The 144,179-nt window shown below is 40.8% G+C and overlaps 10 gene segments (V, D, J or C); all 10 read left to right on the plus strand.

Moving 5' to 3' along the window:
* The first annotated feature begins 8,527 nt into the window (after positions 1-8,527).
* LOC131480492 (T cell receptor alpha variable 29/delta variable 5-like) lies at positions 8,528-9,253 on the plus strand. The segment is given in 2 exon segments: positions 8,528-8,624; positions 8,793-9,253. Coding segments are annotated over 2 exon segments (513 nt in total).
* An 18,611-nt stretch (positions 9,254-27,864) lies between these two features.
* Positions 27,865-28,735, plus strand: LOC131480571 (T cell receptor alpha variable 13-1-like). The segment is given in 2 exon segments: positions 27,865-27,989; positions 28,133-28,735. Coding segments are annotated over 2 exon segments (402 nt in total).
* A 9,754-nt stretch (positions 28,736-38,489) lies between these two features.
* LOC131480493 (T cell receptor alpha variable 26-2-like) lies at positions 38,490-39,579 on the plus strand. The segment is given in 2 exon segments: positions 38,490-38,804; positions 39,218-39,579. Coding segments are annotated over 2 exon segments (402 nt in total).
* An 11,004-nt stretch (positions 39,580-50,583) lies between these two features.
* LOC131480577 (T cell receptor alpha variable 35-like) lies at positions 50,584-51,267 on the plus strand. The segment is given in 2 exon segments: positions 50,584-50,684; positions 50,924-51,267. Coding segments are annotated over 2 exon segments (369 nt in total).
* Positions 51,268-56,304: 5,037 nt separating this feature from the next.
* LOC131480568 (T cell receptor alpha variable 36/delta variable 7-like) lies at positions 56,305-57,001 on the plus strand. The segment is given in 2 exon segments: positions 56,305-56,430; positions 56,622-57,001. Coding segments are annotated over 2 exon segments (408 nt in total).
* Positions 57,002-57,843: 842 nt separating this feature from the next.
* On the plus strand, positions 57,844-58,431 carry LOC131480494 (T cell receptor alpha variable 3-like). The segment is given in 2 exon segments: positions 57,844-57,944; positions 58,028-58,431. Coding segments are annotated over 2 exon segments (456 nt in total).
* A 21,648-nt stretch (positions 58,432-80,079) lies between these two features.
* Positions 80,080-80,769, plus strand: LOC131480495 (T cell receptor alpha variable 38-2/delta variable 8-like). The segment is given in 2 exon segments: positions 80,080-80,220; positions 80,462-80,769. Coding segments are annotated over 2 exon segments (357 nt in total).
* A 5,294-nt stretch (positions 80,770-86,063) lies between these two features.
* Positions 86,064-86,733, plus strand: LOC131480496 (T cell receptor alpha variable 38-2/delta variable 8-like). The segment is given in 2 exon segments: positions 86,064-86,184; positions 86,426-86,733. Coding segments are annotated over 2 exon segments (357 nt in total).
* Positions 86,734-121,111: 34,378 nt separating this feature from the next.
* Positions 121,112-121,960, plus strand: LOC131480570 (T cell receptor alpha variable 41-like). The segment is given in 2 exon segments: positions 121,112-121,276; positions 121,494-121,960. Coding segments are annotated over 2 exon segments (405 nt in total).
* An 18,690-nt stretch (positions 121,961-140,650) lies between these two features.
* On the plus strand, positions 140,651-141,350 carry LOC131480497 (T cell receptor alpha variable 14/delta variable 4-like). The segment is given in 2 exon segments: positions 140,651-140,735; positions 140,911-141,350. Coding segments are annotated over 2 exon segments (495 nt in total).
* Positions 141,351-144,179: the final 2,829 nt, after the last annotated feature.

Here is a 144,179-nt window from a genome sequence, read left to right on the forward strand (position 1 = left end):
AGCTACTTATTGTCCAGATGGGTTGAAGAGTTTCTTGGGGAGACCATTTCTGGTCCGAAGTTAGAGCTGGTAGAATATCATCCCAGTCAATTAAGAGTCCCAATAGGGCCCGGCGGCGTGGTCTAGCGGCTAAAGTCCTCGCCTTGAAAGCCCCGGGATCCCATATGGGCGCCGGTTCTAATCCCGGCAGCTCCACTTCCCATCCAGCTCCCTGCTTGTGGCCTGGGAAAGCAGTTGAGGATGGCCCAATGCTTTGGGACACTGCACCCACATCGGAGACCCGGAAGAGGTTCCAGGTTCCCGGCATCGGATCGGCGCGCATCGGCCCGTTGCGGCTCACTTGGGGAGTGAATCATCGGACGGAAGATCTTCCTCTCTGTCTCTCCTCCTCTCTGTATATCTGGCTGTAATAAAATGAATAAATCTTTAAAAAAAAAAAAAAAGAGTCCCAATATAACATCAACAGCAATTTGCAATATTATGGAATTGACATGGTTTTGAGTAAAAAGTCCTAACCACAACCAGTGATTAGCTCATTGACATCTCAATTTTAGTTTATATACAGGACCGGACCGGCTGCTATATACCTTAAAGTGGCTATAGGGTACCATTCAGCTGTCTCGTGTCTATTTCATTTTAGTATTTAGCCATTTGTTGTGTTGAAGTATAATTTTGTTGATCTTGGCAGATTTTGGGATAATCTAGACTGGCTTGTAACTCTAACAAGATATTTATCGACATTTAAGGTGCAGAACACTTTTTTGGGGGGGTGGTGGTGTGCAGGAAAATCCTCAACACCATGGTGAGGAGTGACTAATCTTTGTGTCCCACCCAGCAAGGCATGAGCCAATCCACGCCAGCTCTTTCCTATCAGATTTCAAGCTCTACTTTCTGTTGTTTGTCTATTTATTTTAGGTGGTTTTTTTTTTTTTTAGTTTGTATGATTGTTTGTTTGCTGTGAGGGGTTTTCGAAGCGATCCTGATGGTCATTGCGAGGGAGAGTGGGGGTCCAGAGGTGGAGCCAGGCTCGGACCAGAGAAAGCTCTCCTCCCTGGTCCCGAAGGACATTTATTGTTCTTCTGTCACACAACTCTTTTCTAGAAGAGTGACACAGATGCTATGAAAACAGCCGGGATTTCTAATGGCACTGGTGCTTACTGACTGTGTAGTTTTGGATATTTTATATTAACTTTATTAGTATCAACCTCCTTCTATAGAAGTCAGTTTAAGAGATCAATTCACAGTGTTCCTCTGAGGATCAGACATTTTGTAAATTGCTTCAGACAAGGGTTTGGAAGTTTTTGAAATTACAAGTGGGGTTCACAGCTTCCATTATTCGTAACTTCACTTGAGGTTTGCATGAAAAGGAATGTTAACTCTGAGTTTGGTTCAACCAGGGGGCACCCCAACCTGAGAAAAGCTTCTTTAGGTTTTGAGGAGGATTAGTAGTGGAAGATGAAATGAAAATGAAAACAGGAAGAGGACATCAAGAGAAAATGTGGACCAGAAAATTTTGAAAAAATGAACAGGACCAGGCTTTCTCTATAAAAATTCTGGTTTCCCATGCTCAAGATCCAAAATAGAGCTTGAGAACAAAACATGTATCAGATTTTGGTTTCATGAATCTGTATTTGTTAGTACTAGGGATTCATATGCGCTTTTATCTATTTGATCAGAATTTACTGTCTTCTTTAAATGAGACCCACATCTACCACATGTAAAATCAGAAATTTAAGGAAAAGAAAAACATGAGGGCAGAATGAGGCAAGATCAGACAAGGTAGGGCAGATCTAGGAAGAAGAGGATGGAGGGAAAAAGATGAAAAGAAAATGGCAGAGACTTTTTTGCAGTAAAGCCTGGTCTACAGAAATTTCTCACCAGTAGCATCATTGTAACATCTGGCGCCATATGAATCTTTTGGAAGGAGGAGATGCAAGGTACTTAGCAGCAGCTCTGTTCTCTACTCACTAGGCCATAGTAGCGCTCCCTCTACAGTGACAAATGCAGATGCCCCAGGCTCTGCCAAGGGAAATGATAGCCTCTAGGTAGAAACTGTTGATCTATGTTGACTATTGAATTGATAGTAGAGACAAACTTTTTAAAGTTATTTATTTATTTATTTATTTGAAAGGCACAGTGGCAGAGAGGGAAAGAGAGAAAGATAAAAAAGAGATCTTCCACCCACTGGCTCACTCCCCAAATGGTTGGTGTTGGTCACACCAAAGCTAGCAATCAGAAATTCTATTCTGTTTCCCAGATAGGTAGCTAGAGGCCCAAGTACTCGGGCCATCTTCTGTTGTTTTCCCAGACACATTAATATGGAGGTGAATCAGGCGCAGGGTAGCCAAGATTCCAACCTGTGCTTCTGTATGGGATACTGGCAAATGGTGACTGAACCTCCTGTGTCACAGTACCAACCCCAGTAGAAACAACAGCTAGGACCACTGTATACATTATAAATCACATGTTCTGGGCTGCTATTTTGTCATTTGATTTTAAAAGTTCAATAAGTAAGATGGTTATAATTTTTATATAAATTATCAACAACCAGGAAAGTCATTCAATTTATTTATGTTACAGATTTTTAGCTTGGTTATCTCTTATATGTGACTCTCCATGAGATATACAAGCTGCTTCGCTACCCTCCTTCTAATCTATCATATCCCCATCTTTTACACAAATTATTCTGCATACAACCGAAGTTCACCCCATGAAAGATTCTTAAACTTTAACAAAATAAGCTCTTCTGTACCTCAAATGTACACAGACATACATCTACACCTAAGTGTGCAGGCAGAGCACTAAACCATGGGTAGGTGGAGCTTCATTTTATAAAACTGAGTAGCAAAAATTAGGAGTGGTTGCTAATGAATCTAACTCCTGAAATTGGTGGGTTCACAAGACTGGTTACTCATACACAGTGAACTCCAAATTTAAGTTATGACACATAATAGTATTTTAAGGTACGTGCATTTAAACTGTGTCTCTCTATCCAAAGAACAATGAAGGCACAAAGAGGAATATAGCTGGGTCTCCTATGGATATAGCTTTGTTGAGCTAAAATTACCCTGGAGAGAAGCTGGAGCAATATTACAAACAAATTAAGGAGGCAGGAGAGGAAAGTAAGAGAAGGGAGATAAAACACACATCTCCTGCTGTGTCTTCTACCACGAGAAAGGAAATAATGGAGACATGCCCTGCATGTCTCCCCAGCTTGGGAATAGCTGTAGTGACTTCACAATGACCCTCACACGTGTCTGTATTTCTCTTTTTCAACAGGGTACCCGGAAAGATAAAGGTGAAGCAGACTTGGCAGGTTCTGATCTCCTGAGATGAGACATTCTTCCCTCCTAGGCAATTCTTCTGTCTTTATGACAACTGTGCAATGATTCCTACAGAATCATGGAGGAACCTTAGTATCTTTGTTTAAATACTTTCAGGAATGTAGGGAAAAAGACAACTTAAAATCCACAGTCAATACTGAAGGTCATAGACAAGTATATATCAGAGACTTCCAGCCTGGGGATTCAGCCACTTATTTCTGTGTCATCAAGACACAGTGTGTTTCAGGCACCTGTAGCTTATAGAGGAAATGAAAGCTGGAGACTTAAATCCAGCCCTTGGAGTGGACCCAATGTAGTTACAATTAGATTACTGCAGCCTATTTACCCTTTCTTGATTCATGTGAAAAGCATTTATAAATGAACTACACCTTAACTCTACAGTGTAAGCACAGACTCAGCCCCTGAACTCTGCATTGTGGAGGCACAGTTGTTCCTAGGCACCTGATAGCCAAGCCTACGTATATGGCTAGAGGCCCAAAGCTCCACAATAGGATAGTATTGTCTATAAATTTTCACTCATTTCATATGATTTTGGAGAGCTCATTCTTAATAAATAAAAGTGATGGCACTTTCAAAAAAGCTGAAATGGCAGATGAGTGTTCAGTCAGAATCAATTTTAACACCCTAATCCCTAAATCAAAGGCTCATTGAACCAACAATTTTATTTAGAGTTATAAGTCTTGGTGTTAGAATTCATATTGTCACCTTGAATGCCATTTATTCTTACCTTTCATGATGCTCACATGCAAAGGCAAATCATCAAAAACCAAAGTTTAAGACTCAAGAGAAAGAACATGATTTGCTCTATAATTATTAACTTTATACTCCACTTTCTTACAGTACACTTTAGTGTTCTTATTCAGAAGTATCTACTTGTACCATTTCCTTCTTTTTTGTGTTTTGGAAAGGCCGTTAGGAGACAAAATCAATTTCTGGTCATGCGTATAGTGTGTCATTTTCAGCAGAAGTCACTTTCTCTGTTCCTAATCTCAAAATCTTCCAGTGTGAGGATAATGATTCCCACCCACCATTACTCATAAGTTTCATGATAGTCAATCATTCAACAACAAATATTTATCAAATACTTATTAGGGAGCTTTGAATAGGGGAAGTTCTCTATCCCTCATAGAATATATATTCTAGCAGGGAGCATGTTTTATTATCAGGCAGTTTCTCTTAAGAGAAGGATGAAGTCAGTAGAACAAAAAGTATTATGGAAAGAAAACTAGATGCCATTCAGAAGTGGCTTTCAGGAATATGTGATGCCTCTGCTCAACAACTAAAAATTTAACAGGTGTTAATGTGAATGAATAGCAAAAGAAAGGAGGGATATGTTCCAATTTGGGAGATAGTACATGTATATACAGATTGGAAGCAAAGCTTGTCATAGAAACTTTTGGACCTAAAATGTAATTTGCAAGTGATGAAATACTGTGCATGGATGGCTCTCATTTTATGGGAGTCTTAAAATAAATAAGATTTTGAAATGAATTGTCTCTATTACAGTATGACATGGTGAAGGATATGAGGAACAAAAGCCACAGAGCACATCAATATTTTTGCAGAGCACAGATAGGAATAACTGCCCTGAGAAATGAAAATGAAACCGTGAATCAATGGAAGGAATCATGAAACTAATTAATTGTAGTAAAATATTAGTTCTCTAGGGACTACAGTCCCCTTTTAAATATGGAAAGCATTGCTAAAAATGCTGTACAAGGTATCATAAATATGGGACACCCAGATGAGACAGCTTTCACTGCTGAATAAAATCCACAATTGCCTTTAGAAAAGTAGAAAGATACAAGGAATGCTATCTTTGCAGAAAAAATGTTTTTCTAGCACTTGTGCTGTAGTTGAGTTGTCTTCTAACTATAAAACATAATACTAGAAAAAAATACAAAATAGTTGGGGTTGAGGAGAGTAGGCAATAGCAGGTAATAATCCTTCAGACAGCAGGAAATTCTGTGAAGAGGTCCCCACGTTCGCAAGCTCTCCTTTGGAGGTGCTTTCTAAACCTACATACAAGGACTCAAATTCCTAATTGAGACAGCCCTACCAGGTGGGGAAAACAGACATCAGAATAAGGACTGTGAACCTTCACCAAGAGTCCTGGAGAAAAATGGACCACACATAACAGAGCCCTAAAACCTGTATAGAGCATTTGTCCAATAAAGTAAGCTCAGAGAGAGTAAAATAAAAGCATACCTGTATGCATCATAGTAATACAAGTATTAAAAACCAAGGAGAAAAAGGAATCCTGAACATGAGTTTCCCTTTTGTTTTTACAGAGTCAGCTACAATTACCTCAATTTTAAAACATTTATTTATCACTCTCAGAAAAAAAGTTCTATCCATCCCAATTATTTTGTTATATGATTTAAAACTACACAAAATCTGCAGAATGAGTTCCTGTCTTGACCTGGAGCAGAGTCTCCCTATCAGTCAGTCTACAAAACAAGGTGCTGTGGTTTTGTGGGCAGAGATCACCAAAGGCATTTGCTCATGCTGTAAAGAGGTTGGTATCTAGAGGTGGGGCCTTAAGGAAGTGATTGTGTTTGGACATGATTGTTGAGCTAGAGCTCTCATGATTCAAACATGACAGTTTTATTAGAAAAATGTCAGAAATCAGACTCTCAAACATCTACATGTGTGCTCCATAGAAAGCTTCATGCTGTCTCAGAATTCTGCTAGCAACAAGATCATGTGCCAAGAGGGCACAACCTACAAGGGCCTTTGTAAGAACCTACACCATGAAAATAAATAAATAAATAAAAGAACCTACACCATGGGATACATAAACCTCTTTTCTTTATAAAATTAGCCTGTCTTGAGTATTTCACTATAGTGACGCAAGAAGGACCAATGCACTAGGCCTCAGCACTGACTCAAGGTGAGTGGCATGGAACTTATCAGTTTTCTCCTGTAACGCGGTCCCTGTTCTTACCCATGCAGGATCACACCCAAGGTCTTCATTTCTTCCTGAGAAACTCCTGAGCAGAGAGCATTAGAGACTTCACAGCTGAGTTGGACCTGGAGATACATTCTTCCATGTGAAGAGGTGGCCTGCTGATGAGCAAGGAGTTGTCACCACATGACAAGGACTGCAGGGGGCCCTGGCTCCGTGAAATCATCTATATCTGTCCACAAAACAGAATCACTGATTTCTTCATGGTGTTACAAAGTTAAAATTCACCATAGATATGAGCTATTACCTGTCACTCATAAAGTTTACTGGAAAAAAATAATTCAGCTCCTCTCCCAATCTGCACAAGGTGTCACTGATATCCAAGGATTCTACATAGAGCTGTGGTTTACTCTTAAATTTGCACATTATGTATTGTAAATTGATATTTACATGAATAATAAGAGAGATAAAAGAAAATAAAAGAGTACCTTACTTTGGTAACTTGGTCCTAGAAACAGAGAGAGGAAAAGAAGGAGAAGGAGAGACAGAAAAAGACCTTGAAAAATCAGCCTTGTTAGTTTCTCCTACATAGTTCCTTGTGATTTGCACGTCACTGCTATTTTTGACATCAAACTCTAAGGGTTTGAGCTTCCTGAGCCCACCTGACGATATATAATCTGTCTGTATGATTTTGAAATTGCAGATACTTTTGCCTTGAATACTATTTTCCAACTTCTTCCACCTACAATACTTCCTTCACATCTTACGAGCAAGCTAAAGAGCTCCACTATGAGTCGTACTTAACTTCACACTGTGAACCTCTTCAGCAGGACTGCTTGAGCCCCATAACATGTCCTTTGTAAGAGCCAAGTTGTAGATAGGCAGTTACACATGCATCTTTGTCTATAGACTCTCGGGTTTGTGTGAATGAGGATGGCTTCATCATCATGTGTGAAACTCCAAGCCAAGTGCTCCAGGGAAGCCAAATAAATTTCAATTAAATATGTAAATACATGAATAAATCAGGAAAATTTATTCACTAGAAGGTCTGAATAACCTGAGTTTAATCTATGTAATATAGAACATGGACTCCTTATCAGATCCTGTGAAACTGACAGTATGGACTTGATATATTTTTGTTACTTGCAGGTGACTTCCCAGAATACTTGTTTCATTATTATTATTTAAGTGAAACTTCTAATTACATATTACTACAGTAAAACACTCACCAGATATTATTTCATGTTATCTATCTTTGCTATAAGTAATTCTGAAAACATATCTTGAACTTTACCCTTAGCTTTAATGCTTATTGTCCTGTTGACTTATTATTAAAAGTATCATGGATTAATTTTTGCTTCTTCTATCATGTCAAACTCTAGAGAAACATAGTGCCTATGGATTAAAAATGAGGGAAACCAAACACGTTCCTTTTTCACATCTGCAGGTAGTTTTAAAGATTACAGCCTTAAGTGTCTATTGACTTCATAAGATTGTTTCATTTTCTCATTTGAAAGTACAGAACAAATTAACTGATCTTATCTAAATAAGTTCCAAATAAGATCATCCATAACCAAGTAATCTAATATAGAAGATAAATTTTTTGACTTTTGTTTTTAAGAACTGTCTTCTATAATTTAAATCTAATTTGATTATTGTGTCATTTTAAAATTTTTTTAAAAAATTAACACACATAAAATGTGTGTGTATTCATGTAATATTTTGATATATGATTACATTGTAAAATGTCTCGTAAGGGCTAATATATGTCTTCATTTAGTATTTCTTTGAGGTGAAAATACTCAAAATGCTATCTTCTACTTTAAGTAGAGAAATAAACAGTGTATGCTAACAATATCCATACTCACACCACTTAATGACCCAGAGAAAATATGAACAGATCTGGAGACCACAGTGGAATTTCATCACATCTGAGAGGCTACTAAATTTTCTATGTGCTCTAAATTTATGATCATTGTAAATACTACAACACATATATACTCATATATGTTTGAATTATATTGTCTTTGCATACCTTTCCTCTCTCCCAATGCTTTATTAATTTTTTTTTTATGGGAAAGGCATTCCAAATTGAACTTCAGCAAACGCAGAAATGCGTTTTCAAAAATTTTCTTCATTTGGACCAAAGGGGGCAGTGTTTCCTCTCATTGAGACAAACCACTTCAACTGGAAAGCAGGCTGTGCAAAGGCAAAACATAACAACCTGGGGAAGAAAGTTAGTCATGTGCAAAAAGGGGAAGCCAGACTTAGAGTCGCCTATATTGCAGGAGCAGAGACAGCGTCAACATCCCTGGGAGGAATGGACAAGCTCCTGGGGGCGTCAACACTGGTTCTGTTGCTTCTAACAGACTGTGAGTTGTGGATGGGAGGCTTGGACATATTAGGAAAACTCCAGGGAACACTACAAGGCTGGGGGATAAGATTATTGAGGAGTTTTGCTCTGTTTTCTGGCTCCTAATAGGTTTCTGTGATCACGCTAGGAATAAAAAACTTAAATCTGTTATTTTCTTTCCAAACAGGGGTAGAAACTCAACAGAACAATGTCCAGCAGGTTAAGCAAAATTCGCCATTCCTGAGTGTGCAAGAAGGAGACATTTCTGTTCTGAACTGTGACTATACTAATAATTTGTTTGACTATTTCTTATGGTACAAAAAATACCCAGCTAGAGCGCCCACATTTCTGACATCTATACGTTCAGTTAAGAACAAAAAGGAAGATGGAAGATTCACAGTCTTCCTCAACAAAAGCGCCCAACATATCGCTCTTCAGATCACGGCTTCCCAGCCTGAAGACTCAGCCTTGTACCTCTGCGCAGCAAGTGCACAGTACTCCGCATGCACCTGCAGCCTGTACTCAAACCACAGCCAACCCCTGCTCGGCAGCAGAGAGGGAGGTTCAGACAAGGAGGTGTATGAATGCAGTTTCATTAAACACAGCAGCATGAGAGAATGTGCTTTAAAGCATGTGAGGCAAATTTAAAAGCAGTCTAGGGGGCCAGTGCCATGGTCCAGTACCCTTAGCCTCCATGTGTAGCACCAGCATCCCATATGGACACCAACTCATGTCTTGATCCATCTCCCTACTAATGGCCTGGGAAAGCAGTGGAGGATGCTCTAAGTCTTTGGGTTGCTGCACTCACATGGGAGAGCCAGAAGAACCTTCTGGCTTTGGCTGCTCCAGCTTTGAATGTGGCATCCATTTGGGAGGTATAGCAGTTTGGGAGGTGAACCAGAAGATGGTAGATCTCTCTCTCTCTCTCTCTCTCTCTCTCTCTCTCTCTCTCTCTCTCTCTCTCTCTCTCTCTCTCCCCCCCCCCCCCCCCCTGTCTCTCTCTCTCTCTCTGTAACTCTGATTTTCCAATAAAAATAAATTTTAAAAGGAAGCCTGATGTATGAGAAGCTTTAGAATAAGCTAGATCATTTCTGTGAGCTTCAGAGTCAGACTCTGAACACTCTCCTTTCACAGCAAGCTAGTGTTTGTTTAGCCAAAGCGTAACTGCCAATCCTTTATTTTTACTAACTCATGGAGTGAGAATATCTTGTCTCCCTTATAGTTTGAAGGTAAAGGAATTTGTACGTAGAATGGGAAAATATGGGTTCTACTACAAGTTATTCCAGTGAAGGTTGAGAGTGTTGCCAGCAGTCTCCCTCAGTTTTATGTAAAATGCACAGAATAACTCCTGTTTATTGTTTATAGATGGCCCTGACTTCACATTAATTGTATCTGAGGTTGTTCCTGCTGTAAGTCACACTCATTGATTTGTGTCTTCACTTCTAAGGCAGTGTTTCAGTAGATGATTTATTATGCATCCCTTTCCCTGGGCAGATATTAAACTTTTTTGACACACTGTCCATCAGGGAAAGGTTGTGTCCTGTGGGTCAAGATAGTAAACACAGGCATGCCTTGTGGCTTGTTTATTACAAAAATCCTAGTTGGGAACTCTCAGGATTCGCAGCTGAGATGGGCATCTAGGGTTGAGCCTTCAGGATGTGGCTCATATTTAGGAGTGAAAGCCAAGATCATGCAAGGATCACAAGAACTTAGAAAATGAGAGAAATTCCATGGACTCAGAACTCTCCAGGAGATTTTCATTTAATAGTAATAATAATAAAAATACAAGCAGCTTCTATTTACACTGAAGTGATTTAAATGGTCAAATTTGCCTACAGGAGATTTCCCCCTTTCCTACAACTGAGTGGTGTGCAAAATTATGGGATTAATTAATAAAAGATACCTTGACATTTTAGTTTCTAACTTCTATGATCAATTTTCAAGACCATTGGCAATTCTACTAATTACTCAGTGCTTTTTTTTGAAAACTACAAGTTAAAACAAGATGTAACCTACTTTCAGCTCAGTGGCTATATGCCTCCACTCTTCTCAAACATTTACTGATTTCTGGGTTTTTCTAAAATTATTACTGTTTGAAAGGCAGAGTTACAGAGAGACAGAGAGATTTGAGAGACAGAGAGAAAGATCTTCCACATGATGGTTTACTCCTTAAACGGCCACAATGGCTGGAACTGGGCTGATCCAAAGCCAGGAACCAGGAACTTCTTCTGGATCTCCCACATGGGTGCAGGGGCACAAGCAGCTGGGTCATCCTTTGCTACTTTCTTCGGCAATTAGCTGGGAGCTGGATTGGAAGTGGAGCGGTCAGGACTGGAACTGGTTCTCAGACAGCATGCCAAATCTGCAGGTGGAGGCTTAGGGTGCTACCCCAGAGTGCTGGACCCGCTAATTCCTGGTTTTGTACATCCCATATGGGACGCCATCTCTGCAAGCAGAGGATTAGCCTAATATGTCAACACACTGACCCTCATAATTTTTTCTTTTGTATTTAATGTCTTTTTCCCTGCAGTAAATTATTTAGTAGGGTTTTTTTTTAAGCAATCTCTTCAATCTCTTATGGAAATGTTCTAAATTCTTTCACATTCTGACATGAGAGTTTAACAAGATTTCAAAGTTCTCAATAATGTCTAAAAAATACTTTGAAGATAGTGCTTCATTGTCTACAGATTTCATTACTCCTGTCAAAAATATTTTAATATTCATTACAAAGATGAGGGAGTTACAGACCTATGTAGGCCTCCAATTCTGATCAGAATGGAGAGGGTTGGGAAAGAGGCAGGAAGTGGATGACATACATGTAAAACAAAACAAAACGAAAAACCGAATAGGCAACTAACCATGCTGGTGTGCTAGTATAGTTAGCACACAGTTGGCATTAACCAAGCCTAGGATGCCTGCCAGTTATTAGCTACTTTTCTCCCAGCAGCATAGCATTTGTCTAGGTACAAGGCAACCTTGGTAGTTGCCCATACCTGGGTCCAGTTCCAGCTTCTTACCAAAGCAGACCCTGGAAGATAGTGGTAATGGTTCAGGGAGTTGAGTTCCTGCCAATGTGTGTTTGCCGTGGATGAGTTTCTGGCTTGCAGCCTTTGGGGACATCTTGGGAATGAATCAATTGGATGGAAGCACACTTCTTTGAGTCTGTTTCTCAAATATACAAGTAAATAAAAATAAGAAATATATATTATGCCTTTTTTCCGTTTACACTAAAAACTACAAAAATTTAATTGTTTTAAATTTTCATTTAATTTGTTTGGGGAGAGAAAAACCCTCTTATCCACTGGTTTAGTTCCCAAATGACTGCTATGAATAGAATTGAACCAGCCCAAAGCCAGGAGGAAGGAATAAAATCCAGGTCTCTCAAGAGTGTCAAGAACCACGGGCCCGGCGGCATGGTCTAGCAGCTAAAGTCCTCGCCCTGAATGCATCGGGAATCCCATATGGGCGCTGGTTCTAATTCCGGCAGCTCCACTTCCCATCCAGCTCCCTGCTTGTGGCCTGGGAAAGCAGTCGAGGACGGACCAAAGCCTTGGGTTTCTGCACCTGCATGGGAGACCTGGAAGAGGTTCCTGGCTCCTGGCTTCAGATTGGCTCAGCACCGGCCGTTGCGCTCACTTGGGGAGTGAATCATTACATGGAAGATCTTCCTCTCTGTCTCTCCTCCTCTCTGTATATCTGACTTTCCAAAAAAAAATAAATAATAATAAATTTTGAAAAATAAAAAGAAGCTGGTATTAGGGACAGATAGAGGTACTCACATGTAAGACTGAGACAAAGTTTCCATGTCTCTGCAGCAATTTCTATATTATTCAATCACACTATTTTTTCCTCATGAAATTTTGAAATATTTATAGAAGCCAAGAAGGAATTTCGAAATCCTGTGAGTTAATTATAACTCCTGGATTACCTGTGAGACAGCTTTTAAAAAATTAATAGGTTTTTTTTTTTTGCAGAGAAGTTTTATATTTACAGAAAAACTGAGCAGAGAGTACAAGAGTTCCCATTTACTCTACTCCCATGTGTTGACATAATTTCCATGCTACACAGCACAGTAAGGTCTGTACATTGTTCAAATTTTCTTAGATTTCACCTAATGTCCTCCTTCTATTCTAGGGTCTCATTCAGTTCATCATATTACACTTCCAGGTCCTGGTAAACTGTCTTCAGAAGAAGAAGAGAAGAGGAGGTGGAGGAGAAAGAAAAATTAACAATAACAGCAAAAATGTCTAAATTTTACATAACATTTATAATACCATCCATCTTGCATGCATCACATTGTCCAATTCCCCAGTGCCTCATTCACAGAACTAATAGAACACTTCGTATGTTATGGAAGAAAACAGGCTGGTCTCACCAAGAAACCATTGAACTTATCAGGACAATAAGATGCTGGACTTTATGTTTGGTAAACACCTCCAATGAAAAAATCTCAACTGAAGCTGAACTATGGTAATGCAACAAGGTGGAGCAATCCACTGTGGGGGGAGGATTTGGGGAGGGGTGGGGGGAATCCCAGTGCATATAAACATGTGTCACATAACGCAATGTAATTAATAAAAAAAAAGTTCAAAAACAGTATAACTGCTGACTCATCCACTGCCAATGGAAACTACCAATGTGACACATACACTTTGCCAACTTCCATGATCTTTAACACACAGTTATTCATCACTGACTCAGAGAAAGACCCCATAGGCCATGCACCCTGAAACTATGGTTTGATTAGTGTGCACCACACTTTCAGAGAAGCAAGGGGAGCTTGTCCCTATTGGGCTGATCTTTTCTGAAGCTAAGAGCTTTACAGTTACAAGATGTAGAAACTCATGAAAGTTTTGGAAATCAATGGAAACCTGTGGCTATGTCAGATGGGCCTTATCTGGAGAGTGACTTCGTTCAGCAAGTGCCAGACATTTCTGAACAGAAGAGGGATGCTATCCAGCCTTGTTTAGCTTGACTTGTGTAGAGAATGTTGTAGGAACTGCTTTTGGAATTACAAAGCTTACAGATTTATCATTTCTCTCACGTTTTATTCTATTTTCCTGAAAATGTATGTGAAACTGTGAAGTTAATGTGGATTAGATTGTTTAACAATTCCATATTCTGGAGTAAGAAATGAACAATATTACATACACTATCCTCCCCACTTTTGGTGGAGTGGCGTGTGCTGCTGCTGGTGGTGGTGTTAGGTTACATTGAGGTAGGCAGGAAGAATCAGGAAGAATTCCAAGATCGTTTTCTGAATGCATGTGAATGATACATATCTGTTAAGTATATATAAATATAGATAAATAAATACATATTTATTTATTTATCTACACTTATTTATCTATATTTATATATAAGTATAGGCATAAATCTTTCTATTTAAGATGGGTTTAGTTCCATGTGGAGCTCAGGTTATTAATCCAGCTACTTAATTCTGTTACGGTACTCAATACACAGCTAATCGGAACCTATTTCCAAACGCAATTCTGTGGTCGAGAACCAGGTAAAAACGCAGAGACCTATGACCAATGCTGCTGTCTTGTACTAGAGTGTAGAGATACAGCTTTGATGAATCACTTCCTCTAGACACGGAAAATATGAAAATGTGTAAGAATAATCAGCCTGGTTACAATAAACAGATACTACATATGCTACATACGTATACATATCTGGCTGCTTTTAGAAAAACTATTCCTGCTACCCCAGGTATATCAACTTTTCTTACTTTCAGACTATTTAACATGATTTATAAAACACCTGTGAGTACATTAACTTTTCTTATTTTCAGATTATTTAACGTGATTTATAAATGTTTCAAGCCCAGTTACGGAGTTCTGGTGCTGTTTCTCACACTGATTGCTGTTTTCCTTATCCTATTTCATGTCTGCATTTGATGAGAGACTGTAATACAGGAATATGCTACTTTCTTCTCTATATTTTAAGGCTTGACAGGTAGACCAGAAAAAGAAACGCTATATGCAATTTCATTACTGTTACTTTTGTTAAAGTTCTTCAGAGATGCTCAGCCTTCACACTTCATTCATTCTGGAGTCATCTATCAGGTCCTGTTAGCTGATGCATTTGAGAAACAGTGGTAAACAACTGCTTTCTAGCATTGAACCAGTTGTGAGTATACTCTCGCCTTGAGCAAGTGAATTCACTTTTTAGCACTTGTTTTTTTCAGGTACTTTGAATTTACTTAATTGAGAAGGAGAGACAGAGAGAGGGAAAAAAACACACTTCCATTCTGCTGGTTCACTCCACAAAATGCCCACAACAGCTGGACTGGGGCTAGAATCAGGGATTGGGAATTCAATCCAAGTTTCCCATATGGATGACAGGAACCCAATTGCTTTGTGTCATCACAGAGGCTTCTTCCAAGCCTGCATTAAAAGAAAACACAGTCAAGAGCTGAAGCTGGGTATTAAGTCCAGGTACTGACTGTTCGGCTGAATTCTCAGGAAGGACTTTCATCCACAGTTCAAAGGCAGTAATTTCCAGCCAACATTTTAATTCATTCTATCAGTCAACAACTGGATACTTTTAATTACTACATATATATTACATAGTAGAGAAGAACTAAATGAATACCTTCTCTCACAGAATTTATAGACTAATTGGGTGGGTAGCTGATTAGACAGAATATAGTGAGAAAGGGCTGAAATTGGGGGAGTAAAGGGCAACATGGAAGGTTATGGGGAGCCTCGGCCCCACCTCATTCTTAATGGTAAGTTGGGGACAGATTGTAGTATGTGTCCTAAGCTGAAGAGGTAATAGGAATCAATCAAGTTGAAAGACAGAAGATGTGATGGAAAATACTTCAAAAACAGGAATGGCATTACAAAGCAACAAAGAGCATAGGGAATTTGAGTACTGATATCCAGAGTGATGCCCTGAATTATTTATCATACAGCTCTAGTTGAGCATATAGTTCAATCACATCTATAGAGAGGGAGATGACTACATATATCATGGATATATAATGTGATTGCCATAAAATTTCCCAAATCACTACTTTTATGTAACCATAATCTTAATTTTACAAGTGAGCAACTGTAATATTTATGAAATTACCAAATGTGTTCTTTATTTCATGGAAATTCCACTGATATGTTTATTCACTTAATGCTTAATGTGTGTCTTGAACTCAAATATAGGAGATACAATTGGAAAGAAAGTAACATTGCTTCCACATTCAGGTTGTATGTAATGTTACAGAGTATGTTCAAAGGTAGCATAATAAATCCTATCAGAGGAAAAGAACAGAACACAACCACCTCACAGAGTCATTTAAATTAAACATGAGAAAGGTTACCTAGGGAGGAGGTAATGTTTAATCTGTGATAGAGTCATTTAAAAATGAAAGAAAAACAAGTGTTTTGGAAAAAGAGAAATAGACTATTTAAAGATGTATAGTTAAGATTAAGTTTGGGAAAATAATGTTCAGTTGAATCATAAAACTTGAACCATACAACTCAAAATGTGTTAATATAAAACTAGCTAAAGCAATAAGCAGAGACCAGTTTATGAAAAATAATTATAAGCCACTGTAAGATGCTTGTACATTACTGTGATAGTCATGGTGAGCACTAAAAAGGATCTGAACAAGCAAATGGTAAAATGAAATGTTATTACTCAAAAGAGTTCTCTCACTTCATATGCATACACATGAATATCTATCTACATAGAATTTTTACTGCATATTTGTGTACAAAATGAATATAAATTTGTCGTCGATTTTTCTCTTAGTTAATCCTGAAGTAATTCTCTAACAGTGTACTGACAGGCTCTTTCTCACATAGCAAGAAAAGAGACTTTCCTTGTGTGTAAACTTATTCACAAAAAGGCAAAATCTATATAATAATTAACATGTCTCAATCTGGCCAGCAGGGAGCACTGTATCAAAAGTGTTCAGGATGGACATGAAGGTGTTGGAAGGTCTTTTTCCTTGGTTGTCTCCAAGTGTAGAGTCCTGGAAGCACCTGGAAAGGCCTTATTCTGAGCTTAAAATAATTGTTGCTGACGAGGCTCATTCAACAGCTCTGGATTTGATGGAAAGGCAAGGCCTGGAGACTCCTGAAAGTACTTTGGCACACTTTGCTGCAGTAGTCAACCTCTGAGCAGACAGTTCTGTGGCAGACAAGTTAGGACAACAATAACACTGTGACAAAACTGTGAGGGCAGGAACTTGATCTCCTTTCCACCGTGGAAAGCAGGCATCTTGTTGAGAAACAGAATAAAGAAGTGTGGACAATGATATGGTGTGCTTGTCATCCCAGAGGGAGAAGAGATTACCATAAGCTACAATTCATCGAAGATTTTATGGCCTGTGACACCTTCTCTGGTAAATCTGCCAGAATATTTAGTGATCAAGATTCTCTGTTACTTGTTGTCTATACCCCTATCTCAAACGCTAGCCCTAGGAGAGAAATAATTCAAAGTAACTATAATAAATAAGTACAAAATATTGAATATTACATTTAAAGAAGACAACTTGTTATAGATAAATAAAGGTAAAATTTAAGTACTCAATCACAAAAATAAATATACTTCTGATTCATCAATCAATAAAATGAATTTCAAAATATTATTTTTGGGGTTGGCACTCTGGCATAGTAGGTTAAGTTTCCACCTGTGACACCAGCATTCCAAATGGGCATTGGTTCTCCATTTCTGATCTAGCTTGCTACTAATGTGCGTGAGAAAGTAGCAGAGGCTAGCCTAGGTGCTTGGCACCCGCACCCACGTGAGAGATCCAAATGAAGCTCCTGGCTCCTGACTTAAGATTAATTCAGCTCCTGTTGGTGTAGTCATTTGGATAATAAACCATCAGATGGAAGATCTCTTTGTCTCTCCTTCCGTCTCTCTGTAATTCTGCCTTTCAAATAAAAATAAGTAAATCTTTTAAAAATTCTGAAATAAATAAGTTAGGTACAAAAGTATCAACCATTTCATTTTATAAATATAAAATTGTAGAAAAAAGACAATAAGCCCTGTGATAGCAAAGTCAGACTGGGGATGGAAAATGGGCATTGACCACAGTGGATCACAAAGGAACTTACAAAATGATAAAAAACACTTAAAAAAAGATTTACTTATTTTTTGTTGGAAAGGCAGATTTACAAAAAGAGGCACAGAGAGAAAGACCTTCCATTCACTGGTTCACTTCGTAAATGGCCACAGTGACCAGAGCTGAGCTGATTCAAAGTGAGGAGCCAGGAGCATCCATCAAAGCTCCCAAGTGGGTGCAGGAACCCAAGGGCCCAGGCACTCCTCTGCTGCTTTCCCAGACCACAAACAGAGAACTGAATTGGAAATGGAGCTATCAGGACAGGAACCAGTTCCTGTATAGGTGGAGGATTAGCCAATTGAGCCACTGCATCAGTCCCATAAATGCACTCTTTAGATGGATTAAAATAGTGGACACACCTGTGTATACATTTGCCAAAATAAGTTAAATGCCACACTTGAAATGTGAAATACTGTTCCATATGATATATTCAATATAATTGATATAAAAATTAAAAGCGTTTATAGGGCAGACTTTTGGCCTAGCAGGGAAGATGCTAGCCAAGACACATGCATCACACATAGGAGGACCTGGTTTTAATACATAGCCCCACTCCTGACTCCAGCATCCTTCTAAAGCAGCCTGTGGGAGGCAACAGTGATGGCTCAAGTGATCGGGTCCCTGCTACCCTTGTGGTAGAACTAGATTCAGCTTTCAGCACCCAGGCTTAGCCCTAGCCAGGGCTGCCATGGATATTTATCAAGTGGCCCTTTGGATAAGATCCTCCCTCTTAAATAAATAACTAATAGGTCTTTCTTTTTTTAAAAAAAAAGTGATGTTTGGTTCTAGATCTTATGAAATCCATAACACATACTGTATCCAAGAGAAAACATTCTTCTATAATAATTCAGAATTCAAAACACTCAGAGAAAGAGATCAGGGATTTGGCATGGGGTGGTTTAGGGAATAATAAAAGGTGGTTATTAAAATTTTATCTCTTAAATTTGAAGATCTTTTTATTCCAAGTCCCCTGTGATTTTGAGCAAAATTTTGAGTCTCTCTTTTCTGTAAAATGCAGAACAGGGAGGAATCATCTGTCTCAAGATTCTTGCCATGGGCAAGAATTAAGTAAGATTATATACATGAAGTTCCTAGAAACATGGTTTCCACTCAAGGAAGTCCAGCCACTATTTTCCTATTAACTAAAACCAGCATTTCAAACAAGCACAGGTTCTGTAAATAAAGTTATGGGTAGTGATCATCACTGTTGACAATTCTAGCATCGCTTTCTATTTGCTCAGTGTGCAACACTGAGCATGAAAGGAAAGTAAAAGGTAGTTACCTTCTCAGAGAGTCTCTGGTGACCTAGAATCATGTGGAATGTTATCCCATAATAAAGTGATCTCCTATTATGACTGAGCTTGGGGCAAATAAAATTGAATACAATGGAGATTTTCTTTTGTCTTTATGAAGTAGAATATAGTTGCCTAGGTCACACCTTAACAGAACACCAAGAAATCTAAGATAATCAGTAAAGGGAGTAGTTTTTTTTATTAATATTACATTGCATTATGTGACACAGTTTCATAGGCTCTGGGATTCTCCCATCCCCTCCCCGTGCCCTCCCCCCATGGTGGATTCCTCCACCTTGTTGCAGTATTACAGTTCAAATTAAGTCAAGATTCTTTTCATTGCAAACATATACCAAGCATAGAGTCTAGCATCTTATTGTCCAGATAAATTCAACAGTTTCTTGGGGAGACCATCTCTGGTCTGAAAACAGAACTGACAGACTATCATCCCAATCAATTAGAAGCACCAGCACAACATCAACAACAATTTACAACATTATGGAATTAATTGACATGGTATTGAGTAATCAATATGTTATTACAGTGCAAGTTCTTAACCAGATCCTGTGACTACTTCATTAACCCTTCAATTTTTGTTTGCACACAGAACCAGCTGCTACACATCTTAAAGTGGCTATAGGGTACTATTCAGCTGTCTCATGTCTGTTTTCCTTTTAGTATTTAGCAGTTTATTGTGTTGACGCATAATTTTGCTGAACCTGGTAGATTTTAGGATAGTCTAAACTGGCTTATAAATCTAACAAGCCTTTGTCAGCAGTTGAGGTGCAGAACAGTTTTAGGAGGGGTGTGCAGAGAAATCCTCCATCCCCTAGTGAGGGGTAACTAATCTTTGTGTCCTAGCTAGCAAGGTATATGTGTATCCACGCTGATCGTTTGCTGTTTGGTTCTAAGCTTTCCTTGTATTTCTCTATCTATTCTATTTTTTGTGGGGGGCTGGGGGGGCCCTCCAGAGCGATCCTGATGATCATTGCAAGCGAGGGTGGGGATCCAAAGTTGGAACTGAGTAAGGACCAGAAGAAGCTCCTCTCCCTAGTCCCGAAAGAAGTTTGCTGTTCTTCTATTTGTGCAGATCCCTCAGGGCTCCTGGCTGTTGTTCCGATGACCTTGGGTCCTGCAAGGAAGGATTTGGTCCTCTTCCATCCCATGTGGTAGATTCAGTTGGGGCTGGGTGACCTCAGAGTTCTCAGCCTCTGAAGGCACTCCAATTCCCCGTGTTCTAAAGGAAGTAGTTTCTAAAGGAGAGTGTTAAATACATGAATTGTGATGGGAAAGACTTATATAGGTTCCAGTATTACCTGACATTTTGTATGACAGAATATATATCTACCTCCTACTATGATAGAGTGAATCTACACTTAATTTAAAACACCTTTTCCTCATTTGGGAAATAATGCATAGTATTATATTTTAAATGTCACTCTAAATCTGGGAATAAAGTTTCACTGCCTGAAAATCTCAATGGGGTAAGTGAATGATCTTTATGACACATTGACTGTCTCATTTTAGCCTGTGCAAGAATGAGCACAATATGACTAGATCTTTCTTCCTCACCAGGCATATTTCTGCTCTGAGATTTATGTGCTACGTCTATTTACTAACTCTAGCTTGAGATTTACATACAACTAAGTATGTGAACCTCAGACTCAGATCAGAGGTATTTTCTAAATATAGAGATACTAGCGTGGCTGTTCTCAGCAAATTATGGGCATTGATGGCCTCTGTCTCTCTTGTAGGAACATTGGCAGATAGTGAGGAAGAGAACAATGTAGGAATGCAGGAAATTCATAGGGAAAGCAGAGTGGATGAAACTGGCCAAATACAGCACTTGGAAACCAAGAGGAAGGCAAACGGTGTAAGACTTTGACTCTTGACTTAAGATTTCACTCCCACCTCAGAAATTTTTGGCAACTCCCTCCCAGGTCAACCCAAGGAGCTGCTTTTTCACATCTTCTTGTCTGCAGGAACCATCAGAAGGTCATTCTATCGCAATCAAAGGCCTCCCCATAGAGATGTTATTTACCCTGTTTTTCAACAAGCAAATGCAGAAACCAATGCAGCACAGCCAGCAGCCTGTGAACCTCCAGAAAGCAAGTAAAACTATCACATCATCATTCCAGCCAGAAAACTCTGCACCTCTGAGGGAAAAGGATAAAAGATCATCAAAACACCAGAACCCACCTGAGGCAATTGTCCACTACCACGTTTTAAGGATAGTCTACCAAGACATTTGTTAGCAATTGGTGGTTAAAATGCGTAACGTAGGATCTAGAAAGTCACTGAATTCACTCTAGGAAGCAAATGATCACAGACTACAAGGGGCCAGATGTAAAAGTCATACTCCTCAGGCAGCATCACAGTTCTCTTTCTTCCCATGAAAAAGCAATATACTATGCAAGACATTTTAAAATTGCTCTTGATTGTCTTAAATTTTATATCCACTAAATCCAATCTTTCAGGAATAAAGGACAAGAGATACTGTGGGGGGGGGGGGAGAAGCAGCACACAAAGCAAAGATTTATATACAGGGAGACCTAAAGACTGGACAGGGAAACACAACTTTGATTGAGATTATGGATCAGTGTATATATTGCACCCTGGGTGGGATACGTTTTCCTATCTTCTTGCCTGTGCCTTACTATGACTCTCGTCAGTTCCTACCTAGTTTATTCTTGTCCTCCAATTTGTATGTTCCCTACAGTTGGGTCTGTTGATCAGAGCCCTCATCCAGCTCAGTCCCATCACATACTTTTTGTTAATTGCAAATGAGGAAAGATACATATATACATATAGAGTGATATATATATGTATATATACATATAGAGTGGACACTGCTATAGGTACTCAGATCTGAAATTCATCTTGTGGCCACTGGACCAGTTTATAGAAGCATCATAGATAGCAGTGAAGCTTCTAGACCAACTATTGCTTTGTCTAGTCATATATTTCCTAGGTATTTGGGGTAGGTATAGGCTTCATCTTTGATCCTAATGGGTCACTTTCCTTGCCTTAGAAATTTCCTAGAAATTCCCTCCAGGGATCCTCTGCCAAGCATTTTGATTAGCTTCCATCACACATGGTGTTGACAGGATTGACATTGCACTGAACCCTTAACATCTCTCTCCTCTCAATCTTGTCCCCTCAAATAAAACTGGCCTGCATGGATTTTCCTGGTTCTTAAATATTTCTGGAAAACCTGGATGTTCCTGCCCTGAAATTTTATCTATCTGAACTCAAAGTAAGATTTCCATATGTGTTGGATACTTACTCTCATTGTATGATTTCATCATTTGCGCATTCAGAGGGAAATGCCCTAAATACACAATCTTCTAATTACTTCAAATTGTTTTCAGAGAAACTTTATAAACATTATAAATATTAGAAACATTATAAAATGTCTCTGCTTGAAATGTTTGGATCAAGTCCAGAGTGAATCAAAATGCAGAGGATAATCCTGGGGTATCTGCAATATCCGTAATCCCACCTTCAAGTCTACATTCCAAAAACAAACCCATCTGAACAGCTAAATAATTCTTCAGCCCTAAAATTTCTCTTTATTGAGTCCACATTTATGCCCATTTCTTACAACCTTGCTGAAGCCACAGTATCAGTAAGAATTTCCTCAGGAGCTTACAAATTCCTTTATTAATGAGGATTCAGGGTAGACTACAGCTTCACTGAGACATTGATTTTGAAAAATAAGTTGTAAAATGGGATGAACTTTTTTTTGAAAAAATTGACTTAGTAACCAATAGAAGCAAAATCCTACTAGAAGAAGGTAAACCAGTACCTTCCTTGTCTGAATGAGTAGGACAGAGTTACTTAAATCACGATCTATGATTTACAATGTTAACATGTCTTGCAATGTTCCCACGATTTAGAGAGAATTCTGATGTCAGTATTTCAATGTTGGATGCACCATAAGACAGATAAAGTCCCGCTTCTTCCTGGGGTATATAAAGCATGAAAGGTGTTGCTTCCAAAACAGTGTAGCAATGAAATGGTCACTTTGGGATATGAGTGTTATTTTTAACCCATATTTATATTTCAGTAAAAATATGGTTTTGGCCTTTTTACTTATTACTCATTGACTGTTATGGCTAGTCCCAAATTCAGCCTGTGAATATAAATTAGATTAAAATTATGTCTCTGCAAATACTGTTGAAGAGAGGGAAGGGAGGAAGGGCTATTAGGGGAGGAGGAAGGGAAGCAAGGGAAGTGGGACGGTCTTCTTGAAATTGTACCTATAGAATGTATAACACTGTTCTCTTTATAATAGCTTTAAAACAACTAAAGCTAAAACTATATAAATAGCAAATGTATACCTCTGCTTTAACTTGGCAAAGAGCTGAAGCCATCAGGCAGTCAAATAGGCTGGGTTCTAATAAGGAAGAGGTTCCTTTGAGAAGAGTGAGACCTATATAACAGGGAAGCTTCAGCCAAACACAGGGAAAAGGGGCACTGGCTGCCCTACAAGCAAGAAAAAGTAATCAAGGTAAACATTGAGAATACAGAACAGCTGGAAGTCAGAGATATCAAGAGGGGCTGCATTCACTGGTAGGGCCATTTTTACTATTCATAGAACTGACAGCAGGCAACACTCACCAGCATGAGCTGGAACTGGTGGCAGGTTGGACTTAGCCAGACTGCAGCGTCTGCTGGTGGATGCTGAGGTGAAGCAAGCCATGCCAGTCTGGGGGCAGTGGTTGCTGGGTCTTTGAGCCCCAAGACATGGGTCCGGTGGGCCCAGGTTGCCTGGTCTGGGTCCTTGAGTCTGCCTTCATGGTAGGTGCTGGGTCTGTGTGCCAAAGGGGAGGAGATCCGGTGGGGCCAGGTCTCCTGCCTGGGTCTTTGGGTCCACCTATAAGAACTGTTCCTCCGCAGTGGAAAAGATGGAGTAGTGGATGGCTGGCCCAGACACACAGAGGATATGGCAGCCCATTGGGGCCTGCAGAGGAAAGAGAACAGAGCAAATTGGACAACTACCCCAGCCAAAAGATGACAGCAAATATCTGGGCAAATGGAGACTCTAAGGTGGACAATGTCAGCTAATGGACATTAAAAGGGTTCCCCCATCCTTAGATTGGCAAGATCAACAACATTTCAGAACTATCAAAACCACCTAGGCAAAACCCTCAGAGTGTGTGCCACATTGGGACCCTAGGTTGATATTGGGTGGTTGTTCCCTAACCCCAGGTACTGGGGTGGTTGGGAGGCTGGGTGAGACTTCTCCCCTTGTCTTCCCTGTCTTCTCACAAAACAGGAAGAAGAAATAGAAAATTAGGGAACAATTATCACACCCACATTCTCCTAATTCTCTATCGTTCTCACCCTGACCAACTATATAAACATCATCTAATTTTTTTTTTTTTTAATGACAGCAGGCAGGGTGGGAGACAGCATGAGTACACCAGGCCTGCAGGCCTGCAAGACGTGATCAGCCACAATGAACAAAGCACAAACCTCAGCACCCTGTGTGAACCAGTCTCTTACCTGAAGAAAAAACCTTACCTGATTGGGGTTTGGGGGCGAGACACTAACAGCAAACACTGTCAGCCTCAGGGAACAGGTTAAGATGCACTACAGCCGAGGGAAGTCAAGGGGAAAACCCACTTCCTCAAGAGAAAAGACATGAACTCCTGAGCTGAAGATCCAGTTATGAAGAAGTAAATATATCCTCTTCTTGACATAAAAGGAGAAACTGGGAGACTAGGAATTAGTTTTTGGTTCAGGCAGAGGCATACTGGAAAGCCAAAGCCAATTTTACTAAGGGGTATACACTTACTATTCCTCAGGTAGACTAGAGTAAATGGATGATCAAAGGAAAATTGGATTTTTTTCAGGTGGTGAGTTGAGTGCTTCCTTTTTTAAGATTAATTTATTTTTGTTGAAAGATTCACAGAGAGAAGGAGATATAGAGAAAAAGATCTTCCATCTTCTGGTTCACTCCCCCAGTGACCGCAACAACCAAAGCTGATCCAAAGCCAGGAACCAACAGCTTCCTCCAGGTCTCCCAAGTGGGCACAGACTCCCAGGGCTTTGGGCCATCCCCTGCTGCTTTCCCAAGCCATAATCAGGGAGCCGGATGGGAAGTGGGGTAGTTAGGACACAAACCAGCACTCACATGGGATTCTGGCCCTTGCAAGGTGAGGATTAGCCAATTGAGCCATCATGCCAGGCCCAAGTCGAGTGCTTCCATGTACACCTGCACTGGTCCTGTCTGTAGCTCTTTGGGTGTAGAGTAAACAAAGCGAGGTGGAGGTGCTGACAATGTCCACCTCTCTGTCGTCTCATGACACCAGAGTTCACAGTTCAAAGATCCCACTGACATCTAAACATTGTAAGACATTAAAAAAAAAAAAACTTAAGCCTGAAGTTTTAGCATCCTAAAAAAAGGAGTGATATATTTGAAGTACTAGGGATCTGGTCTACTACTGGTCGTGGACTTAAAAATCAATTCAGGGGATGGTATATGTTTGCAAGAAAAGAATCTTGATTGAATTTGAACTGTAATACTGCACCAAGGTGGAGGAATCCTCCAGGGGGGAGGGGTGTGGGGAGGGGTGGGGAGATTCCCAGAGCCTATGAAACTGTCACATAATGCATAATAATTAATAAAAAAAAAGTCAAAAAAAATCAATTCAGGGGAAAGACTGGGAAGACAGAAAAACAAAATTTGGGAGGTGTGACATTTTCTATTGGTTTACCAAATTGAAGCCTTACTACACCCAGGACACTCTTTAAGTTGCTGCTGTTCACAAAATATATTGAAACTGTCAGTTAAAAAAGATCTGTTTACTCTTTCTTCAGAGTCCACTGAGTATTTGGTGTAAGGGAAACATGAAGGATTGTATCTCACCCTTTTGAGGATTGTTAAGCAGAAGGAATACCAGTCGGCAGACGATTGCCTGATATGAATTCCCTGTTTTAAACAGTGCTTCTACTTCAGAAAGTAGTTAGTAATGAACTCTCTGGGACTAAGGTAGGAATGCTGCTCCAAAGTCTTCATTAAATTGTCATCTTTGTATGTCATTCTAAATTATTTCTGGCGTTACTACATGCTTGATACATTTTGCACAAATATACCTGCTATGGTGCTCTAGTTTTTTCTCTCCAAGAACCATAAATTACATCCCATCATTTCTGTAAACCATCTATTGATAACATTGAACAAATGGGCATAAAACTGTAATAAGAGGTTTACATGGCAATTCTTACATTTACTTACTGTAGGTAAACTTTCTCATTGAATGTCATTATGCACCTGCTTTTCCATTCCTTTCTCGTATAGTGTGTGCATGAGACTTCTTTCGTCCCTTTACTCTAATTTTATTTCCTTTTATTCCAGTCAAAGGAAGTATGCTTGTTGGGAACATGGTCTAGAAAATTCAATACAAGCAGCTCTAAATTTCAAAAGGGAGATCTGTAACTAGTGACAGAATTTTGAAGCAGCAATCTTGATAATGGTTGGTTAGAGACACCATCTGTAAGATAGAGTTGACCAAAAGAAACATAATCCAGGGTTGCCCAATCCATCCAAGTCATGATCTCTGTACCTGTCTCATTGATCGGTGTCTAGCTGCTGGAGTTCAGTGAGAAAAGGGAAATTGAACGTTGTACATCATCCTGGCTGTGAAGTTTTTTTTTTTCCTGCTGAATCCAAAATGTCTGACAAAAATACAAACACAATCGGTGTAGTTTTGGGGACCAGCAAACATCTCAGAAATGTAAATGAGTGCATGTAATGGTTCTTCTGGAGGTTCTGCATTGTCCCTTTTCCAAATCTTATTATTCAGATAAGGATCTGGGTCTCAATGGAATGTTCATCTTTCTGCCAAAGACCTTCCTGGGAGTGCATATGGAGCGACCACTTCATAGCAACAGGCCAACATTTAGGGCCACTGCTTTAGCACAAGGCCTCTCTTTTCTGTTTTATCAGTTGCTCAGGTATTTCCATTCAGTGTGTTTTATCCTAAGACTTGGAACACACCACCAACAAAAACTTTTTTAATAATTATGAATCTTAGCTACGACACTGTCATAAACTAGAGTTTACATTACCAGGACACCAAAGAAGACAGGTCCTGTAATTAACAAATACTTGATTTTGTTATAAATTGGGTGCAGGAGGCATCCATGGTTAGCATCATCTGTGTTTTCTTTGAATCTGGTAATCTTAGCTTCCCACTTTGTATGGCCAGATATTTTTCCTTATATTTAGATTTGCAAATCTTTAAGGGACTATTATAGAACAGAAACTTTAGACTCAAGGCCTGTTACATAATTTTTGGCAATATAAGTATATGACTTGGGCCCGGCGGCGTGGCCTAGCGGCGAAAGTCCTCGCCTTGAACGCACCGGGATCCCATAGGAGCACCGGTTCTAGTTCCGGCAGCTCCATTTCCCATCCAGCTCCCTGCTTGTGGCCTGGGAAAGCAGTCGAGGACGGCCCAATGCATTGGGACCCTGCACCCGTGTGGGAGACCTGGAAGAAGTTCCTGGTTCCCGGCTTCGGATCGGCGCGCATCGGCCCGTTGTGGCTCACTTGAGGAGTGAATCATCGGACGGAAGATCTTCCTCTCTGTCTCTCCTCCTCTCTGTATATCTGACTCTGTAATAAAAAATAAAAAAAAATAAGTATATGACTTACTACTAATTTCCTATTTGTGAGATAAAACGTGTTTCTAGCAGACAGGCAAGCCAGCTCTCCTAAACACAGTGAAGGCTGTACAAGTGATCTTGGCTATTAGAAATCCACACACTAGATGGCAGCACTTCACTTCACAAGTAGCGGTGTGCTCACTGCTGCATTCAGTGTTGGTAGGCAGAGCTGACCCTGTCTGCTATTGGCCCACAGCCAGGTTAAGAAAGAACAGCATCTCACTGAGAACAGAGTTAAGTTCTCCCTTCAAGAAATAAACACTGGTGATTCTAACGGCAAGAAGGATGGAGAAGCCCTGGGGACTTTCATTCACGCTCCTATGCCTTCAGCTGAACTGTAAGTCTAAGGGCTTCTAGAAGGGACCATTACAAGCCCTGGGAAAGAGATGAGGGTCACTTGGGTTCTGCCCAGCTTTCCCGTGGACACTGTAGAGATAACTCATAAATTCTGAGATTAAGCCATCTCCATTGTCTCAACAGTGGCAAGTGGCCAAGGAAAGCATCCAGTGCAGAGCCCTTCAATCCTGAATGTCTGGGAGGGAGAAACAGCTGTTATCAACTGCAGCTACACAGATGGAGCATCAAATTATTTCCCATGGTACAAGAAGGAAGAACAGAAAGGCCCTACTCTTCTAGTAGATATTCGTTCAAATGTGAACAACAAACAGGATGGAAGATTCTCAGTCATGCTGAACAAAAACGCTAAACACGTCTCCCTGAACATCTCAGCCACCCGACAAGAAGACTCAGCTACCTACTTCTGTGCAGAGAACACACAGTGCTCTACAGACACCTGCAGCCTGTGCCCAAACCTGCTGCTGGGGCTCTAGTTGCATTCTTGGTCTTCAACCAGGTTTTGAGTTATAATGATTTGCTATATTATATTTTTCCAGGTTGAAGTGAATGCAGAGATCTGATATTTACAATTGTAAAAAATGAGTTTACTATATAACTTCATATAAACTGGAATAACTGTTATAAGATCAACATGTACTTGTTATGGATACTTTTGGAAATACAACAGAAAAATTAAAATTGGTGAAAATTCTATGCAAAAATAAACATTTAGTATATTTTCAATGTGCTTTTATCTTTCTATACTCTAATGTATATCAAAGTATCATATAAGATCTATTTCTCATGTAATATTTATGTCCATTCTTCCTCACAGAGTCCATATGTAGAATAGGGCTGCCTAGCTATAAAATCTAAATTCGAGGAGGCTGGTGTTGTGGCACAGTGAGTTAAGTTGCTGCTTGCAGTGGCAGCATCCAAGTGCGAATTCAAGCCTCACTATTCCATTTGTAGTCCAGCTCCTTGCTAACGCATACTGGAAGGTAGTGGGTGATGGCCCAAGTGCTTGGGCCTTGCCACCCTATGCAGAAGATCCAGATAGAGTTCCTGTTTCTTGACTTTGGCTTCTTTCAGTTCTTGTTGTTGCAGACATTTGGGAAGTTAATAAATAAACATAAAATCTTCCCCTCCCTGTCTCTCTACACCCGTTCCATGCATGTCAGCTCACCAGAAGTAACTGGGGAGATGCTCCGATGACAGTGTCTTTAACAGAGATAAATGACATTGTTGCTCAAGAATTTGGAAATTCTGCCCAAAGTGAACCCAGCTCTTCTCTCTTATTGTTCTGAAAACACAGCGTGAACTTCATCAGTTCTCCCCAATATTCCAAAGGGAAAGGAAGAAGATAATTATTTCAGTCAAACTGTTCAAAATTTGGGAGGGGGTGTTGATAGATGTTCACCAAGTCTTTCATGAGGCCAAAAAAGCAATTAAAATATGGAAAGGAAAATAAACAAATGGGTTATATCAAACTAAGAAGTTTGTGCATAAGAAGAAAAGCAATCTCAAAGCTATTGGGAGAAAAATTTTGCAGACAATAAATATGACAAAGAATTGGTATCCAGAATATATAAGAAACTAAAAGCACTTACTGAAAAATCAAATAATTGAGTTTAAATGGACAAATGATCTAAATAGTTTCCAAAACGAAAACCACAAACAGCCAATAAATATATGAAAAATGCTCAACATCACTAGCCATCAGAGACATGCAAATAGAAATCACAATGGGATGTCATCTCATCTCAATAGGAAGACCTACTATCAACAAGACAAAAAGTAACAAATCCTGGAGAGGCAACAGACAAAAAGGAGTGCGTGCACATTGTTGATGGGAACGTGAGTTAGTACGTGTTAGAGAACAGAGGGTATTTGAAAAAACCTTACAAATAAATCTTTCATATGGCCCAGGAGCTATCCCACTTCTGGGAATAAATCTGAAGGAGAGAGACTCAGCACATGAACGAGATGACTGCACTCCCATTGCTGCACGACACACAATAGCCAAGATATGGAATCAACCTAAGTGTTCATTAACGGATAATGAAAATGTGGCTTATAAACACCATGCACTATTGTTCAGCCACACAAAGAACAAAACTCAGTCACTTGCAGCTACATGGATAGAACTGGAAGACATTAGATTAATTGAAGTAAGTTGGACACAGAAAGGCAACTATTATGTTCTCTCTCTTGTGTAGAAGCTAAAAAAGAGAACTCAACAAAACAGTTGAACTCATAGAGAATGGTGATCCTAGAGGTTAGGCAGGGTAGGGAGGAGGTTGGAGAAGAAGTACCAAAACACAGATAAAAAGAATATGTTCTGTTGTTCCACAACACATGCAAGTGATTACAGTTCACATTAAGCTTTGTATATTTTATGAAGACCTAGAAGAGAGAAACTGGTAGGATCCAATATAAAGAAATGACAAGATGGAACTGTCAGTTACCGTGACTAATATAGTACTTTGTCATATACTGTATAAATGTCACATCAGACCCCATATACAACTGTTTTATGTATATTATTATACAAAGATATACAAAATCCTTGTGAAAGTTGTAAAATATAAAGATAAATTATAAAGGAATGCTAACAGCAATGATATCATTTTCAGTACAAACTATTCCTGGGTATCTGAATAGATAATTACTGTATAAGATACAAAATTAAAATTATACAAAAGAATATTTGGTAAAATTCAGCTTTTTATTTCAATTCTAACCTCATTATCCCCAGCAGCCTGGCAAAACACTGTTAAAATAAGAATGTTCCTTAATACAACACTTTATAAAGCTAATGGAATATGTGATTGAAAGATAAGATTATTTTGGTGAAAGATATTTTTAAAATATGTGAAGTTTTTCATAACTTTTAGAAAGCCATTCATATGCAAGGACTTAAAATATTTTGCACTCAAACGTCACTTTTAGTTACAGTTTTCATATAGTTTTTGAAATGCCATCCCATATGTGGTGCTTGTGTGTTTCTGTTTAAATGACAGCGTGTTATTCACACTGCTCTGTCATTATTCTTTTCTCATTTAGAAAATACAGAAAATAATCATTATTAGTATATAGAGAGAACTACCTCAATTTTTAACTCAAATTTTAAGCACATACAAAGTAGGAAAAAAGAGCAAGGAGTCTCTACCAGGTCTCCCAGTGGGGGGTGGTAGGGGTCCAAGCACTTGGATCATTTTTCACTGCTTTTCCCAGGCCCTTAGCAGACAGTTGGGTAGAAGTGGATTAGCTGAGACACAATGGTGGCTTGACCTGCAACACCACAATGCTGGCCCCAGTAACTCTGCTTTTATATGTACTTAATAGAAGAGCAAAACTAGCAACCATGAATCAGTAAAAATTAAACTAGTATAATTTATTGATAAAAGATGAATAAATGTACAACCATATGTCAGGCATTACACACATCTCTCATTAAAATGTATAGCTAATACAATCTAACAGCATGCTTTATCAAATTTATATACATAAACACTTTATCCCAACATAACAGAATATATATCCTTTCCAAATATACATAAAATATTCATGAAAACTGACTATATTTATGGGAAATTGAGTCAACCATTTTTAAAGGATTTAAATAATTTAGAATATCATTTCTAAAGCAATAATTCAATAACAAAAGCAACATTAAACTGTATGCCTTGATAAACTTAATGGCTGTTTACAAAAGTATTGCCACAGAAAAATACCAGATGAAAACAAAATAGGATAGGGTGGATTTCTCCCATTCTTGGAATAGAACGATGTAGCATACTTCTTGGGAATTCTACTTCCTGTTTGGGGCAGAACAATCTAACATCCCCAGCAATTCTGCACTCAGGCCTAAAGAGCAGGGGTCCTTTCTGAGTATCAGTGGCAGGAACGTGTCCACTGAGCTCCACCCAGGCCTCCTGTGGCATGCTGTGTGATGGGCTTCGTTTGGCTTTCTGTATGGCAGCCCGCAATTACCCGATTCAGCTTACTCTTAGAGCTCAAGGAAGGGACTAGGAAAGATGTAACCAGTGTATTCAAAGGGAATAAAAATAGAGAAATAAAACTTGTAAATTATCATGGTCCACTTGACTCATCTGAAGCATTCAAAGGCCTAGCTCCACTTTCTTCTTTCCCCCCCAGGATCCAGACCAGCTGAGAGAGTACCCCGATTTAGTGCACAGTAACAACACAGGAAGAAGGAAATGTGACTTTGCACAGCATGTGGGAAACCAGGTGGGACATTTCTACTTGGCACTGGTACAAACAGCTTCCCAGTGGAGGGATGGTTTACTTTATTCATCAGGAATATTCTAAGAATATTATTCTGCAAAGCAGAGTAACTATTTGTTGAAGTTACCAAAGGGAGAAAAAGAAAAAAATCCATTGAGTCACCAGCTTTCCCTTAGAACTGCAAGACTCCAAGGAGCACGTCTAAGTTCTCTGGAATCCTCAGAAACAGAAATGAAGGCGGAAGATAAGCAAAACCCTTAGAACCACGTGAAAGCAGTCACCTGCCCAGGGGCTTTGGGAAAACCCACAAACAGGTGGAAAGCAGTCACAGAGGTGGTGTTGTGAAAACCTTATAATGTAAATTTTACTTTCATTAAAATACTATTCCTGGGTGGGTGTTTGGTGCAGCAGTTAAGACATCACCTGAGGATGTGAGGGCGATCTGGCTGCGACATCTGTCACCCCATTGATCGCCAGGGTTGATTCGGCTGATCTGGCTGGCTAGGCGGGTGTCCCCTTCCTCCCTCACCGCTCCATGTGCGTCCCTCCCGAAGCTGCGCGCTCGGTCGAAGAGGACGACCATCCCCGCTAGAGGAGGACCGGTCTTCGGTCAAGGGTATACGAGTAGCTGCGCTCCCCTGCTAGAACCTCCAAACAAGCTCTCAAGACATCACCTGAACTGCACAGCAAAGTGCGTGGGTTTGTGATCAGCTATGCTCTGAATACCAGGTTCCTCTAATATACATCCTGTGAAAAAGGGATGACCCAAATACTTGGGGCCCTACTACCTAAGTAGGAAACCTAGACAAAGTTCCTGGCTTCAAGAGGCACAACCCTAACTGTTTCGTGTATTCAGAGAGTGAGTCATAGATGAAAGATGCCTCTCTATGTCTATTTCTTTCTTTCAAATACATAAAAATTTTAAATGTAGGAAACAGTGTTATTTCCTCATATTCTAAGACATTATGGTAGTATCAGGTTAAAATAAATCATGGGGGCCCGGCGGCGTGGCCTAGCGGCTAAAGTCCTCGCCTTGAAAGCCCCGGGATCCCATATGGGCGCCGGTTCTAATCCCGGCAGCTCCACTTCCCATCCAGCTCCCTGCTTGTGGCCTGGGAAAGCAGTTGAGGACGGCCCAATGCATTGGGACACTGCACCCGTGTGGGAGACCCGGAAGAGGTTCCTGGTTCCCGGCATCGGATCGGCGCGCACCGGCCCGTTGCGGTCACTTGGGGAGTGAATCATCGGACGGAAGATCTTCCTCTCTGTCTCTCCTCCTCTGTGTATATCTGGCTGTAATAAAATGAATAAAATCTTTAAAAAAAAAAAAAAAATCATGGATTGTTTTTCAAATTACTACTAGAGTTAGATTGGACTATTTCAGGAAATCTACCCAGACTTTACAGAATTATACCATAAAATTCAAAATTCAAAATAAAATTAAATATATATATGAATAAAAAAAGTAATCTATTGGTTCTTACTATGAACTACTGGATTTTTAGATCTAAAAATCACTAAAAATCATTGAGTTTTTCTTCCAACATGTGAGTTTTAACAGCTCTTATGATTTTAATTATTTCATCAATTTATAGCTTATTGATGTATGATAAGTTTTATAAATGCATACATTTGCTTTTATATTTTCATGTTTTTAAAACATTTTCTTGAAATATAGATTTACAAAGAGATAGTGAGAGAGGATCTTCATCCTCTGGTATACTCTAGTTCACAAATGGCCTCCATGGCCAGGGCTAGGCCAGGCTGAAGCCAGGAGCCAAGAACCTCACCCAGATCTGCCACAGGATGGTAGGAGAGAGTCCCAGGTATTGACAAACTGACCCTAACATTGATATGGAAATGAATGGGTCCGAAGATACAATACATACAGCACAAGTGATAAGACAAAATAAATCATTGGACTTGATCAAAATTTAAGCTTTTGTGCTTCAAAGAACATAATCAAAGAAATGAAAAGACAATTCACAAATGTGGGAAAATATTTGCAAATCTTATGAGTGATGAAGACTTCTATCTAGAATATATGAGTAGTCCTTGCAACTCAGTAATAAAAGCAAATAATCCAATTAAAAAGGGGTTAAATATCTGAATAGATACTTCAAGCACGAGGAGATATACCCATGATCCACAAGAACATAAAAGGGTGCTCAACAATATTAGCTAGAGGAAATGCTCATTACAACCACAGGAAAATAATGTTTCACATTCATTCAGAAACTTAATCAAAAAGAAATGTATTCAGAAGAAGACAGAGGAATGGACCCTTCATACTTACACATATGTAGAAATGGTGCAGCCACTTTGGAAAATTGTCTTGAAGTTTCTCAGACTTACCAAATGACCCAGCAATGAAAATATAACCATGTGAAAATGTGTACGCCAATATTTAGAGCTGCACTATTTGTAACAGTCAAAAAGTGGAGACACCTCAAATTTCTATCAATCGATACATAGAATATGGTATATTTATACAGTACTGTTTTGAACAATCAATGAAGGGTGAGTGTTTGTTTAGCGTTTAAGCCACTGTTTAGGATTACCACATCCAACATCAGAGCACCTGTGTTCAGTTCCCAGCTCCAGCTCCTGGTTCCAGCTTTCTGCACTGTGAACAACCCTGGGAGGCAGCAACAGCGGCTCAGATAGTACGGTTTCTGCCACCTATGTGGGAGTCGTGACAGAATTCCCAGCGCCTGGCTTTGGACCTCCTTGCCACTGAGGAAATTAAAGAGCGCATGAGCAGATAACAGTTTCTTTCTCTACTCGATTTTAAAAATAACTTAAAGCAATGAAGTACAAATTCATGCAATAATATGCATGAACCCTTAAAATGTGCTAACTGAAGGCAGCTAGTCCATGATAAGAATATCTATGGTCAAAACATAATTTACCAGTTCCCTAGAGAGTGTTTTATAGGGAAGAAACAGCTAATGGTTATAGGGAGACTTTTTTTAGGAGTGATGAACAGGTTCTAAAACTGATGGTAGAGATGACTGCAGAACCCTGTGATAATACTAAAATCCATTGACTTTCACACTTTCGTTGAATGGTATGTGAACCATAACTCAGCGCAGCTGTTAAATAAAAATAAATAGAAGCAGAAATTGCCACAGTATGTATTGTTCTCTGAACTTATTCTAGATATTCCATGCTGTTTGAACATTGCAATAATGAACACTATACAGAAAGTTCAAATGTAGATCATGTTTCTGCATAATAAAATGAGATGACATAGGATTTCCTACATTGTAAATATTTGATTTTCTGGCAGGTGCAGGACAAGTTGGTGCATCAGAAGCCAGAGCACCAATGGAAGGGACCCATTGCCACCATTACAGTACACTGTGCAAGCGCTTCACATTCACACTGCAGCCTCTGAGAAACAGTGAGGGTCATGACTGGTGCAGAAATGCAAGAAAAATTTTAATTTGTTTTTGAAGATGGCATGACACAAGTAGACTTTTAATTAACTATTGTCATCTTGTAGCCTGACACATAGTAGGAACTTGGGAAATAATTATTAAGTAAATTATGACTAATGTGACTATTGTGTAACAGACTGTCATATTTTCATAGCCAAGCTTTCCTTATCCTGGATGTGTAGATTGTTTTCCTTTCTGAAAACAGGGAGTACAATGTGCTGGCTATTTAAACTTGGCCCACACATCTAATCTTGTGTTTACATCTATTCTTAGATATTTTTGTTCAATTTGTCTTCCAGAAAATTAGAATCTTTCATTTGGAATAATTTCATAGAGTTTATCTTAGTAATGTTATGAGTAAATATTAGCTAGCACATTCCTCTGACAAATTATTACTAAGTGCTTCATCTGTGCCAAACACTATGCCATGTAATGAGTAATTTGGGCTTTGGAAGCTGCCTTCAACTAGGGGGGAAAAAAAACAAAAAAAAATCACAGAAAGTAAAATAGTTCAATAATAAAGAAAACATTAGAGGTATTAGAGGAGCCCCCAGACTGGAATGAGGGTAGAACCTGGCAGCAGCTAGCTACCCTGGGGTGGACTGGTGAGTTCGGGCATGGGCTGAGCTGGTGTTTCAGGAGCAGATTCAGGCCACTGATGAAAGGGAACCATCCTGATAGACAGGTGTGGTACAGGTGACATTCAGTCATGCTGCCAACCATAAGAAGCAGTGAGGGTCACATCTTCTTCAGGGAATGTAGGAACTTAAGCTTGTTTTTAGGACGGCCTGACGCCAGTAGATTTTTAAGTGTTTCGTAGATCTTTCATTCTTTATACCTCCCAGAACTTTGGCACCAGGATATAGCTACAGAAAGATGCCTGTTAGGGTTGGAAATTCCAGTAATCATCAAGAGAATATAATAGTTGTAAAAACACAGATTAGTGCACAACACTTGCCAACCACACAGCATTTAAAGTGCTGAGCCTTGGGATGTTGGTGCTTCCACGGCCAGCCAGATAGCATCATCCTTTGTCCAGTCAGCTCAAGAGCAACTCAAACAGGCCAAGAAGCATCCTTTTCTCAGGAAGCAATAGCTTCTAATGCTTCTCAGCCTTTTGGCTAAGATCAAGTGTAGGAAACAATGGCTTCTGTTCTCTGAGCCAATCTCCCTTCCAGCCATGTAGTAGATCCTTGAAACTGGGAAGTCAAGCTCCCTTTCACTTCAGAAGTTTTCAATTATCCAGCAACCAAGAAACAGTTCCATCCCAGAACTGGACTTGGTTGTTGGGCAAACTGTAACCCAACAAATCCATGTCTTCTTCACACAGTTCAGATGGACATGGGCCTAAAACTTCGGGACAAGGCCATTGGGAGATGGCCAGAAGAGCAGATTCCATATAACAAAGTGTTTACAATTACCAGCCAAAACACAGAGTGTCATATCAAATCCTATTGCTAACTTGAAAATGGGGAAGAACATACTGGTTACTTAAATAAATTTGTTTTTTTTAACATAACAAAAAAGAAAAATAAATCATCACAAAAACAATGCTGCAATTCCAAACTGACTGAAAATAATTCAGTCTTATGTCATTGTGGCAGGAAGCTGTTCACTGAGCCTTGCCGCCAGAGGGAGGTAGCAGATCTAAACTGTGAGTGTGTCCATCTTCAGACCTGAAAGATTACAGATGTATTTGCTAGTTAGAAGGAGGTCACACGTGCAGTCACAAGAGGGGGCTGCTAGAGTTGCAAACCCACGAGCCTTCCAGAGGGTAGAGGCGAAGCTGTTGTTGAGTGTACAAATAACTTGGACTTGTCTCTTTTGCCACCTTGTGTTTTAAATCTCTTCCTGAGTGTGTGCACAACTTTGAAGGCAGGGAGAAGCACCTTTCCAAATGCAAAAGCTGACTCCACATGGAAGAAGAAAGCAGGGTTAATAATGCATAGTATAAATGGAAATGACCAGATACGTGCTGCTATAATGAGCCAACATTATTGTAGCTTCACAGGAGATACTCCACAGTGTCACACTAGAAGAAGCTTTCACAGCATTCCAGAAGCCAGTGTAGGTGAGTGGAGTACCAGCCTGTGTTTCAGCCCCATATTTCCCTGTCATTCTGAGCACAAAAATATTCCCTGAGTATGAAATTAGTTTTGTGACTTCTGTTGCAAACTCCTCCACAATGTCCTGGATTTTAAACTTAGCTTATGGTAATTTTTTGACCAAAAAGAAGTTCCTAATTTTTTAAATGATGATTTATTTTTTTTTTTAGGAAAGTCAGATTTATATAGAAAAGGAGACACAGACAGAAAAATCCTCCATCAGTTGATTCACTCTGCAAGTGGCCCCAGTGGCCAGAGCTGAGTTAAGCTGATCCAAAGCCAGGACCCAGAACCCTTCTCCAGGTCTCCTACATGGGTACTGAGTTCCAAGGCTTTGGGCCATCCTCAACTGCTTTCCCAGGCCACAAGCAAGGAGCTGGAAGGGAGGTGGAGCAACCCAGATATGAACCGGCGCCCACAAGGAATCCTGGCACATGCAAGGCAAGGACTTTAGCCACTAGGCTACCACGGCAGGCCTAGAAGTTTCTCATTTTTAAAGTTAAAAACTTCCTTGCCCTGTAGACTTGCACAGAAATTCCCTTCTTCCCCTTACAACACAGAGATCAACATAGATTTTTATTCTTTGGATACAGGGAGTTTCTACCAACATGATGGAACACCAAAGTATCAAATAGTAGTAATGGCAGATTTGGCTCTAATCAAACACAAGAGGGGGTAATATAACCTCCTTTGAACTAGCTCCTTCAGGCACAGCCAAGTTGCACTCCATCTCAACATAAATCTTATATTCAGGCTGTGCACTGGGAAAACATTCTTACCATCCTCTCAAACTCATATTTAACCTTGTAGGTGAGGATAGATCTAACAAGAGCCACTCAGCTGGGGAACTCCCAAAAGCAAAGCTGCCTGGGGTGGAGCTGAGCAGGTGGCTGCTGCTCTGTGGCTTGGGTTCTCCTCCAAGCACAGATCAGACACGGAGTCCAGGTTCAGAGAGAATTTCTGCCTGCACTTGAACTATGAGTTTGGCAACAGAAGTGTTGGTTCTATTAACTTTGGGTAAGTGTTCTGAGCACAAGAAAAAATGAGTTTGGAGGCAAAAGACCAAGGAGAGATAACTGCTGCCTCCACTTCTCCCACTGAAATGAATCAAGCTGTTGAAAAGGTCTGAATCTGTGTGCTCTGAGAAACCTGAGAACTCCGGGGTGAGATGCTGGATCATGGCCACGCATGCAGCTGTAAGGACTTAGAGAGGTATCAGTTCAGGGGTTGTGCAAAGTGGCTCTGGGAGTTAGGGATACCTCACGAATAAATGCCAGCTACATTTCTCTTGTCCTGTGCTACACACATAAAATTACTCAAATAAGAGGTAGGACCAGGGAGTAGGGTCCCATGAGTGTTTGTGAACCTGATTTTTAGATGCACCAGAATTTAATCATCCTGAACTAATGTTTTCTTTCTCAACCCTTTAGGTATTATGGGTGATGCCAAGACCACTCAGCCAAGTTCACTGGAGGTTACTGAAGAAGCACCTGTCCACTTGCCTTGCAACCACTCCACGATCAGTGGAAATGAGTACATCTGGTGGTACCGACAGATTCCTCTCCAGAGTCCAGAATATGTGATTCATGGCCTGAAAAACAATGTGACCAACAGCATGGCCTCTCTGACCATCACAGCAGATAGGAAGTTCAGTACCTTGATCCTGCTCCATGTCACCCTGAGAGATGCTGCTGTGTACTACTGCATGCTGAGAGACACACACTGTGGCAGGTGGGACTGCACTTTGTACAATATCTCCCTAGTGGGGAGGGAAAGCTGCAGCTGCCTTTGAAAGAGCTGCCTCATAAGAAAAGGAAAGGCTCAACAGAGAAACCGGAAAAGTAAAGGAGAAAAAAAAAAAACAAATAAGAAGACCATGAAAAAAATCAAGGAGCATAAAGCTAAAGCAATGAATATAGAAAAAAAAAAAGCTTAACATTGCTGAAAGGACTGAGCTAGTCTTACAAGTTACTACAAAGCACAATTCCCAACATACAAAGTACAAAAAGGAATAACAGGTGTGAGCAAAACCGACATTTAGAAATTCATTATTACTAGCCCTTGTCTGTTCTCTTGAGCAACTGTGGTTTTTCTACTTAGTACCTGTTGAATTCTTCATTTAGCAGAGAGTTAAGTTTGGAATGATAAAGAAAAACAATCGCAATTACAATCTCATAAAAAACAAAGAAAGGAGATAGGAATTTACCCTGGCTCTTTCTTCATGCAAACCTTGCTTTCAGTGTGGGTCTCAGTTAAGACAGTGAGTACTACCACTTGCCTGCCCCAGGGTAGGGCCCAGACACAAAATACTGCCTCATATCAGTCCTTCCAACTCTCTCAAAAAGGGAAATTAATTGAAATTAATCCTCAGAGACATTTGAAAATGTCCTTGTTGCTACTGATAGCATGTCCATGGGGTATAGATTATCTTTGAAAGGAAAGAGAAAAAGGAACAGATGTGTAGTTATTAATTTCCTTTTTAAAACCTATTTTGGGGCCTGGCATGATAGCTTAGTGGTAAAGTCCTCGCCTTGCACACGCTGGGATTCCATATGGGCACTGGTTCTAATTCCCAGCAGCCCCGCATTCCATCCAGCTCCCTGCTTGTGGCCTGGGAAAGAAGCGGAGGACAGCCCAAAGCCTTGGGACCCCGCACCCACGTGGGAGACCTGGAGGAAGCTCCTGGCTCCTGGCTTCAGATCGGCGCATTACCGCCCCCGTTGTTGACTTTGCAATAAAAATAAATAGATCTATAAAACAACAACAAAACCTGTTTTGAAATATTCTTGTTACACAAAAATATAGAAACCCAAGAGTCTGCATGTGCCAGCGGAGATTGCAGTTGCACAGCGGTGAGTCACATAGACCCCAGACCTGATTCTCTTATGTGTTGGTTATTGCCATGGCCCAGCCTAACATTACCCGCTCCCTATTCCAACTCTCACTGGTGAATATTGTGATCTAGCCCTTCCAGGCAGGTCCCAGCCCTAGCTTTAGTTTGTGCCAGTGAGTGGTATTCAGTGATAGTCGCTGCTAACTAGCCAGCTCAGGTCTCCCACATGTGCTGGTGCTTCAGTCTGACCCTTAAAGGTTTTCCCATTCCCCCCACCAAACCATCAATTTCAGCACCCTCGCCTACATGCAAGTACAGTGGCCTTGTCTATGGCAATCCCTTGGTAATTACTCCTCACCTAGACACGAACCCTCAGGTCCCTGCTCACCATCATTTGTGCCATAACCCAGACCCCTATAAGCCCACACATTCAAGTTCACAGAGCACACCACCAGGCACGTGGGGTCAAGACGACTCCAAACAGGCCTGATTTGGAGTCTATCCTGGCCTGGCCTGTCCCCAATCCCAACTGTTGCTGGTGGGTTCTTCAGCCTAGCTCTGCCCAATCTACCCCTACCCCTGGCTTTCATGCAAACCATATGTGTAATAGGCTAGCCTAAGTTCAACATATATAGAATCACCTCTCATATTTACTCAATTCCAATATGCAAATTTGGTCCTATGACGCTGATTTTCGTGAAAGTTTCTTTTATATTTGAAAAGCTTGAGGTTAGTGTTGTGGCATAGTCAGCTAAGTCTTTGACTGCAATACCCACATACCATCTGGGCAATGATTTGAGTCCCAGCTGCTCCACTTGTTTTTAGCATGCAAAGAGAAGTTACTGGTTTTATCTCCTTAGAAATAGCCCTAGAGGAAGAGGCTGGTCGTGGGTAAATGGGAAGAATGATGATTGGAAGAAAAGGAGTAGGAAATGTACATGGACCTTGGGTAGGGAGGCACGACCCCAGGCTAGCATGGTACAGTGCCAGAGGACCGGGCTGCAGATTCTTCACTCTCACAGGCATTGGGGGCTAAGGATTGTTCAGGGAAGTGGGTCTGGAGATAAGTGGGAGGGAGGAATGCTGAGGGTGAATGTGGCAGGTGAGGAGTGACTTCTGGGGGACTTCCACCAACCTGTCTACTGCACTTGCAGCTGAGACCCGGTGGTTTGGAGGAGGGAAACCAGAGGACCTTTTGGGGCCAAACCAATATACCTATCCATGTGGGAGACCTGAGCTGGGTTTGTTGGTATCAACCACAGCCTACCAGCACACATGAACACCATGAGTGGGGGCCTGCTTGGCAGGGCTTGATCACAGTACCCACCAGTGAGTGTTGGGCTGCACACAAGGGAGCCAGGTCTGGGAGCAGATTCTGTGGCAGATTGTGAGCTCACCACTGTGGGTATGCCATACCAGGGTGGTTTTCTCAAGAACTGGGAGTGCTGACCAGCTGAGCTAGGCATGACCATGCAACTCATCTATACTCATGGACACTGGGATTGAGAACAGCCTGGACTGGTCCAGGCTGTAGCACCCACAGGCACACTCAAGAATCGGGTGTGGGGTGGGCCAGGCCACAACATCCACCAGAACACACAAAAGCCAAGACTGGGGGTCAGACTGTGCCAGGCAAAGGCCTAGCACCCATTGGCACACATGAGATCTGGGTCTGGGAGTGGATCTGGTGGGGGAAATTTGGGGAATTCCCCTGGTGAGTCGTAGCTCCCACTAGTGAATACATGAGTCAGAGCTTGGTTATTGGTCAGGCTTGGCAGCGCTGCTTCACTTGTTGGCAGGTATGTGAGTTGGCTCGGAGTGGGGGGAGGGGAGCAGACCAGGCAGGGCCAGACCAAACTATTGTCCACTGGCATGTGTGGGAACCAGGATGGGGTGTGGGCCTTGTTGAACTTAGGCTAGCCTATTACACATATGGTTTGCATGAAAGCCAGGGGTAGGGGTAGACTGGGCAGAGCTAGGCTGAAGAACCCACCAGCAACAGTTGGGATTGGGGACAGGCCAGGCCAGGATAGGCTGCAGCATCTGATACCAAAGGCCAAGCTGGGTAATGGGTTATGCTGGACTGGGTCAGAGTAACTACCAGCATGAGTAAGATCCGTGGCTGGAGGCATGCCAGGTTGGGGAGCTAGAGGAATTCCCTTTCTGGGCTGAGATTCCCACTGAGGGTGTGAAAGCCAGGGTGGGGGCAATGAATTAGGTTGGACATTGTTGCAGTATACCTTAGAATGGGTGTAGACTGAATCTGGGGTGTGCCAGACTGGGCTAGGCTCCAGCACCTGCTGGTGCTTACAAGATCCAGAATGGGTATAGGACAGGCTGGCTAGGTATCTGCACCTGCTGAACCACACAAGAGCTGGACCTGAGGGTGGACCAGGTGGGGCTGAGCTATATTACCCAATGGTAAGAACCAGAATGGGTGTGGGTTGGTAGGACAAGTCTGCTATGCCAAACCAAGTTTGGCCAAGAACCCATCAGTGTGCATGAGATCTGCCACTGGGAGCTGACTTGATAGAGGACCTTGGGGAACTCCTCTGTCAGAATGCAGTCCTTGCAGATTAACACAAGAACTAAGGCTGGGAGCAGCCCAGACCAAGCCAGGTTATAGTACTTGTCGGCTTACGTGTAGGTCAGATCTGGGACTGGGCTAGGTTAGGCCAGTTCATAACACCCACTTGCAGGTATGAAAACCAAGACAGGGTGCAAGACAGGCCACGCTGAGCCACAAGCCCAGCCAGTTCACGTTAGAGCCAAGACTGGGGGCTGATTGGGCTGGGCTAGCTGGGCTGGGCTGCAGCACCTGCCAGAATTGGGCTAGAGCTGGGGACAGGCCATACTGAGGCAGGTTACAATACCCACTGATGGATGCTGAGGTGGGGCAGGCCACACTGGTCTGGGCAGTAGCTCCCAACAGCACATGTGAGATCTGGGATCAAGGGCAAGCCCAGTAGGGGACCTTGGACTGGGAACTGACCAGGCTGGGTAGGGGTACAAAGTCCATTAGCCTGCATGTGAGCTGGTTTAGGGGAAAAGCCAAGCTGCGGGCATGCTGGTTGGACTTTGCTATAGCATCAGCTGGTGGGTGCTGAGATTGGAGTCAGGTCCTGTTGCGTTGGGCCACAGAGCCATCTGAAAGGAGTGGGATCCGGGGTTAGGAGTGGGCCTAGCAGGGATATTGTATGTGTGCCTCTGATGTGTTATAGCCCCCACTGGTGAGCATGAGAACCAGGGCTGGGGTTGGGCTTGACTGGACAGGTAGTGGTACCTACAAGCATGAGTATGGGCTGGATAGTGGGGTTGGTCAGGTTGAGCTAGGCTCCAATACTCCCTGATGTGTGCAAGAGCCAAGTGGGATGTGAGACAGGCTGGACAAGTCTGCTGCACGTATCTGCATGCGAGGGAACCAGGGTTGGGGCTGGGCCTAGTTGGGGGATACTGGGGTTCATTCCAACTAGGCTGCAGTTCCCACTGGTGTGTGTGAGGGCTGTGGGTGTAGTGGACAAGGCTTTGCTGGGCCTCAGCATCCATTGGTTTGCCTGTGAGATGGGGCTGGTAATAGAACTGACCAGGTGTCTGCAACTACCAATGTGTGTGCATAGGGATGTGTATAGGGGTCCTCTCCCCACTTTCTTCAGATACAGAAAGGAGAATGGAGATTGGAGGCAGTTGTCTCATTCACTTGTTTCCACTCCTTGACCCTCCCCAACCTAATCAGTGGTCCACACAGGCATGTTTCTCTCTCAACTATGTGTAGACATAATCAAAAATTAAATGAATATGTATTTTAAAAATAAGTTAGAGGGACAGGCAAGTTATTATATTTGTTTATTAAGTCTAGAATGTTCTAGCAATTCAATTAATTCCAATCTGCAATACCTCAGCAAGAAAAGAGATTGCAGACCTCAGTTTTTATGGGATATAGTATCATTATTAATGCAGCAAAATGGCTTCTTAACTGGGTGATAATTTATGAAATCACGGACCAGTGTTTTCTGAACTCTCAGTTGTTAAATCCATCAGTCATTTTTCTTCATCCTGGTAGCCAAAAGCTGTTCCCAGATCTCTGTACTCCTATCTTACACCAGTGAGGAAAAACTGGGATGGATTAAAATAAGCAGAAATGTTTTTCTATAGTCAGAGCAAACTGTAACTCTGACCCCATATTAACTGTGTTGTAAATGCATTCAAACATGTGAAGAGAAACTGCATCCCAACCCAATGAAATAAACTGTGTATTATCTGAGATACTGATCTGCCAGTTAGTGACTAAAATGCTACTTGAGGGGGCCCGGTGGCGTGGCCTAGCGGCTAAAGTCCTCGCCTTGAACGCACCGGGATCCCATATGGGCGCCGGTTCTAATCCCGGCAGCTCCACTTCCCATCCAGCTCCCTGCTTGTGGCCTGGGAAAGCAGTCGAGGACGGCCCAAAGCTTTGGGACCCTGCACCCGTGTGGGAGACCCGGAAGAGGTTCCAGGTTCCCGGCATCGGATCGGCGCGCATCGGCCGTTGCAGCTCACTTGGGGAGTGAATCATCGGACGGAAGATCTTCCTCTCTGTCTCTCCTCCTCTGTATATCTGACTTTGTAATAAAACGAATAAATCTTTTAAAAAAAATGCTACTTGAGGTTGTCTCTTTTAGGAAAAAGCAAGTGTATTTTCATGAATGCAACAAAAAACAGACTGGGCATTTGGCAGGCAAGAAACTATGCTTTGTCCGAGCCTGAATAGATGCTCACCAAACTTAAATCTCCTAGCTCTCTTGCTTGGAAGTAGAAATATGTCAACCTTGAAGTTCAATCCCTTTCAATCAAGTCAGTTCTCAGGTAGGAACCCACCATCAGAGTTAGTGTTGTTAAACCACTGTATGCAATTTTGGTATTATACATGGGCTCAAGTTTGAACCCAGCCTGCTTTACTTCCAATCCAGGTCCCTGCCAATGTACTTGGGAAGGCAGGGGAAGATGGATCAAAGCCTTGGGCCCCTGCACCCACAGGGAAGACACAGAAGAAACACCAGGTTCCTGGTTTTAGAGTACCCAGCTCTAGCCGTTGTAGCCATTTGAAGAGTGAACTAGTAGATGAGAGATTCTCTCTGTCTCTCCTCCTCTCTCAGTGACTCTGCCTTTCAAATAAATAAAAAATAAATCTTTTTTAAAAAGTCCAATATTTTCCTGGTGGGATGATTAAGAAAAGGTATTCTCGCTGTCTGACCTCATAACTTCTTAGTCTTAGATTCAGGCATCAACCTTAGGACAAAGACCACATGGTGCACCCTGGTCCTGGAAGGCTGCAGGCCACACTTCTTGGGTCAGAAGCAGCATCATCACCTCCACTGGCTGTCCCTGACCTGGAGCTATTGCAGTTATTTAACAGGCACTGCCCAATTAGATATTTTATGAGATGCTGCCAAAGTCCAATTTAACAATTTCCATTTAAGGAAGCTATATGAGGCAGGGGGGTGGGGGCGTGGCTCCATACACTTACCAGAAAATAAACTGTCCCCAAGGAATGCATTCAAGAACGTTCATAGAGAAGAGGCATGTTGGAGGCCACAGCCACTCCTGAAATGTGAAGGCCTCTACCTCCTGTGTTGTGGGTGGGGCACACCTCCACTCACTTCCTGCCAGTATGCATCACTCAACATATATTCTCCTGGCCTTGACCACTCACCCGAAGCCAAGAAGCAAATCTCAGTTTACACTCATTTCTGCAAAATACCGTATCTAAAAATGACGGCTTCTAGGCATCTAGGACTAAATGCTTGTGTCACTCTAATCATCTATATGTTGGAGCTCTAACTCCCATTAGGGTCTGTGAACAAGTAGTTAACACTGATGAGGGCCCAGAGATGAGGTTCTGATCTGACAGCTTGGGCTCCTTGTAAGGAGAGGCACCAAAGAACTTCCCCACCCACCACTCCACATATGAAGGCCATGGGATGCCATGATGATGGGCTTGCAGCCTCCAGAACTGGGAAAAAAGACATTTCCATTCGAAATATTTATTCATTTGAAACAGTTATAGAGAGGAAGAGATATAGAGAATCTTCCATCTGTTTGTTCACTCAACAAATTACTGTAATGGCTGGAGCTCGACCAGGTCAAAGCTGGAACTAAAAGCTTCATCTGGGTCTCCCAAGTGGATGACGGGGGTTCAAACGCTTGGACCTCATTCTGCTGCTTTTTCCAAGCCATTAGCAAGGCGTTGGATTAGAAGTAGAGCAACCAGGACACAAACCAGTGCATTTTGGTGCAGCCAGCATTGAAGGCAGCTGCTTAACACATCATGTCGTAGTGCTGAGGCCTATTTCTGCGTTTTAAGTGGAGCAGTCTGTGGTATTTTGTTACTATCATCTCAGCAGTACCAGGTGGTAGTTCTGCTTCTAATCATCTTACTGGGTGAGGGCTTTGGTTCCTGAGTGTCTCTCCTGGGGCAATATATGCAGTCCTGGAGCTGTGTTGTTTTCCAATTCTCAAAAGTAGTGTCTTGATTTTTTTTCTCATCTATGTTCTACTGGGGTTCTTGATAAGTATCCATATTTTCTTGTATCTTTTAAATAGATTTAGCACATCTTTTAAAGTTGAATTTTCTTTCTAAACAAACTCACTAGACTCCTTTCCTATCCTAAGTCCTCTGGAATAGACCATCTGGACAACGAAGTTAGAATACACAGCAATGATATTTCTTAAGCTATTGTACTTTATAAACCAAAAACGTACATAAATTTTCCCAGCAGCCCTGTTTTTAAAATTTCCATATAAATTACTGCCAGGTTGTATCCTTGAAGGCATGGGAGATACAGTTCTCTGTATAGATAACATTTCTTTGTAATCTCACATTCTTTATTTAAAATTCATGTTATAATGTATTCTCATTTGTTTCAATATACAAAAATGCTTTAAAATGACTAGCTAGAAACATATGCCATGTTTATCCCCGAGCTTAATGATGTCATTATTGACACACTGCTTCTTGGTCTGTCTGCCTTTAGGAGGCAGAAACACATCGCAAGTAATCTCAAGGAAAAGCAGATTTTCAAAAAAAAATTATTTACTTATTTGAAAGAGTTACAGAGTGAGAAAGAGATTTCCACCTACTGGTTCACTCCTCACATGGCTGCAAAAACCAGGGTTTGACCAGGCCCAGGCCAAGAGTCAAGAGCTGCTTCTTCCGTATCTCCCACATGGGTAGCAGGGGCCAAGCATTTTGGCCATCTTTCTTTGCTTTTCCCCAGGCCATTAGGAGCTGGACTGGAATTGCAGCAGACAGGACACAAACCAGTGCCCATAGGCTGGCAGCAATTTGGCCTGCTATTTCACAATACCAGCCCAAAGAGGGAAACTTTCAAAATTGAGACAACAGGTCTCACAAAGAACCAGAAAGCCAGTCACCGCTGCTGAGGCTGCAGGTGCAGCCCCCACGACCTCAGGGAGGCTTCAGATCCAATGATACAGGTTAGCTCCTCACCTTCACATTAGCAACAGATGAGTACCTGCAATATAGTCACCTCTAACCATCCCATCTTCCATCAAGAAAGTTTCCAACTAATTAAAATTTCCTTTATCTGAATATTTTCACTGTTTTATCATTCTGATTATTTTCAAATAATACATTTCCCCAGTAAAATAATACAGATTCATAAAAAAAAAAGAAGAAGAAAGGGCATTACATGTTAACTTAACAGAGGACAGCAGTCCACATGAACAAATATGTCTACCACACAGCCACACAACAGAAATAGAAAGAAAACCAGGGCCAGTAAATGTATAGAAATGTTGAAAAATCTAAACAACGTATAAAATAATAGTAATGCAACTGGAAGGAGAAAAAGATACTCAGGCTAACAGAAACAATGTAAGGAGCACAGTGGAAAACAAACCAACCAACTCAGACCGTGGGAATTCATACACCTAGATCAAGACTAGAATTATGAGGTGTGACGCAGGCATTCAGCTCTGATCCCCGGCATTCGAAACACAAATTACCACATCAAATTTATTTTTTTTCTTTAAAGATTTATTTTATTTTTATTGGAAAGTCAGAAATACAGAGAGGAGAGACAGAGAGCAAGATCTTCCATCTGTTGATTCGCACCACAAGTGGCCGCAACAGCAAGAGCTTAGCCAATCCGAAGCCAGGAGCCTGGAGCCTCTTCTAGGTCTCCCACATGGGTGCAGGGTCCCAAGGCATTGGGTCATCCTTGTCTGCTTTGTCAGGCCACAAACAGGGGGCTGAATAGCAAGCAGGGCTATGGGAGCCTGGCACATGCAAGGTGAGGACTTTAGCCGCAAAGCCACAGTGTTGTGCCTCAAATTTATTCTTTTTTAAGAATAAAGATTTATATTAATTTTTATTGAAAAGAAGATTTACAGAGAGAAGGAGAGACAGAGAGAATCTCCCATCCACTGGTTCACTCCCCAAAGGACTGTAACAGCCAGAGCTGAACCAATCCTAAGCAGGAGCCAGCAGCTTCTTCTGGGTCTCTCATGTGAGTGCGGGGTCCCAAGGTTCTTGACCATCCTCCACTGCTTTCTCAGGCCACAAGCAGGGAGCCAGATGGGAAGTGGAGCAGCTGGGACATGAATATGGGATCGTGGTGCTTTCAGGGAGAGGATTAGCTAACTTAGCCATTACACGGGGCCTCAAATTAATTCTTTAAAACCCAAATTGTCCCTCTAAAATTCCATTCTGTAAAAATTAAGCTTTGGTATCACTTCAAGTTTTATTTGCTTCTCCAAGAGAAGCCAGAATTTTTGTTACACTGTATTGCTCACAGGCAGCGGTAACCTTCCTGGGCTCTTTTCTCTGATATTTGTTTGTTTGTTTGTTTGTTTGTTTGTTTGTTTTCTGGCATCTTGATGAAGGATGGCTTTATTGAAATGCTTAGTGATTCTGGGGTGCAGGTTCCTAATTGATAGGATAAAAATTAACCCCGAGATTTGAATAGAAGATGAGCTTCACTTTCTGTTTTTAAATATTTGTTTCACATCACTATCAACTAAACCTGATACCCAGGGGTCTCATGTCTGTTATTCAATTAGAAATTTTTCATTTTCAATGAGAAAAAAGATAGACTTCCATGAAAGTGGTGGCAAGAACTGACTTTTCCAGATCAAGCTAAGTGATCTGTTAGAGAACTTACTGCACTTCATAAAATGATACTTTATACATTTTGTTTAGAATTTCTTATCTCTACACTTCACTTTGAGCTGAGATATCAATACATCCTCTTTATTGACCTTGTTAAGGGGACCTTGGTTTTTCTCAGCATTTTTCCCTGAAAGACTTAAGACTCAACTTTCTAAGGTCAGCTAAGTCAGTTTCCACTTTCCAACTTACTCCCGTTTCCCAAAACATGTCACATGCTGTCACCCCTTGCCTGATCTTTACGTCCTTGGATGTTAAAAACTTTTCTTGGAATTTTTACACTGAGTCCTCAGAAAGGAAATAAGGAAAAAGTCTTCTGCAATTGTAATAAGAGTGTCTTCCTTTCCCTTCTTTTCTTATTACATATATAAATAGCTACTGATATCATGAATTATCTGTGCCTAGTTGGGTGACTACTGATGTTGGCATTAGAGTCTCCCGAACCTTCTGAAGAACAGGATATGGCATGGTGACTTTGACCCAGCTACCAAGGAGGTCCCCAGATGGCTGATGCCTGACGGACCCTCATCAGAACAGAGCCTGGACATCTGCATGATTGTCCACCAGTTAGACTCATTGTTTTCACCCCACAACTATCCTCAATCCTTCATAAACCCTTCTTGGCTGGTTTGTTAATTGGGAAAGTTTCCGGCCATAGGGAGGCAGTGTCTCCTTAGCCAACCTGCGAGGTTAGTTCAAAGCACTGGGGAAACATGCTGTGAGAGATCAGATTGACTGATAACAGAACAGATACTTTAACACCACAAAGTAAGACACAGTGTTATCATAAGCTTAGAGAGGTGTCTTGAAGCAAAAAGAAATCATTTGGTAATCACTTATTTGCTGATGGAGATACTCTTGGAAAATTTACTAATAATCCTGTGGGTGCCACTGACATGTGAGTATGGGGGCTATCTGATTCCACTACACAGAATTCTAAAGGGGGTAAGCAAACTGTGAGAGCAGAAGGTGAGGCTTTATCCTGGTCTATGAAAAGAGGGTGACAGAAGGAGAGCCCGTGAAAGAGGGGGGACTAGAAAAGCACAGGGCAGGATTGGGAAGTGTGGGAATGCAGTGTTCATTCCTGGTTGGAGGAAGGTGACTGTCTCCATTACCTTCTTTTGTCTCCCCTACCAGGGGTGCGTGCTCAACAGCTGGATCAGAGTCCTCAGTCCATGTCCATCCAGGAAGAGGATATTTCCATGAACTGCACTTCCTCAAGTACATTGAACAGCTTGCTGTGGTACAAGCAGGATCTTGGCCAAGGTCCTGACCTCTTGATAGCTTTATACAAGATGGGTGAATTGACCAGAATTGGAAAACTAACTGCACAGTTTAGTGAAACAAGGAAGCAGAGTTATCTGACCATCTCAGCCTCCCAGCTTGAACATGCAGGCACCTACTTCTGTGCGGGTTTGCACAGTGTTCTACAAGCACCTGCAGCCTATACTTAAACCAGTGACTGGGACTGCAGTCACTGGGTGCCTCCAGGTCCTGATCCTTTGGTCATGCATGTAGTATAGCCGTGTATGCTACCCACAATCTTTACCAATCTATTACTACAAACTCTCATGTATTCAAGAATTTATTTTGCAAGTATGTGTTTTGTTAATATCATAATAGCTATTTATTTTTAATATGCGTAAAATATTTACTAACTTACTTCTCTTTGCCAAGACTTGGTTAGAACCCGATTTCTATTTTTAACATATTTGCTTTAAAAATGTATAGCTGTCGATAGGATATGATTGTGAACTCAGGAATAAATTCATACATACATCTATTATCAACTGACTTATATAAATGGCCAAGACAAGCAGAAAGAATAGTCATTTCAACAAATGGTGCTACGGTGCTACAACAACAATTGGGTAACTGCACGCAAAAGAACAAAACTGCAAAGTGAATGAGCAGATGGAAGATCTTTCTCTCTGTCTCTCTTCCTCTCTGTAAATCTGCCTATCCAATAAAAATAAATCTTTAAAAATAATAACAAACCTTTAAAAATCATGTGTAAATCTTTGCAACTTTGGATCATGCAATGGATTTGCAAAAAACAATAGCTTGTATGTTTTGTGATGAAATAGAGAAGAAGACTCCATTTAGCAATGATAAGGAAATTGGGGCTGTATTGTGGCACAGCAGGAAAAGCCATTGCCTGTGACACTGACACCCCATGTAGGTGCCAGTTTGCATCCAGCTGCTCCACTTATGATCTATCTCCCTGTAATGGCCTAGGAAATGCAGCACAACAAAGCCCACTTCTTTGATCCCCTTCCACCCACTTGGCAGACCCAAATGAAGTGTCCGGCTTCTGGTTTCACCCTGGTCCAGCTCTGGCTACTGCTGCCATCTGGGAAGTGAACCAGAGGATGGAATATCTGTCCTTCTCTCTGTAACTTTGACTTTCAAAATAAATAAATAAATAATAGTAATAAAGGAATGATAGGGAATAGAAATGCTGATTATCTGATTCAAACATTAAGTACATAGGATAAACATGTGTTGAAATATTTCAATGTACTAGTGAAAATGTGCAACAATTACATGTTCACCCAAAATTCTGAAGAGATGAATATTACAAGGAAAAAAATCCAGATAAATAGGATCTAAATTTCAAAAGCTTTATACCTGAAAGCACACAAAAGAGCAGAAAGGACGACCCACAGGAATGAAAAACTGCTTCAGCTTAGAAAATCGTTAGCTGCTCAGAGATAGATGTATTTACACTGATAAGATACCACACAGGTATTGAAACATTCTACAGGGGACAGCATGATGGCTCAATGGCTAATCCTTTGCCTGAAAGCATTAACATCCCATATGGGGCCTGGTCTGTGTCCTGGCTGCTGCACTTCCCATCCAACTTTATACCTGTGGCCTGGGAAAGCAGTCAAGAACCCTGCACCTATGTGGAAGACCTGGAGGAAGCTCCTGGTTCCTGGCTGCAGATCGGCCCAGCACCAGCCATTGAGCTTACTTGAGGAGTGAATCATCAGACAGAAGATCTTCATCTCTGTCTCTCCTCTTCTCTGTATATCTGACTTTGTAATAAAAATAAATTAAATCTTTTTTTTAAAAAAGAACCATTCCATAGTACCCCAAAAATATCCACTAATTTTATATCTGTGAAAATGTCTTTAAACTAAAAACCTTTAAAACAAAAAAAAAGAGTGAAAGGTCACATTTGCAAAGCAGATGTCCAAGAATCAAGAGTATTTTTGAAAGTCTTTGATTCAATAATAAAGTGAGTACTGACTTAAGAGGGGCTAAAGAATTTGAATACTCCTTGTTCTAAAAAGTATAAACAGATGGCCAAGAAGCATACGATGCCCAACATCAATATTTATAAGGGAAATATAAATCAAAACCACAACGAGACATGACTACACACCTGCTAGGATGTCCATAATTTCTAACAGGAGAAGGAAGAGGCTGGCAGGCAAGCAAAACAGGAAGCAGTAACTTTTAATGAGGATGTGGGGGAATCAGAATCCTCCTTCATCACTAGCATAAATCTACAATGGGGCAGCTACTTTGGAAAACATTTGGCAGTTCCTCAAATAGCCAACTATTTTATTTCTTTGTAGTTACTAAAAATAATTAATACCATGTTCATGTAAATGTTTATATATGAATATTCATAGCACTGTGATTCCTAATAGTCAAAACAATCCAAAAGTTCACCAGCTGCTGAGGGGATAAACAAAATGAGCTGAATCATTTCATCACATGACATGCATGTTGATATACATGTTAGGAATAGGTCAAATATCACACCCACCAATTAGAAAACAAATTTGGTTCCTATTACTCATGAAATATTTTGAAAATGTTGTCCTATATTCTGGGTCAGTAAATCGTTCTTCCCTGTGTCATTTTTGAGGGACTTGAGCTGTTTTTCATTTCAAGTTGAGCTGTTTCTCAGGAACTTACCTTCATGTGCAAGGTCCTTTTTTGGTCAGGACTATGACAGATTCTAGTTAAGAGGAAGGTGTGATGCAGGCTTGTCCACACTGCAGGATCCTGGACCAGAGGTGACACAAGGCACACCTACAAGAGAGTTTAATCTATAATCATTATCTAACTGTAATTGAAATTATTATCTGAGTAGCCCTGGACATGTCTATTACCAGGAGAAGGGGAAGATAGATTTGGGTAGACAAATAGCAGTCTCCAACACCAAGGAAAAGTTACAGCATCTATTAAAACAGTGAAAATTAATAATGTGTTTTAGAAGTTAAGATGCAAGCTATAAAACAAAATTGCTTTGAAATCAGTTAATAAAGATACAGGTAGAAACTAACCCCTGGAAATTCCATTGAGGATAAGATAAAAACACACTGTGATCTACACACTGCAAAAAGAAATGTAAGAGTATTTCAAACGGTCTACATAAAATGCATTTAAAAAGAAATTTATTTTGGTCCAAAAAAATTAAAACCCATGCATGCAGATGGGCTCCTCAAAAAAGCTGATGAAAAACATGTAAATGATAAGACTAAACATAAATTTCAAATATGCACTGCAAACATTGCACTGAACAGAAAAACTAGGTACAACCTGTATATTTAATGAACAATAATTAGTTAAATAATGGTACACTTATGCTACAGATTACTGCTGAACCATTCTAAAAGTTCAGCATTTAAGATATCCTGCTAAAATGGAAAAACAAGGTGAAGAATGACATATAATATTCATTTAAAATACATGAATAAAGTTTTAATCAATAAAATTTGAAAATAAAGATTTCTTTACAACGTATAATCAAATATGAGCATGTTGTATCTCTTGATGTAAAAACACAGCTGTTTTGTCTTATTTTGTACTTATTCTACCCATGATGGGAGATTATCACCAAAGCAGTTCACCCTGGGACCAGATAAAACCTCCACCTGCAATGCCAGCATCCCATAGGTGCCTCAGTTTGAGTCTTGGCTGCTCCACTTCTGATTCAACTCCCTGCTAATGTGCCTAGGAAAGCAGTGGAAAATAGCCCAACTAGTAGGGCCCCTACACCACATGAGAGACCTGGAAGAGGTTCCTGGCTATTGGCCATTGCAGCCATTTGGGAAGTAAATCAATGGGTGGAAGATTTCTCCCTCTTTCTCTCTCTCTCTTTAGTCTCTCCGCCTGTCAATTCCTCTCTCTGCCACTCTGGCTTTGAAATAAAATAATTTTTTAAAAGAAAAAGAAGATATCACTTCAATAAACAGGGATTGCAGATATCTCACCTTCATTGTAACTGAAGAAAGTGTGGGGCCAGCGTTGTGTTGCAGCATTAAGCCACTGCCTACAATGCCGATATCCCATTTGGGCTCCCATTGGTGTCTAGAGGATGCTCTGTTTATGAAACAGTTCCCTGGTAATGGCCTAGGAAATCAGCTGAAGATGTCCTAAATAGTTGGGCCCCTGACATCCACGTGGGAGACACAGAAGAAGCTCCTACTTCTAGGTTGTTCACAATTTTTTGGTGAATGAATCAACAGAAGCAAGACTCTCTCTCTTGCTCTCTCTTGCTCTCTGTAAATCTGCCTTTTAAGTAACTAAGTACTTAAAAATGTTTATTTGGTGCAAAGAGTTTTGAAGTTTCTGCATATGAGGAATCTTCAAAAATTCATGGAAGAGGAGCAAAGGTTTGATAGAATAGCAAAGACCCCAATGAAGATGCCATTTCCCATACTGGAGTGCCTGTATTTGGTGTCCAGCTTCCTGATCCCAACTTCCTACCACTGCAGAGTCTAAGAGGCCTGAGTAACTTAACTCCTGCCATCCACATGAATGAGCAGGATGAAATTCTCTGCTTTCAGCTTCAGCCTCAGCCCAGTCCAGACATTTGAGACATCTGGGGAATGAATATCAGATGGACGTGGTGTGTGTGTGTTTATATTTCTCTCTCAGTCTCTGCTTTTCTGAAATAAATATTTTTATTATTCATAGAAATTACATACTATCGAAAAAAAGTCACAGATTTCAGAATTTTTTGTATGCCAAAATAAGCTTCTGTTGTAGTTCTAGTTTTCATGAACATGTTGAAGAATCCATGCATCTTTAAACAAATGTTAACGTGATGTATTTTATTATTAATACATAGCTAACAAGACAAAGAGCATGATGAGTAAGAACTGTGGATGACTGTGTTTTCTTCTTAGAACTTCCACTAATTTTCTAAATTCCCTGCAATGCCTAAGAGCCACCAGCTCACAGAGCTTTTGCTGGCTTGGGTTAGTCTGTCTTTCAACTGACTGACAAATTTTAGAAGAATCTGCCATTATTGGTAAACATTTGAATCCAAATTTTTATTCAATACCAGCTCACAAGATGGCAGTGTTCCGTTTTGAATGACTTGATGGGTGACTGAGTGGAAGGTATGTGAATCTGAATTAGAACAAAATGATTTTTTCTTTTCTGATTGGCTGAATAGCCAAGTTGTTATTTCCTTCTCTGTCTGTCTCTTTTCATCTCTCTCTCTTTGGTGGGGAAGGGATGGGAGAGGGGGAAGGGTGTGCTGAAAGTTGACATTTTTCTAAGCTCATGCTTAGAGCTGACAGTCAACATTTCTCAAGGAAACAGCTCCAAGAATTGAAGGATGATGAAGTGGCCATGGATTGAACTTGTGGTCATTTGGCTTCAACTAGGCTGTGAGTATGGTTATTACAAAGGGTTAGGAACTACCAGGAAACCCTGGGGACTGTATCTCAGAGGATTAAAAGGTGGTGCGTGTGGGTGGGGGATGGTGTGACTTTTCTGAGAGCCCTATAGTTCCAATGGAGAATATTGACCTCTATGGAGACTTGATTGGCTGACTTAATTTTTCACTTTTTGAAAACAGGGGTGAGCAGTGACGACAAGGTGGTACAGAGTCCCCCATCTCTAGTTGTCCACGAGGGACACAGCGCAACTCTCACCTGCAGCTACGAAGTGAAGAACTTTCAAAGTCTACAGTGGTACAAGCAGGATAAGAACGTCCCCACATTTCTGCTTCTCCTAATTTCAAGTGGAGCAGAAAAGAAATCAGGGAGGCTAACGGGAGTATTAAACAAGACAGAACTTGTCAGCACCCTGCACATTGCAGCCACCCAGTCTGGAGACTCAGCCATGTACTTCTGCGCGGTAGAGGCACAGTGTTCTCTCCACACCTGCAGCCTGTATTCAAATGCTTCTGGTGGCTCTACAGCTGTCAGATGAGGGGTCTGCTGCCACCTTCCAAAGTAAGCTTTAAGAGAAGTAGCCATACAGTAGAGTCATAACTCAGGTTGTGTTACAGAATTGCATTCACCATTCTCTGTGATTTTTTCATGAAAGTTAGCACAGATAACTTATAGTTACTCAGGGTCAGTCATATGACACCAACTCTGCAACCATGCCATTATGCTCAGTGTTAGGAAGTAAGCCCTGTTACCAGAACTGTGTTGGCAACATTCACATTAACAAAATATCAAAATATTTGCAATACTGCTCTCTTTGAGTAGGACTTTAAGCTATTTGTTGTTTCTCTCCTTTATCATGCTCATTTTTCAAATTATCAACTATGAGCTCAATACTAAGAATTATTTATGAAATAGGAAAAACACTATAAATATCAAGTTCAAGTAAAGTGAAACTGCATTATATGGTTCTCCGACATTCACACTTACGATAGGAAATATGTGTGACTGTCTACATACATGACCAACAAAGTAGCATTAAAATATGATTATTTCTTATCAACCTCTCAAATAGCTACAAATTAATGCTCCCTTAAATCAGAAATGTATTGAAGTTATAAGATATCATTTTAATGTCCTATGAATAGTCAAAAATAAATAAAGTTCCCTTTCCATTTTACCTATTTGCACAAACACAAAATAATGTCTAGAGAGATGCTGGACATGTAAATTATTCCAAAACATGAGTTTCTCTCAATGTCACTCCAACAGGTGTTACTTGGTTCCTTTGAAAAAAAATCTTTATGTAGATAAGCTGAGCTCCTCCCATTTCCGACTCGTGAGTTATAATAATAAAAAAAATTGCCTGAAAGACCTTCCAGGAACTTGATGATGAGATGTCATTGATTTGAAATGCACCGAATAGTGTAAGGTCCTAAATCAGGAACCAGAAGAAATGACGACTAGCAAGCTTATCTTCACTTTGCTTCTAGCCCTGGTCTGTCCAGGTAACAATTGCACTTGGTATTCCAAACTGCCCTCTCAGAGAAGACAGCAAATAACACTGAGCTTGCTGTGTTTTATGTTGCAGGCTGTGGGAGAGCAAACTGGATCGCACCGAAGAAGACAGAAGTGTCTGGCACAGAAGGGAAGACCGCAGACCTGTCTTGTCATTATGATGCCTCATCTGCAAGATTTGTGGATCTCTACTGGTTTCGACAGTATCCGAACCAAGGACCTGAATTCATTCTCTACAGGGGGTGGGGACACTCAGAAAAAGGAGATGCCAGTTTTGCCACAGAAAGGTTTTATTCAAAAACTACACCAAATTCTACAAATTTGTACATCAGGCTTCTGGTTCCTGCAGATACTGCTTTGTATTACTGTGCGCTCAGAGTCAGAGGCACAAAGATACCATCTCATAGGAGAGCCCTACAAAAACCTCATTGCAGGAAAGGAAAAGGGATGTGGCCACGCAGCCACACAGGATTTTAGTTTTGCAAGAGACCTCAAAGTAGTCAAGGCACACTGGGTCAAAATTGTTCTCTAATAACAGAAATCCATATAACTAACGCTTAAGTAAATAACCCAAGCTTATATGATTCCAATATTCTGAAATTACAAAACTATTTTGTAAGTGGTTATAAGACACATTAACACATGTGTTAAGTGCCTAGCAATTCCCTGATGTTCAACAAATGCTAGATAAGTTTTCTTTGTCTCTCACTGATTATTTAACCTAGAAAAAATATCCTATCATTATCTAAGAATCTCCTATTTATCCCATCAGCCAAAAATATTAAAACTCTAAAAACACCCATTCTGGACTGATCACCATGGCAAGCTGGGAAGGAGATACTCAGCAAGTTCAACAGTGCTAAGAGAATAAAACAACACTAGGGTACTCCTCCCCATGCTTGCATTTCCTGACAATTGGGAATTTCTCATGATATGCACAATAACAGAGGATGGCTTCTCACAAGTGAAAGGGAAGAGAAAAGGGGTTTAGTTCTAGGTGGATAAGGAGAGAAATCATCTGGATGTCTCTTACCACAGTCTTATGCCAGCTCTTATCTTCCATGACACAGATAAGAGGCCAAGGTCAACAGTGGACTCCTCAACCAAGAGCCAAAGGAAACCTGCCACCTTCTGCACGGATTCAAGCCCTGTTTCTAATAGGCTTCTCCCACTCAAGTTCAACCTGGACAAAGCCTAGCATCATTGTTGGCACTAGTGATAGATGAAGCAACAAAAAGGGAGGAAGACTAAGCCCTTATTTGTACAAACCTGTGGCCATGCTTTAACCTTCTGACTTTTAGACCAGAAATATCACAGCTCAGCTGTTCACAGAGAAGCTGCACCAGTCATTCACTGGAGCTTGGAAATAAGAAAGCAAATCACATCTAAAGTCACGCCTGCTTTTTTTTAATGAAAACAAACTTGGGGTGCCTGGCATTGTAGCACAGTACATAAAGCCACTGCCTGTGATGCCAGAATCCTACATGGGCATCAGTATTTGAACCGACTACTCTGCTTCAGATACAACTCCCTGCAAATGGCCTAGAAAAGAGCATCAGAAGGTGACCTGGGTGCTAAAACCCTTGTCACCTACATGGGCAACCTGGAAGAAATTTCTGGCTCCTAGCTTAAGATCCGCTCAGTTCTGGTCACTGGGGACACTTGGGATGTATACCAACAGATGGAATCTCTATCTCTCCTTCTCTCTGTATAATTCTAACTTTTAAATGCATAAACAAATCTTTTTTAAGAAAAGAAACTTGGGCCTGGTGGCGTGGCCTAGTGGCTAAGGTCCTCGCCTTGAATGCGCCAGGATCCCATATGGTCGCTGGTTCTAATCCCGGCAGCTCCACTTCCTCTCTATCTCTCCTCCTCTCTGTATATCGGACTTTGTAATAAAAATAAAATAAATCTAAAAAAAAAAAAAAAAGAAAAGAAACTTAATTTTTAAATTGTCAAACATGCTTTTATTGGTAAATAAATTTTCAAAGATCTGCTGAATAATAGCTGCAAAAATTTGAAATTTGGAGCTGGCATTGTGGTATAGCTGATAGGGCTGCCTTCTACATCATTACTATCTGAAGTGTGCACTAATTTAAGTCTTAGTTGCTCCACTTCCAGTCCAGCTTCCTGCTAAGAGCCTGGGAAAGCAGCAGAAAGTGGCCCAAGTGCTTGGGTCCCTGTGCCCACTTGGGAGACCTGGAAGAAGCCCTCTGAGATTTCATTTTAGCCTAGTCCAGCCCTGGATGTTGCACTCATTTAGGTTGGGGACAGACCAGGCCAGACAGTGCTACAACATCTGCGGGTCTCATGTGAACTAGATCAGGGAAAAATCAGCTTGGGCTGACTGTTCCGACTGGTGCAAGCAAAAATTAGTCGGTGAGGGTTGCTTGGGCTTTGCCGCAGCAACAGCTGGCAGGGGATGGCACTGGAGGTTAAATCTGTCAAGTTAAATTCCAGAACCACCTGGAAAGTTCATAATCCGGGAGTGGGAGTGGCCTAGAAGGGAAATAGTGGGTTCCTCCCTCTTGGGTTACCAGTCCTTCTGGAGAGCATGAAAACCAGGACAGAAACAGGAGTGGCTAGACAGAAAGGCACCAAACAGCATGTGTGTGGGCTGGATAGTGGAGCTGGTTGGGTTTAACTAGGCTTCACTGCCCATTGACATGTATGAGAGCTGAATGGGATGTGGGACAGACTGGACTAGTCTGCTGCACATAGTCTGCAAGCACGGGAACCAGGGCAGAGGGCGGGCCTGGTGGGGGTTGTTGTGGGTCGCTCCAGCTAGGCTGCAGCTCCCACTGCTTTATGTGAGTGCCAAGTGTGTCCTGGGCAGAATCAGGCTGCAATGCAACACTCATTGGTTCCAGTGGAAGACAGGACTGGAAACAGAACTGACCCAGCAATTGCAATCACCAGCTGATTTGGGCAATGGACTGTACCAGGCCCTGTACCTGCCAAGTACACACAAGAATCTGGTCTGGGATCACTTCAGACAAAGTTTCTTTGGGGATCTCCCCATTAGAACTGCCAGACTCAGAACCCTAACTATGAAAAGACAGAGGACAGAACAAATCGATCAACTACCCCAGCCATATGTTGGTAGTGAAGAACTGGGCAAACGGAGGCTGTAAGATGGACTATGTCAATCAGTGGATTCTTCAGCGACCTCATCGTGCTTGGAATGGTGAAATAGGCAGCAATTCAGAACTGTTGAACTATCAAAACCACTTGAGCAAGACCCTCAGAGCATGCCCCACATCAGAGACCTGAGGTGGATGGGAGACTGGGTGGGGTTTCTCCATTCACCTCCCGCTTTTCCCCAGATACAGGAAAAAATAATGTGGAAATAATACTCTTGCTCACTTTCCTGTAGCCCTAATTAACTATGTGAAGATTGTAAAAAATAAATAAATAAATAAAAAATAAAAAAATCCTATTCATTGATTTCAAAACATTTTGAATAAAAATGAACATATATTTTCATTCCATTTTATTTTATTTTTTAAAAGATTTATTTTTTATTGGAAAAGCAGATGTGCAGAGAGAAGGAAAGACATGGGAAAAGATCTTGCAGCCTCTGGTTCATTCCCCAAATGGCTACAACAGCTATACTTAGTCGATCCAAAGCCAGTTTGTCCACACTGGTGCAGGGTCCCAAGGCTTTGGGCCATCTTCCACTGCTTTCCCAGGCCATAACAGGGAGCTGGATGGGAAGTAAGACAGTCAGGACATGAGCCAGCACCCATATGGGATCCTGGTGCATACAAAGTGAGGATTTAACCATTGAGCCATCGCACCAGGCCCACCTCTATTTTTAATCAACTTAAGACAAAACTCAAAGCAAGGTTATCACATTACCCAATCTTCCTTTTCTGAAATTGAAGGCAGTTTCCCATAAAACATCAGTGTCTATTTCTGAGTTTTTGGTGTGATCAGTTCAGTCTTCCACTTACTGAATCTACTACGAAGAAAAGAGTTAGAGGTAGTTCTTTCTTGTTCGCCCACATCAAAGAGGAAACAAAAAACATGTTTTGGTGGAGGCTCTGTTAGTGGGTCTTGGGAAAAGACCAAGCATGGGTTATTGTTATATAAACCTGCTCTCATACAAATCTGAATATATGGATTCCTAGACGAATTAGCTCTGCTGTCATTCACTCTTCCCTCAAGACTATCGGATAAAACAAGGAAACAATAGCCTTACTTCAAAGAGTTCCAATAACGCAACACTATGACTAATGCTATCAATTTGTAAATCTACTACTTGGTTTTTGATCTCTATTTAAAATACCAGAGGGGCAGGCTTTTAGCCTAGCTATTAAGACACCGATGAGGACACCCAAGATGTACATCAGGAGTGCCTGAATTCAAGTCCCAGCCTTGCTCTGAATTCCTTTTCATGCAGGCTTTGGGAAGCAATGATGATGCGTTAAGTAACTGGGTTCCTCCCACCCACATGGGAGATCTGGACTGAGATCTGGTCTTCGGCCTTAACCAGCCCCAGCCATTGCAGGCAGGTCAGAAATAAGCCAGTAGGTAGGAACTCTTCCTATCTCAAACAAATGGATAAATACTTTTTTACAAAAGTAAAAATACTTAACAGTTAGAAATCAAACTTGACAATGATTTTCTAGTATGAAACAAGCAGGCTTTAGCCTGAAACACTTACAGACAGCCACATGCTGACAAAGGAACCCAGAAACCCCATTTCCAACTCTGTAGTTGCTGTAGGTACCCAGAAAGACCCATGAACCCTAAACTTAAAAAAGACTGGTAATGTGGGCAGCACAATTAAAGACTGGAAAAGAAACTACTAACTGTTGCAGGGGAAAAAATGCCTCCAACTGCATTCATTGAATAATGCTTTGGATCCATAGTCCTTAGGAAGTGGCCTGCACAAGAGCCAACTGATTGGTCCCAGTGTAAGCCAGGAGAATAAGAGGGTTTTGAGCCTAAGGTTGATCACTCATTCTAGAAAACTGTGCAAACAGAGGGTTCTGTAGCCTCCCCACAAAATACCTCCAGTACAACCATATGAGAAAAGCATTTCTGTCCCTAAATGAGAATTTGCAGCTGGATAGAACCAGCAGCTAGCAGAAAGGAGGAGGAACCTTCCCACCACCCGTTGGATCTGTTTGCATAAGAGGAGGGTAAGTTGAACAATCAGTAAGCTAGGGTTGTGCAACCTGAGAGGACAGATGCCAATTCGTTGTCCTCTCCCACCTCTTGGCACAGCATTTGCAGGGTGGGGAAGGATAGAGTCTGAAAACAGAGAAGCAGTCCACCTGGGGGAGACCCAGGGAACCCTCATGCTGGGCATGGGTGAAAGGGTAGAGTTATGGTTTACCACGGGAATGGAGGTTCAAAAAAAATGCACTGATGATTGGAAGTAAACTGCCTTAATGGTTAAACAAATAGAGAAAAGTTCATCGGTTTCCCAGCTGGAATAAATGATTGATAAAACAGAGCATGAAAAGACAATGAGAAAAATGAAAACTGTTTTCCCTTTATACCCCAAGACTTGAAATGCTCCTGTCAAATCTATAATATTTGCATTTCTTCTGGATTTTATAGTGTGCCACTTATTATCTTAATTATATGGTGATGCTTACTGTGAGTTTTCACACAATAAACAATGAACACTAAACCCACAGAGAGAGTGTTGTATAGCTGATTAAGATGCCAACTGCAACTCCAGAATCACACAAGTACCAGTTTGAGACCCAGCTACTTCACTTATGATCCAGCTCCCTGCTGATGAACCTGGAAAAGCATCAGAAGATGACCCCTAAGCATTTGGGTCCCTGCCACCCACATGGGAGACCTGGATGATTCTTCTGGCTATTGTCTTTGACCTGGCCCACTCTGGCAGTTGTGACCATATTGGAAATAAAGAAATGAATGGAATAGCTCTGTCTCTTCCTCTCTCTGTAACTTTCCCTTCAAATGTTTTTAAAAGGCTTTAATAAAATTAAGTTCTTGGAAAAATGGAATGTTAGTTTTGAAACAGAATAAAATAAAACCCAGGGGTTAGTTTCTGAGATACAAGTTAAGCAGTTACTTGCAACCCAGAGTATCGTTTCATATCAGAGTGCTCTTCTAGTCTCAGTTACTCAGCTTTTGATCCAGTTTCCTGTCAATACACCCATGAAGGCAGATAGCCCAAGTGTTTGAAGGCTTGCTACCCAGGTGGGAGACCTGGAGGAGGTTTCTGGCTCCTGGCTTTGGCCTGCCCCTCTGGCTGCTGTGGCCATTTGTGGAGAAAATCAGCAAATGAAAGACACTCTCTTTCAATGTACCCGACACACTCTCTCTCTCTCTCTCTCTCTCTCTCGCTCTCTCTCGCTCTCTCTCTCTCTCTCTCTCTCTCCCTCTCTCTCTCTCTCCCTCTCCCTCCCTCCCTCCCTCTCCCTTTAAGGTCTATCCAATCTTACCACTCAATTTCAAAATGTATTCAATGATCCCTACATATTTGTTCTCTCTTACATTTTTTTGTCTAGTTCAAACAAAGAGAATTCTGCTTTAAATTACTTTGGAAAGTTTACAATTTTAGGGTGATGTGTTTCTTTACATGGGAATATTAGATTTCTGTCCATTTATTCAGGGCTTATCTTAGTCTTTTACAAGTAATTTTGGTTTGTTTCTTATATGTCCTCCACTTATTAAATTACTTGCTAAACATTGTATGGTATATGTTTATATTATGACTAGAGTTTTTCTCCGTTTAGTGAAATGTATTGCCTATAGAGAAAAGACATTGATTTTTACATTTATTTGATAGCTAACAGTTTATGCTATTTATTGATTATTAAAAGTACTATGATCAAAATAACAAATGCATACTTTTAAAAATATCCCAAATCATACAGAAAAGTTTGCATTGCAAATCTAACTTTCTATTCTTCCTCAATCTTTTACCCTTGTTCAAAAGAGTACATCTACTTTTCAGATCTCTAATAGTGAGTTTCACATTTGTGAATAATGCTTGCTTTAAATATCACTTCTTTCATTATGAATTTTACATGCCACATATTGGCTTTTGGTTATTGTGATGTTTGAATAGACGGGGCACCTTTAGCTTCACAGATGAATTTAGCAGCAAGTACAGAGTGTATCCATGTATATCCTGCTCCCTCATACCCACAGCTTTCAATATTATGAACATCCTCAGAGTGGTCAGTCTGTTACAATTAGCCAACTTGCATTAGTACATCATTTAATGCTGCACATTCTATGGGTTTGACAAATGTAGACTAACACGTATCCACCACTATTGCATCACACAGAGTAGCCTCACTGCCTTGAAAATGGTCAGGCAGTCCTCTTCCCTAGCCTGGGGTATTCACAGGCCTTTTTATGGCCCCATAGTTCACTTTTCTAGACTGTCACATAGCTCAGCATGCAGCCATCACAGACTAGTTTCTTTCACTTAATAATCTGCATTAAAAATCTCTCCATGTCTGTCTATGACTTGACGATCCATTTCCTTTAGGTACTGAACAATAGTCCACTGTGTATTATATCACTAGTATAATAGTCCATTGTGTCAAAGTTTAACAGTCCATTGTGCCAAAGCTTACTTGCTTACTGAAGAGTATCTTGGATGTTCTAAATGTTGGTAATTTGAAAAAGCTGCCATAAATATACAGATCTTTCCAACTAATTCAAGTAAATACCAAAAAGTATGATAGCTGAATCATATATTAAAAGCATGGTAGTTTTGCATGAAATTTCCAATCTGTTTATCTGACATAGCTGTGCCATTTTGTTCCCTCAACAGAGTTCCTTTCTTGCTGCGTCCCCATCAGCATGTGATGTCAGTGTTCAGGATTTGGACCACTTCAATAAAACTATTAGCTTTGTTGTGTTGAAGACTTCACTTACAAAGTGGGCCTTTGTGCTAAATAAATAATAACCTATATAACAATTTAAAGAAGAGTATTACCATGAAAATACATCATGCCTGAAGTTAACTCAAGGATTATAGTATAATTGCATATTAAAATATTGTTATAACCTTTACTTCTGTTGTGATGTTAGTGACATTATTCCTGAATGTGAATAGGCTCTAAATAAACAAGGAAATGAAAACTTTTTTGAACAGAAAGAAAATGCAATTTTAAAATTTGTTTAGATATGCAAACAACTCAAGATAGCTAAAATGATACTAACCAAAGAAAGTAAAGCTAGAGGCATCAAAATCCCTGACTTCAAAGAAAACTGCAAAGGCATTATAATTAAAACAAGGTAATTAAAACATGATAATGAAAACATAAAACAGACATGTGAATCAATGGAACAGAACTGAGAACACAGAAATAAATCCGTGTACGTACAGCCAACTGACTTTCAGCAAGGATGTCAAAAGCATACATCAGAGAAAGGATATTCCTTTCAATGAATTGTGTTGAGAAAATTGGATATACATCTGCAGAAAAGTGAAATTAGATCCTTACCTCTCACTGTTTAAGAAGCTCAACTTAGCAAGGATCAAAGAGCTAAATATAAGACCTGAAGTCATGAAATTGCTAGAATATAGGGAAAACACTTCACAATATTGCTGTAGGCAATTTTTAAGATAAGATTCCAAAAGCCTAATCAACAAAAGAAAAGCTAGACAAAAATAAGTTTCTGCACAAGAAAAGAATTAACAGAATGAAGAAAGAACTGGAAGACAGGAGACAACACTCGCAAGCCATTTATTCGACCATGCATTAATACCTAGAATACATAAGGGACTCAAAACCAACCAATCTGGATAAGAAATGGGCAAAGGACCTGACTAGACAACTCTTAGAAGAAGAAATAAGCTTACCTATGACTGACTGATTGCTCAGAATGTAAACAACTCCTGACTTTGCATCAAGAGTGAGTATATGATTGTCTCTGGAGGGGAGAAAGAATGAACAACCTTCAGATACTCTGAAATTTCACTGAAAGTTTCTTTGTGGGGAAGAGGAACATCTAAACAGCATTCCCAAAAAGAGGTGGAAACAGTAAGTGCACAAATTACTGGGGTTTTCAGAAAATCTGGTGAAATAAAATGAGTCGCCTAACAAGCAAAGAGTTAACATCTGGTCTTCACAACAGGAGGGAGCCAGGTCCCTAGTTATCCACAACGCTGAGGCTTCTATTTTAAACTGAAGTTAGGCAGAATATTGGTTTTATGTTCCAGACCCAATACTGGGAAAGACCTTGCCTTTTGAGCTTCATTATTTTAGAGGTAATTCAGCAACAACGGCAAGAGTCTCCTTCTGTAAGAAGAGCATGACATAGTTTACTGCAGGTCACAGACTCAGCCACTAACCTCTGCTCATGAGAACCTCTGGCACCTTTAGACTGAACCTAAATCCTCGGGAGGGGCCACTCCCTCACTCCGCCTTCTAATAACCACAAAATAATGTTTCTCATCATTCACATACAAGGCTTTTCTGTTTCCCCCTTTGTGTACACTCAGCTAAGCAACATAAAAAGTGTCTTAGGCACGATGCTGACTCACCAAGAGCTTACTATCTAAAGGGCGTGAGAAAATCTCTCTAATTAGATCTAAGTTTTTTGAAGACACCAAGTCATTTTAAAGAACAAATGACTGATTACACCCCTGTATAAAGGAAAATTTAGAACCAGTGATCATTATAAAGAGGAAGTAGCAGTTAGAGGGTCCCCCCCCAACTTTTTTTCTTGCTTTGAGATAATTACTCTTTAGTATAAGAAACAGTTGAAGAGAACTATAATTTCCACTGTCCAGTAATAATACAGAAATGATTACAAAATAATTTGATACTGTGGAAAACCAAAGCTTTAAGTTTTGTCTGGGGGGAAGTACCACAAAAGGACTGAGCAACCAAAATAGAATTTACCATGAATTTAAAAAAAAAAAAAATCACTTCTAGCACTATGAAATTTCAAGTTTGGTTTTTACTAGAAGCACATGAAGGATTTTTAATGAGGAAGCTGCTAAAGGGCCAGATAAGCCTGTTAAGGATGATAATCAAGGAAAACAAGCAGGAAAGGTTTAGGAAATCTTAACAGTTTCCAAGTATGATTGACAGGGACAGTTTGTGTTAGGGAAAACTGTGAGAGAGGAGGAAACGTTAGCTTGAGGCAAAAGTTAGTGCAGGAGAACTGCACAACGCCCAGAGTGGATTTCAAATGAAGAGAAAATATGAGATTACTTGACTTGACCACAGACAACATTAAGGAGTATACTGAAGTCCTTTTTCAGAATCATTAATGCAAACATAAACTGCCAAATAACACTGAAGACTTGCTTTTGCAATATTTCCAAAAACATGGATAAAATACATATCTATAATAATGATTCAATAAACAGATGCATTTATTTTTCCCTGAACATTTTTACCACCAACTAATAACAGCCCATAATGCTGAAAAAGAAAAAACTAAACAGTTTCCCAAATGCATCACAATTTTGTGATCGCTTTCCCGCATGAATTTTGTTTGAGGTTGGGGAATGCTAAGAGCATCTCTGCATTCATTAACCTCCTAAAAGGCAAAGCCAAATCCTACAGACTGGAGGAGAGATGTGTTTTACCTTGCTTTATACTTTGTTTTCCATCTTATCTGGCTGCAAAAATTCTTAGATGATTTCCTGGAAAATAACTCCCAAATTGATGTGAAATTTGACTTATCTCAGCACTTTTGCAGGTCTGGATTAGATGTGTTACCATGTTCTTCCACATTCTTCAGGGTATTGAGTTGCCATGTGGATAAAGTAGGCGGACCATCCTTAGACATTAGGGTTCATTTCTAATTAAGCCTCCTGTGTCCGCTACATCAAAAATGTGTCTAGTGTCTAATTTGACTTACTATTAGAATATAAACGTGGCCTCGAGCACATTAAACAGAATGGTTCACTAGTAAACAATGTGCTATGATTTTAGGTATTGTATGGCTCCATTTTTTTCTTCTATTAATTGGTACAGATTTTGAGAATTAGGCACACACAAAGTAGACATCCACAGTATAAGAAAAGTAAAATAATTGTTCTGTGTTTTGGTGATTTCATTTTATTCCCCCATCATTCAGAAACACAAAGAAATTCTACACAACTGGAAGGTGAGAACCAGGAGGAAGAAAAATCTATTTTATTGAATAAAAGGCCATCTGTGATATTGCTCAGTGAAAAATGAAGAGACAAATGTGGAAAGTTCTGGTCCAAATTTCCCCCCTTTTATTTTCATCAAGTATCTGTCCAGGGTGAGTTAACCCAAAAAAAGTTGCCAGTTGTTCCTGACAAGAAATTATTTTCTTGGTGAAGAATGTTTAGTAGGGACTGACATTCTGGTGCAGCACATTAAGCAGCTGCTTGTAGCACCAGAATCCCGTATTGGTCTGCCATACATACTGGCAAGCACAGGAACAGGGGGCAGGTCTGGTGGGTGTTATTGCGGATCTCTCTAACTAGGTTGCAGTTCCCACTGGTTTGCATGAAGGCCAAGTGTGTGGTGGGCAGGAATGAACTGGGCTGCAACATCCATTGGTTTGTGTAGAAGACAGGGTTGGAGACAGACCTGACCCAGCACTTGCAACCACCAGCATGTGTGTAAGCTGATCTGTGCTGGACTCTGTATTGGTAAGCATGCACAAGAATCAAATCTGGGATCACCTCAGATGCAGTTTCTCTGGGGATCCCCTCCACTGAACTGCTGAACTCAGAGCCCCAACCATGGAGAGAATTTTAGGTTCCATGGTCTGACCGTCGAGTGTATGTGTCAGAGTTGGACCGCTTCAGTGGTTTAGATGGAGCAGTAGACAACATATCCAGATGCACATGGAGGATATGGCAGTACATTAGAGTCTACATAGGATAGCCATGGGAGGCTGTGTGTAGCTTCTCCCTTCATAGGAAGAAAAAAAAGGAAAATGTAGAAATAATGGTCTCACCCACCTTCCTGCAGCCTTTGATCCTTATCACCCTAATTACCTATGTAAAAATCATCAAAAAATTAATTAAGAGAAAAACAAAAAACAAAAACAAAATAAAGAACAAAAAGAACAATAGGCAATTCTATAGACTCCTCCTTTTCTGCCTTCTCCTTTCCCTTTCTCTTTTTATTCAAATTAATACAGTTTTTAAATCTTTCAAAATAAATTTTAGTGTAAAGTCTCACTATTTCTTTAGGACAGCATCACAGAACTGTAATTAAGGGTTTAATGGATAAGAACACTCTTTCTTTTCTTGGCTCTAATTTACACAACTCCTTTAAAAGTTTGCTAAACTAATTTTCTCTGTTCCCAAGCTCCTCTCTAACTGAACCCGCTCCCATCAGATCTGCATCCCTACCGTTTCATTAAAATCACTCTTGCTAAGGTCAACAATGACATTTATATCTACACATCCATGGGTCCATTGCCATTCCTTACCTTATTGAATTTCTGAGAAAAACTTGACATTGAAACACTGTTATCTTTGGGTTCTAGCCCTTCTCACCCCTGGTTTGTCACACCTTTCACTCCGCTCTTCCACCTCATGTTCCTTTTGTTGATCTCTAGCTATTTGTTGTTTTGGAGCTCAATCCGTAAGTGTATTCTCTCTACATTTTACTTTATCATGAAAAATCACTTGATCTTGACCTGCCAAGGCAACCTTGGGCAGGACTCAAAATTTGATAAATCTATAGTAGGCAACATTTTAAGTTGATAATTTTATATAGTCTGCTGTTAAGACTATCCAAATGACACTCGGCAGAAAAAAAGTTCCCCATTTCTGCAAGGTGAGGTCACCAGGAATATGCTTTAACTGTCATTGATGGAAAATAACACAGGTCTGCATGTACAGTAACCAAAATAACATCTCTAATAAATGTTGATCTGTTGTCCAAAATTTAATATTGCCAAACCATAGTGTTTCATTCCCTTCCACAAGACCTACCCCACACATTTGCCTATCTGCATAAAGTGACAATATAATTCATCTAGTTACTAGAAATCTGAGAATCTTCTCTAACTCTTTTCATCTCTCATGCTTCACATTGTAAGACAAACCAGCCTCATAAAATTCACTTTCTGTATAAAAAGCCAGCCTTTATTTTTAAATTCAAATAAGGATGCTATATGGTGGACCCCAGTGACAACTCATTTCACAATTTTAATTCTCCGACAGATAGATGGGTAAGGTACGGGACTTTGCCTTGAGGTTGTTGTTCAGCTGAAATACATTCCTGTCTTGCAGTATTTCTTGTTTGGCTGTTAAAACCTCTCCTTCAGATGCCAGCAGATAATAAATTGCCTCTCTGTTTGGTACCTTGGAGACTGGCTCATACCCTGAAGCAAGGCACCATTCAGATGTCTACAGCTTCTATTGGAGAAGAGGGTGATGGTGGAAAGAAATAAGAATAAAGCAGCAGAATGACATCTGGACCTCAAGCACATACCCGAGCAGATCAGTTTTGCAAAACTCCTTCTAACTCCATGTCCCAAGTGCATGGGAACCTCAGTGTGACAACCATTCCTCTAACATGGGCACAATCACAACTCCCTCTGTCACCAGTAACCTCACCTCTGCAAGAGACAGAACCTACTGCAATACACTTATGGAAGTCAATCCCACACAGAGTTTGATGCATATATATATATGTGTACATATATATATATATATATATATATATATATATAGAGAGAGAGAGAGAGAGAGAGAGAGAGAGAGAGAAAACTACATTTCCATTGATGTGAGCCCTAATTGCTGATTTTTCTATTCCATTTAATTTATCTGTCTGCTTAGTCTTAATTTTTATTTTAGAATTTTATTACTTTTCTTCCATTTTACTTCTATTCTCTTTTTCTTCCACTTTAAACAAAAAGATTTATTTATTTCCTTTGTAAAGACAGATTTACACTGCTAGTTCACTTCCCAAATGGCTGCTATGGCCAGAGCTGAGTCAATCTGAAGCCAGGAACTTCTTCTAGGTCTATCATATGGGTACAGAATTCCAAGGACTTGGGGTTATCCTCCAGTGCTTTCCCAGGCCACAAGCAGGAAGTGGAGCAGCCTAAATGAGATGCTGGCTCTTGGAACTGAAGGATTAGCCAGTTGAGCCATTGTGTCAGTCCCCTACTCCAGTTTTAACTTTTCATTTTTTAATTATGTTTAAACTTAATTTGTTTTTATTCTAAAGTCAGAGAAACAGAGAAAAATGGGAGAGAGAAACCAAGAGATAAATCTATCATCCACTTCTACTCTCCTTAAATGTCCACAGTGGCTGGGGGTAGGCCAGACTGAAGCCAAAAGCCAGTAACTCCATTCAGGTCTCCCAAACAGTGTCGGGGACCCAGATATTTATCACCTGATGCCTTTCTGGGTGCATAACAGCAAGAAACTGAATCAGAAGCAAAGTAAGAAATAGAAATCAGGCACCCAGAAATGGGACATGGGTATCTTCATGCTAAACAAAGCACTCACTCATAACTTTATGTTTTGACATATGAAAGATGTGAATATTTGTTCCAAATGTTGTTAATGTTACAACCAGTCTTTTGGTAGTGGTTATTGCTCTGCTCAGGTGTTTTAACATATAATCCTTTCACCTGCAAACACGCAGATGGTATTTCTTTTCAATTCTGTTTCTATGTATTTTTTTTTTTCTGAACTGAGTGCATTAGCTTCTATCACCAAGTAAAAAGGCAGTGGGATTTTTTTCCCCTTTTTTTCACTTTAATGGGAAATCTCTTAGTGATACCCATTAATAGGTACTGGTTTTACACAAATCCCGTATGCATTATAACATTAAGAAATTAACTGTTAATTCCTTTAAAAAGCATTTTTAATATTAATGTGTGCTGTACTTTGTCACATACCTTTCCTGCATCAGTAGGAAAAACTCACATGATTTTTTCCTTGACTTTTGTGCTAGCTGTTAAGTTCTTGACTTCCTAGCTGCCAATACTCCGCTTTGTCTCTTCAACAATAAATGCTGCTGCCTATCATGCACTGCCCCCTGGAGGTAGCTCATTTTGCAAAGGCATCTTTTTCCTGTTTCCACAACTGTAGATGCTGTATTTTTATTAGGCATCGTCATAAGATTAAGCTGAATGAACTTTAGGTAGTAGTCATAAGATTAAGTTGAATGAACTTTAGGTAGTAGACACTCAGCAATTATTGACTTGCCACAACCCCTGTCCATCACTGCTCTGGAAAATCATTAATTATATTTAGGTAGATATTTTCCTGTTAGTACTTATCTGGGAGGTCAAAATTGACATTTCTGACATGAAAGAGAATTCCAAGAGAAATGCTCATATGTTACATCTTCCAAGCAATTGGAACAGCTCTGTATATTATTCTCAGATTAAATTTCTCTACTTTGAGAACTTTCCTGATGAGTATCCACATGGATACAAGGATCTTAAGATAGGCAGACGTTTTGCAAGCATTCTGTTTCTCCAGGCGATGTGATTTGAGGATACTGCGATAAGGAAAAAAGCATGACCATAAGGCTCCCAGGAAAACATACCAGGTTGCAAATAGCCAGATTCACTGCCTGTGTGTCTGTTATTTTTTCTCAAACAAAAATGACAAAACAGTGAAATGAAGCACAGTCTTGTCCAGACCCTGCAGCTGCAAGGGAAAGCTGACTCCAATCCCAGGCACAATAACACCGTATTTTGGAGGAAAAGGAGATGCAGAACCTCCCTATGCTGTGTGATTTCATAAATGAAGAATAGAAGATGAATGTCCACTGCTAACACCACAGATGATCACAGCTCTTTGCACATCACAACCCCTCACCTCATGAGCATAAGAAACAAAAGGCAGGCCTGGCGTGGTGCAGTAGCCTAGTGGCTAAAGTCCTTGCTTTCATGAGTTGGGATCCAATATGGGCACCGGTTCATGTCCTGGCTGCTCCGCTTCCCATCCAGCTCCTTGCCTGTGACCTGGGAAAGCGGTCATGGAAAGGCCAAAGCCTTGGGACCATGCACCCATGTGGGAGATCTGGAAAAGCTCCTGGCTTTGGATCAGATCGGCTCTAGCTGTTGGGGCTACTTGGGGAGTGAATCAGCGGACAGAAGATATTCCTCTCTGTTTCCCGTCCTCTCTGCAGAAGTGACTTTCCAATAAAAATAAATAAATGTGAAAGAAAAGAAAAAAGAAAGAAAGAAAGAAAATAAAAAAGGAAAGGAAAGAAAAGAAAAAGAAAGAAAAGAAAAGAAGAAAGAAAGGGACAGCAGGATAGTAATAAAATTTCCAGGACAAGAGATTTAACCAGGATTGTAGATGAGAAAATATGGTTCAGCGGTAAGCACCCAGAATCAGCAGGGTAAGAACTGGGTGCAAAGCCTAGAACACAGGTGTGGTCATTCAACAGAGATTAAGATCCAGTTCAGCTCTAGTTCCTAATTCCAGTCTCCTGATGTCTTCAGTAACTGGGCTCCTGCCACTCACACGAGAAATGTGGATTGAACTTCTGGCTGCTAGTTTTGACTGAGCCCACACTCAGTGGTGTGAACCAGTAGATAGAGCTCTCCCTCTCTATCTCTTTTCTAGGTCTGTTTCTCCTGCTCATTCTCTCTTCCCAAATAAACAAGTTTCAAAAAGAACAGGAGAGAACCTTAACCTTAGCCTCTGCTCTTTTTTTTCTCTCTTTTTTAAAATGATATGGTTCGTTGGACACAAGAATTCCACCCCTCCACTTGCCCATTTTCATCTCCACGTTCTCATTTCTGCTCCCCCACACACACTGTTTTTCTCCATATTATTACAATAGTATCATCCTTTAACAATAGTCCATCATTCTGCTATTTAAGTGTATCCTGACATTGTAGATACAGACAATGGTAGAAAGTTCGGCATCCTATTGTCAGGATATATTTAGCAGTTTCATTGGGAGTCCATCTTTTATTCAGGAGTAGAGAGGCATACTGCACTGCATCTTTACTTCTCAATATGCTGTTCTCCATTATACAGTTCCTCCAGATGAATATACATATATACATCTTTATCTATATACCTATTGATCTTGTTTTTTGCATGAAGGTTGCTACCTCTGTTCTTCTTGAGTCCTTAATTCTTTGTACAAAAACCAGAAAGAACATAAAACAAGGTTTCAGGTAATTGATGTAGAAAATACAAGGAGAGTCTGCACTGGCCCCAAAACTAAATATCAGAAAGCCCTCAGATGTTTTCAAACACACCGGCACTTCCACAGTTAGCCAGACCAGACTACTTTCCAATGCCTGAAAACATATGAAAAGGAAGGATATTCTATAGCTCTGTTTTCTCTTTAGAGAATCTAAAGCAGTTCAGGTTGAAAGGTAAACCAAAGCTACAGTAAAGGAAAGTGCCGGAGTCCAGCTCCAGCCAAGAGTTCGGAGCTCGGGAAGGGTGCGTGGAGTCAGCGATAAAGAAAGACACAGACACTGACACTTGGTGCGTTCTCACAACAGCCCAAGAAAAAGCTGTCCTTTTATTTACTCAAAACCTCACAAGCTTCTGCAAAAGCAACTAATTGTTCTATCTTTACTTCAAGACTAAGGGGGCATGTACAGACATTCGGTCATTCCATTCAGGGCTAAGCAGGTGCCCCTAGAGATAATTCTTTAAAACACTGTATTCATATTCTTCAAAGCAAGCCATTATTCATTCTTTAACAGTAGCCATGGAGCGGCAACCAGGACTCCAAGGCCAAGGCACATGCGATTACCTGCTAATCAGTAGTACATTCCTACCACATTTCTATTTCTACAACTTGCCCATTATTCAATGGGAAAATAGTTTACAAGGGAAAAAATATAATTCTAAAAACAAAAATTACAAATATTAAATCCCTCTACAATTATAGACTCTACAACCCCATAAACAGTAAAACAATAATCAAAAGCATTTTTCTTTAATAAAAGCATCCTTAATTCCTCTAGCTAAAAATTGTAAAAGCGGCTAAAACAGCTACATTTTCTATGCTCTAAAAAATTGCGAAAACAGGCTAGCCTATAAGATAGCAATAACTATATTTATTGCCATAGCAATTTCAGCTCTCACTCCCATCACTTGCATTCCCGTGGGTCCACTGGGTGCTACCTGACTGGCCAGGCCCTGGAAAGGAGGCAGATCCGCCTCACCTGTGACCTCCTGTCTTCCTGCTGCCTCCTGGCCTTGAACCAGCCACCATCCTAGGGCAGGGCATTCGTGCAGTGCTCCCAACAGGAAAGGATGAGTGAAAGGAAAGAACCAAGGTTTCTCTCACCTGTTCATGCCCTTTGAGAAAGTAGCTCTGTGATCTACAGGCAAAGAACTTGCGTGAGTTTCCTTGAAGAGTGAGGAGAGCAAAGGGGGCGTTCCAGATGTGCCAGTCGCTCCACAGTCATCGCTAAAGACCATGTGAATACTGCATTTGTTTCCTTTCCTATGTGCTCACTTTTCACCTCTCTGTGCCTTCTCTCCTGTCACCCAACATAACGAGCTACTTTGTATTCATGGGAATTGGGAACGGGCAGAGACTAGGGGAGGAAAGTTTTCCTAAAAAAAAAAAAAAAAACTTCCAGACCGCATGGGGGCAGTGCTTCCTCTGACAGGGCCTTTGATGGTGTACTTCCTGGGGCAGAGAGACAAGGAGGTCTTAACTGCCGAAGCGACAATAGTGAAGCAGGCCCATCGAACTCATCCGTCCCAGGCCTCCAAACTGAGCATTGAGCTCATAAGCAAGAAGCAAGAATGGAGACTACCCTGAGGGTTTCACTGATGCTCCTATGTGTGTGGCTGACCTGTGAGTGAGTGGGGGCAAGAAGGAAAGGAAGGGATATGTGAGGTGGAAAAGTAGGCAGATCTGGCAATAAAGTCTAGAGAAGGACCCCAGAGACAGTGTGAGATTTACTGGAAGGAAGGTGCGGAATACATTCCAAAAACATTCCAAAAACAACCACCTTCAACAGTAAGCCTGAGTTCTTATGAGTGAAAATCTTCTGTTCTGCTTAACAGGGTTGAAAGGACAACCACCCCTGGCACAGAGCCCTCCCTCCCTGACAGTCAGGGAAGGCAAGAGCTTTACCCTGAACTGCAGCTACAGAGACAGGCATAGACTTCTTCCAGTTGTTTAAGCAGCATCCTGAGACAGGACCCATCTCCCTGATACAAAAGCTGTCCAACATGGGAGAAAAGACCAGCAGGAGAGTCACAGTCAAGCTTAACAAAGAGGATCAGCACTTCCCTCTGCACATAAGGGATATGCAGCTCCAAGACTCAGCCATATCCTACTGTGCTGTGAGTACACAGCGCCCTGCCTGCACCTGCACCCTGTAAAATCTCACCGAGGGCCCCAGATACACCTCCTCTCAGAAGAGCTCCAGGAGACCTGGCATGATGGCTCAGTGGCTAAATCCTCCCCTTGCACATGCTGGGATCCTAAACAGACACCGATTTGTGCCCCAGTAGTTCCACTTCCCATCCAGCTACCTGTTTATGGCTTGGGAAAGTAGTAGAAGATGGCCCAAGGCCTTGGGATCCTGCATACACATAGGAGACCTGGAAGAAGTTCCTGCTCCTGGCTTCAGATTGGCTCAGTTCTGGCCATTGCAGACACTTGGGGAGTGAACCAGCAGTTAGAAAATTTTTCTGTAGCTCCTTCTCTGTAGATCTGCCTTTCCAATAAAAATAAATAAATCTTTGAAAAAAGAAGGTAAAAGAGCTCCAGGCGTACTTACTCTGATTGTAAAGGACTCATTATGTCAAACATTTCATCTGAAGATTATGTGCAGATAGATGATGCCTTCAAATATATTCAATGTGTCTTGTTTTTCAGTCACACATACTTACTTCTGTTAGAACTAATCCAGAAACTTGAGGATTAATATCTGAAGGAGAAGGCACCAACGAACAAAGGGAGAACAGAATAAAAGTCTTGCCTTCGAGTTCCTTTATAGACTTTTACAAAGATATAGTACACACAAAAGCCTTAAAAGCTATAACCATTGAATTCAGTTGTGAAAGGAAATGTATGTTGGCCTTCCAAAAAGATTGACTTGGAAGATCAGGTTCCAGACCTAAGGGAAAATGGTTCAAAGTTTATAATAGAAAGGTGTAAAGAGAAGACAGTGGGATGGAAGAGCTGGTGCTTCCTTAAATGTTGATTAAAGTTCAACCAGATAACAGAAGAGACTTAGGGATATGGTCAAAGGTTATGAAGAGGGAAACACTGAAAGTTTGCAGTATCAGCAAGACCTCTGGATGGTGGAGAGGGGGAGAGTGAGTCATACCTAAGGATGACAGTGCACTGCGCACAGCAATTTGAGCAGGATGAAGGATAGATCATTCTTATGAGATTGATGTCTCAACTACATCCCCTTGGCAGTCACTTCTTCCATTGAATTCTATTTCATGAAAACTCCAGCAGTTTTGGATGTTGCAGACCCCAAAACTCAAAAATGTACCCTCTTGGCTACGATGACCAGATGGGTCTAGATAGGCCCCCATTGACCTCTGAGGCTCCATCCCCACCTGCTGCTATACCCAAGACCCAGCTGCCTTGTAAGCTTGCCTACCTAACAAAGGGACATAGCTCCTGAAATTGCCTTGTAACCATGACTTGCATATAGTCATGCAGAAAAAAAAAAAGAGCAAGAGTCAGGTTTTGATTCTTGAGACATGAGTCCAGTCAAATCTACATGGACAAATAAATTTATCTTTCCTCCTACTAGTTTGGTTTCTTCAGGCTCCTGGCTGCTAAATGAAGGGTAGTAAGGACAGTATACAGAGCAAGCAAGAAATGCCAGTTAGAATGACTCTATCTGTGATAGATAACAAGTTCTTGGATGATTACTCCATCTTTCTTATGTCTCAAATAGGATAACTCCAAAGGCAACGCTATCTTGTCTCCCAGAGTTACCCAGAAAGATTGTACTCCAACTCCCTTTAATGGTAGCTGACTTGATGGTACACCCTCTATTGCCTTCCTTGCCTTTACTACTTCATTTCCAATCAATTTCCTAGAATTGCCTGCAATAAATTATTTGCACAAAATCCTTGTATTGAAACTGATTTTCAGAGATCCAAAAAGAATATATAGGTATTCAAATCATGAGACAAAGAGAGAGAGAAAAAAACCTAGGAGGAATATAGTGTTTATTCCTGTATTATCATCCAATTGGGCTTTGAAGTATGAAGGGTTTTAGTAGCCTTGTTCAGGACTGGTAACCACACTCATGGTGTCTTGCTATCCCTCTAGGAAGGAATACTCAGTCATTACCTCTTTGTCAGATGGAACTCATGCCTCTCAGATAGTACCCACAATGTTGCAAGGTTCCATTCACACTCCCTGCCTCAGTCCATTTTCTATTGCTACAATAGAACATGTTGGACTAGTCAATTGGTAAGCAAGGGAAGTTTATTTGATGTACAGTCCTAAGGGCTAAGACGTCAAAGTGCATAGCAGAAGCATCTGCTCACCATATCTGGTGGGCGCTTTCTTGTTATAGCATGACACGGGGGAAGAGAAAGCTAGATCAATAGCTTACTCTCTCTACCTCTTCTTACAAAGCCACTAATAAATTAACCGGCATGGATGGCATCCTAATTACCTTCATGGCATCATGGAATTGTAATCACTTTCCAAAGGCCCCATCCATCTGCTGGATCTCATCCCAAATGGATAAAATGGCCATGACTGGGTTAGACTGAAGCTGAGAGCCAGGAGCTTAATCTAGATCTCCCACATGGTGCAATGGACCAGGCACTTGGACCATATTCTGTTGCTTTCCCAGGGCTATCAGCAGGGAACTGGCATGGGAGTGGAGCAGCCAGAACACAAACCAGTGCCCACATAGGATGTCAGCATCACATGTGGTTGTTTAACCCCACTGTGCCCCAGGCCAGCCCCTATAATTTTGTTTATTTATAATGAAGTAAAGAAACGATGGCAGGGCTTGTCATTACTGCAAATGAAACTCTGTCATTTCATGTACTAATCCAAGTCCCATTCTTTCTGCAAGATTAGGACTTATCAAAAATTAATTTGTCCGTTCCAATTCCTCTTTATTTTCATTCAAGACTAAGAACCCAGAAAACATTTTTTGCTTTTATATAAGAGCATAACCAAAAGCATGTTTACTGAACAGGACATCAAAAGTGTTGGGAAAACTTTCTTCCGTGAGTTGTAGTCACCCGCCCACCTGCCACAACACTTCCTGCTTTGAAGAAGAATCATCACCTAGCCCAGAGGAGAAGTTCAGGCAGAGCAGGAGCTTTGCACCCTACAGGGAGAGCTGTTGGTATGAAACTTGCCAGCTTGCTGTGGGCAGTGACTGTCGCCACCTGTCTGGGTAAGGCAGTTGTAGGACTTTATGCATAATGATTTCTAGCTAGGGCTGTAAAGCAAGAAAGAAAATACATAGTACAGAGACCACACAGCCCCTTAGATCACAGCTATCATGAGACAGCATGTGCTATACTCCAGCTTGGATGATGAAAAATAAAGGAAGGAGGGAACCAGCTTGTGGGTTTGTCTGTGTGTCTTTGTGACATGATCTCCCAATGCAAGCTTCCCTCTTCTCTTCCCCACAGGCTTCAGCATGGCCCAGACAGTCACTCAGACACAACCAGAAATGTCTGTGCACGAGCCAGAGACAGTGACCTTGGACTGCACGTATGACACACAGGACAGCAATTACTATTTATTTTGGTACAAACAGCCTCCCAGCAGGGAGCTGGTTCTCATTATTCGCCAAGAAGCTCACAAGCCAGAGAATGCCACGCAGAATCGTTTCTCTGTGAACTTTCAGAAAGCAGCCAAAGCCTTTAGTCTCAAGATCTCAGACTTGCAGCTGGAGGATGCCGGGACGTATCTATGTGCTCTCAGGAGCTCACGGTGACACAGATGACAGGGAGAACCTTACAGAAACCTCAGTCCTCAGCACACATGCACAGATGGGAGACGGAGAGGGTCTGAGGCAAGAGAAAAACATAACCGTGGAATTCTCTCTGACTAGAGGAAACACAAAGATATGAATGTCTGAAGGTTTAAACCTTTGATGTGACATTAAAACTAAGAACATGCTAAGGGCTTTCCACTTTTACAAAGTTCCATCACTGGCAGCACTGCATTTGACATCAGAGTTTTGTACAATACTTGGTATATAACAGACATCCTAAGTATTTTCTCTGTCTAGCCAATCTTCATGATTTTTGGGGGGGCTCTTACTTTCAGGACTCAAAACTCTTTTATTTTGTCAACTGTTGTTTATTCTTTTAATTTTCCACTCATGTTCAAAGTTGAATCTCCTCAAAACAAGTGACTATTTTAAAATATATATGTAGATACATATGTATATATATTTACACACACATATACACATTTATATATGCTTAACTTATATATAATATATACTATGCAAGTGTGTATATGCATATATATATAAAAAACATACACATATATATACACACTTAACTTTTATCTGAGAGGTGGAGACAGAGGTAAACAGAGAGAGTGCCCATCCACTGTTTTATTCCCTAAATGCCAACAGTGGCTGGAGCTAAAACAAGATGAAGTTAGGAAAAAGTCAGGATCACAACCCAGGTAACCCACGTAAAGTGTCAGGAACCCAATTACTCGGGCCATTATCGTTACCACCAGGAAGCTGGAATCAGGAACCAGAGGCAGATACAAAACCCACAGACTACAATGTGGGATGTAGGCATCTCAACCTTTGTCTGTATCACCCTGTCAAAACCTTCTCCTGGGTATCATCTAAGAACACGATAGGAGTGACAATGGGAGCATCACCAGATAGGGCATGCACTATGTCTATCAGGAACTGTTGCATCCAACCTGAGTCCCCCAAGAAGTACAGCCCAGACAACTCTGCAAAGTAGCAAGGTTTGTTGAGGAGTCAGGTAAACAGACCAACCAGCTGGAATCAGCTCTCTTTTCCTTCAGAGAGTGACCCAAGAATGAGGGTTAAAAGGGTTTTATAGAATGGGTGGGTGAATTAGGCAGACATGAAAACCAGAATGTAGCAAAATAAATAATATTAGTTCCTGGAGCCGAGGGTTACTGGCAGGCCATGTTGCATCTTGTACTTTGGCAAAAAAAAAAAAAAAAAGGAAGTTGGCAAAGCATTTCGTTTTGTATAGAAGCATAAAGAGAAGGTTAGCAAACTTATACAGGCCTGAACCTAAGTGACTCCATTTTGTTACTGGATTCCACAGAACTTAAAAGGTGACCTATGTCCACAGTACCTGTAGCAGAGGACTAGAAGAATGAAGGAATGCTGTCCTTTCAAGGTGCCAACCCAAGGGTAACACTCTTTACAGTGTTAATGCTGTCTTTAATGTTTGACATGGTAGTGATGCCATTTGTTAGACCACCAAATGATATGGGAAAACAGATGTACAGAGAGAAGAAGAGACAGAGAGAAAGATCCTCCATTTGCCGGTTCACACCCCAAGTAGCCACAACAGCCAGTACTGAGCTGATCTGAAACCAAGAGCCCAGAGCTTTTTCAGGGTCTCCCATGTGGATGCAATGTCTGAAGGCTTTGGGCCATAGTCAACTGCTTTCCCAGGCCACAAGCAGGGAGCTGGAAAGCAAGTGGAGCAGCTGGGACATGAGCAGGTGCCCAAATGGAATCCTGCACGTATACGTTGAGAACTTTAGTCACTAGGCAACTGCACCAAGCTCAGGAGTAAGTCTTAAGAGCTGCTTCAAAAATGATCTTTTTGGCCTGAAGAGGGCACTGCTTGTTCTCATTAAAAACATTTATTTCCAAAACTTGTCTCAGGCTGAAAAATCTGCTCTACATACTACGGAGTGAAAGCAAAATTCTCTGTAGATGCTAGATCATACGTTCATTTCCAGAATCGAATATTACATGAGTTTGGAAAGGTCAAACCACAGAAGAGCTACCTGGGTGACACCCTTATGGTTTGAATATAAGTAGACAAAATTGATGTCATCAGGAACCCAGAGAACTCAAGTTGTTCTGAAAACTGGTCTCTAGCTTCTACATAAGGAACTCAAAAAGGGAATGAATTTCTAACCCACCCTCTAATGTTAGCTCTTGAAACAAATTACCTGTCAAATGAAAAAAGAAGAAAGTCCTTTCCAACTCATCATCCAAGAAGGGAAGAATTTTGTTATCACCCATAATTATTTGAACAGTGTTTCAGAGACACAGGTACCGGATGAAAAGGATGGAGAACAAAGTGTGTGCTTTGTTCTTGCCAGGGCTTTGTAATTCAAGGAAAGATTAGCGACCTCTCTGAGGCCAGCCACCCAGGCAAGAGACTTAACCAACAGCCTCAACACGGCAGAGAGCCTATGTTCCCCAGGAAGTGTCCAAATGCATCAAGACCTACAACTTGCATTAGGATATCTACGAGGAGTTATTAGCAATCCCCATGGCCCCTCTAACAAAAAAAAAAAAATTAAAAACAAATATAATGAATTAAAGAAAACCTTTAAAAAACAAAGATGTTAAAAGGACCTAGGATTCAAGAGAACCATAAACATGAGGTGCCCGAGGCTTGGGCCCCCCAGTGTCACTAAGAGGGAGTGTCTGGGCACTGGTGTGGTGGTGCATCAGGTTAAGCCATCACTTGCGAGGCCGCTATCCAATAGTGAAGGATTGAGTCCTGACTACTCTGCTTCTGATACAGCTTCCTGCTAATGCACCTGCGAAGGTATCAGGGAATAGTCTACCTGGCTGGTCCCTTGCCACCCACGTGAAAGACCCAGGTGGAATTCCTGGTTCCTGGGACCTAGTCCAGCTCTGGATATTACAACTGTTTGAGGAGTGAACCTTTAGATAAGAGCTCTCTCTCTCTCTCTCTTTCCCTCTCTCCCTCCCTCTCCCCCCCTTCAAATAAATAAACAGTATTTTTTTTTTACAAAAAAGAGGGGATATATCTGATGTCTGGAGCAGCTCCTCCTAATTGTGCCATTGATTGGTGCTGTGCCTCAGTCTCTTAGTAGAGATTTTCCCATGAAAACATGGCAGTAAGCCTGCACAATTCACGCACTTCCTCCTATCTTCTGCTTTCTATAGTCTAACAGTGATGGGAGCTCTCAGGTAGGGTTGTTACTCTAACAACATGGGTTAGAATTTCTCAGAATCCCCAGAAGTGGTTCTGCTTCCAGGAAAAGATCTGCCAGGACTGCCCCCTCCACCCTCATATTTATCATCTTGAAACTTTCATTTTTTTGGCTTTTCAGAGTTCAATAACTTGATAACTATCTCTGGAAGCTGGAGACTAATTGGATGCTGAGTATAAGATATGAAAGTTTGTCTGGGTCCAGAGTCCCAGAAAAGATCTAACCAGCAAAATGGACCCTCTGGCATGGGCTCCCCACTTGGCTTGACAGGCCCAGTGAGCCCAGAAAAGAGGCAAAAAAAAAGACCCTCACAAGTGCACCCAGAGCTTCAGCTGGGCTGAGATTGAGAAAGAAGATGGCCCAGTCATCAAGAAGTTCCTATGAATTGGTGAGAAGAAGTAAGTAGTGACACATTTACCAACTTCGTATGTCTTCAGCCAGAAAACCATAGGTACGGCAAAAATTTAAGGACTCACTATATGAGAGAGAGCGCACTCTGCCATCAGCAACAACTTAGCCGAATGTCATTTAGGAAGTCCCCTGGAGCTGAGGACATGACAAAACATGTTCTGTTTACCATGACTTCCAACCTGAAATAATAAGTAGGACAGGAGTGTGAGGACCAGCTTTTTCATTTAATCTTTCATTCTCCTACTTGTTTGATAGGGAAGAAGTTTATAAAAAGTTCAGATAAACACTTTAGAGACCACAGAGATGGCCTTGTCTAAGATTCGCTGTCACAAATTCAGATGGCAGAGGAAAATCATGCAAATGAGACCAGTGGTTCCTTCACTGCAAGTTTTCATTTTCTGTAACCCGAGGACTGTAATTCCTGGCCTTCCTTCTCTCTATCTTTTAGAAGAATGTGTGTACAGAAGAAAATGAGATGCCAGTGAAAAGCTGCCAGACGTACGACACAGAATGTTCTCAGCTGAATTTCTTTTATGTTAATTGTTCTGATTCTCCTTTCACAGAGTCATTGTAGACGTGCACAAAGCCTTGACGGGAACACTTGCTACATATTGCAATGCTCACTGGCACAGCCCAAACCAGGTACTCTTTACAAGAAAAGGCCCTTCAGTAAATAACAGTTCATTCAGACACATCAATCCTGATGCCAATTTTCTCTAGACCATCTGAGCAGTGTCATTGACATCTCCAGTTTTCATCATTTCTAGCAATGATTAAAAGAGTCATGCAATATTTATCAAGGAATAACATAACCAAAATCTATGTTATCACAGCCTAGAGACCAATTTATGATATTGACAGAGGGATAGGGAAAAAGAGATGGGGAGAGGAACAGAAGTAGGGAAGAATACTTCTAGAGAAAAAGTCTCTACATTATCTTTACCACCTTCTCATTTTCCTCTCCAAACTATGTTTCTATAAAAATCAAGGACAGGCATAAGATGCTTCTTTGATGGCCCACACAAAGAGTGTGATGCTCAAGTCCTGGCTCTGCTTCTGATTCAAGTTTCCTGCACATACCTTGGTAGGCAGCAGGTGACAGCTCAAGCACTTGGGTTCCTGCTACACATGTGAGAGAACTGGGTTGTGTTCCAGCTTCCTGACTTCATTCTGGCACAGGCCACGCTGTTGCAAACATTTTCTGGCATTTGGAGAGTGACCAGGGAATGATCATTATTGTACCTATTGTAAAATTTTTATTTAATGCATTTTCGTTTTATGAGAGAGAGGAAGAAATATCTTTTATTTCCCCCAATTGGCTGCAATATCTGGCACTGGATTAAAGCCAGGAACCCAGAACTCAATTTGGGTCACACATGTAGGTGTCAGGGACCCAAACACTTGATCCAGCAAGGCACACGTGAGCAGGTAGCAAGATTCGAAACAGAGGAGTCAGGACCCAGACAGGTACTCTGATACAGGATGCAGGCACCGCAAGCAGCAATTTAACCATGATGCCAACACCCTCTCCTAACATCTTTTGTATTCAGCAGCATAACCACAGTTTTGTGTTCTGAAACAAATGACAACATATTTTGATGTGTTTGTGTAAGTAAGATATGATCAGCAGCCCACCTGATGTGTCATTTTCTGTTAGAACAGTGATGTCACAGGGACAGCTGACACCCAAGGTGAAGGTCAGATGGCAAGATTTCTCACCCTGCGGGAAGGAGCATGGCACATGGGAGCTCCCTGTGGGCTCTCCTGGTCTCCACATGTCTTGGTAAGTGGAGCACACTTATGAGCACTCACTAGCATCAACAGGACTGGAAGTGGGGTTGGGGAGATTAATATAGCAAGGATCTCAATTCATTGGTCCCAGCTGCAGAGAATGCTCATGGATTTTTTCCCCTTAGGATCAACAAGAAGGAAGAAGGTAGGTAGGAGAACCAGTTTGTGGGTTTGTCTGTGTGTCTTTGTGACATGATCTCCCAATGCAAGCTTCCCTCTTCTCTTCCCCACAGGCTTCAGCATGGCCCAGACAGTCACTCAGACACAACCAGAAATGTCTGTGCACGAGCCAGAGACAGTGACCCTGGACTGCACGTATGACACGCGGGACAGCAATTACTATTTGTTTTGGTGCAAACAGCCTCCTGGCAGGGAGCTGATTCTCATTATTCGCCAAGAAGCTCACAAGCCAGAGAATGCCACGCAGAATCGTTTCTCTGTGAACTTTCAGAAAGCAGCCAAAGCCTTTAGTCTCAAGATCTCAGACTTGCAGCTGGAGGATGCCGGGACGTATCTCTGTGCTCTCAGGAGCTCACAGTGATAGGAGCAACAGAGAGAGCTGTACAGAAACCTCAGACCCCAGTGTCTGCACAGAGGCTGAAAGGCAGGCTCAGGGCAGCATCTACATTCAGAGGAAATCAATGTGTTTCTCTTTTTGTTTTAACATTGATTTATTCATTTGAAAGGCAGATTTACAAGGAGAGAGAGAGAGAGACTAAGGGAGAAGTCTTCCATCCACTGGTCCACTCTCCCAATGGCTTTAAAGACCAGGACTGAGGCAATTTGCAGCCAGGAGCTTCTTTCAGGTCTCCTGAATGGGTGCAGGGGCCCAAGCCACTTGAGCCATCTTCCCAAGGCCATTATCATGGAACTGGATCATAAGTGGAACAGATGCCCTTATGGGATTCTAGTGTCACAGGTAGTAGTTTTATCTGTTACACCACAGCGCAGGCTCCAATCATTGTGTTTTCTGGAGAGGAAAAAAAAATTTTTTTTCTGATCATAGGGAACACAGAGAGAACTACAAGCTGTAAGTCTCAAACTAGTAAGAGGATGGTAACCGCAGCCATACTTTAACCCTCACAAGTGTGTTTTGGAACACGACTGAGAGTCACTGCAGCCAGCAACTCTCACAACCTGGCCTATATACTATATGCTTCTAGAAAAATATATTAATCTTTCATTTTTTTATCCTCCATATTATATATCTGTATGCACTATGGTCACCTCACACTCAACTTTGAAACTTGGGACTTGAAAAGCAAAATTGAATTTCTTGCCTTCTTTACAAGTTTTTTTGAGTCCTGGCTGCTCTACCTCCAATCCAGTTCCCTGTTAAAGTGCCTATGAAAGCAGTTGAGGACAGCCCAAGTGCTTGGGCCCCTGTACCCATATGACAGGCCTGGATGAAGCTCCTGACTCCTAGCTTCAGACTGGCCCAGCTCCAGTCATTGAAGACATTTGAGGAATGGAAGATTTCTCTGCTTCTTCTTCAGTCTATCCTTAGCTCCAACTGTCAAGTAAATAAATAAATCTTTTAAAATAACTTAAAAAAATCTTTTTACTGCAGGCTCACCTAATAGTCACACAATCAGAAACTTGTTCTGGGGCCAGAGCTATGCTGTAGCATGTTAAGTCTCCACTTGCAATGTGCTGGTATCCCATTTGGGCACCATATGGAAGATCTCTATCTCTCTATTTTTACCTCTAATTTCTGTAACTGCCTTTTGAATAAATAAATATTTTAATCTATTTTTTCTCAGTTTCCAGATAGGGGGATTTCCTTACCTTCTGCTTTCCATCCTGGACTATCTGATTTATATGTCTCTTTTTTTCTATACAGTTCTAAAGCAATGCAAAAATCTGTTTTATGTCCATCTCATTGTTTCCTGACTGATGTATTCCTATCCTTCTTCCTGACTTTAACCTGGATCCATCATGTGTTTTTAAAAGTTATTTAATGCATCAGTTGCCTGGCATATAGGAAGATGAGAAAGGAGCATAGCAATTGTCAAGTAGAGCTTCGTGTGCTATTACACACAAACAAAAACAAAACAAAGGTCAAGCTAACTTCTGCTAATGCTGTAATTGCTTTTGATGAGGCAACCTGGGAGGAAGTGACCAGGCAAAAATAAGATCTAAATGTGGGGTCAAATAGCTGCCATGGGCATGGGTACTACCCTTATATCCCCTGAGAAATGAGCAATACATGGAACCTGAGAGGAATCCACTTTACACCAAGGGAAGAAAGACAAATAAAAGGGGATAAATAATGTCAACATCTATTTTTGTGTCCATGATGCCCCACCCCCACGAAGTACATCATGTTTATTGTCAAGGCCTTTGTGCAGTCTTTGAGCCCTTCTGCCCATCTTCATAGGCACAGGAGACTCTGGAAGGCTGTTGAATTAGTTAAGCCTGATGTAAAAGCTATTTTCCAAATTTTGTTTTCCTCCAGTGAAAAGCTAATATATGCTAAATGCTTTCCCACATGAATAAACCATTTTCCTATAATGTGAGTTTCCATGACTATTAAAATTTTACATCTATGGAATATACTTTAATTTTACTCAGTCGATAACTTTTATAGGTGAGTCTGCTAAGTACATTGTTTCCAAACTTGATTTTTTTAATAAATAAAACTGCAACTTAAAGAAATACTAGCATATAAATCTGTATACAAACAAGAGAAAACCCAGGTCAATGTAGCTGAGGTAAAAACCTGAAAAAAGAGCCTGGCACAACGCCTCAGTGTCTAAATCCTCATCTTGCAAGCACCAGGATCCCATATGGGCACTGGTTTGTGTCCCGGCTGCTCCACTTCCCATCCAGCTCGCTGTTTGTAGCCTGGGAAAGCGGTAGAGGACAGCCCAAAGCCTTGGCACCCTACACCTTCCTGATTTTACATTACTTAGTTGTTCTTGTGTCATATGCCATTTTCAAAGATTCCTGAAAAAAAAATGTATAAATTCAGCGTAATGTAGCAATAAATGAATGGATGAGCTAATAGGAAAAAAAGTAAAAGTATACAGTACGGTGTCAAATTTATATTATACTTAGGTCTATAAAAATATACAAGGAAAAATTGTCTAAGAGATACAATACTTCTCATTTGCCACCCCATCCACTAAGCAGTCACAAAGTTTAAATCCTAAAACTTTCTATTGACTGCATCTATGTTTCTTCTGAGTCCCCTTCACTTTAAATTCTGAGTTAAATTTCAGCTCCACTTAAAAGTTAATTTAAAATCTCTAGTAGATCACTTAATATTTTGGATGATTTATTTTAAGCTCCATTTCTTTACTATCTGTGAACACATTTGGATAGTAAGAGGACACAGCTGAGTGTCAGATAAGGCTAAACAACAATAGCAGCAGCATTTTAGTAGATCTATTATCTTTGAATACATTGGTCCACGCAGCTGGGTTTTCAGTCTCATGTATTCCCGTGGTAGATAACAAGCCAGCTATGGCTCCATCCACACCTGTGCCTTTAGGATTATGTGTTGGCAATTCTGCTGAAAGCAATTGTCCCAGAATTTTACTCCATCTCAAAGTTCTTCACTGTGAAAAAATCTTTGCATTTACCCCAGGATCTATCAGGTCATTTGCTCTCTCAATACCCTGTATCTGCTTCATTGAGTCATGAGGATTTCTGGATTTCTGGCATGGGGATTCTAGACAGTAGACTGTAGCTCATGAAACTTCAGTTTCTCCAGGGCTATCTTTCCACACCATATGCTCCCCCAAAATAGCTTGCAGGTGTTCCACTACTCAATATTCTTGTGCTACTCTCAAATTTATTACACTTCAACACATGAATTTCTGGAAATTCAAAAACATAGACAATAACATGCCTGTCTTTTCTCTCTTTCCAGTTCACACTTACTTTCCTAAAACCTTAGCAAATATAACTAAGACATCACTATTGTTAATGATCTGCTTCACCAGTACCTCACATATGGATTCTTTGCTCTGCCATTTTGAGAGCATCTTAAAATACTGATCTCTATTTTTATTAAATTATGTGTGAAAGCTTGTATATGTCTACACTTGGAACAAAGACTGTGATTTATGCACATAAAACATAAATAAACATCATCACTTCCAATCACAAAATATGCTTATGCACAGTGTCTAAGAAATTATCACCTTCGGAAATAAATATTTGTGGACTGAAAGATCAACTGGCTAACACACACAATATATTCCAATTACTGCATTTTCCCAAAAGATGACTCTACTTAAAACAATCACTAGTATGTGCCCTGAGTCTGCCTTTGGTTACACTTTGAAGTAACAGCAAATAGTGAGAAAACAAGAAGAAAATGCTAGTCCTCTCTCATCTCCACTCTTATGTTGGAGGTTGGAGATCAAACCACATTCTAACTGTTTATTGGAAGATCTCTTCCCTTCCCCCACCGTCTCTCTGTCATTCTGCCTTTCAAACAAATAAAACTTAAAAAAAAATAAAATTAAATGCTTGAGGTGATGTTTATGGTGCTTATTGATGGTGACTTCTTTAACACCAAAAAACCATCCTTCCATGAAGCAATACCTAAGAAAATTTTAAGCCAGGGGGAAATCCTGCAAGATAAAATTCCTTCTCGTATAAAGTTGGAAACTTTGAAATGGGAGCTAAGATATGAGAATTACAGTCAAGTACTCAGCAAATCATTTCTTTAAAAGGTTACGTAGGAAACTTAAAGATCTGGGAATTGATTCTCTTAAATTACATATCAGTTCTCTAGCTTAAAGATCACAGCATTAAACTGTTCTATACATTACCGATACACTCAGCAAGTCTTCATTAAATGAGATTTGGAAAAAAAAATTGAAGGATATTTGAAGGAAAGAATTGAGTTTCAACCAATTTCCTAAAATCTGCTTGACATTTCTGGCTAGGAAGAATAGCTGCTGCAGAGTTAGAAAAGTATGGGAGATTGAGTTATTGCATGGCACAAAGTCATTTGAATATGCATGTTTATCATGGGGGAGATCATTTTAATGCATGGTCATTGACTAAGAACATTGTGAAAGTAGTCATCTCAATTTTGGAACAATAATAAATGCTATCATGTAAGAGAATTTTCACATTAGTACCCATCTGGCATTCTTGGGGATGTAACTTTGCTGTCACTGTGTATTCTACCTGGCAATCCATTACTGGGAAGAGGTTTGGCTGGTTGACACCGCTATGGGCTACAGACCGATCCACAGAAATAGAAGAGATCTTTTGGGTTCATAGAATGGAAGATAAACTTACCCCAGATTGTAATGTCAACCTTAGCCATCTTTTATTTTGATGTCAGTATGCTTCTTTCCCCCCCAGCGCCCCAGAAATTAGCCCTTTTATTAGTAATTCTCTCATTGATAATTTCAATGAAATGTGAGCCCTCTCATTATTTGTATTTGAATTGTGTTTTAAAAATTACATCAACGTCTGTTCCGGCACTGAATGAGTGCCAGACCCTAAGCTATAAAAGCCTGGTTGTATATGCAACTGGATTATGCCAATAGGTTAAACTGGTCAATATATATTTAACTTGATTATCTTGAAATGTAAAGATTTCCTTTTTAAAAGCTCACTTTTATTTTATCTTATATCTTCTTTTTAAAACATTAAAAATGATCAATAATAATTAGACACATATGGGGTACAGTGTGAAATTTAAATATATTATATACTGGTCAAATCAAGGTAATTAAGATTCTTCCTCTTGGTCATTAATTATATAATGGAGTCTTAGAGCTCTTCCATTCACTCAAAAAATACACAGTCAGCTATTGTAAACTATAGTCACCCTATTATGCTAATACTGACTCAGATTTCAAATCTCTTAAGCAGTCTCCTTTTTATCTCTCACCTTCCTTGCTTCCAGCATTAACTGTAATCACTAGTCTGTGTTCACATTGAAATGTTAAACCTTCACCCTATAGAAAAAACATGCAATAGTTATCTTTCTGTGTATAGTTTCATTCACTTGATGTTTTCAAGTTGCACAAATGAAAAAAAATTAATTCTTTTAAATTATTAAGTAACAGTTGATTATATATGTGAACCACAGTTTCCTAGCCCATTTATCTGATGTTAGACTCGTTGGTTGTTCCATATCTGAGCTATTGTGAACAGTACTATAAACAACATGGGACTGCAGATACCGTTTCCATTTATTATTTTCATTTCTTTCTCATTTATCCTGTATTGGAGTTGCTGAGCCACACAGCAATTCTATTTTTAGTTTTTAAAGGAAATTCCATACTGTTTTCCATAGTGGTTGTGTTCATTTACACTACTAGCAACAGTGTGTGAGAGTACCCTTTTCACCCTATCTTCACTGACGTTTTTAAATTTTGGTGTTTTTATTTTTATTTTTATTGGTATTCTGTCAGGAATAAGGTAATATCTCATTGTCATGATGATTTCCATGTACTTGATGACTGGTGATACTAAGCATATCTCATTTATATCATCCAATTATACTTCTTCTTTTGCTATTTGTTTGCTAGGATTCTTTTCCATGTCTTAAGTGGATTGATCAGCTTTTTTTAGTCCCTTATATAAACTGAATATTAACCCTTTGTTAGGTAAACACAGGGGAAACACTTTAAGAAATGGTGTAGGAAATGATTTTTTGGAGAGGACTCAAAAGGTGCAGACAACAAAAGCAAAACTAGATAAACAGGATTATATCAAACCCAGAAGTTTCTGCCCACCAAAGAGAATAATCAACTCAGCAAAGAGATGTCTACCAGAATGGGAGAAAATACTTGCAAGCTACTTACCTCACAAAGGATTAATATGTAGAATTTATCAGGAAGTCAAAATACTCAAAAGCAACAGCAAAATCCAATTAAGAAATGGGCAAAGAACTTGAATAGACAGCTCTCAAAAGATGAAATACAAATGGTCAACAAAAAGTCTATGAAAAAATACTCAGTATCGCTTGCCAACATGGAAACCCAAATCAAAACCACAATGGGAAGTCACCTCACTTCGGGGCCACCATCAAAAAGACAGAAGTAAATACTGATAAGAATGTGGAGAAAAGGGAACATTTACAGTCAGTGCAGTCACTACAAAAGCTAGAGAGAGAACCACCATCTGATGCACTACTGGTTATGTGCACCCAAAAGACATGAAATCATTTTATCAAAGGGTATCTGCTATATAATATTTATTGCAGCACTATTCATAATAGCCTAGATATAGAATCAGCCAGTGTGCCTATCATCAGATGAGCGGATAAGCAGACTGAGATTTATGTTATACTATACTATAATATACATAATACACAAAATAAAATTCAGCCATAAAAATATGAAATTCTGTTATTTACAGCAAAATAGAAGGAGCTGAAGGACATTATGTTAGTGAAGTAAACTAGAAAATGAAGACAAATCCCACATGTTCTCCTCCATATGGGGAAACAAAAGCAAAAGCAAAAGCAAACTACAAACAAATGAAATCTCATTCTGAATACAGAACAGTGATTAGCAGATGCTGGGAGGGCTTGGTGGGGGAGTATTAGTGCATGTTTGGGTAATGGATACCAAATCAGAGTCACATTGGAGAACTAGCTTCCTAGTGTTACACAGATTTGTGGAGACAGTAGTTTATAATAAACTATATCTTGTATGAACAAATAGAAGAGATGCTCCAACCTCTAATCATAAAGTAATGTCACCGAAAAGGAAATGTTGATTTCATCAGAAACATTGTGCACATGTCCTGAAATATCTCACTGTGGCCCATGAATGATAACATTGTTTTTAAGCTTTTTAAAACTAAACAAAAGGCTGCACACTCCATGACAACTGAGACTGAATCTATTTGGATCATTGTCATTTTCTAAAAACTCAAATAGGGAGCTGGAACATAATGGATTCTTAATAGTTATTTGTTGATTTCATAAATAGATGAATAAATAGATGAACAAATGAACCTCATTTCAGTGCATGAACTACACTGTGTCCAAAGGATATAATGCAAAATTTGGTAGATACAAGAGTGTAAGTTAGCTCATTTTTTCCTTCAGTTAATAATCTAAAAAAGACTATGTTGACTTACTTAAATTCCAAAAACGTTGAGTTCTATAGAGTTGGACTAAATGCCTCATTGTTTCACTTCTAAAACTATCTTTAATTTGATGGAGCTTATATTGAAAAATAACTTTTTAAAGTCCTTTTCTATTTTTAGAGAAATACAGAAGTTGGAAAATAATTTTCTACTAAATATATAGCTATGGGCCTGGTGGCATGGCCTAGCGGCTAAAGTCCTCACCTTGAAAGCCCTGGGATCCCATATGGGCACCGGTTCTAATCCCGGCAGCTCCACTTCCCATCCAGCTCCCTGCTTGTGGCCTGGGAAAGCAGTCAAGGACGGCCCAAAGATTTGGGACCCTGCACCCGTGTGGGAGACCTGGAAGAGGTTCCAGGTTCCCAGCTTCGGATCGGCGCAGCACCGGCCGTTGCGCTCACTTGAGGAGTGAATCTTCCTCTCTGTCTCTCCTCCTCTCTGTATATCTGACTTTGCAATAAAAGTAAATAAATCTTTTAAAAAAGTAACACTAATGATAGCACTACATATTTAGAAATCTATGTATTTGTCCAAAGCAATGCTCATAATACATAGTTTTATATGCATATATTTATAAAGAGTAAAAAGGAGGAGCCACATCTTATACTTTAAGAGATAAAAGAAGAAAGAACCAAAATAATCCAAAATACAGGAGGAAAAAAATTCCTAACAAAACCAGGAATTGATTCAAAACAAAATTAATGTTGGAATTTGCAAATAAAGCTAAAATTTCTAGAAAATTTGCTAACAACAATAACACAAAAGAAAACACAAATAGCCTTAAAAATGAGAAATGTGATGTAATCCCATATAAGAAGACAATTTTTGAATCATCCACTAACAGCTTGTGCTAAAAGATAGTGATGAAATGGACTTTACCTAAGCGTCTCAACTTTCTAAAAATTCATTATTTTATAGTTCTTAAATCATCATCAAATTTTAAGGAACAGCCAATCTTGATTTGTAAGCCTCTCTGTCCTCCACATACCCAGCACATAAACAATTTACATATATCAATTATAATTTCAACTCTTTAATATTCTTACTTTTCCAAAAACTCATCCCTACCATGAATCAATTATTATACTAGATACTGAGAAAATTTTAAAAAAATGGTGAGGAAAAATTTTCCACTTCTGAGGACCTAAAAACAGAGAAAAACAGAGATGCACGGGTTATAATTCTATGTATACACAACAATGCATAATGATAACAGCTGTCATTTACTGAGTTTCTGTCATGTATCAAGCACTTTCTGAAATATTGTCCTTTGCCTCTAACTCTCACCTGGATGATGGTATTTAATCCTTCATTCTCATCTCAATATGAAAACACTTCCCCATTTCAAAAACCTTCCAAGTTCTCAACTTCCCAGTTTTTGTAAACAGCAATACATCCTTTCTGTGTTCAGTTTTGAAACTTCTGGACTTATATTCAAACTACAGTAGTTATCAGCTTTTCCTGTGAAGTGCTCTTGGGTTTATCTATGTTTGTGTTAACCACAACTACCATCTATCCAAGACCATGATTCTTCCCTCCAGTGTGAGAGCTCTTCTCTCCTCTCTCCTATCCATAACTGAGCTTTCTTGTCCACCTCTCTGATCCCCAAACCTCCCAATCACTCTCTAGACCATTGCCACATTCTGCATTTGTGATTACCACCTCTTAATATCACTTAGTACTATTCAATATCCCACAACAGTCCCTGTTTTCTTTTAAGTGTAAACCAATCCCTGGGCCTGACTTGGAAGACTTCCATAATCTGTCAGTCCATTTTCACTTCCAGAGACAATTTCCCAAAGTATATTTTTTTTATAGTCTTTTTTTTTTATTATTTAACTTCATTAATTACATTGTATTATGTGACACAGTTACATAGATACTCCAAAGTATATTTTCCTCTGTTAGTAAGACCTCTCTGAAAACTTTGTAATAAATACAAATTCTTTAGTCCTACCTCTCTATGTTAGCAGAAATGGGCTTTAAATATCTCCCTTTGTCTCATTTGTCTTTCTATGTATTGATCTAATATTACTTATTCTTTGGTTCCCCATCCTCCAAGGAGACTGGTAGGAAGTTCTCGCTGCTTTGCTAATCTCCTCTCTTCTATATCAACAGGACGTCTTTATACCAGAAAGTGTAAACCAGCACCTTGCAGTATTAACTTTTGTTCTTTTTATACTATTTTAGTCTTTTTGCTGTATTTTGGTCTTCCTAACTTACAACTTCATTAAAACCAAGACTAAATTTTGTGAAAATATTTCATATCACCACCTCCACCTCTTCACACATTAGCTGACATGTGGTACATAATTTTGACTAAAATACCATTTATTTCTTTGAATTTATTTCATTTCTCAAAGTTATCAATGAGAAAAATCATCATTGGATGGTTCAGTTATGGAAAGTTCATGCATATGGAAAGAGAATTTCAGTGGAACTTAACCTGAAATTGAAAATTAAATTTATGACTGAATAGATAAAATAATTACATACAGACTGCAGTCTCCTAGCTATTGTAGTGGTTAGGATGAATGAAAAATTACCACCTGGGAGCAAGTATTTGGCACAGTGGATAAGTGGCCACTTGGGATATCTCCCAATTCATCCCATGTTTGGTTCATGTCCTGATTATGTTTCTGATCCACCTTCCAGCTAATGTGCATCCTGGGAGGCAGCAGATGATGGCTCAAGTTCTTGTGTCCATGCCACCCATGTGAAGAGCTGAATTGTGTTTGGGGCTCCTGGCTTTGGCCTGGCCTAACCCCAACTGTTGTAGGCATTTGGAGAGTAAATCAGTGATGAAAGCTCGCTCTCTCTCTCTCTCTCACACACACACACACACACACACATTCTTGCTCTTGCTCTCCCTTCTCCCTCTCTCCTCTTTTTTGAATAAAGTGAGAAACAAATCAATGCATAGATGGATGACAGAGATCATTTTAAACTGCTTCCTTTACCCTATACATCTGTTACATACACACAGGAAAGTACACTGTAGTTAGCCAGGTGGATTGAATAGCAACTCCATCTCTTAGTAGCTATTTGAGTTAAGCTGATCTCTTAACTTACGCAAGCTCCTGTTACCTTTTCTATAAAATAAAGGTCTTGTGGACCTGGCACAGTAGCCTAGCGGCTAAATCCTCGCCTTGCAGGTGCTAGGATCCCATATGAGCACTGGTTCTAATCCCAGCAGCCCCGTTTCCCACACAGTTCCCTGCTTGTGGTCTGGGAAAGCAGTCAAGGACAGCCCAAGGCCTTGGGACCCTACACCTGCGTGGGAGCCCTGGAAGAGACTCCAGGCTCCTGGCTTTGAATCAGCACAACTCTGGCCATTGCAGCCACATGGGAAGTAAATCAACAGATGAAAGATCTTCCTCTGTCTGTCCTCCTCTCTATGTAACTGACTTTCCAATAAAAATAAAATAAAATAAGTATATGGCTCTTGTGAGGAGTAAATGAGATTATGTACTCATTAAGTATACTGTTTGGCAAATAGTAGCATTCCATACTTTTTTATGATTATGTTATTTTGTGTGTGAGCTATTTGAGGAACTGAGAAAAGTAGTGCTGCTCCCCCAGAATTCTGCACGTAGGATTGCAAGATGATTTATAAATTCCAGAAGCAGCTACACAGATTTAAAGGAGTCTGTTAGAAATGAAAACCTTCTTACCTCCATTCCCTCCTCCATAGTTCACAGAATTGACCCAGCAGGACCTGGTGAGCATCTGCTGTGCTGTCCTCCCGTAACAGCAACTCTTCCAGTATACGAGAAATTCTATATACACACCTCTGGAGTCATAAATTGAACCCCTGGAGAGGAACCTGACCCAAATTGAGGTCATCAAAGCCACAACCTGGACTTGTTTAACTTGGAGTGAGGAAGAGAGAACCTTAGTACTTCTTTGGTGGTTATACCATGAGAGGAGCACCCAGCAGAAAATGCTTACAGTCACTTCTCTGGGCTTGTGATGGACTCTGGCCCAAAGCAATGAAACTAAAAGTGAGGTAGAAGGAACAGAGGAATCTCCAAGACTCCTTTCCAGCATCATGGACGCCTGAAGTCCAAACACATTTCTTCTGTGCTTGCCAAGGTTATAAAAGCTAAAGTGTTTCTTCTCTTGCCTAAGCTTATTTAAAATACATTTCTGTCCCTTGAAAAGTACCCTCACCAAATAAATGAGGTTTTTAACGGATTGATTTGCTAAGAAAATTTTAAGAATACCTTACTACAACAATTAAATTCCATCTGTGTACAACCAATTCTACGAAATTGCATTCTGAGTTGTCTTTCTACATATCCTGAAGAGGGCACTGTTTCCATTCACAACTTTTGTGCAAACCATCTACATACCACCACTCCAGCCCCCCTCCTTTTTTTTTTTTTTTTTTTTTTAATGAAAGGGAGAAACTGAGTGAATAGTATGAGGTGGTTATTATTGGGTGGAACAGCTGTTGAAATTGTGTTTCTGCAGAGAAAGGAAAATCTACTATATTTGGAGAGCCCTGGCCAGCTTTCAAGGCTCCTAAATATGAACATTAAGTGAATTGGACAGAGAAAATACTGAAGACACTGCTAGCCATGATTCTGGGGCTTCAGCTAGACTGAGTTGCAGGATAACTGGAAATCGAGGCACGGGGGCAAACAAACTGGTCATGCTATGTGCTGGGGTAGAGACCAAGCTCAGTGAGGCTCCTGTGGGTTCTCAGAGGAGGAACTGGATTGCAGGAGTCATCAGAGAACACCTGCTGTTGAACTGCTCTGTCTGCACAGGCTGCAGCGGACAGGAGAGAGAAGACTGCCATTATGTAAGCATCTTTGCAGACGGTTGGTATTGATATGGACAGGCTCCAGAGATAAATCTGGGACCTCTGTTCATGTTGCCGTCCAATGGAGAAGGGAAGGAGAATAGACAGATAAGAGGTTTGCTCCTCTCCAAAGCCAGAGCACCGCTGCTCAGCCACCAAGCACAGCTGCTCAGCTACCTACTTCTGTGCTGCAGACCCACAGTATCCACCTGTCACTACCAGTCTGTACCCTAACCTGTAGCAGGCACTCCAGGGCCTCCCCTGCTGCAGGGACCACAAAGGCAAGGCTTTGTTGACAGTGCCTCACCATCTTCTGGCGTGAAAAAAAAAAGATGATTTTAAAAAACTTATATTTTCTTAAGTGTGTAAATTTTCTTAAGAGGAAAATGGATTTGAGAGTGAGGGGTTAGGGGTTCCTAAACATATCCTTCCTGAAAATACAAGGTCTCATCCTTTACTGCCTCACAGTCAAAATCCATTAGTCTTCCATCACAGAGCAATTTATATCTAGTGCAACTGTCACAAATGATTCCTATGAAATATGGAATCGTTATTTGTTTTATATGTGGATGCACCAGGGAGCATTTGCCAATGGAGGAGGAGAAAAAAGAATAAATGCTTTCTGAAAAGGTATTCTATGACAGTCTTTGCCTAGAGTTTCCTGCTAAAAAATGAACTGCAGTAGTCAGATACTATCTAGATATCTGTTTGCCACAGTATGTAGAGAGATTCTTCTTGTAGGACTTCAGAAGAAAATAAAAAGTTACAGTGAAAGTCCTGAACTCACACCCTTGAATGCAAATGCGATGCATCTATTTCCTCTCCAAGCCCAGGGTATAAATGCTCTCATGTCTCTGTAGTTTTCCAGCTAATCATTACAGGGACTAGCTATCAAATGTGCAGAAAACACACTTTCTGTCGCCAGGCTTTCCATCTCACCATCCCTGTCTTATTCAAACAGCCACTCTTATTCAGGCCACTCTGAAAGCACTGAATCCAACTTCTGCCCCCAGGCAGTCATCCTCACCTCTCTTCCTGCCTCCCCACAGCTCCAGGTCCGGATCTAGGAGGGAATGCTGGACCACTGCAGCAATGGTCTTAGGAGACCCCACTCCTGCAGCACTGGTGTGACTGAACACCTGCCTGAGTGCCCAGGTTTGCAGAACTCTGTGCTCGTCTGCTTGTCAGACCCAGGGCCACTGGGTTCAGATGGCTTCTAGCATTCACATCATGGGCCCACAAAAGCAGCTTCCATTTTACCTCCTGGAAACAATATCAAAGCGATCACCAGCTCTCATTTTACATGTCTCAGAAAGAGAATCTGATTACACTCACTCTCTCCAGAGTGACCGTCTTAAAGAAAAGTATTGTTAGAATCGCTGAAGACCCCTACAGTCCTTCACTAGCTAAGACTATCTTCCCCCAAATAACATTTCCCAAAGGTGACCGGTTCCACTTTTCTAACAGAGGTCATCGATAAGGATCCTTTGGTGTCACCACTTACTCTTCCAATGAATACTGACCCTCTGTGAGTCTACAATGATTTTCTTTGACTTTCTCTTGGAATGGCAGAATTAATGTAAATTTTACTACTGTAGCCACTCAGATTCTGTGGGAGAAGTGAATAAAACACAATTTAATAAAACAAAATAAAATTATATATTGAATTCTAATCTCCTTGCTAAGGCATTGATGAAAGTATTCTATTTAAGAGCAAAAATAAGTAATGCCTGTCTTGACATAATCCAGATTCATCTTCTTCTAAATCTTACTTCATCTCTATTTGTCTCATACCATTCTTATCCCCAAAGAGATTGCAGTGGATGATCACTTCCCAGTTCAACAACTCATGAAACTCCAAAATATTTCTGATTTCTGTTTATATACTGTTAAAAGACTGAATGCTCCAACCCAAAATTCATATGCTGAAATCCTATTGCAGATTTTTTTAAAGATTTATTCATTTATTTCCACAAAACAGATTTATATGCAGAGGGGATCAATTTTTCCTCTTCTCCCTCCTCCCTCTCTACATCTTACTCCTATTATTTGTGCCTAAGTTTTTACAGTGATGTAGTCAGAGAATATAATACATTAGGGGGTGGGGCCTTTTGGAAGCAGTTGAGATTGGAGGAGATCATGGGGGTGGAGCCTTCCTGAACAGGACACAACTAGGAGATGCAAGTGTATGAATGGGAAGAAGGTCCTCACCACATGCTAAGCTCACATCCTGCTCACCAACTTCCTCCAGAGCTGGGAGACATACATTTTTTCTGCTTATAAGTTACCCAGTCTGTGGCTTTGTTTTAGCAGTCCCTAACAAAGACATACACTCTCCAAAAGTCATGACATGCTTTTCTTGTCCATATTAGTACCAAGTGTTTCTTGTTCACGTCTGTGTCTCTTGCCATCCAGCATCAGCTCTGCTCTGTCCCTTGCCAGCACCATCTGGATCACAAGTGTTGTGATTTGTTCTGCGCTTTTTTCTCAATGTGGAAATTGTTGTTGATCAGCTGCTCATTGAAAAAGCCAGGTAGCATGGTGGATTCTGTGTCAGTGACAACATAAAAACCAGAAAAAAAAAAAAAAAGATCAGGGATCTTACTCCTGAGCCATTGCATGTGCAATGTTTATATCTGTCTTTGCAATCTAAATTTTTCCTCTTTCAAATGAAGAATGAATAAGGAATTGTGTGTGGCCATAGATAATGAAAGTGTAATTATTATTTCACTTGTTTGAAGGGAGAAAGACAAAGGAAGAGAGAGATAGTTCACCCACTGGTTTATTGCCTAAATATCTGCAATAGCCAGAGCTGGGTCAGGTTGAAGCCAGGAAGTCAATCTGGGTCTCCCATTGGCGAGGAAGGGACCTAAACACACCTGTTGCCTCTAACAGTGTGCATTCACAGAGAGCTGGGGTGGAAAGCAGAGCCAGATGCTGATAGCTGATGTGGACATCCCAAGCAGTAATTTAACCTCTGTGCCAATGCTCACCCTGGAAAATATAGATTAGTTACATTGTGCATTTAAGTTGAAATTACAATTCCTGAATGGATGGAAATTTTAAATGTATCATCCAACACAGCAGGACTACTGGGTCCATAATACCTAGCCTGGCCAAAGGCATCAGCACCTCCACATGTTATTCTTTTCATATATTTTCTCCTCAAGTTTCTTAGCAAAAGAATATGACTTGTATTCGCAAATCAGAGAGACAACCTGGTTAGTAAGTATGGAGTGACAGAAACATCTCATTGCTGGTGAGGGGGAGAAAATATGCTACAGGGGAATTTTTGGTTTGAAAGTTCTGCCTTTCATCCCCAAAGCAGGAAAGCGTGAGTTTCATAAGTGACAGTGCAGCTCTTAACTATACTTTGCCAAGATACGCCCCCACCCTGCCCCAATTCTGCTCGAACAGCTACAGATGCCATGAAAAGAGAAATCAAGTCTGAGACTGATGCCCACGTAACTTAGCTTGCATGTTCTGCTGGGGCCGTCAGCAAGAAAGAGCACTCCCCAGGAAACGGAGAAGCATGAGCCTCTGCCAAGCTTACAGAAGCCATAAATAGACTTCCACAAAGCAGAGCCGGCAGAGGGAAACAACAGCTAATTTGATACTTTTTTTAAGGAGAAATTGAATGAAAGGGCTACAATAAAGCTTCTTCTATTGTAGAAAAACCAATTTCAATGACTTTTCTTGCTTATTTATTTATTTAGAATACAAAGAAAATAGGACTATACCCGAGAGTCCTGAGAATGACAGTTTCTTCTGAGATTGGCAGATGCTGCAAATAATAGAGAAGCACCTAAATGCACTAACAGTGACTTCAGTTTTGAAAAAGTATTTTAGGGGCCAATGCTGTGGCAGAGCACATTAGGCCATCTCTTGCAATGCCAGCATCCCATTTGGGTGTGCCAGCTCAAATCCCAGTTATTCCTATCGCCTTTGAGCTGCCTGTTAATGCAGGTAGGAAAGCAGCAGAGGATGGCTCAGGTCTTTGGGCCTCTGCATCCACATGGGAGACCCGGTTGAAGCTCAGCTCAGCCCCAGCTGTTGTGGCCATCTGGAGAGTAACCTAAATAAAACATGGAAGAAATCTCTCTTTCTCTCTGTCACACAGTCTTTCAAGTGTGTGTGTGTGTGTGTGTGTGTGTGTGTGTGTGTATTCTCATTTAGCATGTAATCCTGGCACATTTTTTATGGATACAGTGCAGTATTTCAGCACATTAAATAGCACTAACCGAACAAACCAGGTGACTAGTCTTTCTGTTTCCTTGTCTCTTCTTTGTGCCTGGAGCCTACCATCTCATCTCTTCCAGCTCCAACGTCACTATGTAGCCTGTTGTTATGAGCAACAGGCACACCACTGGGCTGTGGAATGCCAGAAGCTGTGACTCCTGTCTGATGGCGAGGATCTCTGATTGGGGGATTTACTCTTTTCTTGCCTCCGTCATTATTTCTACATCCATAGAACAGTGGTAATACTTGATCAGCTTTCTCACTGCCACAAATATTTTTTTAAAAAATAAAATACTCATTTAAAAAAAATATCATTTGCTATACAGGCATTTCTTCCACACTCTCTTTCACATCCAGTCTCAAGCTCTCTGTAATCTGGAGAAATTTTCCCTGAAGAACAATTCCAGGGTGGAATCTCAGAAAAACATACTCTTTGGCTCTCATCTAAATTTACCGAAGTCAAGCATAATCATACCTTAATTCACCTATATTAGTCACCAATTTGTTCTCCTCCTGCCCTTTTTCTGCTTTTATTTTTCTGAATTTTAACATTTATTTAAACTTTGGCCTTCTTTAGGTTAAGTTAGAACAAAGTCTGTTTTCAGGAAGCTCTGATAAGAGATCCCCAAAGTAGATATCATATCAAACTAACAAAAAATAAGTTTTCCTGTTCCTCCACTAAGAGGACCAAGCTTGGTCAGCACGCTCACCCGCCAAGTCTGTCAGATTTTCATCCCAGCTTCTAGAAAGCTAGGAATCCTGATTCTTTCAGGCATTTAAGTGAAAATATTTCAGAAATCATGATCACAATGTAAAAGCTGATCTCAACATTTCAACATTTGGACCTTCCAAAGAAACAGCACATTAAAACATTTTAAATGAAAATACTTATTCCTCCAGATGGATGGCCCCAGAGTCCTCCCAGGCTAATCAGCCTCCACAGCAATTTGTTGGCAGGTTGGCAAAGGTCAGCCACAGCAATGTTCAGACCAAAGCTGCTGTCACTACTCACAGCCTCCAGCACCAACTGTAATAACTTTTAGGCTCAGAAAAAAATGAAATTTGACATGAAAAACTGACTGAATTCCATAGTGCTTTGAGAGAAGCAGAAGTTCCACTCTTACAGAGAAGGCTGAAAGAACTTTGAATGTGTGCCTATAAATATTCATAATTTATCCCAAATTCCAAGTTTCCTGAACATTTACCAAAGCAAATTTTCTTGATAATGACCTTGTCAGAAAGTCTTTTATTCTACATTTATGAACTCAACTTCTGTATCATTGCATAACCAAACATATTACATCTGACTTCTAAAACTTTTCTACAGTAACAGTCTTCACACACTTTCTTTTTTATTTTTAATTTTCTTATTTTTATTTATTTGAAGGAAGAAAGAACAGAAAGAGACCATCCACTGTCACTTCCCCAATGCCCACAACATCCAGGATTGGGCCAAGTTGAATCCAGGAGCTAGCAACTCCATCCTGGTCTCCTATTTGGGTGGCAGATGCCCAAGTGCCTGAATCATCATTCTGCCTCCCTGGTTGCATTATAAAGAAGCTGGATCAGGAGGGGATGGGGGACACAACCCTAGGCACTCCAACATGGAATGTGTGGGCCCCCATGTTGTGGCATAACCTACTGTGCTACAATGCCCACTCCTACGAAGTGACTTTGATGCTTAAAATAAATTCACAGAATTGGTGTTGTGGTGTAACATGTTAATCCACTGCCTGCGATGCAGGCATCCCATATGGATAAAGGTTCAAGTCCCAGCTGCTCTACTTCCATTCAAGCACCCTGCTAACACACCTGGGAAGCAGAAGAAAATAGTGCAAGTCACTGGGCCCCTGTAACCATGTGGGAGACCTGGATGAAGCTCCTGGTTTCTAGCCATTGTAGACATTGAGACACTTGTGAGTGAACTAGCAAATGGAAAGCCTCTCTCTCTCTCTCTCTCTCTCTCTCCCTCCATTTCAAATAAATAAGATAAATATTTTTAAAACCTTTTATAAAAAACAAGTTCATTAGGAAAACATAACATGGAGAAAAAAATCATTTCTCAATCCAAACTTACTAAAGGAACAATATTCATTTTAGTCTCCAAATCTCTTCATTCTTACAACAGAAGCCTGGATTCTGAAATGAGCTTTTAGATTTTACATTGTCAGCAATTTAGACAAACCCCAGAAGATGTGAATATAACTCAGAATTTCACTAATTTGTAATCTGGGTACTCGACGCAATGGCTCAGTGTCTGAGTCCTCACCTTGCATGCCCTGGGATCCCATAAAAGTGCCAGTTTGTGTCCTGGCTGCCCCACTTCCCATCCAGCTCCCTGCCTGTTGTGGCCTAGGAAAGCAATAGAGGATGGCCCAAAGCCATGGGACCCTGAGCTGATGTGGGAAAGCTAGAAGAAGCTCCTGATTTTTGGCTTCGTATCAGCTTAGCTCTGGCCGTTGCAGCCACTTGGGGAGTGAACCAGTGGATGGAAGATATTTTTCTGTTTCTCCTTCTCTCTCTGTAATCTGTCTTTACAATAACAATAAATAATAATAAAGAGATGTCAGTGGCTCACGGAGAAAAATAAATAATAATAAATCTTTTAAAAAAAGAATTTGGAACTTGAAAAACTAATTTAATTCTATCTCCCTTCCTGAACCCTTAGCAATTACAAGCATATCGATGTTTAACTATCTTTTCTTAGAGTCATTTACTGTCATTGAAAATATGTCATCAAACTTTATCCTAACAAATGTAATATAGACATATAAATTTGAACCAATTGGCTTAAAGAGTGTGATGATGCAGTAAGAAAATGTTGTCAAAGGTGACAATTTCCAGCACAGCAGAGCAAGTTAACCAAGTATGTCCACTCCAGTGGCTCTTTCCAGAATGTTCCAGCAATGCTAATCCTAGCATCTGGCACTTTCTGTCAGTGAGAACAGCTTCCACCAGCAAGCAACTTCACGAAACATTGAGGTGGATCCTGATTAGATACTTCAGTGACTGTGTAAACTTACTGCAGAGTTTAAGAAAGAGAAAATTTCTCAATTATGCTATGCATATCCCAGAAATAGCACTGAAGACTGAAAATCCTCCTCCTTGAATATACTTTCTATTCTGTCTCACAGGTTTTGGTGTGAACCATTCTCATTTTCATTGCTTCTGACACAGCCTTTTTTTTCTTTTGATATTGTCTCAGCTCCAAGGTTCATCTGGAAGTTCGTTTCATAATACCAAAAGAGCTAAGATTTTTCATATTTTCATTATTAATCTTTATGGTTGTTAGATTATAAACAAAAGATTTAACTGTAAGACCTCTACTTTCAAAAACTTGTTAATTTGACATAAAATATATAATCAAAATTAATTCGAGGTCCCGGCGGCGTGACCTAGCGGCTAAAGTCCTCGCCTTGAATACCCCGGGATCCCATATGGGCACCGGTTCTAATCCCGGCAGCTCCACTTCCCATCCAGCTCCCTGCTTGTGGCCTGGGAAAGCAGTCGAGGACGGCCCAAAGCTTTGGGACCCTGTACCCACGTGGGAGACCCGGAAGAGGTTCCTGGTTCCCGGCATCGGATCAGCGCGCACCGGCCCCTTGCAGCTCACTTGGGGAGTGAAACATCGGACGGAAGATCTTCCTCTCTGTCTCTCCTCCTCTCTTTATATCTGGCTTTCTAATAATAATAAACCTTTGAAAAAAAACTAGTTCGAACTATTAATTTTAAACTATGAACTTAACATGTGTATATGCATCTATGTAGTCACATTTTTTATTACATCAATATCTTCTGTTATTGGTTTTGCTATTGATTAAATCTGTTAGCTTCTGAAAGAGCAATGCTGAAATCTTTCACGTACTTAGTCAAATCCTTACAAATTGCTTTTGTTTCATTTAATTAACTGCAATATTTTTAGTGTATATGGTTAATGAGTTACGGTTTTTCTAAAAGCCTAATGAGTATTATGTAAAACCTATGATATTGTCCACTTCTCCTAGATTTTCATAACTAAATAATGCTGTTCTTTGGCTCGGGATTTTCTTAATCCTGTTGGTGCAGTCTGACATTTTCTCCACAACAACCATTTGGTTCTCTTCCCTGTCTTTATGTTATTCCAGAATAAAATCTGTGTTGCCCAAATTTCCCGGGACCTTGGTATGACTATGACCCAAGATTGGCCAAAGAAATGTGTTAGTGCCATGTAGCAGGTTCCAGGAATTCTGCAAGCCACGCTGCAGGTTCTTTGACCTCTCCCAGCTGCCTTGCCTCCTACTTCCTTGCTTGCTGGAGTGATTGTTCCTCTGAGATCCAACCACAACCCTTACTTGGTCTAAACACATTCCTTCTTCAATGAGGTTCCCTCTGCAAGTTCACAGTCCTCAATTCCCAGCTACCTTCCATGAATTCCTTCAAGCAAGCAGCACATTTTTCAGTATTTTAGAAGACAATATTTTAATAAAGGATGATACCATTTCTACTCTACTGGATCTGCAGTATTTTGGAGTAAATCATCTTGCAAGGTGGATTCTCACAGCATTCCGTATAGAAAGCAAGCAGACGTTTTCTTTGTATTGAAAAGTCAAGCTAACTTGCAGTTTTTATCATTAGTAACAATGCTGGTTTGGGTTTTTCTAACTCCATATTTGTAATAATAACCACTGTGAAATCTCAGTCTGATCCCAACATACAGATTTTCAAACAGAAAAATTCTCAGTGTCTGGCTCCTGCAATTCAAAAACACTTTTCATTTAAGGATGCTTTCTTTCTCCTTTTAAGACTTTTTAAGCCTATTTTGAAATACAAAGTCAAGGACTGACTGTTTGGTCTCATTGAATTCTTTTTCAGTCTCCTTTTCCTGGATCAACATGATTCATTCCCAGAAGCTACACCAAAAGGGTTTACGGGGAGTGATTTTTAAAAAACAGGAAATGCAGTGTTTGAAATTTCATTCCATTGTGATTCGAAGTGGAAATTTGAATAATACCCTAGCATGAACACAAAACTCTGTATCAGAAGGAATTCTTTGGTATTCTGATGCTTCCCAACAGGAGGTCAGTGCCTATAGTCAAATTTGATAATGTACTTGAGTCTCATTTTTCTCCTCCAAAAAATGTGGAAAGAAATACAGTCATTTACAGTATTTGTATGATATTGGAAGTGAGGTGGTGTATGTGTCAGGAAAGCAGTGCATACACCAGATTTCTGAATACAGGGTTTATTGGACAAAGCCTATGAAAATGTGAGAACGGCAGGAGTGTAGTTTCTTCAGTAGCAGCATACACTCCCTATTTTGGGGCAAGGGGCAACAATCTTGTCTGGCTGGAAGAGACCCCAGTTTTGAGCTCAGGAACTTTGAAGTGGTGTTACTGGGGGCAATGCTGGGCTTTACACTTGCATGAGGCCTAGGAATCCCATCTACATGATTAGCATGATAGGAAACTTGTGGCCTCCAGTCCCTTTAAAAAGTCCCAGAGTTCCCTGCTGAGAATGGATTACAGGCTATCAGCTGCTTCATCGGTCTTCCAGAACCTGTTGACTTGGGCCCAGCGTAATGACTCAATGGCTAAATCCTCACCGGGATCCCATATAGGTGCCCATTCATATCCCAGCTGGTCCATATCCCAGCTGACCCATTGCCTATCCAGCTCCCTGTTTGTGGCCTGGGAGAGTAATAGAGGACAGTCCATTGCCTTGGGACCCTGAACCCGTATGGGAGACCCAGAAGAAGTTTTTGGCTCCTGCCTTCAGATCAGCTTAGCTCCGGCCGTTGCAGTCACTTGAAAAGTATTTTTTGTATCTTCTTCCCTCTGTAGATCTGTCTTTCCAATAAAATAAATCTTTTTTTTTAAACAAATGTGTTAAAATAGGCTCATTGAGATAAAAACACATGAATCAACACCTGAAGAAGATGAAGCAGTGATCCTTGAGAATGTCTGGGGGCAAGAACTTTCCAAATTCTTTCCAGAAAAGAGTACAGTCCTAAGTTGGGACACACCTCACACATTCAATGACTGGGTGAAATGAGAAACTATAGGAGGGTTTTGAGGAAACAGTGCTGTGATCTGATTTCCCTTTAAACATCCCACTTCAGCAACCATGCTGAGAACAGACGACAGGTGGTCAAGATGAAAACAGAGAAGATTACTGTTTTAACATCAGAACCCAGGGTGTCTGATGTGACTCAGCTCACAAGCTTCTTCCTCCAGAAAAGCCCATTCCAAAGCAGCTGTTGTTACTGCTCCTGCTGACTGGAGAAGAGACCAAGATACACTGAACGGCCTTGCCGTGGTTCCTCTGACAGCAGGTGACCTGTGAGTTTGAAAGAAGTCGTGAGAATGAATCCTGAGTCCAGATGCAGGAAGGCTTGCTGTGATGCCATCATCCAGAAAGCAATATTGGTGCTTTCTTCTGATGATGCTTCCTCAAAGTTAGGATGTTAAGGACCTTGGAAAGGTCCTTGGAAAGGGGAATGAGGGTAATAGAAGAGTTAGAGCAGAGGGAACATAACAATCAAGCATGTCTCTGTGAATGTCTGTAACAAAGCTCTCTGCTGTCTGTTCTGTGCAGGGTTAAATGATCAACAAGTAGGAAAGAATGGTCAAGCTCTGAGAATCATAGACCTTTTTCAGGACTCTCTACATGATATTCAACATCCAATGCAGATGAAGACACAGAGCCTCTTGTTCAGGGCTTCTTAAGAACTTCTACACAATGACAGAAAGACTTAAAGCATGGGGTTCCAAGGAGGCTACACAGGCTTCACAACCATGAAACTAGTCCCACTCTTTAGCCTGAACTGGCATTATTCAAACAAATGGTTTAGATGTAGATATTACAGAGAGAAGCCAGGAAAACCCTTGCACTGATTTGATAATACACATTGTTCAACGAGGTGGCATACAGAATGAAGGCAAATTTTGCCCCACCTACATTTGAACTGCTGGAATGCCTTGTTCTCTTGGGATCTTCAGACTGAACATAAACTCTTAAACCATGAATTTAGTGGTGACAGAAACCTAGGTGCTAGAAGAGATACTTCCGCAGAGGAAAATACACACATGAAGGTACTTCATCAAACCTAATACAAGGATGAGTTTTACCATGAGATTTCATACAACTTCAAATTTAAAAAGTATTTTTTTGCCCTTATCCATAGGTGCTATCTAAATAGGACCCTCAATTTTGTCCCCAGCAGATAACATTTAAGTGCTCCCCCTTTAGGAGAAAAACTCATTTATCATTAAAAATCATCTAGCAGAGCCTACCATGGGCGTTTGGCTGAAGACCATGATTGCCTTCTCTTCTAAGACAAGGAACAAACATGAAAAGAAGCAACCTTAGATGGGCATATATGCCAGTTAAATCCCCAGGCTCTGAAATCAACTGCATTCATGTACCACAGGACATTTGATTCAATGAAGTGTCTTGCATGTTACAGTCCTAAAAGTTATAACAGAGTTGAAAAATTGCTATCCTTGGTGATGTTGAAGATGCAGTAAAACAGTACACCACGTTATGTCCATGTTTATTGTGATGCTGGTGTAAAATCTACTGCATTGAAGACTGGATAAGAAAGCTATGGTTTATCTACTCCATGGAATACTACTCAGCTATTAAAAAAAAAACAAAATGCAGTTCTTTGTGGCCAAATGGGCCAAACTGGACACCATAATGCTAAGGGAAATGAGCCAATCCCAAAAGGTCAGATACCACATGTTTGCGTTAATTTAAGAGGATATGATATTATGTAAAACATGTTATTTTATGTATATTATGTTATATGTTGTGTATAAACTAAAACTGAATTGACAATGAGGGGATCACAGAAGATGGTTAAGAAATTGCAATTGTTTTTAACATACTGGTTACTCAATACTATAACTATTAGTTACACAATGAAGTTAATTGTTGCTGAGGGTATGTTGGAGCCTTTAATTGATCGGGTTGATAATCTGATGGTTCTGCCCTCGGACCGGACAGGGTCTCCCCAGGAAGCTGAGGAACTAGATTGGACTATAAGATGTTGGACTCTATGTTTAGTTTATGCTTGCAAAGAGGGAATCTCAACTGTACTTGATCAGTGGATATGCAACAAGGTGGAACATTCCACATGGGGGGAGGGCAGGGGGAGGGGTGGGGTGATTCCCAGTTCCAGCGAAACTGTATCACATAATACAAGTAATCAATGAATTAAAAAAAAATAAAATATAAAAAAAAATCTACTGCATTGTCAATTGTGTAAAAATTGAGTAATACAATTATGTGTGACATATAATAGTTGATCATGAAGGACTCTGTTATTTGTCTGTGTATTGACCATGCCATATTCTCATCATTATTTTGGAGTATACTCCCTCTACTTTCAAAACAAGTTAACTGTAAAACAGATAGACCATGTGATGCCAGAAGCAACTTTACATATCACGTGTTCACTGCAAATTTTGCTCCACCTACATATCAAGAAGCCATAACAATTACCTATATAGCTATGTTTGTGTAAGTAGAATACTCTGTGACAAAACCCCCTAGATGTGAATATTTCCTTGTGGTTGAGCAACGCACTTTTCATTGGTTGATTCAACAAATATTGAGCTATTATCTGAAGTGTCTGGAATCTAGTAATCAACAGCAAATAAGCTGTGAACAGACAGACAGACCTGCAAACTCTGGGAGTGGAATGCCAAATCTAGTGGGAATTATTTATGTTAGAAAAAAGTGGAAATCATCCAAGCAGGATAAACAAATGCAGTATGGCCAGGAAATGGAAGAGTACAGCCGCAGAAATGAATAGGGCATATGTTACAACATGGGCAAACTTTGGAAATCCAGATGGAAAGTGCCTGTACAGTGTATTCCAGCTTTCAGAAAGCAGAGAGGTGGAAACCAGGACCTGGAATAAGTAGACAGTGGGAGGGACTGCTTAGTAAGTGCAGGTTTTCTTTGGGGGAATAATGAAAATGTTCTGAAACTAGATAGTAGAGACAATTGCTCAACATGTTGAGTGTACTAGAATTACTATGTTATACACTCAAAGTGGATGATTATTTGCATTAAAAAATCAATCTAGGGGCTGCATGGTGGCATAGCACGCTTAAGCGCCTCCTACAGGGCCATCAAACTCAGTACCTTGGAATGGGGAATGACCACCAATGTCATACCAGGGTCCCCAATGTAGAGCATGCTCTAAGGGTTCTGTTTAAGCCATTTCAACAGTTCTGAAATGCTGTCAATCTCACCACTGCAAGGATGAGGAAATTCTTCTAAGGTCCATTGGCTGACACAGTTGACCTTAGAGTCTCCATTTGCCCAGATATTCACTGTCCACACTTGTCTGGGATAGTTGTCCAATTTGTTATGCCCTCCATCTTCTGCTATGGTACCAGATGTGCTCTGCAGGCCCCGAAGGACTATCATGTCCTCCATGTGCATCTGGGTATGCTGTCCACTGCTCCACCTAAGCTAAAGAGGCCGAGCTCTGACACATGCACTCCATGATGAGACCACAGATGCTGCAATTCTCCCCATTGTTGGAGTTCTGAATCCAGTGATTTAGTTGGGAGGATCCCCAAAGAAACCCTTTCTGAGGTGATTCTAGACCTGATTCTTGTGTGTGCTTGACAGTACAGGGTCCAGCTCAGTCTGTTACCCATATCAGACTACGTAAACACTAGCTGTTGCAATTGCTGGATCATTTCTGCCTCCAGCCCCATCTCTTATGCAAACCGGTAGATGCTGCGGCTCAGCCCAAACCAGCCCACTACATACTTGTACACTAGCGGGAGCAGTAGTCTAGTCAGAATGACCCCCGGTAACTCCCAACAGGCCCTCCCTCAGGCCTGGTTCCTACTCATACACAGCAGACTGGTCCAGTCTGTCCTACACTCATTCAGCTCTCATAAACATCAACTAAACCGACTCCACCCTCTAACCCCACTCAAGCCAGCAGTATCACCACCTGTCTAGCCAGGCCGACTCCCAGTCTTGGTTTTCATGCTCACCAGTAGGAGCTGCAACCCAGCAGAGAAGTGCTCACAGTTTCCCTACTGGGCCCATTCCAAATCCCGGCTCTTGCACTGTCCAGGTGGTTCTGTGGTCTAGTTTGACAGGATTTGCCCCCAGTCCTGCACTTGCCAGTCAATGCTACAGGAAGAAAAATCAGCCTGCACCTACTCTGAGCCATGCCTGCACCAGTGGATACAGTCAGCCCAGCCTGGTTCTCCCCCTAACCCAGTCCCATACAGGCCAACAGGTATTGTAGCCCTGCCTGGCCTGGTCTGCCTCTGGTGCCAATTCTCACACTTGCCAGCGAGAGCAGTGGCCCCGCAGGGGAGCCTGCACTGCTCCCTTACCAGATTTGCACACCTCCATCAGTCTCAGGTGTGCTGGTGGGTGCTGTGATCCAGTCTGACATGGCCCGCCTCACCTCAGCATTTGCCAGCAGGTGCTATAACCTAGCCCGGCCCAGACTGATCCAGTTTCAACTCATTCCCAGCCCAGACAGCCCCCAGTCCCAGTCCTAATAGAACTGGCTGGTGTTGCAGCCCAAACAGGCCTGTCCTGCACCCCATCCTGGTTCTCAGATCTGTCAGTGGACATTATGAATTGGCCCAGCCTGGCATGCCCCCATGTCTGAGCCACACATATGCTGGTAAGTATCATAACCTGGCCTGGGCTGGGCTGCACACAGCGTTGGTCCTTGCACTCACCCACAGGAACCATGTTCTGACAGAGGAGTTCTCCAAACTCCTCTATCAGGTCTCCTCCCAGTGGCAAATCTATATATACTGGTGGGTTTTTGGCTCATACTGACTTAGTTCCATGGCAGGAACAGTGGTCTTGCCCACCAGCCCACACCATTCTGAGTCTTCCTGTTGGGTGCTACAACCCAGTCACATCCAGTCTACACCCAAACACAACTCTCACATGGTTCAGCAGGTGCCAAGGCCTAACCCAGCCCTCCTACATCCATCCTGGCTCTCAGGAGTACCAGTGGATGCTGAAGTCTAGCCCAGTCCATACCCATTCCAGGGCATATTGCGTCATGTCCAGCCAAGATCACCACCCCCATTTTAGCTCTCATGCTCATCAATGGGAACCACAACCCAGCTGAGTATCCTGTTAACTCTTCAACCACTCCTGTTCTCAGCCACAGTCTTGCGTATGTCAGTGTTTGCTCTGACCCAGCTCAGCAAAGTCCATCCCCCATCTTTGCTTTTGCCATGGGATGCTGCAGCCTGGCCTGTTGCGTCCCAGACCCCAGTCCCAACACTCGCTGGTGGGTGCTGCAGCCTACCCCTTCCCAGTCTGCTCCTATCCCAGATTCTTGCAAATTGGTATATGTAATATCTTAGCCCAGCATATTCCATACTCCATCTTGGCTCCTGCACATGCCAGTGTACTATGGTTTGGCCCTGTCCTGTCCTGTCTGCTTCCCTCCAGAACTAACTCACACACTTGTCAACTTGTGGAGCTACCTTGCCTGGCTTGACCAACACCCAGACCTGAATCACACGCTCACTAGTAGAAGCTACAGCCCAGCTCCAAGACCCAAGTTGCACACCAAGTTCCCCACCAGGCCCACTCCAAGACCCAGGTTGCACATTTGCTGGCAAGTGCTAGGCCCTTACCCAGGAGTCTGCCCCCTCCATCCTGACCTATGTATGAGCTGGTAGATGTTGCAACCTGGCCTGCCCCACACCTAATTATTGGATGTACCTGAAGGTGCTGCTGCCTGGACCAGCCTGGCCTGTTCCCAAACCCAGTACCCAGTACCCATGAGTATTGGAGGGTTCCATGATCATGCCTAGCTCAGCCCATTACCACCACCCAGCTCTTAAGCAAACCAGCAAAATTGCACCTCCACATGGTGGACCACATATTCCCCCACAGAATCTGCCCCTAGACCTGGTTCTTTGCGTCCTGGTTAGTGTCAAGGCTCAGCCTAACATTACCATCCTGTGTTCTGACTCTCACTAGCAGGTACTATGATCTAGTCCTGCCAGGTATGCCCCCAGCCCTAGCTTTAATATGTGCCAGTGAGTGGTGGTTGGTTGTGGTTGATGTTAACTAGCCCAGCTCAAGTCTCCCATGTGGGCTGGTGAATCAATCTGACCCTTAAAGGTCCTCCAGCTCTCTCCCTCTCCAAACTTCTCAGTCTCAGCCTCCTTATTTACCTGCAAGTACAGTGGCTTTGTCAATGAAAGTCCCTCAATAGTCATTCCTCACCTGGAACATACTCCATCACATAATCCCTCCCACACATCCCCTACCCCATTCCCTGGGTGATCTTCCCTGCATCCTCTACCATGGTATCAGATGTTCTCTTCAAGCCCCAATGGACTGCCATATCCTCCATGTGCATCTGGGTATGCCAACCACTGCTCCACCTGGTAACACTGAGGAGGCTCAGATCTGCAAGAACAACAGCCTTGTCGATACAAGTCCCTCAGAGTTCATTTCTCACCTGAACCCACCCCAGGCTCCCATAGACATGCTGCCTAGCAGCCCACGGGCTTTGCTTTGCCCAACACCATTGGTACTCCGGGCCACCCGAGCTGAGCTGTGTACTGTCCCCTCTGGGCTTCATGGACCTTCTGTATCATTTAATTCCAAACATATAAAAAGAGCTCACAAATACAACTTGAGAGACTTTAAGAAAAATGTTCTGGAAATCTAGGGAGAATAAACATGTGCAACTTTTATGTGTTAATAAAAAAGAAAAAGAAAAATGAAAGCCTATAGGGAATTAGGGAAAGCCAAAACTCCTGAATACAGAATAGATGTATTGATCCCCAGCAAGGTTCTACAGCAGATCATTAACAGATAACTTGTGAGTACTTAGAAAATGATGCAATGGTCTGTATGAACAGCAATGAGTTCACTAAAAATGTTTCTAATAAGGCTGACGTTCAAGGGATTTCCATGTACTCCAATGAGTCAAAAGTTTGTAAGACATTAGAAAAAATTTGTTTCTCCCTTATCATTAGGGATGTTAAAAATAATATTATGCTATGTTATTTATCAAGTGGTATACTTATTAGAGGCCCTATTTTGCTATCCCCAATAGTGCTAACATTCATCAAGTACTTAATAAGTATTAAGTATTGTTCTAGATGCATCCTACACAGAAATTCATTTAATATTCACCAGAGACTTATGGAGTAAGTACAATGATTATGCCCGTTTTAAAGATAAGGAAGCTGAAGTTCAGCTTGCCCAAGAACAGCATCAGAAAAATGAAGAAAAATGGTGTACAAATGCAGGTACACTAGAGTAAAGTCTGCACTCTTAGCTACTGTACTTTGTTAGTCCTCATCACAAAACTGGAATTTAGATATTGTCACTCCCATTTTGTAGATAAAGGCACTATGGACTGAAGAGTTGTGGTAAATTCTGAAAACAGTATCAACACTGTCGGTGGCAATGTAAATTAGAATTGTCATTGTGTAAAACAGTATGGAGATCCCTTTAAAATCTGGAAATCGACATGCCATATGCTCCAGCAATCCCACTAGTGTGACTATGTGCCCAAAAGACATGAACACCTGCACCACAATATTTATAGCTGTACTGCTCAAAGTATCCAAAATAGAGACTCAACCAAAGTTTCCATCAGCAGATAAATGAAGTGCCTGGTGTGGTAACCTAGTGGCAAATCCTTGCTTTGCAAGCATTGGGATCCCATATGGATGCCGGTTCATGTCCCAACTGTTCCACTTACCATCCTGTCAGGAGCCATGCCAGCTCCCTGCTGGATAATAATAGTAGAGGATGACCCAAGGCCCTGGGAGAACCAGAAGAAGCTCCTGGCTCCTGGATTCATATCAGCTCAGTTCCTGCTATTGCAGCTACTTGGGGAGTGATCCAGCAGACGGAAGATCTTTTTTCTGTATCTCCTTCTCTCTGCATCTGCCTTTCCAATAAAAATGTTTTAATTAAAAAAGTAAGCATGAAGTGTATGTAATACATGCATTATATAATGTACACCTATATCTAAATATACATATTAGATATTAAATATGTATAATTATATATGTATGCATGATGGAATATTACTTCCATTATAGAAATGAAGTCTATCATTTGCATCAAAATGTTTGGAATTGGAGGACATCATGCTGAAGGAAGGACACTGAAAGACAAAAACCACAGGTTCTTCACATGTAGGAGCTAAAATGTTAAAAACTCAAAAGCAAGCACAGAAAGAAAGGAAACACCTGCGTGTATCAGCTTTGCTGCAGACCTGGTGTGTAGTCACTTTTTGTTTAAAATCCATCAAACAAATTGTCAAGAACTATATACTACTGTGGTTTAAATGATTTTGTCACTATTTTAGAATTTACTAAGAGTGAAGTTCAGCATCTTTGCATTTACTTATTTTTAGAGTCCTATATTCCTTTTTATTTGTTGAGCTCTACTTAGGGGAGCATTAAACCTTCGGCTGTAATGTAAATGAAAATATATTACCTCAAAAATAATAAACAAAATACTAAGTTTAAAAAATCAGTATCTTGTGAATGATGGACAAGGATCCAAACTTCAGTATCTTGGCTCCAAACTACATTCTCTTTTTACTTTGTTGCTCTGCATAATGCTACAGCTGAGGAATCTGCAGCTGCAGTAATGGACATATACACAGTCAACTTAGAAAAATGTCTCTTTCTTAAGGTTTATTTGCTTGAAAGGCATGGTAGCAGAAAGAGAGTGAAGGATGGAGGGGTGGGAGGAGGGAAGAGAAAAAAAGAGCAATTTCCTGAATGTCTGTTTCCAAATGCCTGCAACAAGTGGAGCTGGGCCAACCTGAAGCCAGGAGTCAGGAGCAGCACCTCGGTCTCTCACATGAGTTGAGGGACCAAGCACTTGGGCCACTGTCCACTACCTCCTAGGTACATTAGTGGGAGACTGGATCAGAAACAGAGGAGCTGGGGCTATAACCAACATTCTGATAAGGGATACGGTCAGTCTAAGCAGCATCTTACCTCACGTGCCATAATATCCACCCCCATACTGACTCTATTGTTGTAACACAGAATTCTATTCTTCTTGATCTGTCCTCATTCATCTTATATAAGTCCACATAAGGTCTGCCCATCAAATGTGTGAATAGCATCATGCTGAGATTGGCATCTAATTATATGAATAATCTATGTCGTAAAGATTTAAAATTACCTCAACAAAACTGATAGAGACTGCCAAAATGAAATTTAGTGAGGGGATATAATATATATATATATATATGTAATAGTCTTACAAAAATCAATTGCAATATATGCAACAAGGGACCCTGAACTTACGGCATTTTTTGTGTCACCACTCAAACTAGCCCAAGTTAAAAGATTGTCTGAAAAGATATTGAAGAGTCTTATAAAATCCATTTGCGAAAAATATAGCTGGGCCTCAAAGGAAAAAGAAAACCATCAATTGGCTATTCTTTCTGAGCCTACTTCTCTCTGAATGCATAATAACTTCTCCTCCCGGGAGACCACATTCTACTGTAAGCCTGTCAAAATCTACTTCACAATAATCTAGCTTTCATTTGCCAAGGGATGACTTTGGTTCCAACCCCCTGGGCTTCTACAGCTCTAGTGACAAATACCTTCTAACTTCTGCTACCATACCACAGCTCAAATTAATGAGCCTGGTATCTATCCAGATGCAATAAGGTACAGCCAGAGAAAGGAAGGCAACAGATACAAACACGACCTCTAGACACACTCTTTCAGGACACCTTCAATAGACAGGATGTGAGACAGAAGGGAATCTCAAAAGTGAAAAGTGCATGCAAGCACTCAGCAATTTATTGTTAGGACTTGCCAGGCCTTTGAGACACAAATGGTTAACTCCCAATTGGAAAAATGGAGCACAAGTGAAATGACCCCAGTGTATTTCCCTCCCTGAGTTTGCTGGCTTGACTTGGACTTTTTCTTTTGCACATTAATTATTCATTCATTTAGTTTAAAGACAACTACAGAAACAGAAAGAGATTTTCTATAAGCTGGTTCACTAACCAAATGGGCATAATGGCTGAGACTGGATCTGTTTGAAACCAGGGCTTCTTCCAGGTCTCCCGGGTGGGTGCAAGGGCGCAAGCGCTTGGGTCCTCTTTCGCTGCTTCCTCAGGCACATTAGCAGGGATCTGGATTGGAAGCAAAGCAGCCAGGTCTGCAGTAAGTGCCTACCTGGGATGCCAGCAGTGCAGGTGGAAATTTTACCTACTACATTACAATGCAGGCACCAACTCTGACTCAGTTCCTTTCCAGAGACGGGCTGATAAGATCATACAGTACACATTGCTGACCAATAAACACCTGCCAGGAAACATTTTGCTCCTCCAGGCTCACAGCATATGTGTTTCTGCAAGAGTACATGGCCCTCTCCCAGGCAAAGAACATGAAAGGATAACTGCCATGGGGGGGGGGGGGGACAGACCAGGTGAGCTGAACCAGACCTCCCTGTTTGATAGTCAGATGGGCTAAAAATCCTGCTTCACTTAATTCTGCTGTGCTTTTGACAATAAGTCTTTCCTATCTTGACTGACTGTCTGCCTTTTTTTGCATGTATGTCTGAAACTTCACATTAACCAGTATGACAGAACCTCTGAATCATGGATAACAATTGCCAAACTTTCACCTGTGATGCTGGGATCCCATCCTGGAGAACCAGCACTCTATGTCAAGTTCTGGCTTCTCTGTTTTCAATCCAGTTGCCTGGTCTGTTTCTAATCCAGCCATGGAAGATGGCCCCAATACTTGGGCCCATGCTACACACATGAAAGACCCAGACAGAGATTCAAGTTCCTGCCTTCACCCCATCCCAGCTCTGGCCACTGTGGCCTTTTGAAGAATGAACCAATGGATAGAATATCTCTTTCTCTGAGTGTCTTCCTCCCTCTCTCTGCCAGTCTACCTTTTACATAAATAGCATAAATATTTAACATTTTTTATTGGAAAGTCAGATCTACAGAGAGAGAGACAGAAAGCTCTTCCATCCCCTGGTTCACTCTGCAAATGGCTACAGTGGCCGGAGCTGAACCAATCCAAAACCAGGAGCAAGGAGCTTCTTCAGGTCTCCTGTGAGGGTGCAGGGTCCTAAGGCCTTTGGCCATCCTCTGCTGCTTTCCCAGGCCACAAACAGGGATCTGGAAGGGAAGTGGGGCAGCCAAGTTATGAACTGGTACCCACATGGGATACTGGTGCATGAAGGCAAGGACTTTAGCCACTAAGCTGCCAAGCCAGGCCCAATAAATACTTAAAAAACAATGCCCCAACAGGACAATATTTTTAAATATATTTAAAATATGTGAACAGACTCCAGTGAGTCCCCAAAATACCAAGTGAAGACCAGAAAAGGAGTCTGTAATAGTAATATTTGGAAAAGCAGGTATGGAATATGAGGAAACCATGGATATTTGTAAGGATTCCTTCTAAAAACAAAACAAAACCATTCTGGGGTTTTTTTTAAAGACAATTGCATGAAGTACAGCTCTTGCACTTGATCCGGCACAGCTGACTCAAGTCAAATTATCAGCAGACTCGTGTTCACCACCTTTTTCCCACTGGAACTCCTACCTGAACCATGCGAAATTTGGTTCTCTAGCTCTTGATGAGTCTTTGACCTCCATGACGAGTGGCCATCGCGTCTTGCCACAAGGTGGCGATGTGGGCATCAGATTTGAAAAAAGTCTTGTAGGAATCCCCTTTCCAGCAAACCTATAAATAGCGCAATAATGCATTCAAGTACATTTCTGCTATCTCTGACGAGCCGGGTATCCCCTTTGATATTTAAAATAAACGTAGAGAGATTCTAGTAAATTCTAGTAATAGAACACTTTTCTGATCAACCACCATCTGTTCCAAAATCCTGGAACAGAGGCGGAGGTGAGCTTCAGCCTCCCAAATAATGGTGAAAAATAAACAAGTCCTGCTGGCTGTTATGTGGCTTCAGCTAAGCTGTAAGTTTGTGTGTGTGTGTGGAGGGTGGAGAGGGGAAGGTCCTGAACACAAAGTAAAAGGAAATATTGTGATTTTCTGGTAAATGGGGACGAGGGGGGGAGAGAGGGGAGGGTCTCCAGTGGTTAACCCTGTGCCCTCTGGCAAATGCATAAAGGAATGTGCAAGAAACAGTTAGAAATAGTGATATTCTCTGTTTGTCAATGTCTTTGAGAATAGGTGTAAGCGGCAAAAACAAAGTGCAGCAGAGTCCTCAGTACCTGAGGGCACAGGAAGGAGAATCTGTCACCATCCACTGCAGCTACTCCACAGGAATGACCACCTTACGATGGTGGCAGCAGCTTCCCTGGGGCGGCATCGTCTCCTTGTTCACGCTGAGCCTGGAGATGAAGAGGAAAGGGAGGATGAGTGCCACCATAGACACCAAGGAAAGCCACAGCTCTCTGCACATCACCGCCTCCCAGCCCGGAGACTCGGCTACCTATCTCTGTGCCGTGGAGCACGATGCTACCCACGCACCTGCAGCCAACACACAAACTCAAAAGGCCCCGTTTCTTTCTGTCTATCCTTGAAGAGAAGAAGTGTTTTCAGTTTTTAAAATAGAACAGTCTCCCCATGCAGATTCTCTATAACAGCAACACCAAAGAAAATGAGTTTCACCCTGGAATTAAAACGCACAGACACTGGGCCAGAATATTTGAGCCTAGAAATCCTGGTGCTGCCATGTATTAATTGTATTAAATTGTATTATTTTGACCACACTTCTTAACTTCTCTGTGGCCCTCTGGTTTGTCAAATCCTAAAAAGTAAACAGTGTTAGTCATAGCACCAAACTGTAATTGTGAGGATACATGAAGTACTACTCACAAAGCATCTAACACATGGTATTCTATTGGTAAAGTCAGTTGTTAGCATTTGTTTTGAATGCACTATCTGTTGTTAATACCTTGACTCTTTGGAGACGTATGTGGAATGTAATTAATAAGCACATAGTAATAATCTCAGTTTCCAGATTCTTTCTTAATGATGCTGAACAGTTGACCTTTCAAGAAAAATAATGGCTTGAGGAAGCATGGCAAAAGAATGACTGGTTTATTTGTGGTACAGAGGTGTGAGGCTGGTAAGGGCTGGTGTTACCAAAGTTCAGTGTCTCCTTTGGGAAAATATGGTTTCTAAATTTTTCACATGGAGATTCCTCATTTACAACCCACATTACTGGAAATTCACAAAAGAAAATACTAAACCCAGTGTAGCTAAACCAATTATTTTCTACCTCTATATCCCCAAAGATTCTTTATGCTGTGATTCTCAATGCCAGGGAAATTCTTATGTTGAAATAATGTTATGATTGTTTTCACTATTGTTTTTAATTGTACATATTAAATTGTATCTAAATACTACCTCTTTAAGGTTAGATTTTTTAAAACTGAAATATTATCTGCACAAACTTAAAGTGTCAATTATGTTATAAATCTGTTCCTTGAGCAATCTATGAAAAAATAGTATGTTCTAATAAAGCTTTTATATACAACTCCATTTTAGCAAATAATTTTTTAAACATTTATTTATTTTTGTTTACAAGGCAAATTTTGCAGAGAGAGAGAGACAGAAAGAGAAGTCTTCCATCCACTGTTAAAATCCCCAAAAGGCTGAAATGCCTGGAGCCACGCTGATCTGAATCCAGAAGCCAGGAGCTTCTTTCCAGGTCTCCCATGTGGGTGCAGGGGCCTGAGGACTTGGGCTATTCTCCGCAGCTTTTCAGGTCATAACAGGAAACCGGATAGGAAGTAGAGCAGCTGGCACTCAAATTAGTGCCCATATGGGATGCTGGTGCTGCAGGTGGAGGATTAGCATCCTACACCTCATCAGTTCCAACAATTTTAAATAATATGTTTATACTGTTGATATATCAGTATGGGAGTTTATCTATCGACTTTTTTCAATGGTACTGTATCACTACTCTTACCTTCCCAATTTTTCTCCATTACAATCTAGAATTAAGTCAATAGTGCATATATAATATGATCAAATAAATGTTGCCACTCTGTAGCAAAATAAGTGTTATGATTATATTTCATGCCTAGTCCAATGTCTTCAGTAAATACGTGTATCATTTATTTATTTGCTTTACGTCCATTTTGTATTTTTCTAAGTTCTGCAATAGATTCTGAGAAGCATTTGTTAATCATTTGTCTCCCTGCTGCAAGCACACCAAGCATATTATCAACTTTTCCCCTAGAGATTCCCTTTTCATCGATCTCCATTGTTTGCCCTCTGTGAACTGATGACTCTTGTGTCTGAACTCAGGATGCAGTTTGGAACAAACCACTGCCACCCACCGACTTCCCAGTGAATCTCTTCCTTCAATTCATTTTGATATATCTATTCTCTGTAATGGATATAGCCATGAATACAATAGGTTTACTTTAGTTCTATGAGTCTTTAACTGAATTACGGAACGTGAGAGTGATTTTTGTGAGTATCCGAACTCACTGCTGGTGTCAGTATTGAAGGTGGCCTTGTATGGAGCCTTCCTCTTTGTAACTGGGTCCTAAGTCCTTACAGTTCGTAGATATGGAAATCTGGAAGACAGTGCCCTGGGTTCACAAACTGGCTGACTTCAGATAGCTATATTTTATATTGAGAAATTTAACATACATAGCAAAAGTTTAATCTGTGATGCCTAAACCACTAAGCAATTGGGTCATCACAACTATAAAAAATAGTTAAAAGTAGTTCTCATAGACCAAACATTAGAGAAGAACTAACTAAATGTCTAGGTTTCCATGACTGTATGTGTTGTTTGGAAGACCCATGTATATGAAATAATTACTTTAAAATATTTCCAACACATGGGATGGGGACACATTATTATTATTATTATTATTATTATTATTATTATTATGTAGTAAGTGCTTATTACTGACTTTTTTGTTTTGAATGATCTGTATGTTAACTAATTTAATTCTCATGTTAGCCATGGCTATTAGCCAGATTATAGAAACTGAGGCACACGAAAGCCGGATATCCTTCCCTAAGTTGCAAGCTTCCAAAATTTTAATCCAAATCAACTGACCCACAAGTCACACTCCTAAACAAAGTTCCAAATGGCTTTCTGAGGAGACAAGCACCTAAAATTTCTCCCCGATTATATAGCAATTAGACTTCTTATCTATTAGACTGGTTATCTATTAGACTGCTGTTAGACTGGTTATCTCAACCCCCGATCATAATTGTATTTGTGCCAATGTAGTCATCTTATATGAACAGATGTATATTTTGTGTCTAAAATGTGATCCTTCTCATGATTCCTGCATTGGTAAAGAAATGTCACAATGAATGCAAAGGAAAAAGTAAGGAGGGTAAACAAATTTTTATTTCCAAAATTCAAATATCTGGAAATTTTTTCTAGGGACAACACTACGAGAGAAAATGGTTTTGATTTGGGGTTGACTATTGTGTTTAAAAATTTTCCTTGAACATTCTCTCAGAAAACAGGTTGATGCAAAGATTCAGATTTAATGCAGATTTCTTGGTCTGTGAGAATTTTCTTGCAAGGGATAGAAATAAAGGCAAGAAAATAAGACCCTGCTGAAGATCTCTGGGCCTCCTTTCTTCTTTCTCTTGTCTGTGGAGCTGAAAGGGACAGTAACACAGCCCCTTCCAAAATGGGTCTTTGGAAACCTAAGAGGAGACTAGACTCCTGACTGTCACCCGTCAAAAAGCCTGGATGACAACACTTTGGCAGATTCACCCAAGATGGAGTAGTTGCGTGGTAGTCCAGTGGATCAAGAGAGCCCAAACTAGTGTCTACAGATCTGAGTTTTCAAATACATTAAAAAGCATGGAAACTACTGCTAGAGTCTTAGCACACCTGCAGTATCATGGGAAAAAGGACCCCCCACCAGAACTCACACACCTGAACCTATAGAAACAGTAATGTCCCCAGGCAAATTCAAAGCACTGGATCCCAGGAAGTGCAAGAGGCACAGATGGGTCAGGTGCACCCGAGCAGAACCTAATCTTCCAGAAGTGAGATGTCATCCCAACGAACAGGAAAGGGTGCTTGAACTAATGAAAATCCTGAATTGCCTAAGAAAATCATGACTTTAGGGAGAAAATCCTGTGTTTTCTTTTAGTAACTTTTCTGGTACTGAGTAAAAATGGTCCCTGAAGTTAGAAAGAAAGATTTTTGTAGAAAACAAAGCTACCTTGGTTTGCATGTTTGAGTGAACTATAAAATGTTGACCTGCTGCATGTCTGTTCACCAGTTCAACTACATTTGAGCTTCCTTCTGCTTTGACACAAACAGGAAATGTGTGTGTCTGTGTGTCTGTGTCTGTGTGTGTCGGGGGGGATGGAGGGGAGAGGAGAGAGACAGAGAGAGAGAGAGAGAGAGAGAGAGAGAGAGAGAGAGAGAGAGAGAGAGAAACTACCTCAAGCCTACCCAAGATCGGGAAACCAAAACACCACAATTGAAAAAGCACTAGCTTGGATGCTCAAATAGAAGTCATTGTCTGCCTTAGCATGCAATTTAGTATGACCCTCAACTGTGGGAGTTTGTTACTACAGGCATGAGAGAAACATTATATTCCCAAGTTAGGGGCGCCTGCTGACAGCATATTACAACAAAGGCAGCCATGGGCAAACAGCAGTTTCAAATAGGCACATAAACAAACAATGAGCAACAGTAAACACATGAGATAATTCATTTTGACACTTTTATATGCAGCATGTATGGGATTTAAAACGACGCTCCCAAGTTAAACTGAAAACATTACTATGTAAATGCCACAACTAAGTCAGATGAAATAGTAAATACCAGCTTTGCAAATTGGTCTCCCTTAAGGGCATTCAAAGGCGTTAGACTGCATGCTGCACACTGAAGAAATGCCCTCCTATCAATCATTTCTGTTTTGACAACAAACCCATTGACCAGCATATGTTTTGGAATTTCTCAACAACTGACTTTTGAAGCTAAACAGACAATCTTTCTCCACTGTCTTAGAAACCTCACAGGAGCCACTGCTGGCAATTTTTTTTTTTTTAAATCATGAATCTAAACTCAAAACTGGATCACTTCCAAAGAGAATGGACACTCCATTCTCCACATTGCCTGAACACATCTGCGTTGACACTGGTCGAATTGGCCCATGCATACAACAGATCATTGATCAGCAAGTGTCTCCATGCACCCGTCAGAATGTCTCAAAGGCAAAACTGAGTCTCCTTTTTGAAAGTCTCCACGGTGGCCTCCCTAAAATGAAAGTTGCTTGTTGATCTCATCACATTGAGTTATGTTTTAGTGAAGTGTTGATAAGACCCTGTCTGCGTATATTCTGCAAGTTTTGAAATAATGGCTTAGTGAACAGATGTGTGCCTTCTCTCAACAGTTCCTCATGGAAATGAATTTTTATGAGCCCAAAATATCTTTGTCTCTGATTAAAAGTCGAGTTAAAATAAAATATCATAGCTTCTTTTTTTAAAGAAACTTGAGAGAAATTTTTTGCAAAGTTGTTATTTCAAGGATTTTTGAGACTTAAAAGCCCTGGATTAACAACGACATAGACCTAAAGAACAGTATAGGGCATCGATAAAAAGCAGTCTCTTGGCACAGACTGTCTAGATTCAGATTTTTCACATTTTAGCTCTGTAAACTTGAACAAAGAATTCAACTTCTCCATATTTTGATCTTTATAAAAAATTGAAAGGTAGGTGTTTGGCATAGTGTTCTAGTGGTTTTAAAGATGCTTTGGATGCCTGTATCCTGTAGTGGAGGGATGGACTTAGGCGTTGGCTCTGCCTCCCATTCCTGCTTCCTGCCAATGCACATCCTGCGAGGCTGTAATAATTGAGTCCTTGTCACCAATGTGGGAGCCCTAGATTGACTTCACAGCTCCCAGTTTCAGCTCTATATGTTCAGGAATATGAGGAGTCCATTGATGGATTCTCTCTCTCTCTCCCCCTCTCTCCCTCCCTCCCTCTATTTCTTTCTCTCTCTCTCTCTATCTGCATTTCAAATCAATTTTTAAAAACAAAGCTAGCTTATTGGGTTGCTACAGAGGCCATATGAATTAACATATGTATACATACAGAACAGTGCATAGTATATTTAAGAGTTCAATCAATATGTTACGATTTACAAATAAGCATATAAGAGAAACAGTTAATGAAGATGAAAGTATTTCAAAAGGTTTGCAGAAATACATATCATGGGAAAAATACATGGATTTAAAGTTTTGGGCTCCAAAAAAAATCATTTAATTATATTTTCTACAAAACTTAAAGTATCCTCACAGACATATGCTTTTAATATAAAATGCAAGCTAAGCTCATACTCTCCATGTTCGGATGATAAAGTTTGCTGCTTACTTCTGTTATCTCAAAAGATCAAAGAATTTCTTTAATACTGAAGACTTGTTTTAATGGTTCCAAAGATTGTTAATTAGTAGTTTCTTACAGAAATCTCATTTGTTAGATGTTTGTTTAAAAAAACACCATAATTATTCACTGTAATTGTAAACTGCGTTCACCATAGGAGGCTGTTCTGACTCATCAACTTTTGAGTCACCAATTAGCAAAGAGTTTAATGTAGCATTGCTGATTTAGGTCTAATTTATTCAATCAATATAAAAGGAGTGTGCAGATTCTACTAAAATCAGAAACATAGCTCCTGGCAGTCTTCATTGCAAAAAATGAATTTTAAAAAATAAGATGACTAACAGAGTTACTTTAAAACACAACGCAATATCTTATTTTAAATGACAACAGTATCTTCTGTCTGTCAAGTGCTCAACTTACTTTCAGATTTATTCAGTGTCTTCTCAACTTTACAAGCACTTGAAAACTCATAAAGGAGAAAATGACTTTTTCTGGCTTTGATGATTACATCAGACACTTTTCAGAAAGTCTTTCCTATTTATCATGCCTCCAACAAGTAACTCTTACAATACTCTGAAAACATAATTGTGGTGGTAACAGCTGAACTGATCCCCTCACGTTGGTAACTTCATGGAGTGTTGTGAGCGTTGTGCTCCTTTCCCTAAACTCTCTGACTCCATCATGCATGAGATGAGGAGGACATGGCTGAGGACTAAGGAATTAGGAGCGCCCAGATCCTGGACTCATTCATTGATTTCCCACTGGTTTCCCTAGGTTTTAGGTCCATGACTTGTAGGTGCATGAAGAGGGAAGCAAGTGTAGACACCTAAGGGTGGAGGAGGGATTGGAAAGCAGTGCTGATGAGCAGGCCTCCTTTGTGTTTGTTTTTCACTGTGAGTCACGGTTAGCTAACGGCCAACTGTGTCCCTTCCTCATCATACCCTCAATCTGGTCATCAGTACTGTGATTTATTTAGAGAAAATTCTAGAAAATGCAATTGGCTTTAGTCTATGTCCCGAAAGTCTTCATGAAGAGATCAAGTGACTTCACTCTGTATCTTACTGTTTTTAAACCTCCCCATGTGACTGGGAGTGGGGAAAGAAGTGTTTGTGTATCCGTTTGAAAAACAAGAAAACAGGTCACAATGCTGTTTATGAAAGGCAAGAAAAGCCTCCTTGAAAAAGAATAGGCACAGCAGTGTTCTGTCAGCTTGACTTGAGCAGTTTTACCCTTGAGATGAGGTGTTAAGACAGACTCTGATTACAAAATTTAACTCAGGCCTGGCATGACAGCTCAGTTGATAAATCCTCACCTTGTACATGCCAGGATCCCATATGGATGCCAGTTCATGTTCCGGCTGCTCCACTTCCCATCCAGCTCCCTGCTGATGAACTGGGAAAACAGCAGTGGATGGCCTAAAGCCTTGGGACCTTATATCTTCTTGGGAGACCCAAAAGAAATTCCTGACTCCTGACTTTGGATCAGCTCGGCTCCAGCCACTATGGCCATCTGAGGAGTAAACCAGTGGATGCAATATCTTTTTCTCAGTCTCTCCCTCTCTCTGTAAATCTGATATGTCTTTCCAATTAATTAAAAGAAAGAAAGAAAAAAAACAAGAAGAAGGATTTTGATTCAGACTGAGAAAATGAGAAAATTCAGGTCTGAGAAAATGAACACCATTGGCTTGATGATCTGGAGAAATCCAAGCTCTTAATTTTTTTGTAAAGACTGGATTATATTCTAAAAAGTTGAGGATTTATAAATAAATGATAAACTTTAACAGCTCAATGGAAACATGAGCAAATGTCAAAAAAGGGCAATTTGCAAAAGAAAAACTAGAAATGGCTAATAAAGATTTGAAAATAAATTCTCATCACAAATCATTAGCAAAATACATAAGCAAGTAAAAAAACACAACATTTTTGTGTAACACATTGACAAGTGTTGGGGGTGGGGGTAGGGGAAGATTTTCCCAGGTAATGAAAATATGCTAAAATACACACTTGCATGGCACTGATGAATATATAAACTAGTCTAATCTTTTGGGGTACTAATTCAGCAATATTTACTGAACTTCTTTTTAAAAATTAGGACAATCTGATACTCATTTGCAATAAACTGATGGACTAAATAATGGAAATTCCTTACATGACATATAAAAAAAAGTGATAATTATATGAGCCTCTCTATATCATGCCTTTTACAACATGATTTTGAAGTTTTTCTATGAGGTATTCCCCTGACCAATAGAACATGACAGAAGTAATACCATCAAAATCTGAGTCCACATTTTTCTGCTCACTTAGTGCTTCTGCTTTTGCCAACTGAAGAAACTCAGGCAAGTCTGCTGGAGAGTGAGAAGTAACATGGACCAGAATCAAGTCAATCCAGTGTCTGCAGAGGCCCTGGCTGCGTGGAAAAACCCTGCTACAAACAAGAAAGTTGAGCTGCAGCTGAGTTACAGATCAGCACAGAGATGAAGCTTTTTCCAAGCCTGGAAGAAGTCTCACCTAAGCTGCTGCCCAGCAGAGCGACTAATCTACAATACTGTGACTGCTAGACCATCATTAGTAGGGATATATTAGATCTGTGTGCATTGGCCTGGAAGGGTGTTTATGATATATGGGAGAAGGAAATTTGAAAAATATTGCTTATAGTAAGATTCAATTTTCCACAAGAGCAAAACAAAATAAAACCTCTGCATATAAAAGCCTATAGTGAGGCATGAATGGGCTTACAGCACTGGTTACCTCAGCAGTGTGGGATTAGCAGAGGAGGAGGCTTGAACAGCAGGGGAGGTGGAGGTTGTCCTTTATCATCTCTGTATCACATGATGGTAACTGGCAGAATGAATCACTTTTGTAACTTGAAGATAGCTTTTTAAAAATTTTTAAATGATTATTGCCTAAGTATAGAGCTAAGAAATGCCTTAGATTGCCCAAAAGCTTTTGACTAAAGATGCAAAGAGGTCTGATGATGAAAAGAGCAAGAATTCTGGAATCCGAACATTGCCATCACTTAAGACAGGGAAAGACCGAAGGGGGTTGGGGGGAAGGTTATGCACATGTCCCATTAATTCTATTCCCATGAATTTAATGCTTAGGAAATAATCATTAATCATGCTGAGGTATTCCATTGTAGACTTCTTTTTATAGAAAAAAATTAGAGAAAACATAAATATCTGCCAGTTGTAAAATGATTAAATAAATCATGGTGGTTTCTATATAAATGCAGCTATTAAAACTGAAAAAAAAGGTCTGGAAATAGTCTTGTTGTTAAGGGGGAAGTATAATAAGCAAAACTGAATTTACCATGTCGTTACAATTTTGTGAGTGTACATAAATTAAATGAAATCACCAAGCTGTGACAAACTTATCTCTGCATGTGTGACTTAAAAGGTGGTTCTCATTTTCTTCTTTATATTTTCTCTGGTTTTCCACATTATATTATGAATATACAGTCTTTTGACATCTGAATAAAATATACACTATAAATATCTCTTAAATACCCAGAGAGAGGGGAATGTGTTAGGAATAGCAGTAAAATGCTGCTTAGGACACCCCATCCCACATCTAAAAGCCTCGGTTCAAATCCTGGCTCCACTTCCAATGCCGACTCTGTGCAGAGAAAGCAGTGGTGATGACTCAAGTACAGTCCCTGCCACCCATGTGGAAGACCTAGACTGAGTTCCAGTTACTGGCGCTCGCCTTCTGCCATGGCCAACCTTGGCTATTGTGGATATTTGGGGAATGAGCCAGCAAATAGAAAATCTCAGTACCTATCTATATGTACCTTTATATCTCTGCCTATCACATGAAGTGAAGATGATTTAAAATAAGCATCCTAAGAGGGACAGAATGGGGAACCCAGGGAGACAATAAAAGAAAACTCACATGAGTCCCTGGTCTCACACACAGCTCATGTTTCCCTATCTCTCCTGTGACATTGAATCATAAAGTGACAAAAAAAAAAGTTTCAGCATGTGCATGAAATGATGTAGATCTTAGTGGAGAGATGGGATTTGGCCTTGAAGAAGAGAAGTCTGGATTTTTGAAGTCCTCGGGTTGGCAAAGTGATGGAGTCCACAGCATAAGTAAAGCACTGGCATTAATATGAAAAACACTGGTGCTCCCATTCCACAGGAAAGGCAGACATGTGGGTCAAGACACCATGGGATCCACCAAGCCAGCCCAAGGAGATATGCTTTGATTGCTCCTATTGTTTAGTAAAATAGGAAGTGAGATTACTAGTTGAGTATACATGGTAGGAGAAAGAGGTGTGAGAGATGTGCATATTGCTTGAGTGACCTCTTCATCAGCTCCAAATAATTCCACATTCAAGTAGTATTTCTGAACATTCTTAAGCAATGATCCATCCCTTCTTTCAAGAAAGGAAAAATAAGGTTATAAAACAAGGTTCCCGGCCACATAGAATTTACATTTTTGTTGGTGATAGAAATACATCTGAGGGGCCCGGCGGCGTGGCCTAGCGGCTAAAGTCCTCGCCTTGAACGCCCCAGGATCCCATATGGACGCCGGTTCTAGTCCCGGCAGCTCCACTTCCCATCCAGCTCCCTGCTTGTGGCCTGGGAAAGCAGTTGAGGATGGCCCAATGCATTGGGACCCTGCTCCCGCGTGGGAGACCCGGAAGAGGTTCCTGGTTCCCGGCATCGGATTGGCGCGCACCGGCCCGTTGCAGTCACTTGGGGAGTGAATCATCGGACGGAAGATATTCCTCTCTGTCTCTCCTCCTCTGTGTATATCTGACTTTGTAATAAAAAATAAAATCTTTAAAAAAAAAAAAAGAAATACATCTGAGATGAAAGGAGACAGTAAGCCATGAAGAAAGTGGTTTTCAATCGAGAAACTTACTAAGTGAAATGAGAGTGCCATTTATAGTACCAGTCAGTGGCACAGCCAGGCAATGAAAGTATTTCTATTGTCTATAGTTATCCTTTAGAACGTCTTCAATGAGGGAATCTTTAAACAGCCTCAGACAAGGAGAGCTTACATGGGTGCAGAATTAAATCAGAGTACAAATTGCTTCAGTACCAGGATACAGAACATTAAGTGAAGAACTGGGATGTGAGATCCATTTTTACAAATAGTTACCTAAATCAACATGCAAACAGAGCCAGGCTCATCCTGAAGGCTTCTTACAAGAAGATCCCTATGGAAAGGAGGAGATAGTCAAGGATGCTGTTTGATCTGGTTCCAGTGCCTATTCTTGGGCAGCTTCACTTCACAACACAGTCAAGTCCAAGGGTCCATAGATGCCTGGAACCCTCTCTCTACATGCAGCATCTTGCCACTCCTTGACATCACCAACCCCACACTCACTCCACTGTTCACAATCACCTATCAGGTCTTACATTAGATTTCACTTTCCTGGGACATATTTTCTGGTAAGGATTCTACCACGATGCTTTCCACCTACCAAACCAAATCTGAGCTATGTAAAATTATCCTAATGATAGCACCTCCAGCACTAACAAAGAATCTATGCTAACAGGAACTCAGAAACTCTTGTTGACTCCATGAGCCAATTATTTAGTTTCTAGTCACTATTTCTAGAAATAGTATCAAGCCTTGGTCTTGGGAATATGGGACTTTCATTCTAGAGACAGCCTTGAAATTACAAAAAATTAAGCAAGAAAACACAAGCAACAAAAGGAGTGTAGGTAAGATGGGCTAGCAGTGCCAAATAGCTGCAAGAGTGCTCTACCAGATACCCCAGGCAGAATGGAGACCTTTCTGATTTGTATCCTTCCCCTAAAATAAAACTAAAATTGTAAGTTAGCAAGTTATTAAGCTCTGCGCGTCATTCTGTGAACTATAGTAACTGAAAAGGAAAAGGTATCCCAAGATTTATAGCCAGATGGTCAGAAGTAAGAGTAGGCTGGGGACTTCTGAGTCCCTGGCTGGTGTCTGACATGAGGCTAGCCTTGGGGAAAGCTTTTCCCTTGACCTGTAGTTTGATCTGGTTCCAGACTTTTGGTGTCAGAATTCATGGCCAGGTCTTCCAGAGGGAAACGTGAGAAATTGAATGAAGAGTGCCTGACATTAGGAGGTCCCGTCCATCCTTCTTGAAGCTCACTAGGAAAGACCTCTGTTCTCTTTCTTCTAGGTTCTAGAAAGACTCAGTGGGCCATCAATTCTATCAACAATGTCTATGCAGGAAGGGGGTTGTGATTCTATTCTAGTCTGGAAGAACACCATCTATGATATTGATTAATACTTGAACATGACAAACAGCTTCCCAGTGGAGAAGATTCATCTTATTCTTCTGAGTAATTAAAATTATTATTCAACAAATGAGTATTATTCAGTGAACTTCCAGGAAGAAGCTAAATTTATCAATCTAATCAAGTCACGATTACAGTGTTCTCAGAGAGGGTGTGGAAAATGGAGTGACAGCAAGAGGCCAACAGAAAACCCCAGGAGACAGCCAGAAACCCCACCTCCCCTTCCCCGGGGCTGCCAGAGTCTTGACAAAGAACAGCAAACAAAATCGGAAAGAGGCTGGGAAACAGAGATTGTGAGTGCTTCTCTGAGACATGCAGAAGAAACCACTGATTGATTTAAGGAAAACGTCCCCAACTCCGACCTCCCCAGGGCTTAGTGAATAAAGAGGGTATTAGTGCCCAGGAATTTTCTCAAAACTATCGTCCCAGGATCGTTGTTATTGCACAGTGGGCAAAGCTGCTGCCTATGAGGCCAGCATCTAGTTTGAGTACTGTTCTGTGTCCTGACTGTTCCACTTCCAATTCAGTTCCTTGCTGGTTGCCTGGGAAAAGCAGTGGGAGATGGTTCAGGTTGTGTAGGCCCCTGCCATTCCATGTGGGAAATCTAGATAAAGCTCTTGGCTCCTGGCTTCTGCCTAGTCCAGCAACTGGCCATTGCAGCATTTGGGGAGTGGGCCAGTGAAGATCCTATGCTCTATTTACTCCCTATTCTCTGTAACTCTGGCTTTCAAATGAATAACTCAATCACTAAAAAAAAAAAAAAAGACTTGCTTTTGTTTTTAATTGGAAAGTCAGATATACAGAAAGGAGGAGAGACAGAGGGGAAGATCTTCCATCGGTTGTTTCACTCCCCAAGCGCCACAATGGCCAGAGCTGTGCCTATCTGAAGCTAGGAGCCTGGAGCCTTTTCCAGGTTTCCCACATGGGTGCAGGGTCCCAAGGACTTGGGCCATCCTCAACTGCTTTCCCAGGCCACAGGCAGCAAGCTGGATAGGAAGAGGGGCGCCAGAACATGAACCGGCGCCCATATGGGATCCTAGCACATGCGAGGTGAGGACTTTACCTGCTAGGCTACTGCACCAGGCCCATACTCAATCACTTTTTAAAAGTATCTGACCACTGGATCTAGCACTTGAAAGCACTGGCAGTAGATAAAAAACAACATTTGTTGGGAAGAAAGAAAATTGTTTTAAAAGCAACTTCTTGTCTCAATTTTGTCTTCCTGTGTGGCTTCTAAGCCCAGTGAACTTCCCTAGCTGTCCATGCTGGCTGCATGTCTCAGATGAAAGCTTTCAGACTTCATTCCCGTTTCTTCTCCTGAATCACCCAGCGTGGAAGAGGATGGCCAGTACAGCAACTGAGACAGCTGTTCTGACAGTTGGTTTGGTCACAATCCTCTAGTCACCCCCTATCCTACACACATCATGAGGTTTTGCCCAATACAGTCAAACCAGTCTTCCAGACTTTCATCTCCAAACCAGCCCAGGACTTGCCTTGAGAATGTATTTTTTCCTAAAACATGGTGTACTTTCCCATTTCCACACTCTGGCTGGGTACTATGGAGAGCTGTGCTAACAGACTGGGGATCTGGATATACCAGCAGGTGTCCAGTGAGCAACTGACCCTTTCATGACCAGCCAGGCTCTAAATCACTGTTTGGCTCATAGTCAGCTCACATAGCTTATCATCTTCCTGAAGCTGGAACTCCAATTGAAGTGGATGCAACACTTCTAAATTTTTTTATGACGTTAGACTATCTAGACACCCAAGCCAGAGAAGGACACTTCAAATACAAGAACTTATGTGCCAATAATCCTGATGAGCACTGATGCAAAAAAGTCTCAACAAAATGCTAACAAACTGAACACAACAGCACAGTAAAAGGATACAATGAGGTGAGTGTCATGGTGTAGGTGGTTAAGCAGACACTTGGGATGCCCACATCGTCTATCAGATTTCTAGTTCCAGTTCTGCTCCTCTTCCAATATGTTTCCTGCTAACACATTCTGGGAAGCAGTAGATAGAAGTATCAAGTGTCTAGGCTCCTGGCTCTAGCTTTCGTCAGTCCTGGCTGTTACAGGCATCTGGTACATCAACCAACCAGTGGATCAAACTCTCTTCCTCTCTCACTTTCTCTTCCCCTTTTCTTTTCTGCCACTCTGTCTTTCAAGTACATAAAAAATAAAAACATTTTCAAAATCAAAGAATACAACATGATCAAGTAGAATTTATCCCCCCAAAATAAGGATTGTTCTACATATGCAAATCAATACATATTATACACTACGCTAACAGGATGAATAAATAAAATTCACACTCTGAAAAGATGCAGAAAAGGTACATCACAAAACCTGACATTATACATGTTTTTTAAAAAAAAAAACTCCGTAAGATCATGTAAAACAAGCCCACAGCTAACATACTCACAGCAAAAAAAAAAATTCATTTTCTTATAATATAACGAACAAGTCAAGAATGCTCACTTTCACTACTCTCAAAATAGTACTGCAAGTCCTATATCAATTAAGAAAGGGCAAGGTGGGGAGGAAGGGAAGCAAGGGAAGAGAAAAGCACTCAAACTGCAAAGGAATAAATAAAGTATAACAATATTATATTATATAAAGAAAACCCTAAAAACTACCAGAAGTTGTGACAACTAATCAACAAATTCAGTAAAGTTGCAAGATAAAAAAACTAGATGCATGTGTATGCTCAATTCCAGTTACCATAGCATAACAAAATAAACTTATCTTAGAAGATGAAAGACTGATACAGTAAAAACTACAGAATATTGATGAAAGAAATTTTAAAAGACAAAAAAAAACAGATATGCTTTGTTCATGGTCTGGATAATGTAATATTGTTAAAATAACCATACAACCCAAAGCACTCTAAAATTTCAGTGCATTCCCTTATCCTAATGGAATGCTTGAATGAGGCAGAAAAAACAATTCTAACATTCACATGGATCTATGAAAGACCATAAATAGTCAAATCAGTCTTCTTGAGAATGAACAAAATTGAAAGCATCACACTTCCTACTTTCAAAATATATCACAAAGCTACAGTAGCCAAAAAGTATGCTACTGACATGAATATAGGCAGACAGACTATGGAACAGAATAGACAGCCCCCCAAAAAACTAATCTTTTGCCGGAGACCAGCTCCAGCTGACTGAGAGCTTGCAAAGGATGCGTGGATCGGCGAGATGATAAGAATAGATAAGATGCGGACCACTATGGCTTGATGCTCATAATGGACAACTCAGAAAATTTGTCTTCTTTATTTATGCACAAATCATCACAAACTTTTGCACAATATCCAATTGTTTCATTTTTACTTCATGGTTAAGAGAATACAAAAAACAATCCTAAGGAAAATATTTTCAACTAACCATTACTCATTGAAACCTGCAGTCACCTGGCTGAAGCCAGGAACTCCACAGTTGGCAGTGCAAGTGGTTACATAATGACAAGTGGTTTACTTATACTCAAAATCAATTTTTACTAAATACAAACTAATATTGCTTAAAATATTAAGAGTACAGAATTGAAAGATCATAAATCAAAGGATTTTATAAAAGCATATAACATAGCTTCTTTGCTAAATCTTATAATCAAATCATGCATTAATTACCGTCACCTTCACCTAGTGCTGATTCAACTGTTTTTTGTTCTTTTGTTAAAGGGCAGTGAAAGGGATCGAGGCAACTCAGCCAATCTACAAACAGAGGGCTTTTACAAGAAACTTCCTTTTATCTTTATAAACTGTTTTCTTTCCCTAAATATAAATACCAATATAAGATTGAGATTTTAAGCCATTTTGAGGGGGTTCACATTTGTTTCCCTTTAGAAGATGCCCTATATACTTTTTGCTTTTCGTGGTGAGAAACTAAAATGCGTCATATCATGTATTGTAATAGCTCGAGGCACATGGTAAACAAACTCTTTGTACCTCCATGATTGCCATCTGTTCCAAGATATTATCAAGCCATTTCTTAAGGAAAACATTACTTATACTAGGGCAAACTCCAGGACAAAAGTGGGCACATAACAGGATGTTTGGAGACATTGTAGGCTGAATTGTACTATTATATACTTTTAGCTGTATGTCATAGCCTTACGTCGCTAAAGATGTTTTTATCATAACATGATTGATCAATTTCAGGTATCATTCCAGTTACAGGGATCACTTCACATTAGCAGAAAAACAACAACACCCTCAGGAAGATTCTATGAAACATCAGAGAGGTGACTGAGTGTCCATACAATGGGGTGAGGCAGCAATAAGGTGACCGGAGACATTCTGCCGGGCCTTGCCTTGCAGCCAGAAACTCCTCTCAGCCTTGCTAACCGAGGAGCAGTGCTCATCACACACCCATGCCATCCAACCCAACTGCATGGCTCCCCACAATCTTTTATTAGGATGTCAATAATTCACAGTGAGGAAAGTATAGTCTCATGAATAAATAGTGTTGAAAAAAATGGACATTCACACCCAAAATAACTTAGCTGGATTCTCCTTTAATCATTTTTAAGCAAAAATGATTAAATATAATGTAAAATTGAAATTAGGAGAAAAGTCTCTAGACATTTGCCTGGGCAATAACTTCACAGATATAATACCAAAAGTACAAACAACAAAAAGTAAAAATAAACAATGGAAATAAAAATTCCTCACGGCAAAGAAAATAATATGATGGAAAGACAGCTTACACAACAGGATAAAAGATTTGCAAACTTGGCCTCTGATTAACAGCACAAAATTGCCAACCAGTTAGCCCCAAAGGGACCGAACATTTGCACAACAATTCAGAAAAAAAAAATGGCAAAATTTATTTCTTACCCACAAATAGGTATAAAGTAAAGAAATGTGTCAAGCTGATCTCTTATGCAAGACTGAATGAAGCTTTGTCTGTACATACCGGCAATGCCCCACAGCTGATGGATTCTTCAAGTTGTGATTTTATACCCTGGGTATCAATTGGTTTACTGAGCTCAAGCATTACAGGGCATTTTGTTCTGGGAAGAACAAAGACACAGCAAACCCAGACAGCTATGAATATTTGCTTCTTATCTCAGGGTGTTGAGTTCTGTAGTTATTACAAAGCTACTAACAGGAATGAGAGCGGGGTCAGCCAGGGCCTTTCTTCTTGTTACGCTAATTTACAAAAAATATAAGAAAACCCTATGCTTTAGTAACAACATAAAATAATAACCTGATTTAAAAGTAGGCTAAAAGCTTAAACAGACATCTTAGCAAAGATTAAACAAAAATGGGAGTTATATGAAAAAAAATAGCTAATTGTCTAGGAAATGCAAATCAAAATCACAGGAAGATATCAACTCACACCTGAAAGGATGGCCATTACAACAAAAACACACCAAACATTTGTAAGGATACAGAAATATTAAAATTCCTATTTACTATGGTAAACACAAGAAGATGCAGACACAAGGAAAAACAGAATGAATTTTCACCAAAAAATTAAAATGAGAAATAGCATATGACTCTTTAGGACCACTTTAAGAACTAAAATTAGATTCTCTGTGATACTAGCTCTCTTACCTACAGACATGAAAAGACTATCAAGAAGCAAATGAATAAAAAAAATTGTGACATATACATGAAATTGAATATTATTTGGCCTTTAGAGAAGATTCATTTATTTTTATTGCAAAGGGAGAATTACAGAGAGAAGAAGAGACAGGGAGAAAGATCTTCCAGTCATCAGTTCACTTGCTAAATGTCCATAACACCCAGAGCTGAACCAATCCAAGACCAAGAAACATGAGCTTCTACCAGGTTTCCCATACAGGTGAAAGGTCGCAAGGCTATGGGCCATCATCAACTCATTTCCCAGGCTACAGGTAGGGAGCTGGGTAGTCAATGAAGCACCAGGACATGAACAAGCACCCATATGGAAATCTGGCACTTGACAGGGGAAGATTATTCTCTTGAGCCTTTAAAAGGGGCAAAGTATAGCATTTTTTTCCTGAAAAAGGAAAATTAAAAGGAATATTTTCAAATACAATTGGATAATGTGATACATAGCATATATATAAAGGTTAGACAAAAAGAGATTTTCAATATGACCTGCTGCTTTAAAATATACATATTTTCATGGGTCCGGCACAGTGGTCTATAGCTAAAGTCCTCACCTTGAATGTGTCGGGATCCATTTGGGCGCCAGTTCCAATCCTGGTGGCCCCAGTTCCCATCCAGCTCATTGCCTGTGGCCTGGGAAAGCAGTCCAGGACGACCCAAAGCCTTGGGACCCTGCATGAACGTGGGAGACCCGCAAGTGCATCTGGCTGCCGGCTTTGAATCAGAGCAGCACCAGCCGTTGCGGTCACTTGGGGAGTGAATCATCAGATGGAAGCTCTTTCTCTCTGTCTCTCCTCCTCTCTATATATTTGACTTTGTAATAAAAAATAAGTCTTTAAATAGATATATACGTATTTCCATATAAAATAATGAAGTAAACAGAACAAATGCTTATCTTTGCATGATGAAATTAGATTTGGGCTTTATTATCTCTCCTAATTCAAAGTCTCTCCCTGCTATAAACTTACTGAAGACAAGTAGTGACAGGTTTGAAAGCAATTTGGTCAACGGGAAACCACAGACAGCATGTGGCATGACAAAGGTTGCACAAACACAAACCCTACCTCCACTTCTGCAGCAGCAGGGCCACTGAGACACCAGCTCTAGCAACATTCCAGAATCCTGTCAGACAACAAGCACAAGAGCTGTTCTGCAAGTGGTCCATGTTCCAGCGATGCAGCCGGGTCTGTCTGCTCTCCTATGCACAGTCACAACCCTCATCTGCCTTGGTGAGCATCCCATCAACCTTACAGCCTGGGGCATGTGGAGGCTCCAGAGTGAAGATGGAGCAGAACTGAGCTACACTTCGCTCCACCTGACTTTCTGGGTTAACATCTTTTGACTGGTAACAGAGTCCTTATCAGTCATGTCAGCAGATATCTTTTTCTGTTTGTGTTGCTACAGGTTTCATCAACAGCCAGAGTGTCAACCAACCTGTAGCTGTGGAAGATATACAAGAAGGGCAATCCGTAACCATGGAATGTGAAATCACAGTCCCTTGGTCTTACTATACAATGTACTGGTATCAACAGTCAACTACTGGAGAGATGATTCACCTAATTTATCTGTATTCTGATAACAACTATCAAAGAACAGAACGCTATTCTTTGGTGTTTCAGAAATCACAGAACCTCCTAAGGTTCACCATCTCAGCCTTGACCTTCAGAGACTCAGCTGTCTATTTCTGTGCTGTCAGAGAACGCACAGTGAGAACAGCAACAGACAAAGCCTTACAAAAACCCTCAGGAATCAGCAGTAGTGAGCCACATGCTCCAGGAGCTCAGGAGAGCAGCCCACAGGACAGGAAGAGGGTTAAAAAAAAGCATGTAGGGTGCAGCTGGTGAGTCTAGAGATATGCTAATGAATGTTCTACAAGCATCTCCCCCTTTGCAATCAAAGACACAGATGTGCTTGTGAGACCTCTGCCTTAATAGTGCTCTTATCTGAACTGGAGCCTAGGGATGACAATGAAGACAATTAAAATACCCATATACTGCTTTTTGCTAATCAACATCCATGGCCCCTCTACAGTCTCCTGGAACATCCGGATTGACTCCTTGGAAAAGCCCTGCCTCCTCTAACCATGTTTGGGTTTAGATGAGACCCACATCATATTTGGATGCTCTGATCAATTAATATATCTCGCAACCAACCACAATAATCAGATCAAGAATCAGCACAAAACCTGGCACACATACACAAACTTTGTACTTATCAAGTATGCTTCTGGGAATGTAAGAGGCTAGGATGCATTTACAGAGCTGCCAACAGCCCTCTCATTATCTCAAGGGAACCTGAAGAGAGATCCTGAAGAGAGAGAGAACTAAGCCCTAAAAGAACTAATTCACACGTCTTTGTCATTGTACATAAGCATAAGGGAAACATGTGGATACCAACAAAGCAACACAATTAACTTGCTGCGTTTTTCTAACAAGGTTTTGTGTAAGGTATTCTATCACTTACAATCAAAAGACACTCCCCTAACAACATCAACAAAGATAACATTGAGGGTGTTGGTGTGTCTCATAGTGAGTGAAGTCACCTCTTGCAACTATGGCATCCCATGCTGGAGAAATGGCTTGAGTCCTGAATGCTCACCTCCCAATCCAGATCCTACATAGGTACCTGGAAAGCAGCAGAAGATGGCCCAAGTGCTTGGGGCCCTGACACCCACATGGCACACTGAGATGCAATTCCACACTTCTGACTTCAGGCTGGCCCAGCAGGCCTGGCCATTGTGGCCATTTAAGAAGTGAACCAGGCCCGGCGGCATGGCCTAGCGGCTAAAGTCCTCACCTTGAAAGACCAGGGATCCCATATGGGCGCCGGTTCTAATCCCGGCAGCTCCACTTCCCATCCAGCTCCCTGCTTGTGGCCTGGGAAAGCAGTCGAGGACGACCCAATGCATTGGGACCCTGCACCCATGTGGGAGACCCGGAAGAGGTTCCTGGTTCCCGGCTTCAGATTGGCACGCACCGGTCCATTGCGGCTCACTTGGGGAGTGACTCATTGGACAGAAGATCTTCCTCTCTGTCTCTCCTCCTCTCTGTATATCTGGCTGTAATAAAATGAATAAATCTTTAAAAAAAAAAAAAAAAGAAGTGAACCAGCAGATGGAAGATTCTCTCTCTCTCTCTCTTTCTCTCTCTCTCTCTCTCCCCCACCCCCTCCTCTTCAACTTCACTCTGACACTATTAGTTCAAATAAGTAACAAAACAATAAATAATTTTTTTAAAAAGTTAACACTTTGTACAATAAAGTATTCCAAAATTGAGCCTTAATAACTTTTTTTTTGAGACAGAGCTGTTAGCTGTATTCCCAAGAGAACAACTCCTGCAACTGTTCTGATTATTTGTTACATTCAGCTCTTTCCTCTCTCACACATTGCCCTATGTGGTAAGGACAAGTGGAAAACGCAGTGCCTATCTCTTGCTTGCAGCTAAACATGTAATTGTTCTTCCCTGTTTGGCTACTTCCTGCTCTGATTCACCCTGCTCTGTGCTGTCACATTAACTTCCTGGTGTAATCCTTCCAAAAAAATTCTTGCATTCTTGAAAATTCCAGACACCCTGTGATCCTCTACAATCCTCTCCTGACAGTCCCATTAACAAGATCACTCCTCATGTCTCCACTTGGAAGTTCAGTATCCTCCAATACCTGCTGCATATCCTGCTACTGGCATGCTCAGCCAGCAACTACTTGCTGGAGGTAGACTGTGCACATGTCTTCACAAGTCCACCTTCACCAACATCATGCTGGCACCTCAAACGTGTCATAGCAAAAATATTGACATCATCAAAATAGGCAAACAACAGAAATCAGGCCATTCCTAATCCCCACTACTCTGCTCCATCCCTCCATTCCCCAGAGAACAGGCCTGCCAGCACACCACTCCACCTCCCTAGGCTCTCTTGTCACTTTTACTAAGTTCTGCTTGCTGCAGTTCACACTGCTTGCTGGTGCTGTACTGTGTTGACACCTGTCTTCTCCTCCATCCAGCAAGGAGTCAAAGACCTGCTTGGCTCAGAAGAATATGTTATTTTTATTATTGTTGTTATGGTAATCAGCATTTTATGATACTCTTCCATAGGCCCTAGGATTTCCCTCACCCTCTCCCTGATTCCTGCTTCCTCACTGATTTCCCCTATATTATTAGTAGAATATACTTTCTCATAAACAATCAAATGTCCATCAATGCAGGCATTGACAATAGCAGACAGCCCAGCATTCTATTGTCAATGTCTTTGGTCTCCAAGTAGAGATGCATACTGAATTGTATCCTCACAACTGGATGAGATATTCTCTATTACAGTTACCATACATCCCCGTAAATGAAACACCATAATACAAACTCAACAACAGAAAGAAAAAAAAGAGATTTACAATGCCATGAAGTTAAATAACATGCTACTAGATATGGTAGTCTCAATTACACAGTTACTGTGCATCTCCTTAAATGAAACACCATAATATAACTTCAACAACTGAAAAAAAAGGAAATAACAATGCCATGAAGTTAAATAACGTGTTACTGAATGACTAACGTATCCCTGAAAAAATGTAAAAGAAAATCAAGAATCGTCTTGAAGATAATGATGGTACTATATGATCTATGATCCAGTGAAGAATTTAATGAGAAAGTGTTTTGAAGAGATGAAACTATAAAAATATTC

The sequence above is a fragment of the Ochotona princeps genome, chromosome 6, assembly GCF_030435755.1.
Source record: "Ochotona princeps isolate mOchPri1 chromosome 6, mOchPri1.hap1, whole genome shotgun sequence".
Classification (NCBI taxonomy): domain Eukaryota; kingdom Metazoa; phylum Chordata; class Mammalia; order Lagomorpha; family Ochotonidae; genus Ochotona; species Ochotona princeps.